At 46.1% G+C, this 132,383-nt stretch overlaps 56 protein-coding genes across 56 annotated transcripts; 26 read left to right on the top strand and 30 right to left on the bottom strand.

Annotated features, from left to right (window-relative positions):
* Nucleotides 1–1,844: 1,844 nt before the first annotated feature.
* N7483_009955 (glycoside hydrolase family 18 protein) lies at nt 1,845–3,177 on the top strand (the record flags this gene model as incomplete). The annotated part of the gene is made up of 4 exons (XM_057093382.1): nt 1,845–2,044; nt 2,122–2,146; nt 2,219–2,453; nt 2,534–3,177. The coding sequence occupies 4 exons, from the start codon at nt 1,845–1,847 to the stop codon at nt 3,175–3,177; spliced, it is 1,104 nt and encodes a 367-aa protein (XP_056942678.1).
* Nucleotides 3,178–3,653: 476 nt separating this feature from the next.
* Nucleotides 3,654–5,696, top strand: N7483_009954 (putative acyl-CoA dehydrogenase; the record flags this gene model as incomplete). Its single annotated transcript, XM_057093381.1, has 3 exons — nt 3,654–3,777; nt 3,830–4,109; nt 4,169–5,696. Coding segments are annotated over 3 exons (1,932 nt in total), but the record flags the coding sequence as incomplete, so codon positions are not given.
* A 209-nt stretch (nt 5,697–5,905) lies between these two features.
* N7483_009953 (uncharacterized protein) lies at nt 5,906–8,075 on the bottom strand (the record flags this gene model as incomplete). The annotated part of the gene is made up of 5 exons (XM_057093380.1): nt 5,906–6,474; nt 6,525–7,480; nt 7,536–7,598; nt 7,679–7,895; nt 7,970–8,075. The coding sequence occupies 5 exons, from the start codon at nt 8,073–8,075 to the stop codon at nt 5,906–5,908; spliced, it is 1,911 nt and encodes a 636-aa protein (XP_056942676.1).
* Nucleotides 8,076–8,615: 540 nt separating this feature from the next.
* On the top strand, nt 8,616–10,695 carry N7483_009952 (uncharacterized protein; the record flags this gene model as incomplete). The annotated part of the gene is made up of 3 exons (XM_057093379.1): nt 8,616–9,110; nt 9,166–10,196; nt 10,257–10,695. 3 exons carry the CDS (start codon nt 8,616–8,618, stop codon nt 10,693–10,695), a joined length of 1,965 nt encoding a protein of 654 aa, XP_056942675.1.
* Nucleotides 10,696–11,841: 1,146 nt separating this feature from the next.
* N7483_009951 (uncharacterized protein) lies at nt 11,842–13,398 on the bottom strand (the record flags this gene model as incomplete). Its single annotated transcript, XM_057093378.1, has 1 exon — nt 11,842–13,398. One exon carries the CDS (start codon nt 13,396–13,398, stop codon nt 11,842–11,844), a length of 1,557 nt encoding a protein of 518 aa, XP_056942674.1.
* A 489-nt stretch (nt 13,399–13,887) lies between these two features.
* On the bottom strand, nt 13,888–15,881 carry N7483_009950 (transcription factor domain-containing protein; the record flags this gene model as incomplete). Its single annotated transcript, XM_057093377.1, has 4 exons — nt 13,888–14,865; nt 14,918–15,740; nt 15,807–15,819; nt 15,872–15,881. The coding sequence occupies 4 exons, from the start codon at nt 15,879–15,881 to the stop codon at nt 13,888–13,890; spliced, it is 1,824 nt and encodes a 607-aa protein (XP_056942673.1).
* A 240-nt stretch (nt 15,882–16,121) lies between these two features.
* N7483_009949 (enoyl-CoA hydratase/isomerase family protein) lies at nt 16,122–16,943 on the top strand (the record flags this gene model as incomplete). The annotated part of the gene is made up of 1 exon (XM_057093376.1): nt 16,122–16,943. The coding sequence occupies one exon, from the start codon at nt 16,122–16,124 to the stop codon at nt 16,941–16,943; it is 822 nt and encodes a 273-aa protein (XP_056942672.1).
* Nucleotides 16,944–17,169: 226 nt separating this feature from the next.
* Nucleotides 17,170–18,090, bottom strand: N7483_009948 (PIG-F family protein; the record flags this gene model as incomplete). The annotated part of the gene is made up of 2 exons (XM_057093375.1): nt 17,170–17,610; nt 17,683–18,090. 2 exons carry the CDS (start codon nt 18,088–18,090, stop codon nt 17,170–17,172), a joined length of 849 nt encoding a protein of 282 aa, XP_056942671.1.
* A 765-nt stretch (nt 18,091–18,855) lies between these two features.
* On the bottom strand, nt 18,856–21,774 carry N7483_009947 (uncharacterized protein; the record flags this gene model as incomplete). The annotated part of the gene is made up of 4 exons (XM_057093374.1): nt 18,856–20,802; nt 20,831–21,141; nt 21,206–21,358; nt 21,621–21,774. 4 exons carry the CDS (start codon nt 21,772–21,774, stop codon nt 18,856–18,858), a joined length of 2,565 nt encoding a protein of 854 aa, XP_056942670.1.
* Nucleotides 21,775–25,004: 3,230 nt separating this feature from the next.
* On the top strand, nt 25,005–25,521 carry tim9 (protein transporter TIM9; the record flags this gene model as incomplete). The annotated part of the gene is made up of 3 exons (XM_057093373.1): nt 25,005–25,012; nt 25,106–25,175; nt 25,327–25,521. 3 exons carry the CDS (start codon nt 25,005–25,007, stop codon nt 25,519–25,521), a joined length of 273 nt encoding a protein of 90 aa, XP_056942669.1.
* Nucleotides 25,522–26,551: 1,030 nt separating this feature from the next.
* On the top strand, nt 26,552–28,157 carry N7483_009945 (bifunctional alcohol dehydrogenase/S-(hydroxymethyl)glutathione dehydrogenase; the record flags this gene model as incomplete). Its single annotated transcript, XM_057093372.1, has 6 exons — nt 26,552–26,572; nt 26,636–26,650; nt 26,830–26,944; nt 27,050–27,185; nt 27,241–27,878; nt 27,943–28,157. The coding sequence occupies 6 exons, from the start codon at nt 26,552–26,554 to the stop codon at nt 28,155–28,157; spliced, it is 1,140 nt and encodes a 379-aa protein (XP_056942668.1).
* A 780-nt stretch (nt 28,158–28,937) lies between these two features.
* N7483_009944 (putative 1-aminocyclopropane-1-carboxylate deaminase) lies at nt 28,938–30,014 on the top strand (the record flags this gene model as incomplete). The annotated part of the gene is made up of 1 exon (XM_057093371.1): nt 28,938–30,014. The coding sequence occupies one exon, from the start codon at nt 28,938–28,940 to the stop codon at nt 30,012–30,014; it is 1,077 nt and encodes a 358-aa protein (XP_056942667.1).
* A 241-nt stretch (nt 30,015–30,255) lies between these two features.
* N7483_009943 (inositol-3-phosphate synthase INO1) lies at nt 30,256–31,912 on the bottom strand (the record flags this gene model as incomplete). The annotated part of the gene is made up of 2 exons (XM_057093370.1): nt 30,256–31,156; nt 31,212–31,912. 2 exons carry the CDS (start codon nt 31,910–31,912, stop codon nt 30,256–30,258), a joined length of 1,602 nt encoding a protein of 533 aa, XP_056942666.1.
* Nucleotides 31,913–33,738: 1,826 nt separating this feature from the next.
* N7483_009942 (sugar porter family MFS transporter) lies at nt 33,739–35,523 on the bottom strand (the record flags this gene model as incomplete). Its single annotated transcript, XM_057093369.1, has 5 exons — nt 33,739–33,899; nt 33,973–34,462; nt 34,523–35,038; nt 35,092–35,261; nt 35,319–35,523. 5 exons carry the CDS (start codon nt 35,521–35,523, stop codon nt 33,739–33,741), a joined length of 1,542 nt encoding a protein of 513 aa, XP_056942665.1.
* A 403-nt stretch (nt 35,524–35,926) lies between these two features.
* On the top strand, nt 35,927–36,834 carry N7483_009941 (ankyrin repeat domain-containing protein; the record flags this gene model as incomplete). The annotated part of the gene is made up of 2 exons (XM_057093368.1): nt 35,927–36,264; nt 36,345–36,834. 2 exons carry the CDS (start codon nt 35,927–35,929, stop codon nt 36,832–36,834), a joined length of 828 nt encoding a protein of 275 aa, XP_056942664.1.
* A 680-nt stretch (nt 36,835–37,514) lies between these two features.
* On the top strand, nt 37,515–39,041 carry N7483_009940 (sugar transporter; the record flags this gene model as incomplete). Its single annotated transcript, XM_057093367.1, has 2 exons — nt 37,515–38,340; nt 38,392–39,041. 2 exons carry the CDS (start codon nt 37,515–37,517, stop codon nt 39,039–39,041), a joined length of 1,476 nt encoding a protein of 491 aa, XP_056942663.1.
* Nucleotides 39,042–39,894: 853 nt separating this feature from the next.
* Nucleotides 39,895–41,862, top strand: N7483_009939 (transcriptional regulator family TF; the record flags this gene model as incomplete). Its single annotated transcript, XM_057093366.1, has 8 exons — nt 39,895–39,916; nt 39,973–40,200; nt 40,274–40,479; nt 40,641–40,902; nt 40,966–41,409; nt 41,482–41,588; nt 41,653–41,670; nt 41,821–41,862. The coding sequence occupies 8 exons, from the start codon at nt 39,895–39,897 to the stop codon at nt 41,860–41,862; spliced, it is 1,329 nt and encodes a 442-aa protein (XP_056942662.1).
* A 1,449-nt stretch (nt 41,863–43,311) lies between these two features.
* On the top strand, nt 43,312–45,603 carry N7483_009938 (LIM domain-containing protein; the record flags this gene model as incomplete). The annotated part of the gene is made up of 3 exons (XM_057093365.1): nt 43,312–43,424; nt 43,490–43,647; nt 43,730–45,603. 3 exons carry the CDS (start codon nt 43,312–43,314, stop codon nt 45,601–45,603), a joined length of 2,145 nt encoding a protein of 714 aa, XP_056942661.1.
* Nucleotides 45,604–46,060: 457 nt separating this feature from the next.
* N7483_009937 (glycerophosphodiester phosphodiesterase) lies at nt 46,061–47,271 on the bottom strand (the record flags this gene model as incomplete). The annotated part of the gene is made up of 4 exons (XM_057093364.1): nt 46,061–46,657; nt 46,741–46,920; nt 46,970–47,157; nt 47,211–47,271. The coding sequence occupies 4 exons, from the start codon at nt 47,269–47,271 to the stop codon at nt 46,061–46,063; spliced, it is 1,026 nt and encodes a 341-aa protein (XP_056942660.1).
* Nucleotides 47,272–48,843: 1,572 nt separating this feature from the next.
* On the bottom strand, nt 48,844–49,458 carry N7483_009936 (cupin domain-containing protein; the record flags this gene model as incomplete). The annotated part of the gene is made up of 1 exon (XM_057093363.1): nt 48,844–49,458. One exon carries the CDS (start codon nt 49,456–49,458, stop codon nt 48,844–48,846), a length of 615 nt encoding a protein of 204 aa, XP_056942659.1.
* Nucleotides 49,459–50,264: 806 nt separating this feature from the next.
* Nucleotides 50,265–51,910, bottom strand: N7483_009935 (putative MFS transporter; the record flags this gene model as incomplete). Its single annotated transcript, XM_057093362.1, has 3 exons — nt 50,265–51,523; nt 51,580–51,642; nt 51,691–51,910. 3 exons carry the CDS (start codon nt 51,908–51,910, stop codon nt 50,265–50,267), a joined length of 1,542 nt encoding a protein of 513 aa, XP_056942658.1.
* Nucleotides 51,911–52,631: 721 nt separating this feature from the next.
* On the bottom strand, nt 52,632–53,599 carry N7483_009934 (SDR family NAD(P)-dependent oxidoreductase; the record flags this gene model as incomplete). Its single annotated transcript, XM_057093361.1, has 2 exons — nt 52,632–53,189; nt 53,240–53,599. The coding sequence occupies 2 exons, from the start codon at nt 53,597–53,599 to the stop codon at nt 52,632–52,634; spliced, it is 918 nt and encodes a 305-aa protein (XP_056942657.1).
* Nucleotides 53,600–54,157: 558 nt separating this feature from the next.
* Nucleotides 54,158–55,443, bottom strand: N7483_009933 (purine-nucleoside phosphorylase; the record flags this gene model as incomplete). The annotated part of the gene is made up of 2 exons (XM_057093360.1): nt 54,158–55,231; nt 55,306–55,443. 2 exons carry the CDS (start codon nt 55,441–55,443, stop codon nt 54,158–54,160), a joined length of 1,212 nt encoding a protein of 403 aa, XP_056942656.1.
* Nucleotides 55,444–58,195: 2,752 nt separating this feature from the next.
* On the top strand, nt 58,196–59,607 carry N7483_009932 (FAD-dependent oxidoreductase; the record flags this gene model as incomplete). Its single annotated transcript, XM_057093359.1, has 2 exons — nt 58,196–59,176; nt 59,245–59,607. The coding sequence occupies 2 exons, from the start codon at nt 58,196–58,198 to the stop codon at nt 59,605–59,607; spliced, it is 1,344 nt and encodes a 447-aa protein (XP_056942655.1).
* Nucleotides 59,608–60,053: 446 nt separating this feature from the next.
* N7483_009931 (isopenicillin N synthase family dioxygenase) lies at nt 60,054–61,384 on the top strand (the record flags this gene model as incomplete). The annotated part of the gene is made up of 6 exons (XM_057093358.1): nt 60,054–60,203; nt 60,255–60,407; nt 60,468–60,548; nt 60,601–60,987; nt 61,048–61,227; nt 61,280–61,384. 6 exons carry the CDS (start codon nt 60,054–60,056, stop codon nt 61,382–61,384), a joined length of 1,056 nt encoding a protein of 351 aa, XP_056942654.1.
* Nucleotides 61,385–61,894: 510 nt separating this feature from the next.
* Nucleotides 61,895–63,482, top strand: N7483_009930 (FAD-binding oxidoreductase; the record flags this gene model as incomplete). The annotated part of the gene is made up of 4 exons (XM_057093357.1): nt 61,895–62,026; nt 62,076–63,110; nt 63,184–63,307; nt 63,361–63,482. Coding segments are annotated over 4 exons (1,413 nt in total), but the record flags the coding sequence as incomplete, so codon positions are not given.
* A 2,023-nt stretch (nt 63,483–65,505) lies between these two features.
* Nucleotides 65,506–66,612, top strand: N7483_009929 (isocitrate lyase/PEP mutase family protein; the record flags this gene model as incomplete). Its single annotated transcript, XM_057093356.1, has 2 exons — nt 65,506–65,715; nt 65,782–66,612. 2 exons carry the CDS (start codon nt 65,506–65,508, stop codon nt 66,610–66,612), a joined length of 1,041 nt encoding a protein of 346 aa, XP_056942652.1.
* Nucleotides 66,613–66,888: 276 nt separating this feature from the next.
* N7483_009928 (uncharacterized protein) lies at nt 66,889–67,884 on the bottom strand (the record flags this gene model as incomplete). Its single annotated transcript, XM_057093355.1, has 1 exon — nt 66,889–67,884. The coding sequence occupies one exon, from the start codon at nt 67,882–67,884 to the stop codon at nt 66,889–66,891; it is 996 nt and encodes a 331-aa protein (XP_056942651.1).
* A 708-nt stretch (nt 67,885–68,592) lies between these two features.
* Nucleotides 68,593–70,710, bottom strand: N7483_009927 (beta-N-acetylhexosaminidase; the record flags this gene model as incomplete). Its single annotated transcript, XM_057093354.1, has 1 exon — nt 68,593–70,710. The coding sequence occupies one exon, from the start codon at nt 70,708–70,710 to the stop codon at nt 68,593–68,595; it is 2,118 nt and encodes a 705-aa protein (XP_056942650.1).
* Nucleotides 70,711–71,082: 372 nt separating this feature from the next.
* On the bottom strand, nt 71,083–72,752 carry N7483_009926 (questin oxidase family protein; the record flags this gene model as incomplete). The annotated part of the gene is made up of 5 exons (XM_057093353.1): nt 71,083–71,276; nt 71,326–71,733; nt 71,797–72,150; nt 72,207–72,509; nt 72,593–72,752. 5 exons carry the CDS (start codon nt 72,750–72,752, stop codon nt 71,083–71,085), a joined length of 1,419 nt encoding a protein of 472 aa, XP_056942649.1.
* Nucleotides 72,753–73,701: 949 nt separating this feature from the next.
* N7483_009925 (acyl--CoA ligase) lies at nt 73,702–75,635 on the top strand (the record flags this gene model as incomplete). The annotated part of the gene is made up of 5 exons (XM_057093352.1): nt 73,702–73,794; nt 73,859–73,996; nt 74,064–74,498; nt 74,569–74,993; nt 75,071–75,635. The coding sequence occupies 5 exons, from the start codon at nt 73,702–73,704 to the stop codon at nt 75,633–75,635; spliced, it is 1,656 nt and encodes a 551-aa protein (XP_056942648.1).
* A 656-nt stretch (nt 75,636–76,291) lies between these two features.
* N7483_009924 (DUF3712 domain-containing protein) lies at nt 76,292–77,497 on the bottom strand (the record flags this gene model as incomplete). The annotated part of the gene is made up of 3 exons (XM_057093351.1): nt 76,292–76,735; nt 76,816–76,940; nt 76,999–77,497. 3 exons carry the CDS (start codon nt 77,495–77,497, stop codon nt 76,292–76,294), a joined length of 1,068 nt encoding a protein of 355 aa, XP_056942647.1.
* A 1,612-nt stretch (nt 77,498–79,109) lies between these two features.
* On the top strand, nt 79,110–80,024 carry N7483_009923 (oxygenase MpaB family protein; the record flags this gene model as incomplete). Its single annotated transcript, XM_057093350.1, has 1 exon — nt 79,110–80,024. The coding sequence occupies one exon, from the start codon at nt 79,110–79,112 to the stop codon at nt 80,022–80,024; it is 915 nt and encodes a 304-aa protein (XP_056942646.1).
* Nucleotides 80,025–81,164: 1,140 nt separating this feature from the next.
* Nucleotides 81,165–83,988, top strand: N7483_009922 (uncharacterized protein; the record flags this gene model as incomplete). The annotated part of the gene is made up of 6 exons (XM_057093349.1): nt 81,165–81,316; nt 81,433–81,832; nt 81,897–81,977; nt 82,039–82,658; nt 82,716–82,901; nt 83,022–83,988. 6 exons carry the CDS (start codon nt 81,165–81,167, stop codon nt 83,986–83,988), a joined length of 2,406 nt encoding a protein of 801 aa, XP_056942645.1.
* A 668-nt stretch (nt 83,989–84,656) lies between these two features.
* On the bottom strand, nt 84,657–87,333 carry N7483_009921 (uncharacterized protein; the record flags this gene model as incomplete). Its single annotated transcript, XM_057093348.1, has 9 exons — nt 84,657–85,153; nt 85,220–85,394; nt 85,454–85,635; nt 85,696–85,972; nt 86,058–86,593; nt 86,671–86,901; nt 86,969–87,036; nt 87,098–87,220; nt 87,281–87,333. 9 exons carry the CDS (start codon nt 87,331–87,333, stop codon nt 84,657–84,659), a joined length of 2,142 nt encoding a protein of 713 aa, XP_056942644.1.
* A 446-nt stretch (nt 87,334–87,779) lies between these two features.
* Nucleotides 87,780–88,380, bottom strand: N7483_009920 (RidA family protein; the record flags this gene model as incomplete). The annotated part of the gene is made up of 3 exons (XM_057093347.1): nt 87,780–87,929; nt 87,990–88,147; nt 88,335–88,380. 3 exons carry the CDS (start codon nt 88,378–88,380, stop codon nt 87,780–87,782), a joined length of 354 nt encoding a protein of 117 aa, XP_056942643.1.
* Nucleotides 88,381–89,039: 659 nt separating this feature from the next.
* Nucleotides 89,040–90,131, top strand: N7483_009919 (NAD(P)-dependent oxidoreductase; the record flags this gene model as incomplete). Its single annotated transcript, XM_057093346.1, has 1 exon — nt 89,040–90,131. One exon carries the CDS (start codon nt 89,040–89,042, stop codon nt 90,129–90,131), a length of 1,092 nt encoding a protein of 363 aa, XP_056942642.1.
* Nucleotides 90,132–91,543: 1,412 nt separating this feature from the next.
* Nucleotides 91,544–93,559, top strand: N7483_009918 (Delta-1-pyrroline-5-carboxylate dehydrogenase; the record flags this gene model as incomplete). The annotated part of the gene is made up of 5 exons (XM_057093345.1): nt 91,544–91,678; nt 91,747–91,854; nt 91,922–92,214; nt 92,287–92,350; nt 92,429–93,559. The coding sequence occupies 5 exons, from the start codon at nt 91,544–91,546 to the stop codon at nt 93,557–93,559; spliced, it is 1,731 nt and encodes a 576-aa protein (XP_056942641.1).
* A 1,051-nt stretch (nt 93,560–94,610) lies between these two features.
* Nucleotides 94,611–95,486, bottom strand: N7483_009917 (flavin reductase family protein; the record flags this gene model as incomplete). Its single annotated transcript, XM_057093344.1, has 1 exon — nt 94,611–95,486. One exon carries the CDS (start codon nt 95,484–95,486, stop codon nt 94,611–94,613), a length of 876 nt encoding a protein of 291 aa, XP_056942640.1.
* Nucleotides 95,487–96,398: 912 nt separating this feature from the next.
* On the bottom strand, nt 96,399–96,824 carry N7483_009916 (ester cyclase; the record flags this gene model as incomplete). The annotated part of the gene is made up of 1 exon (XM_057093343.1): nt 96,399–96,824. The coding sequence occupies one exon, from the start codon at nt 96,822–96,824 to the stop codon at nt 96,399–96,401; it is 426 nt and encodes a 141-aa protein (XP_056942639.1).
* A 1,550-nt stretch (nt 96,825–98,374) lies between these two features.
* N7483_009915 (amidohydrolase family protein) lies at nt 98,375–98,749 on the top strand (the record flags this gene model as incomplete). Its single annotated transcript, XM_057093342.1, has 1 exon — nt 98,375–98,749. One exon carries the CDS (start codon nt 98,375–98,377, stop codon nt 98,747–98,749), a length of 375 nt encoding a protein of 124 aa, XP_056942638.1.
* Nucleotides 98,750–100,079: 1,330 nt separating this feature from the next.
* N7483_009914 (uncharacterized protein) lies at nt 100,080–101,506 on the top strand (the record flags this gene model as incomplete). The annotated part of the gene is made up of 3 exons (XM_057093341.1): nt 100,080–100,760; nt 100,816–101,022; nt 101,087–101,506. The coding sequence occupies 3 exons, from the start codon at nt 100,080–100,082 to the stop codon at nt 101,504–101,506; spliced, it is 1,308 nt and encodes a 435-aa protein (XP_056942637.1).
* Nucleotides 101,507–102,428: 922 nt separating this feature from the next.
* N7483_009913 (uncharacterized protein) lies at nt 102,429–104,252 on the bottom strand (the record flags this gene model as incomplete). Its single annotated transcript, XM_057093340.1, has 6 exons — nt 102,429–102,717; nt 102,823–103,224; nt 103,286–103,588; nt 103,668–103,782; nt 103,832–103,993; nt 104,054–104,252. 6 exons carry the CDS (start codon nt 104,250–104,252, stop codon nt 102,429–102,431), a joined length of 1,470 nt encoding a protein of 489 aa, XP_056942636.1.
* Nucleotides 104,253–104,990: 738 nt separating this feature from the next.
* On the top strand, nt 104,991–106,231 carry N7483_009912 (NAD(P)-dependent alcohol dehydrogenase; the record flags this gene model as incomplete). Its single annotated transcript, XM_057093339.1, has 3 exons — nt 104,991–105,183; nt 105,250–106,025; nt 106,103–106,231. 3 exons carry the CDS (start codon nt 104,991–104,993, stop codon nt 106,229–106,231), a joined length of 1,098 nt encoding a protein of 365 aa, XP_056942635.1.
* A 1,351-nt stretch (nt 106,232–107,582) lies between these two features.
* Nucleotides 107,583–108,330, bottom strand: N7483_009911 (WD40 repeat-like protein; the record flags this gene model as incomplete). The annotated part of the gene is made up of 2 exons (XM_057093338.1): nt 107,583–108,011; nt 108,079–108,330. The coding sequence occupies 2 exons, from the start codon at nt 108,328–108,330 to the stop codon at nt 107,583–107,585; spliced, it is 681 nt and encodes a 226-aa protein (XP_056942634.1).
* Nucleotides 108,331–108,366: 36 nt separating this feature from the next.
* On the bottom strand, nt 108,367–108,630 carry N7483_009910 (uncharacterized protein; the record flags this gene model as incomplete). The annotated part of the gene is made up of 1 exon (XM_057093337.1): nt 108,367–108,630. The coding sequence occupies one exon, from the start codon at nt 108,628–108,630 to the stop codon at nt 108,367–108,369; it is 264 nt and encodes an 87-aa protein (XP_056942633.1).
* Nucleotides 108,631–109,180: 550 nt separating this feature from the next.
* On the bottom strand, nt 109,181–109,832 carry N7483_009909 (mitochondrial 54S ribosomal protein mL38; the record flags this gene model as incomplete). Its single annotated transcript, XM_057093336.1, has 2 exons — nt 109,181–109,629; nt 109,688–109,832. The coding sequence occupies 2 exons, from the start codon at nt 109,830–109,832 to the stop codon at nt 109,181–109,183; spliced, it is 594 nt and encodes a 197-aa protein (XP_056942632.1).
* Nucleotides 109,833–110,506: 674 nt separating this feature from the next.
* Nucleotides 110,507–111,564, bottom strand: N7483_009908 (proline racemase family protein; the record flags this gene model as incomplete). Its single annotated transcript, XM_057093335.1, has 3 exons — nt 110,507–111,148; nt 111,187–111,426; nt 111,478–111,564. 3 exons carry the CDS (start codon nt 111,562–111,564, stop codon nt 110,507–110,509), a joined length of 969 nt encoding a protein of 322 aa, XP_056942631.1.
* Nucleotides 111,565–113,167: 1,603 nt separating this feature from the next.
* On the bottom strand, nt 113,168–114,028 carry N7483_009907 (uncharacterized protein; the record flags this gene model as incomplete). Its single annotated transcript, XM_057093334.1, has 3 exons — nt 113,168–113,450; nt 113,569–113,579; nt 113,651–114,028. 3 exons carry the CDS (start codon nt 114,026–114,028, stop codon nt 113,168–113,170), a joined length of 672 nt encoding a protein of 223 aa, XP_056942630.1.
* Nucleotides 114,029–114,915: 887 nt separating this feature from the next.
* On the top strand, nt 114,916–116,560 carry N7483_009906 (uncharacterized protein; the record flags this gene model as incomplete). The annotated part of the gene is made up of 3 exons (XM_057093333.1): nt 114,916–115,791; nt 115,879–115,943; nt 116,038–116,560. 3 exons carry the CDS (start codon nt 114,916–114,918, stop codon nt 116,558–116,560), a joined length of 1,464 nt encoding a protein of 487 aa, XP_056942629.1.
* Nucleotides 116,561–117,323: 763 nt separating this feature from the next.
* Nucleotides 117,324–120,193, bottom strand: N7483_009905 (uncharacterized protein; the record flags this gene model as incomplete). Its single annotated transcript, XM_057093332.1, has 4 exons — nt 117,324–119,147; nt 119,206–119,314; nt 119,377–119,500; nt 119,569–120,193. The coding sequence occupies 4 exons, from the start codon at nt 120,191–120,193 to the stop codon at nt 117,324–117,326; spliced, it is 2,682 nt and encodes an 893-aa protein (XP_056942628.1).
* A 957-nt stretch (nt 120,194–121,150) lies between these two features.
* Nucleotides 121,151–121,455, top strand: N7483_009904 (uncharacterized protein; the record flags this gene model as incomplete). Its single annotated transcript, XM_057093331.1, has 2 exons — nt 121,151–121,202; nt 121,322–121,455. 2 exons carry the CDS (start codon nt 121,151–121,153, stop codon nt 121,453–121,455), a joined length of 186 nt encoding a protein of 61 aa, XP_056942627.1.
* A 1,483-nt stretch (nt 121,456–122,938) lies between these two features.
* On the top strand, nt 122,939–123,139 carry N7483_009903 (uncharacterized protein; the record flags this gene model as incomplete). Its single annotated transcript, XM_057093330.1, has 1 exon — nt 122,939–123,139. One exon carries the CDS (start codon nt 122,939–122,941, stop codon nt 123,137–123,139), a length of 201 nt encoding a protein of 66 aa, XP_056942626.1.
* Nucleotides 123,140–125,130: 1,991 nt separating this feature from the next.
* Nucleotides 125,131–127,384, bottom strand: N7483_009902 (fungal specific transcription factor domain-containing protein; the record flags this gene model as incomplete). The annotated part of the gene is made up of 4 exons (XM_057093329.1): nt 125,131–125,505; nt 125,563–125,845; nt 125,905–127,149; nt 127,200–127,384. The coding sequence occupies 4 exons, from the start codon at nt 127,382–127,384 to the stop codon at nt 125,131–125,133; spliced, it is 2,088 nt and encodes a 695-aa protein (XP_056942625.1).
* Nucleotides 127,385–128,397: 1,013 nt separating this feature from the next.
* On the bottom strand, nt 128,398–129,157 carry N7483_009901 (uncharacterized protein; the record flags this gene model as incomplete). The annotated part of the gene is made up of 4 exons (XM_057093328.1): nt 128,398–128,528; nt 128,583–128,669; nt 128,725–128,859; nt 128,926–129,157. 4 exons carry the CDS (start codon nt 129,155–129,157, stop codon nt 128,398–128,400), a joined length of 585 nt encoding a protein of 194 aa, XP_056942624.1.
* Nucleotides 129,158–131,051: 1,894 nt separating this feature from the next.
* Nucleotides 131,052–132,064, bottom strand: N7483_009900 (uncharacterized protein; the record flags this gene model as incomplete). Its single annotated transcript, XM_057093327.1, has 2 exons — nt 131,052–131,895; nt 132,033–132,064. 2 exons carry the CDS (start codon nt 132,062–132,064, stop codon nt 131,052–131,054), a joined length of 876 nt encoding a protein of 291 aa, XP_056942623.1.
* Between the last annotated feature and the right edge of the window lie 319 nt (nt 132,065–132,383).

Below are 132,383 nucleotides of genomic sequence, written 5' to 3'. Positions count from 1 at the left end.
GTCCTCGTATCAATTCTTATTCAGGTATCGTGACGTTTTGTTGCCCAACTTCAAGGTCCAAAATTCAATAGAAATCATGGGCGGGGATCGGATAAAATCAACCATTTCAAGTCGATTTGGAAGGCATATGTGATTCATTTAATCCATCATGAGATTAGAAATCAGGACGCCAGGGTCGTCGAGGTGGTGTAGTAATAGGTTTTATGCATGGACACTACCTAGTATACTAGTCCTGCAAATAGAAGTGGTGACCATTATTATTATTTGAAAATACGTACTATTCACCGTGTACCATTAGTCCCAGTGTTTCGGTTCTTCACAACTTGCTGGTCGAGCGCCGAAGGATTTTGGATGCCTTATTCTCAGACCAAGTTCAAGTCCTAGTTCTAGATCGTATAGACGAACGACCAATTGAGTACTGCTCAGGTGACTTGCCCAGGTGGTACCTGATGACCTACCCAATTATTGATTCAGATCTTCAGATATCTCTAGTCGCTCAATCTTTCGAATTGTTGACATTACTCCGTAGAGAGCTTGCAAATGTGAGGGTTCAAGGCGGTAATAGCAGGATGGAAAAATCAAGGGGGCGTAATTTTAACAATCCGCAGAGGGCGCTTACTAGTCAAGGATCAACCAACAAGTTTACTATTGGTCATATGTGATTCGTCGATTGCGATTACGGGTGACTTGCTTGTCACTTGCATGAAACATTTCGCGGGGAAACAGTAAGGGGTTGACGCATGCCCCAGAGCACCGCCTCACCCTAGTCCATCTTGGGGCCAATCACACTCACTGCAGGCGATCCGAGCCTCGAGTCCAGAATAAAGAAGAATGTTAAGGAAAGAATCGGAGCGAGAAACAAACCAAAGAAAAAAAGCAAACATTCTTGAACCAACGTGGCGCTCATAACTCTAGTCAGTTCAGCCGGTCCACATTACGACTGGACGCCCCGTCAACTCAAACTGCGAAGGGCATATTCCACGATCTTGACGCAGGACCCGAGGACCCGCATCTCGCATCTTGTTTCCTTTTAGCCCATGAAGGGGAAAGGAGGTTGCCTGTGCAGATCTAGCGCTATGATCCGCAAAATTTGAACTCTCTATATTTGAAGAGTCTGGTGCATAACGACGATCCACGTGTCGGATCCAATTGGACAAATTGAAGGTCGTCTGATCAGGCTGACGAGGGGGACTGTGTTCAATCTCACCGCACGTCATAAGTGGAACAAACCAATACGCCCCAAAGGCGCCAGTAGGGAAGTGGAGCGAGATCTCCGTCTCGAGTGAGCACTTGCCAGATTGGCATTTGTCGTGGATTCTCATCAATTGGTTCCCTCGGACCTTTCTGTTGTTGTTGATCCTTGCAAAAGTGTCCATCATGCAAGAATAATAATATGCTGTAGTATTTTTGCCCCATCCAGATGCCTGGTCTAGGCCTAGCCTGTTATTCGCCCCCGCACTCAGAGAGGTCTGGCTGACTCTCGCGTTTCTCGGATGCATCCAACCTGCGGATCGTTCACACAGAGTGTGGGGTCATTGAAAATGGCAGCCTCCACTTTTTCGGTTCTTTAGTCTCCGGTGATGTGTGAATCTCAATCTCAATCTCCGATGAAGGATTCAAACAAAGCTCATCCAATCGTTAGAGTCGAATATCAAATTAACCACATACCCTTTGAGTCCACGTGACATCTTCCTAATCAGGAAAGACCGGAGCCAATATTAGTTTCATGCTTTTTTCTTTCTTTTCAATGATCTCTGCCCCAGCTTGGTACTTGCTTCTGATTTGAGCCCTTGGTTTCTCTTTCCCTTACTTTGTGGTCTCTGGGAGAGGTTATGGTATGAGACATGTTTACAGCTGCTACCAACTTCTTTCGCCGACGTCCCGTCACTGTGGCTGACCCCGCCATCTGTGGTTCTCCTGGAACTTACGAGGTCCCCTTATACACAAATGCCGCATACTATCCGAACTGGAGGGTTTACAGAAAACAACCACCTTCATCCTTGCGATTGGGCTTCATTTCACATGTATTCTACTCTTTTGCTTGGTATGTCAACAGCCAATCATCGGCAGTGAGACCTATAGATAAACGAATACGCTAATCTCGATTCGGTATCCTTGCAGGGTAAAAGAAGATGGAACTGTTTTTGTAAGTGATTCTTTATATTTATGCTATGCATATTCCATTGATGTCCGAGTACTAACGGAAAAACCGACATAGTTGAGCGATGAGTGGGCTGATACTCAAATGCCGGTGGATGGCACCGAAGGATGCCTGCGGGCCTTTGTGCAGTTGAAACAACAATACTCTCAGATGAGAGTTATCCTTTCTGTTGGTGGCGGTGGGAAAGGTAGTGAGAACTTCGCCGCTGTTGCTCACGACCCTTCTCGTCTTGAAACCTTTGTCCGTACAGCCCGCGAGTTGGTTGATCAGTACGGATTGGATGGTATCGATAGTAAGTCAACAGGACTCCCTTCATTTACTGGTGACCAATATGGTAGAAGAATATTTCATTTCTAACATCATTTTTACTAGTTGATTGGGAACATCCTGCCGACTCCACACAAGGAAAGGATTATGTTCGTCTTCTCGCGCGCCTTCGTGAAGTCTTACCCTCTCCATATGTCCTAGCTACGTGTCTCCCTGCAGGTGAATGGGCACTTCAGAATATTGACCTTTCCGCGGCGCATAAGTATCTGGACATGATCAACCTCATGACTTACGATTTCTACGGGCCTTGGGAGCCTGAGACCGGTCACCAGGCCCAGCTTTATGGCACCCCTACCTCATGTTACCTAGCAGTCACTTATATCTTGTCCCAGGGAGTCCCTTCACGTAAGGTGATCCTCGGCATTCCCACGTATGGCCGCTCATTTCTTGCTTGCAATGGACCCGGTCAAAAATATAGCGAGCTTGGTGGCGAGGATGGGGTCTTTGACTACCGAGATCTACCTCGTCCAGAGGCTCAAGAGATTCTGGACAACCAAGCCGGCGCCGCTTATTGTGTTGGTGGAGATGGAGGATTTGTTACCTACGACATCCCTGCTACGGTGCAACAAAAGGCACAGCTGGTGACAACAACAAAGTTGGGAGGTCTTTTCTACTGGCACATCTGCTCCGACTCTCGGGGCCCACGAAGCCTGATTGAAACCGGTTATAACACCTTGCATGATATGTAGGTGATTAGCTTGTATGAAAAAGAAAATCGCTCAGTTTATTCAAAATGTTCAAAATATTACAAAGTGGATTCTCCGATATTCAATCTATAAAACGCATCCGAGTCGATATTCCGTGACCAAGTCGATAGTATACGCGCTATCCATTATACAGAATGTATAACTCAACTTCCGGGATTCGAAGATAAGGGCGATTATTATCGTCAGCTTTGGAGGTGTGTATTGAGTTCAATGTTGATTGATTTCCAATGTTGTGACAATTGGTACCCTCATACTCCATTTTCGGCGATTCCGCGGGTGCTCACTTCCAAGGTTCGTAGATCTGACACCCGAGCGCCGAGGTCCATCTCAACCCCCAAAGTTCCACACCCCCTCATTTCATAAGATCGTCAATTGGCAAATTATCATCTCAAGTTCCCCTCAACTATTAAATTTCAGTGTTTTGTTTGCTTTCTTCTTTCTTTCATAACATCTGAAGAAACTCACTTACAATGTCATCATCGCCCCCCAAGCCTGCGACGGCGGAGAGTGGGTATATCACCCAGCCTGCTGCATTGGAAAACACATATACGTCAGACATATCTCTGCAGCAGTTATTAAAATGTGAGTTTCCTAGGACTTGAACAACGACAGCAGATCATTCTGACACTACAAGGGTATCTTCCATCTGCGACGTTTCAATCAATAGAACCGCACTTCACCCAGCTCGGTGCTGAAGCTGTATCCGAACGGGTACGAGAGTGGAGTGCGGATGCAGAACGAAACCAGCCTTATATTAAAAGTCACAATGTGTGGGGAAAGCGATATGGCTATGACCGACTCATCACAACTGAAGGCTGGAAACAGCTGGGATACTGGGGTGCTCGCAATAAGATTGTCTCAGCGGGATATGACCCTGCTTATGGATCACACCGCAGGACTGTTCAATATACACTGTGAGAGAAGAAAACCTGAGCCTCATGAGATCGAGCAAGATGCGCTGATATCCTTCAAGGAATTATCTCTATTCCCCCTCTTCGGGATTATACTCATGTCCAATCAGCATGACAGATGGTGCTGCTTTTATTCTGTCTTCACAAATTGGAAGCTTACCTTCTGATCATCCATTCCATGCGGTATTTAAGGGGCTTGTCTCTGAAAATGAAGATCACTGGACTTCAGGACAATGGATGACTGAGCGAGCCGGTGGAAGCGACGTGCAAAATACTGAGACATGGGCAACCTACTCTCCACTATCAAATTCCTCTGGCTCAGATCCACTTGGAGAAGGAGATTACTTGATCAATGGATTCAAGTTCTTCTCTTCTGCTACAGATGCTAATGTGGCCCTTCTACTTGCCAAAACCCCATCAGGGAAACTTAGCACCTTTCTGGCTCCGCTGCGAAGAACGATTGTCGACGAGGATGGGTCCTCGCGCCAAATCTCCAATGGTGTAAGGATTCATCGATTGAAAAATAAGCTTGGCACAAAAGAGCTGCCAACCGCTGAACTCGAGCTGCAAAACATGCGCGCTCATCTGGTTGGCGAGCTAGATCAAGGAATTGTAACTATTGCTCCCCTTTTGAACGTCACTCGCATCCATACGTTCGTTGGGACACTTGCTGGATGGCGTCGCGCTATTAGCATTGCCAAGAGCTTTGCTAAAGCTAGAACCACAGTTGGTGAGCCCTTATGGCTGATCCCAATGCATATGCGTCTCCTTGCAGACTTGGAAGTCAAGCATCGAGGATGCATGAATCTTGCGTTCTTTACAATTGCACTTATGGGCTTGGTGGAGTCAAATAACTCACAACCCTCTGATCTCGCTCACCTGCCCCTTCCTGGAAAGGAAGCAAACGTTGTTTTCCGAACTTTAACAGCCACTGCTAAGGCTGTCGTCAGCAAGATGTCTATTGCGGGTATCCAGGAATGTCAGGAAGCGATGGGTGGTGTAGGCTATATGGATGAAGCTGACGAGCCAGAGTTCAACATTTCACGAATCCTGCGCAACAACTCAGTTAATTCGATCTGGGAGGGGACTACAAATGTCTTAGCGAGTGAGATGTCTCGATTCCTCCTCAAGGCCAACAATATGTCCATTTTCTCCTCGTGGCTTGATCGTACCTTAGCGTTGATCCGAACTACAGATCTTCGTGATCCATTGATTGTTGCCTGGTCGGAACTGAAACGTCGTTTCTCTCCAGACAATCAGTCACCCGCTGCTATTCTCGCCGATGCTCGTCGTTATATGTTTACTTTAGCCTGGATTCTCTGCGGTATGCTTTTGGCCCTTGAAGCTGAACAGAACACAGACAGTGTTACTAGAGACATTGCCCGACGCTGGGTTTTAGATGCCGAGGGAGGGGTTGGTGATATGGTCTTCCATGATATTGTTACGGTTCAAAGAACTGGAGCCGCAGTTCTCAATGGAGATCAACATCTGGAGTGGGACTGCAGAATTGCTTGGGGCGTTGAACTTCCAGCAAATCGTGCGTCGGGTCATCGATCTCTACAAACTGCCAATGTATGGGCTAAGCTGTGAAATTCCTATTAAATATGGGCTTCAATTTAAGCAGAATTTATATGTGGTGACTTGAAACATTTGAATCTCTCTCAATTGGAACATCTAGTACTAGCCCGCTCCAGCCCTGGAGTGATACTGCCCGTGTTTTTACTACAAATGTGGGAAAGGTAACCCCAAAATTAGGGCAGTCAACTTGAAAATACTAATCATGAATTATTATCAATGATCTAGATTTTAGATGCTCGGTATCCAGTAGATGCAGTAGCTGGCAGCTCAATACCCCAGACTATTCTGGAGTCCCACTCTGTTCGTTCCTTCTCTGTATGCCGTTTATTCTGAGACGAGGCCAACCGTTGATAGATCATTTCTGGGAATGCGAACTCTCCAGGGAATACCTGTCCTTCAAGGACCCATCTGTGAGCGACTTCGATAGCCACACCATCATTGTCCCGCTGGGCATCAAGAGTGAGTAGTATACCGCAAACCATCCAGGCCAAAGTAAACATAATCTGGCGACCAACACTAAGAAGAGCCACCAAGCCATGGTGACTTTGGCCTGTTGCAAGCTTAGCATTCAGCTCGGCCCAGACATTCGACAATTGAGATTTGAACTCGTCGTCCGAAATTCGGCCGATGATGTCTGAAATCCAGGCATCAAATAAGACCAGATTTTTCTTCTTGGTTAAGTGGCGTACTGTTTCGCTGGCCAGCACATTCGTCGTTCCCTCCCAAACACTATTACTGGCTGTGTCACGCCATAGTCTGCTCACGTTGAACTCTGGCTCTTCGGGCTCATCTGTCATGCTGTCAGTAGAATTCATCATTCAAATAGTGAAGCAAACTAACCGATGTATCCCACACCACCCATAGCCTCCTGGCATTCTTGAAAAGCCAAAGTCGCTGATTTGCAAATCACCGCTTTCGAAGTTGACGTAAAAGCTCGCAACACGACGTTTGCCGCAGTAGAAGAATCTGCCAGAACTGAGAATACGCCTGCTGCCTCTTTCGGAAATCCGTTATCAACATAGCTTAGCAAGGATGATGTGAAAAAAGCAAGCTGCATCCAGCCGCGGTGCTTAACCTCCAGCTGAGATAAGACGTTGAGGTGCATAGGAAATGACCATAGCTCTTGGTTGATAGTTGTTCGAGTCCGGGCAAATGCCTTAGCGATATCTAGTGCGCGTCTTAGGCAAGATAGTGCAGTGATGAAATTATGGGTGCGTGTGGTATTCAGTAAAAGCGCAATGGTCACGATACCACGGTCCTTTGGACCGATCAAGTGTGCGCGCACATTCTGAAGCTCAACTTCTGCAGTAGGCAGCTCTTTGGTACCCATCTTGTTTTTCAAGCGATGAATTCGGATTCCATTGGAGACTTTCCTCTCTTGCCCCTCAGAGTCGGTGATTCTTTTTACTGTTGGTGCCACAAATAGAGAAAGTTCACCAGACTCGGTCTTGGCTAACAGCAGGATAACATTGCAGTCAGTGGCACTGCAGAAGAACTTGAAGCCTGATAGGAGGTAGTCTCCCTCTTCGATATTTCCGAATCGGCCAGTTTTGGTCACCGGAGGAGAATATACAGCAACAGTTTCACTGTTACGTACATCACTACCTCCTGGGCGCTCTGTCATCCATTGCGCTGAAATCCAGTTGTTTTCACGGGCAATAAGACGGGCGTAGAGCTCGTGAAATGGGTGGTCGGAGGGTACGTTGGTCAACTGATGTCGAACTAATCGTGCTGCTCCCGAAGTCATAGAGATTGGGCAGGAGTAGGTAGCTGAAGATGCAGAGAATATGTAGTTGCTGGAGTGAAGTCAGTTGAGAATAGCTAGTACTGAAATATGAGAGTAATACTCACAATGCATGTTGAATAATTCGACGATGCGATCCAAACTCTTCCTCATAACCAAGCCCTACCACGCTTTATAGTGCGAAAAAGAAATCAGCTCAAATATCCACTTGAATGTGAGCTGTTTAAAGCGGAACATCATAAAGACTTACCCATTTTTGATGCCCCATTTTCCCAACTCCTTCCAACCAGTACTGGTCACCAATCGCTCAGTATCATGCCGCGCACCCCATACATTATAAGGCTTGATATATGGTTCCTGTCTTTCCGCATTTCCTATCAGGCTGTTGATTTCATTGGAAATGGCATCACGACCGAACTTGGTCAATTCAGGAGTAATCTTTGCGACTACATCGTGAGGTAGGTACCCTAGGATGCCATTGTAAGTAAATTCTCAAATCACCATTTGAAGCTATTCCGCCTCATATGACTTCAACACTAACAGTTCAGAATTCGCTCGAAGACTTTATCGGATGTTGCTGGATTTTCCAATTTAGCTGGTGAGAGAATGAAGCCTTTCTCGGCCGTTGATGGTGATAATTGAGACATTTGGAAATTTGAGAGCTTCGAACTGAAGAAACTCTTATGTTCTGAATAAGTACTGATATATTATCCTTTGAATACGCTACTATCTTATATCCCCAGATTTATCTCCAGATTCTCCACATTATTCTCACTTTCATGCGGGGTTCACTACTACCTACCACCTAATATGTATCAGCCGAGAGACGAGATCGTCGACTGCCGAGCACCAACACCGATTATGACCGACAACCACCGAGAAGAGCCGTATGGATTCTTGCATCTACCAGTCAGTATCCACTAAAGCTCTTGATGTGTACACGTTTGCGTCAGGCGTGGGGTATGTGGGTTAGTCTGTGCCGATTACCGAGGAGCCCACCTGGGCACATATTAATTATGTTGGACTTGCCCAAGTGAATTCTGTTTATCGACATCTAAAAGCTCAGAATATTCGACTTTCATAGCTTTCAGTTGATTGAAGTTTCCAATATGGCTGAATCCTCACATCACAATGGTTCTAAGACACGTCCTATCTGGACACCAGTGGTTCCGCCAGATCAAATTCCAATGAACATCTACCGCGCGCATATCAACAAGAAATTCCATCAAAACTTACAGTCATCCCAGGTGCTCCATCAGTGGTCTGTGAATAATTTGCAAGACTTCTGGATAGATCTTCATGACTACACTGGCGTCATTCCATCTCTTCCAGCAAACACGACGATAGCATTTGATGCTAATGAGCCAATGGAAAATGTACCTGAATTTTTCCGTGGTGCCACTGTCAACTATGCAGAGAACGTGCTTACTGACAGAGATCCTACCAAAACTGCCCTAGTTGGAGTCCGTGAAGGTCAGAATTTGGCAGGCGAGGTTTGGACATGGGCCCGGCTGTGTGAGAATGTTCGTCAGGCGAGAAGTGCTTTACTACGCATTGGTGTTGGAGAAGGTGATCGAGTTGCAGCTATCATTTCCACAAGTGTTTGGTCTGTGGGTTTGTTTTTGGCTACTGCTAGTATCGGTGCCATCTGGACGAGTATTGCACCTGACCTAGGTGAAGAGGTAAGTTGCATACCATCATTGGAATGATAATAGTCCTGGAACTAACGCCTATCAGGGCTGTATATCAAGACTGCAACAGGTCACACCTAAAGTCCTTTTCGCAGACAGTGAATCGGCCTATAAAGGCAAAATGAAGTCTAATGTGGCGAAAATTAACAATATTGTTCAGGCGATGAACTCCAAGCCTGAACTATTCTTGATCCCTATCCTATCGGAGGTCAAAGAAAAGCTATTCTTCACTCTTGATCAATTTTTGACGAAGTCCCGACCGGAAGACAAGTTGGAATTCAAGAGACTACCATTTTCTCATCCGCTTTATATTCTCTATACGAGTGGGACAACCGGTCAACCAAAATGCCTCGTTCATAGTCACAGTGTGATCTTACAACATAAGAAGACATCTGTACTTCACAACTCGCTCACCTCCGAAGATGTTGTTTTCCAGTTCAGTAGTACCTCGTGGGTGCTATGGAACATCATGATCGGTCACTTATCTGTAGGACCAACGCTGATCTTATATGACGGCTCACCACTATGGCCAACTGCGAAGATCCTAGCTAAGGTTGCCGAGTACCATCGAGTAACCTACTGGGGATGCTCGCCTCGTTATTTGCAGGAGTTGGAAATGACCCGGTCCATTCCAAAGGAGCAGTTCGACCTTTCAGCGCTGAGAATGGTGCAAACTGGAGGTTCTCATCTAAGCGCAGATCAGTATCACTGGTTCTATCGCGCCTTTCCACCAAATGTCCATCTTACAAGTGTGACTGGTGGGACCGACTTGGTTACATCTTGGATTGGTACAGATCCTGCTGGTCCGCTCTATCCGGGTGAGATTCAGCTGCCTATGCTGGGTCAAGATATAGACGTAGCGGATCCCGTCAGCGGTGAATCGATTAAACATACTGGGCGGAATGGCGAATTTGTCTGTCGTCAACCTTTCCCTTCAATGCCTGTCTTTTTTTGGGGAGATAAAGATGGATCCAAATACAAGAGTACATACTTTGACAAGTTTGAGAACTGTTGGGCTCAACATGACTGGGCAAGCTATAATCCTCAGACGAGCGGTTGGCAAATCCATGGAAGAAGGTAAGCATGACTCTTTGATCAAGGCTTAAGTGAACGATTTGGACATTGACAAATTCATAGTGATGGGGTGTTGAATCCTCAAGGGATTCGATTCGGGTCATCCGATATCTATTCGATTACCGAGTCCGCGCCATTCAACAAGATGATTTCAGCGACATTATGCATCGGAAGGCGCAGACCACATGATTCCGATGAGTCCTTCTTTCTCTTTGTGGTTATGCAACCAAACCACGTATTCACAAGCCAGCTCGCTCTCGGGATGAAGGATGCCATCCGTAGGGGCCTCAGCAGCAAGCATGTTCCCCGTTTCGTGATTGGTGTTAAAGAGGTCCCTATGACAGTCAATGGTAAGAAGGTGGAGACTCTGGTAAAGGAAGTTGTATCCACTGGACAGCTTCCTAAGACTGTCAGCAGCACTGTGGTCAATCCTGGGTGTTTGGAACATTTCAAGCAGTACTATCACTTGGATTTGTCTAAAGAGAATAGAGCAAAGATGTAGGCAGGATATTCCAGTGTGGAACTTGAGAACCATTGAAAGATAGCATCATCGCTGGGAAGAGTAATAAGTAGGCGATAGATGGTATATAACTCCTTCATTATGACAAGTAGTATCTCACAAGTGCTCACGCCGCGCTTCGCGCGGCACTGCCAAAGTACATAGCAGTGAGCATTTGAAATTGGGAAAGATAAGTTCCCAGCACTCAAGCGCTTGGACAGGTGTGTTCACATACTTAAGTACATGGCTCAGTCCGAGTCAGAGCATCTACAGGTGACTGATGTCCGACCCCTCTTTGTATGGAGGTACCTACAGGGTTACCTACATGGTTAGCTGGAGGGGTATCTGGAAGGGAAGGTTAACTGTTCAAATGTGATGTATATTGTTCCAAGATTGGATATAGGCAATTGGTAGCCCTAGGGAATCAAGCTGTAGGCTCTCCTCCGAGTCGGGTATCAAGACAGGCGGCGAATAAAAGTGCAGGAACCCAAGTAGTAAAAGAGCTCTATGATCGCCAGGATCATTGCGCATTCGCAAAGAAATCGTCAAACATGCGCAGCTCGGCTCTGCTCTCCTCCAAAAGATTTCCCGTTATCATGCTATCCCATATTTCATCTTTATCCAAAGATGCCAGGTTCCTTGTGCTTGCTTGGAGAGCGGGATACATGTCTTCGAGGTCTTCAAACGAAGGTTCATAGTCAGCATGAGCAAGATCAGTTGTATTCCATTCATCAGTCTGCAGCGGATTCCACGGTCCCTGGGAATGAAGCCCTCTACTCAGAACAGAATGAATGTTATTCAGGAACGGTATATCTGCACTGCTCAAGCAAGATTCAGAGTCAAGGCCACCTGTCAATGATGCAGATCGCAAACTTGAGGGACTAGCCTGTCTGGTGATAGCTCGTGAAATATCTTGGGAGCAGGATACTCGGTCGAGATGCTCCATGACCTTGGTGAGGACTGCTTCCCAGGTATCACGGTATTTCTCTAATTTTTTGTTGCGTTCCGCCACGGCAAACAGGAACGAGGAGCAGGCACCTAAGTCATTTGCCACATCAATCGAGCATGGTTGTGAAGATCGGAATAGACAGTAGCTGTGGGTTCAATATTAGTTCAATCCAAGCAGAATGTAATCAAATTCGTTCCTACTCACCATAATGTAAGACCGGCTTTGAACAAAGTACTGACTAAGAAATACCCAAAGCCTATATACCCCTTTTGATGCAGCGACTTGTAAACCTGACACATCCTTCCAGATGCCTTCATACAGGTCTGAATCAATTCATGATCAGAAGGAAGTTCACTTAGAAACGGTTGGATTAGAATCATAATGCCATTATTCCAGTGCATATTGATCCAGTCTTTGTCCATGGGCGAGAGGTCAGATTGAAGAGATCTTTTGTATTCTTCCAAGGCTGAAAATAAAGGGTTGATCTCTGGCAGCAGCAACGAAACATCTTTATCGACTCTGTGAACTCGGGTTTGGATTTGCGACTTCAAGCGAATCAGCCTGATAGCAGGGATGAAAACGGCGATACTCGTTCTTAAATGTCTTTCTCGTCGCAGAGGTTCCTCATGAGAATATCCCTGGAATGGCTCTTGGTAGTCAAATGGCAAACCAACGTCGATGTCATATTCAGCAATATTGAAAGGTCGATCAAGAAGCCGGGCAATGCTTCGATCCATGACGTAAACGCTCCAGAATAAGCGTCGCCTCCGTTGGGACTCGTCGGGTTTTAATTGGAGATAGTTGACTTCTCTATGCAGCCCAAGGTCTATTGCTGTTCGCATGGCGAGACCAATCATGTACCAAATATTAGCACTGTTTGGTATGCGTAGGTTGTACATGATCAGTAGCATCATGGCCTCGATGCTTTGAAGAGAGCGGAGTTCTGTGACAGCAGGCTTGTGTTGTAAAGCTGTGCGTAGAAGATCAGCGACGGGGACACTGGGCTGGCTCTCTGTAGCTCGACATGTTGCGGCTCCAATAGCGTAGACCATGAAGATCTTGAATGACTTCCAACGTGCAGAACGTGTTGGCGCAATGGATTCGAGTCTTTTCTCGTGGAGTTGATAAATCTCCTCGCTATCAATATACGGCATGTGGTTATGCATTGTCTCCATGTAAACGCGGATGTACTTCAAACCTTCTCCATCAGGTGGGACTGCCGGGCGCGCGAGTAGGTTGTCATCACCGGACTCTATGTCGTTCTCCTTATTGCCAGCACTAGCAGCTTTTTCCGAGTCATAACTCTCTAAGACAGTGTTTTCAAATAATTGGTCCATCTCCCTGGCAATCAACGTCCTTGGTGCTGAAACAGTTGTTTGGTGGGTCGCCTCTGTCATCTGTCCCACGGTCAAGAACTCCATCACATCAAACAGGTGGCCTACCTCGGGAAGGTTAGGAGGGAGTTGCTCAGGGCTTTCATATCGCAGGGAAGTTTCATTGGGGCAATTTGAATTCTTGGTGACATTATTTAATTGAGCTTCCAACTCCTCGATCCTATGAAACAACGCATCTTTTGACATTCCATGATATCGTTCGGATGCCGGTTGGAATGCAGATGTCTCTGATCTGGTACATATGGAGTTCGCAGCTTCGCAGTTCAGACAATTCGGATAGCCCACGCATCTCTGCTTCCGACGGTGACAGCGTCTACAGGCTTTTGGGTTGCGTTTTCGCACTTTAAATTCACTGTCATTCATCGGGAAATGACCTCGCGACCGAGATTCGGGGAGTCAACAAAGGTATTAACTTGGAGAATGGAGAGAATAGCTCAGGGAGAGAAGAGAATAATATGGAGTTTTTGATTTCAAGTTACAAGAATCACGTATTTTGGGCTCGAAATCAACAACTTGAACCATCTTCAGAACATTTGAAGAAAGAATCGAGTTAACATTGGAAGATGTCGTGACTCTCGTGGATAATGGCGACTTAACCCCTCAAATAGTCACGTGGTAAATCAATGATCAACCAGCCTTTAATCCCAGATATTTTGGTCTAAAACTTGAATGAATCTATAAGTGGCTTTAATATCTCAAACTAGTTTGGACGTTCATCAAGGATGAAGTGAATATTTACTTAACCCATGCCAGTGGATAGTATGTAGCACTGTTACTAGTACTACCCGGTCAATTCCGTCCTGATATACTGTACATTGCCGCGGTTATACTAGTAGTACGAGCAACAAACTATTATACATTCAATAACCATGAACCACTCCAATCAAACCCAGAGCCTTCCCAGTTGGTACCGAATGGCTCCATCTCACTATCAGGATTCAAAGGGAAATTAAAATCAACCAGCATATCCTCCGGGCGTGTATCGAATGCCGGGAGTGTGTCCGTCAGATCTTGCACCTCGGCCAATGTACATGTCGGCTCTCCCAAGTTGGTTTCCAACTCAGAAGTATGTGTTATAAATCGCCATTGTTTACACATTTTCAGATCAAATCCTTCAAAGAAGGCAGCACTTTCAATGTCGAGAGTTGGCGGGGACCCATCGATCGGTCCTTGCTCTCGGACCTTTTCTGTTAATTTATTCAAGGCGTTCAAGGGTCCAACAGCTGAGAGCCATCGCTCTGATAATTTCTGCAGTGAGAGTTTCATCACGGTCAACTCATGCTCGGCTGTGGTTTGTAGTTGCGTGTAGCGACAACATGATAGCAGAGAGAGACCTGCGCAGAGTGGGTAGAATGCGAAGACAGGACCAAGATAGCGAAGTTCATCTCGTAAGAGAAATTCTTCATATATGCCTGCAATGAATGATGAGGCTACTAGAGATGCTGCGGGTGGGACACTGTTGGGTGTTGGTGACCGGTGGAGGATGGTTAAAACCACGAAATACATGACAAGCAGTTGTTGAACTTCGAACTGAGAGGTCATGGTATCCTCTGTGGTCAAAGTAGATGTGCGGAGTTTTGGAATCACTTGTTTGGCCCATCGATAAACGGCATTCTCAAGGTCAACTCGTCGTTGTCGCGATATCTCTCGTCGCAGGTAGCATTCAACAGTATCTCCTAGGAGGCATGATATTGAGCAATATGCTAAGAAGAGTTGAGTACGGAAATCCTTGGTCGCAAAATCATGTATTGAAGGAGGGAGAACATCACTATCGCGTAAGTTGATAGTTCTTGGTCGTCCAACACCGACTGAGATGACATTGTCTCGGATCTGTGGCGAGTCAGTGTTGGTCATATAAGATGGTGTCCATGGGAAAACTTACCACTAACGACCACCATAACCTTCGGCGGAGACCGCGATATTTAGTATTCGGGGGTGGCTCTTTGTGTAATCCAATTTGAAATGCCATTGCTCCAGCTGTGCGTATCCAGAAACCACTAGTATCAGTCGAGACATCTTCAGGTCCAACAGGATTATACCAATGCAGCAGACAAGCAGCAACAATAGATATGAGGGATCCATGTCCGCCACCAAAAAAGAAGAGCAACTTTGCACGTCGATAAAAGACTTCGCTTGATCCATACTCCAGATGGGCTTTAGATACTCGACTCCCAGCAAGGAAGATAGATTGAAGTAGTAACATCGAAGGTGGTGTTGACTCATCTAGCCATGCGGGGTCGATAACGGGGGTCCAAGGAGCACAGTATTTATTGAAACTCTCCATCAGCTGTTTTTGAATTGATACTGGCGGAAGATCAAATGCACCTTGTTCACGGAGCATTTGAATATCAGTCGCAGAGGCCGTTGGACTTGTATATGTTGTTTGATGACCGGGCTTGACCATATTTTCATCAAACGGAACACTGCCACCCAAGTACTCGCTCCGACCGCGATAGGTTTCTTGTTTGATAAAAGAATCATTTTCGATGGTTGTATTTACTTCTGTACTCTCAATAGTCTCATTTCTCACGGTAGCTCCTTCAGTAACTTGTTGAGGAGATAGACTTGATGCAATTGTGCTCTCAAGGGGCGGGTCCACCGGCAATTGCGAACTTCGCCGACTGACCGAGTCTGACTCAGGCGCATTGCGAGTACGTCCTGGTGAGAGACTGTTGGTGAATCTCTTGCGCTTCCGTGTATATGGTCTGTATATCAAGTTAATTTTGACTGTTCATGCTGAATACTTGATATAGAGCCCTCAGCCCACTTACTTGCACTCTACTTCTGACTTGGTGCAGTTGGTGCAGGGATTGTGGGTCGCCAGATCACAACGCACCTGGACTCATTAGTGATGATTCTCGCATTTACAAGAGCGCAAATCATTTACCTTACGCTTATGACAGATTATACATGCACTGGACATGGCGCAGATCATCGGGGTGGTTCAAAATGGAGGTGGAGAGATTAAACCGAGGCATCTCGGCGTTGTTTTTCCTCTTTAATTTGAACAACTTAAACCGGGTTATTCCCCACTTCAATATGAATTCATACAATATGGTGATGTTTCCTTTCATGAACAGGATAAAATGGCAGAAATCAATTCAGAAACTGTGATGATCGATAAGACTTCTCATCCTGGAATTACCATTCTGTCAATCAATCGACCAGAGAGGAGAAATGCTGTTGATCTTGCCACGGCCAAACACCTCTATGAAGCTATTCTCAATTTCGAGTCCGACACAACACAAAAAGTGTGTATCTTGACAGGCAATGGAGGCAATTTCTGTTCAGGAGCAGATCTACACCAAGTTGCCCAGAAACAGAATGAGCCCGCTGAGAACCTGCAACCTGTCAACGAGCGCAATCTAGGCCCGATGGGACCTTCAAGATTGATTGTTCAGAAGCCGATGATCTGTGCAGTAGCAGGCTATGCTGTTGCTGGAGGACTTGAACTTAGTCTCCTAGCTGATCTTCGTATTATCGAGGAAGATGCGATTTTTGGTGTGTTTTGTCGCCGCTGGGGTGTTCCTCTCATTGATGGTGGGACTGTTCGATTACAAGCTATTGTTGGACTTGGTCGTGCAATGGATATGATCTTGACTGGTCGACCGGTCAATGCAAATGAGGCACTGACTATGGGCCTAGCTAATCGTGTTGTACCCAAAGGGGAGTCATTGAATTGTGCTTTGGAGCTTGCGCGTCAGCTTATGACTTTCCCTGATTTGTGTCTTAATACAGATCGACAATCCTGCTACTACAGTGCCTATGAAGCTCGCTCTTTCAAAGATGCTTTATCTCAAGAGTTCACAGCTGGCAAGAAAGTCATTTCAGCTGAAGCTATTCAGGGCGCTGCCAAGTTCAGTGGAGGATCCGGGAGACATGGTAGTTTTAAAGCCAGCAAGTTGTGACTCGGATGAACTTGTATTTGAAATTATTCCTAGATGTATGTTACACTCTGATAGCAATATCTGAGCGACTGGTTCTGAAATTGAAGCTGTATCGTTTAGATGATTATTTTCTTCCCATATACTTTGTCTTGAAATGAAAAGTATTGTCCCAAATAGTAATACATGGAGTCTGCGAGTTGTGCTAAAATACAACACAAATAATTAAGTACTAGTAGAGTGAATCATTCTAGTTGGTCTTCTCCTCTTCCTCATCTTGGCCATGCGTAAACTGAAGGCGCTTACCATACAATAAGGGTGTGCGAGAAACCAAGGTCCCCACCACGTAGCCCATGTATGCACCTGCCAGAATGGTAATGGGGAATGCTTGCCATGGGCGATCCCAGTCCAAAGGAATGGGAATAGCACCGAACCAAGCACCCAGAACGGTACCAAAGGCACCGCCCCAAACCGCGTCGACGGGGCGCGCAAATCCCCAAACCTCCTTCCAGACAGAGGCATCTAGTCCATGAACGTAGGTCAATCCGGAAGAGGAGAGAAGAGCCATATGAGCTGCGCAGAGGATGGTCTCATAGTTGTGGGTGGTAAGCGGGGCACCGAAGAGAACGAGTAGAACGGCGATGACTGGGGTGGCGATGAAAAATGTCAAGGCCACAGAGAGGAACGCGGGCTATAGTGAGTGCATTGATTAGTATATTAGACCTGGAAGAATTGTCCCTGCGATGAACGAGGTAGGACGTACCATCAACTTAGCCCAGATTCCAGCCCACAAATTCTTTCCTGAGTGCTTTCGGCGAGGTCCAGGCTTGCCTGGGCGTGTGGTACCAGAGGTTGACCGTTGACTTTTCTCACTAGATGAGCTGTCTGAGGCTAGTGATCCCGCGGGCGGGAGACAAAGTATGACATAGCTCAGTTGCAAGAGCGCTAGCCAAGGAAGATCATTGAGGAGTTCGGAAACTGGATTTTCTACCAAGGCATTGAACCGTGTCACTCCCAATGCCAGGAGAATTGTTGGGTGCACGTATGAATAGGTTTGCGCGAGTTGAGAGGGGAGAATATTGACAGGTGGTGGAGATGGTTTTTCGACAGGAGGTTGTGATGGCGAGCTGGGTGGGTTCACAGCAGAGATAAAGGTACTGGGAGACGCCATGGTGAATGAGGAGGTGCCTTTGATTCCCTCCTGGACACGTTTCTTCTTTGCGCACCCTTTTTTCTGGTATGAATCTCCGTGCTTGAAGCTCCGGGTAAACCGGCGTAAAAGGGTCAATATGAGATCCACTTATGTTTGTCTGGTTTGGTGAGGCTATAGTCGCCTGGTTTTTCGGGCGGCAACATGAGATGTGTATCTCATCAGGAGTTCGTTTCAACCCAATTATTTTATTATTTAGTTATTTGTAAGTTTAAAGAAGACATAGACGGTTTGAATTAGAGATAGAAAGTGAGGTAGAGAAAAAAGTCTCTGGGTTTCATGCATTCAATTCCAATTCTACCCTTCCTGTAGGCACCAAATAACCGGCAGAAATACCGAAATGAACATAGGCTGGCTTGAATATCAACGAAGCATAGAGGCATACATACAGTCGTGTCACGCAAAAAGTCATTGATAGAAATCATCGACAAATGGCAGGGGAAACATGGGAATAACAAGATGAGGAGCCGCATGGGCTCAAAGAATATCATGTCGGGGCAATCGAACAAGCATATAAGAGAGAGGTCTCCATAGTAGCATAGGATTTGACCTGGGGCTGGCTACTAAGAAAAAAAAGGGAAAGGGGAAGAAGAAGGGAAGAGGAGAGAATCATTGAGAGGTCAATCGTGAGGTAATCCATAAGCAGTTTCATCATGGCGAGTAAGGATATCTGACAAGAGGCATCTAAGAGATGAAATGGCAATAAAACCAAGGAGACAGGTGCAACTAGTTTGATACTTCTTTCTCAGTTGCTGTGTCTTTGAGCGGTAGTTCAGAGACAGGTAAAGGCTCCATCGGCTTGGATTCTGCCGCCGGTGCAGAGTCTTCCTTTGGGGCATCGACAGCAGGAACAGCAGCTACCAACTCAGGGCTGTGAGGTTCTTCTGGAATTGGAGGGGGAAGACCGGCACCTGGCAGAGGTGATGATGGAGAACGCGATGGTTCCTCCTTGGGAGGATCACTTGGCACATCACCGGAAGGCTTGCCATTGGTCTGGTTAATAGTCGGAGAAAGAGGTTGTTGGCTGAGAGTCGATGATCCACTGTCAAGCGGAGTAGGGCTCTTCATTCGCTCTCGATCATCACGGACCCCATCTCGAACCTGAGCCACCTTGGCTTTGAATTTACCAAAGAGACTCCTCCTCTCGGGCTCAGCACTTGATATTGAACCGGCTTGGATGCCAGCATCCAAGCTGATAGGCTGACTAGAGGGATCATTGCTTGTATGTCCACCACTGGCAATTGAACTGGTGCTTTGTTCAAGTTCTGGGTGGGTTGCTCCTAGCGGGGGAGATGCTAGGCCTAGTCCGACATGTTCACTGCTACGCTTCGCAGAGCGATGGAAGCGCCAGCTTCGCCGGTGATCTCGACGGTCAGCACGACTACCATCTTCAGGCTGGTCTAAATCAGACGCGTCGGTGAATGATGATCGAGAGTTCATCGAGGGTGTGCGCGACTGATGAGGTCGCAAAGAACTTTCAGTGTGATTTCCGGCAGGATCAACCAAGAATGGGTTGGATTCTGATGCTGCTTCGCGGTTATTCAAGATAGCCGCATTGGGAGGCCTGGGAGTAGCCTCTCCGAATGCTGCCTCTATTGATTGTGGCTCGCGATTGGCCTCTGCAGTCATGTCGGCAGGAGGTTCGAAAGATGGTCCATGAAGGGAGTTGGAAGAGCTTTGGGCACTGACGCTGGCACTTCCTGGGATCCGCTTTTTTTTAAGACGGTTGGGTTGCCGTGGTTCTCTATGCTCACGATCTGCAGGTGGAGGGGATTTGCTGAAAAGATTGGAGAGCTTGCGCTCTCGATTTGGCGTCGCAACTCGAGGGGGCGGTGGGGATGTAGGAGTGGGAGTGTCGAGATTTTCATGCGGGTGAGGGAGATCGGTGATACTCAAGTGAGCGGCGGCAGCGACGGGGATAGGACCATGAGTGGAAGTATGAACATATGTTGGTCCTGTTGACGATGTTGCTGGCACAGGCTGTGTGCTTCTTTGCTCGGGCTTTTGCTCAGTCTTCTGCTCTTCCTTTGGCTCTGGCTCTTCTCGCACGGAAGGCGCTCGGCTTGTCGAGCGTGAACTGCCATGCGAAACAGAGAGCGTGGATGGATTAGCTGACCCGGCCTCAACAGCCCGTGCATGACGCGCAGTGGCAACTGCAGGACCCATTTTAGAGGGAAGGGTGTTGCTGCGATGTACACTGCCAGAGATCGAAGTAGGTGTTCCGGGGCTAGGGATCGTATTGGAGGTACGCGAATTGCGTGAGTTGCGGGACGAGACAGAAGCATTGCGACGAAGTGTATCCAACTTTCGATGGCTCTCCGTGCTCGCGCTGGCGCTAGAGGCTGACCGTCTGATGGTTGAGCCAGCCGACTTAGTGCCGCCGATCGATTGTCCGGAGGGTACCACAATTTTTGGCTGAATGCCAGCTTGAACCTCCTTGATGGTCTGCTCATCGGCTTTGGTACCGTTCATTCCCACCAAGAAGTGATCCTGATTCTCGATCAGAAAGATCAGGACGTCTTGACTGAGCTTGTACTCTTCCGGGGACATATCATGTTGTGGGTGGGAGAGCATGCCGGGTTGGAAAATGGCGGAAAGATTGGCCGACGTCATTCGGTTCTGTTCTGACTTGGATGCGAAAACAGCGAGGAGATCGAGAATGTACAGGAGCAACTGTTTGTTCAGCGGGGGGGAGTTCAACGATCAAGTGCTGATACGTCGACACGGCCTTAGCATGATCGAACTTGTCTGCTTCTGCTACCTGAGATCCCTCTTGCACTTGTTTTTGATACACTCGTAAAGGCTCTCGGAAGCGCTCGTAGAATTCGAGGGGTACGATGGGTTCGGGTAATTGGTTTAGATAGCGGCGTAGCACGTTGGCGGCATCGTGAACGGTGTATCCTTCCCAATCCAAGCCTTTTCCATATCGCTCCGGTGAGTCGAAAAGCTCTTGAAGGTCCTTAATTCGTTTTGCGGATCCATTAAGTCGGAAGATTCCTTCCACATCCGTCGCTATGAGAAGAAAACGCGATCAGTTCTATTGTACTCTATAAAGATTGGGATTTAGAAGACGCACCTTTTTCTTTCAGAAAGACTCCACATTTCGCAACCACGATAGGAACATATCCATAAATGAAATTTTCGCCATGTTCATTAGTGAGAGAAATGGCAACATTCGCGTACTTGATGCTTTCATTCAACGGTACTCCAAAGATGCCCCGCGGAGATTCTATTCACGAGTCAGCTCATCCAATACAGGAAAATGTGGACCATCACTTCATCTGATTTGTAACGAGTGTAGGGCTTCCTCGAGGTGATAACAGGATGTGTTTCAATATTCGTTTATTCCCCGCGACGAGGGTTTGGGCGGATCAGGGGGGATGATCGTGAGCCGCCGCACGCCGATAACGAGAGAATGCGACAGGATGTGAGAGGATTCTGGAGTAGACCGCAAAGACCAAATCTCCAACTTATGCCAACGACCAACGTACCTTTCAGATCATCTTTCCTCGAATTTCGCTTGAACTGTCTCCACCACGAGGCGAGGTCTCGCTTTGAGGGTGGGGAGCCGGCGCCAACGGGTTCAGGCGAAGAGATGGGCAGCTGGACCGGTTCAACAGCTGGCTGGGATTTACCGGTGACCATAATGGCCGGAAATCAGACGAGAAATTGAAAGATGTAATATAATTCGGCGGTCAACTGTATCTTTGATTGGGAGAGATTCGACGAATTTGGGAGGGCCGGACACTGGATTCGCGGGAATGTCTATGGGGGTGAGACGTCACCGCCCGCAGGAAATACCGGGGCTGGGCCCAAGAGTCACCTTCGAAGTTGACCGTAGAAGAGGCGAGTCAAGGTATATCAAGGGAGAAAGGGGGGCCAAATATCAAATCTCCCGGTTTGAAAAAAAAATTCACAAGGGGAAGAAAGAATGTGACTGTCGAGAGGTAGTGGAGGGGGGAAGAAGTGGAGGAGCACGAGCTAAAGGGGGGTTTTTTGTGTGGCTTTCTCTCTCACGCACACACTCGGGTTCTGTAGTTGGAACGAAATGAATCGTAATGGCGGAGGGATCGGTAAGGAACAAGAAGAAATAGGATACGAAGGAGTTTGAAGAGGAGGAAGGGAGAAGATGAGAATACGGAGTAGGAAAGAAGAACAATCCACGGTTCGCGGGGGGGGGGGATTCAGGGTTGGCTGTCACTTGATATCACATAGATGACAGATCTAGTTGGGCCTGCAGGATGATTCATGACGAGGTTCGAGGGTCTCCGAGGGTAAAAAAAGAATACACATGTGCATGTAAGAATTGAAGTAGAGCAAGAGAGGAGAGGTTGAAAAAAAAGAGATGTGATCAAAGATCAACAATGAAATTCAAGTATGTTTTCATCTGAATAGCATTCCATGAGGTTCTGGACCTTCTTTCACATTTAGATCCTGTTCTAATTTAGGGGTTTTGGTTTTGGGTTGCTGAATGGAGGATCCGGATCCAGGGACACAGTGGAGTCAATGTCTCAGGTACAAATGAGCATTTAAATAAGCCACTTCAAATGTTGGTATGGATCTATGTAGAATATATATAGTAGGAAAGAGAATTGAATAATTTAATAAAATAATATGTGATTGATTATTCAAGAGAAAACCCATCTTCATTAATCAAAATTGTCGTCTATTAGTACCTAGGTAGTATAGATGCCCAGGTGTGGACTGTTGTATATCCATACTCCAAGTTGTAGGTCATCGCAAACGGTCCCCGGTCACGTGGAGGGATGGATTCGGGGTTTTTGGCAGCCTCATTAGTCAGGCACAAATATAACTAACGTGATTCCCAAGCGAGCGGATCACCCAAGCGAGCGGATCACCTACCACCTATTATACTACTTTAGATAAATTATTAACCACCATAACGCCAATTTATTAAAATATTTATCTAAATATCACAATGATCTGACCTATGTCCTTCTTCTCCACACTTTTTACATGTCGGCAGCTTTCTCCTCGTTGGCTGAGGCTGTAAAACAGGCGCTCTCCGCGGTGGTACGGGAGGGGCAATTGGCGCTTCAACCACCTGTATAGCACGCTGTATAGCTTCCTGGCCCTCTTGAACCGTCATTCCACCCTCATTAGGTATCTGTCTAGTAGACCGTTGGCGCTTTTGCTTCTGCTTCTCGTGTGCGGCACGTAATTTACGTGTTTCAACCTCTAATAAAGCTGTTGAATGCATCTGAATTTCACAGGCCTTAAGAACTTGATCGATTTGCTGTTTGAGTGGACTTGGAGGGCTTCTTGAGCGTTGTTTTAGAAGAGATTTGATTGAACTAGCTTGCCGCTGAAGCTGGATAATGTTTTGAGGTGTCTTAGGTGAAAATTGGCTTGATCGACTGGTAGGGCGGCTACCTGGGGGTGTAGGTGTTCGAAGAAGAATATTCAACTTAGAAAGCACTCGATCTGGGTTGAATGGTACTAAACCAGCTGCTGCAAAGCTGTTTTGAATAGTTTGGGTTTGAAAAGCCTCTTTACGAGCGATTGGGTAGGCTTCAAGAAAATCAAATTTATCAACATGGTTAAAACCAAGCCGCATTTGATTCTCAACAAGCCGACCATATGCACGCTTAAGAGGTGAAAAACATCCAACATCAAGCGGTTGATGTAAATGTGAAGAATGAGCTGGCATACAAATTGGAATAATATTATTCTCTTTGCAAATCTGGTCAAATTGGGGAGTTAAATGACTCCCATGACCATCGAGAATTAAAAGTCGATATTTTCCAAGTGTACGTTCAGTTGTTGCTGGAATAAAGTGTTTTTGAAGCCATCGAAGTCCAATTTCATCAGTTGTCCATCCATTTGGACTAGTTTCAAATCGCCAGTCAAGTGGAAGGTTCTTAAACCATCCTTCAATCAAAACTTTACCTTTGAAAATAATCACTGGTGGAAGGGCCCATCCAGATACATTAATTGTTTCAATAGCTGTTACCCATTCACGATTTCCAGGCTGTAAAAGTGATCGTCGACCATAATATCGAGAACGAGTAACAACCTTAGCAGTTGCTGTAAGTCCCATTGCAAATCCAGTCTCATCAAAGTTATAGATATCCTCTGATAGAATACCATTCTCTTGAATTGTCTGAAACACAAGATTAAACCATGCTTGAACCACTTTTGGATCCTCCATTTTCGCACGCTCGTAATTATATCGACGAGAGAAACGGGTAGTAAGCTCTGAATGTCGTCTTACGAAGTTTGTAACCCAATTTTTGCCAACAGTTTGAGGGGGGGGTCTGGCCACGCGCTGCGAGTAGAATATTGGCCATTTCTTGGACAGTAGCCGGGCGGGGGCAGCTCCACGTATATCCATAGAGATCACCCATTGGAGAAGTGAATTCTCTTCATTTTCGTTTAATTTGTGGTTATTCGCGCGAGTTTCGAATCGATTGGTATGACCATTTAGTCGGCGGTGGAGGGAAGTAAAAGGCACGTTAAACTGACGTACTGCCTCACGGATAGAGCTAATTTCATTGTTTTTAATAGCTTGGATAGCAAGTAAGATCCTTCCCTCCTGTTCGATTGAATTTCGAGAGGTTTTAGAACGTATTGGTGGCATGGTAGGTGGTTGAAGATGGCTAGACGCGGTCGCGACGCGAGTTTTTGGTTGGGTGATCCGCTCGCTTGGGTGATCCGCTCGCTTGGGAATCACGTTAGTTAGTCATAAATATTCCATTATGTCATCGAAGATGTATCACGTGATAAACATTCCGGATCAACATACTCGCGACTTCCGAAAGAAACAGCTTCGGAGCTGCGTGTTTCGGCGAAGCGTCACCACATTAATCCAACTTTGATCAATTCTATCAATCCCCTTTATCACCAATTTCACAATGGACGGGTATGTTTTAATTTTCCATCTCTCATCTATTCTCGAATTAACCTATTGAGCATCTTACTCAATTGAATGCACGGTCGCTGATTAAGTATCCAGTCTCAACGCAACTGAGCAGCGCGAGTTTGCCAACCGCATGGAGCGGAAGCAGCTGAAGGAGTTTATGACTGTATGTTCTCCTTTCTCTCTTATTGGAGCCATCGTTCCTATCCTCGATTACCCTCGCCCTGCTCTTTCTCTTGCAGACTCCTGTCCCTTTCAATTCCCAGTGCTGTCTCTCCGGGTTCCATAATGTCTCTGACCATCGATCTTTTCTTTAGATGTACTCCAAGATGGTCCAGCGCTGCTTCGACGACTGTGTCAACGATTTCACCACCAAGTCTCTCATCAACCGTGAGGAGCAATGTGTCATGCGCTGTGTTGACAAGCACCTGAAGAGCTCCGCCCGTCTGCAGGAGCGCTTCCAGGAACAGAACGCTGCCATGATGCAGAGTGGTCAGATGGGTCCCCAATAAATTAAGCCTTCGTTGCGTGGGTTCCGAGATGGTGGACTTTGATTTCTTCTATTGAGCGCGCACAAAATGTGCAGCCACTGGGCAGGGGGGCCACTAGTGGCAGTGCCTTTTTCATTTTACAGGAACCTCCCCCCTTTCTTCTAGAAGCCAGTCTCGGAGTGAACTTGAACTCGACTTGTATGGGCACAGTCATCCCATCAAGGCCAAGAAACTCTGAGGTTGAGCCTCTTCATGTATCATAGTGATTTCCGGGACGGGATGAACCGGAAACAAATTTCCTCATCCTCGACCTCAAATATAAAAAGGCGCAAGATCGCCATTGATATGAATGACTCGACTTCTCGATTTATACTTCCGATGTTTAGATAGACTCTATAGAAAGGACGACTCCAAGATTGAACCATGCAAGTTCCGATTAGCAAGGTACTCCGTATTAGGTACTCCGTCCACGGCTATCTCTAACTAACACGAACCGATGACCCACTCTATGTGCCGGATACCTTTACCTGTTTAGGTACCCTACAATATGGAATAGTGGAGGAGAACTCCGTGGAAATTGTCATTTGAACTAGATCATTCAAATTACGACTCTACTATTATGAGGAGATGGAAACTGGAACTGATAATATTGAGCATCCCATCATATCATCTGAACTCATCTACCAACTAATAGGTATAGCTTGAGACAGATTTACCTAAATGTCGGCAGATTGGCCCGGTTCACCCGGATCGGTGATTTGTAGCAATCATCTACACAGCTTAAATTCTCAAATCAATCGGTAGAATCGGGTCCGACACCCGTTCCCAATATTGGAGAGTCCGGTAGGCCCCTCCTCCTCATCTCAAGTCTTCTCCTCTTTCTGTCATTCTATCAGTTTCCCCCCACTCCCCTCACGGCTCCACTCCGCAAATCTTTCTCTTCAAAACCCCATTCTTTCCCTTTTCTTTTCCGTCATCCATCCTTGTATGTTCCGTGTCCCCTAGTGTTCCGACTTCTTTTAACCACATTCTTAGGATATCCCTTGACATCATGGCTAGCACAGTTGGACAGGTAAGCTCTTGTTATCTCTTCCATATTACTATGGAAGCAATTAAACTAATCATTGAACAATAGACCATCACCTGTAAGGTAAGCTGTGAGCTGTGAGCTTGAAGCTACATTACCAACCCCGCCATGACGTTTACCTCACCCCGCGAAATGATTCAATTTATTGCCACACGTTTTACACTTGAACTTGGACACATGAATCTGAATCATGGATGCTTGAGGCATAAAAATCAAGATTTCTCAACTAACATGTTAAATAGGCCGCCGTCGCCTGGGCTGCTGGTGAGCCTCTCTCCATTGAAGACATTGAGGTCCTGCCTCCCCGCGCTCATGAGGTGCGTATTCAGATTCACCACACTGGTGTCTGCCACACAGGTAAGCCCCGCCATATACCCCGCCAAGAGCCCCAAGTACCCCGCCACGCGACAGCTTGAGCATCTTGTTTGATTTTGAAAGCTACTAACAACAATTGATGATTAGATGCCTACACTCTCTCCGGAAAGGACCCTGAGGGTGCTTTCCCGGTTGTTCTGGGTCACGAGGGTGCCGGTATTGTCGAGTCCGTTGGTGAGGGTGTGACCTCCGTCAAGCCTGGCGACTACGTTATCGCGCTTTAGTATGTGATTCAATCATTTAAATGTAACAATGACCACAAACTGACTTCTCTTCAGCACCCCCGAGTGCGGTGAGTGCAAGTTCTGCAAGTCTGGCAAGACCAACCTGTGTGGTAAGATCCGTGCCACCCAGGGTAAAGGTGTCATGCCTGATGGCACTTCCCGTTTCAAGGCTCGCGGTAAGGACCTGCTGCACTTCATGGGTACCTCCACTTTCTCCCAGTACACTGTCGTTGCCGATATCTCCGTCGTGGCCGTCACTCCTAAGATCTCCACCGACCGATCCTGCCTGCTCGGCTGTGGTATCACCACTGGTTACGGTGCCGCTGTTGTCACCGCTAAGGTTGAGGAAGGTTCTAACGTCGCTGTCTTCGGTGCTGGCTGTGTCGGTCTGTCCGTTATGCAGGGTGCTGTCAAGAACAAGGCTGGCAAGATCATTGCTGTTGATGTCAACGATGGCAAGGAGGCTTGGGCTCGCAAGTTCGGTGCTACCGACTTCGTTAACCCTACCAAGCTGTCTGGCAAGACCATTCAGGAGCACCTGATCGAGATGACTGACGGCGGTTGCGACTACACCTTCGATTGCACTGGTAACGTTGGTGTCATGCGCGCTGCTCTCGAGGCCTGTCACAAGGGTTGGGGTGAGAGCATTGTTATTGGTGTTGCTGCTGCTGGTCAAGAGATCTCCACTCGTCGTAAGTTCATGAAATTTCCTCTTGATAACGCGTTTTGTGCTAATCTTGTCCCTCTTCTCTGTAGCATTCCAATTGGTCACCGGTCGTGTCTGGAAGGGATGTGCTTTCGGTGGTATCAAGGGCCGCACTCAGCTCCCTGGTCTGGTTGACGACTACCTGAACGGTGAATTGAAGGTCGATGAGTTCATCACCCACCGTGAGCCTCTGTCCAACATCAACACTGCCTTTGAGCAGATGAAGCAGGGTGACTGTGTCCGTTGTGTCGTGGATATGAAATAGATATGGGAAATAGTTTGGTGATGTCCTCAAAAAGGCTTGATGTGAAATATGAATTTCTTTGTGGTTTGAAGAATTTACTCCCGATCAGTTTTAGAGAATTCAATGCTGGTATTTACCCAGGTAGTATTTAAAGGAAGATGTGCTGTAGGGATTGTGTAGTCTTATGAGGAATGAGAAGGTCATCCAAGGTCCTCACCCCGCCACCACCTTGTGGGCAACCATCTTGTACCTACACTGACTACTTGCAGCGGATTACATCAACAACCTTGGAAATCTTGGATTTTATCTGTTACGGCAAAAATCGCTTATCATCGGGACAGATCTGACCTGAAGACGATCAACAGATACCAACCATGCGATTGTCTCACTTCAATTGGGGCGGGCAGTCTCCGACTCTCCCCACCTTTTCTCCGCAGCATAATGATAAGCCGCCCGATGTCGGTTCCTTGCTCATCAGGGCCTCTGATAGGGAATCACCCCTTAGTACTCCCTAATGAGGGAATCTTGACGGTAATGAGGGGCTTGCAGGTACTCATTGATCGGGTTTCCCTCCACTAGCGGACGATGTCCGCCGGACGGCAAGAATAGAAGGAGAGAGCGAGTTTGTTATCCAAGGATATAAACAGGACAAATCCCCTTGATGCACTTTTAAGATTGCAATTGAGTCTCATTAATCAGGCACCTGATCTGTGTACTACATATAAACCTACTGACGCCGCCTACCCTCCCATCTTGAATTGTGTTCTGTGATTTCTTATAATCCCACTCCGACTCCTCACTATGACAACCGATACTATTACCCTCCCGGAGCCCTTCGCCTCAATCCCACGGACTCCTCTCCTCCTCGGCCCCTCACCAATTCACCCCCTCCCCCGCATCAGTGCCGATCTAGCCCGCACCAGTCCACACAAAGTAACCATCTATGCCAAGCGCGATGACCTGAATTCCGCATACGCTTATGGTGGAAACAAGACTCGGAAGCTCGAGTACCTCCTAGCCGACGCGCAAGCTCAAGGTTGTGATACTTTGGTATCCATTGGTGGAGTCCAGAGTAACCATACTCGTCAAGTTGCTGCTGTGGCTGCGCGGACGGGTCTCAAAGCTCGTCTTGTCCAAGAACATTGGGTCGATTGGCAGGATAAGGGTTATGATTCTGTCGGTAATATCCAGCTTTCCCGTCTTATGGGCGCGGATGTAAGACTTGATCCATCGGGTTTTGGAATCGAACATAAAAATACTGCCCAGGCTGTTGTTGAGGAGTGCAAGGCCAATGGCGAGAAGCCTTATTATATCCCTGCTGGTGCTTCGGATCACCCGCTCGGTGGATTGGGTTTTGCGAGATGGGCTTTTGAGGTGAAGAGCCAAGAACAGGAGCAAGGTCTGTTCTTTAATACTGTCCTTGTTTGTGCTGTTACTGGTTCCACCTTTGCCGGTATGATTGCTGGGTTTAAGTTGCTCGAGCGTTTATACCCTGATGATTCTAAGCGTAAGATTATCGGTATTGATGCCTCCGCTACTGTTGATGCTACGCATAAACAGGTCCTCAGGATTGCTCGTAATACCGCGAGTAAGATTGGGTTGACCGAGGAGGATATTACCGATGATGATGTCATTCTCGATGATAGATACCATGCTGGTATCTATGGAATTCCTGATCGTCAAACTTGGGAGGCTATTGAGTATGCCGCTCGCATGGAGGCTTTCATCACTGATCCCGTTTACGAAGGGAAGAGCTTTGCGGGTATGGTGGATCTGATTCGCAAGGGGGAGATCGAAGGGGGGAATGTTCTCTATGCCCACTTGGGTGGCCAGTTGGCCTTGAATGCGTACTCTGATCTCGGTGCGACCAAGGAGTGATCTGGCAGTAACTTGTGATTACTTGTGTCGGTGGATGGCAGTGACGGCTGGTGCTAAGCATGTTTCTAACGATTCAATATTTAAAATATTACGAGGAATAGAGAATACAGCAGGATAGAGAGTTATAGCATATAAAAATATAATCTTGTATTGGTCAAGGAGTGACTAGTAGTTGGACAGTATACCTAACAAGAATTGCGCACGTAGGACAAATTCAGGCAGAAACTCTGCACATCAGCACTTAGAACAGCTTGTGCTCAAGAGTCATCTCAGACTCAGGCTGCAGACCAACACAGGCACGGAAGATGTTGATCAGAGCAGAGCGCTGCTTGCCCAAGGCGTTGACAACGGGGGTACCGGGAGGAGTCAGAGGAGCCTTGAGCATGTAGCTGAGAATGCTCAGAACGCTGTGGAAGCCCTTGTACTCGGCACCCTCCTCATCAGTCTTCCAGCTGACACGGGTCATCATCTCGGCCAGAACAACCAGATCAATGATCAAGGGCGAGGCCAGCAGAGAGTCCTCGCAGATGTTGAACAAGCTGATGGTCTGATGGCCACCCATGAAGATCTCAGCGTAGTACTCGTCAAGAGCACGCTTGTTGTCACCGACAGCAGGCATGTACTTGATAACCACGGTGTGGTCAGGGTGCTCGTCCTTCTCGTAGAGGATGTGGTTGGCAGCAACCATGTCATCAACGACGTTGGACTTGGAGATCTCCTTGGAGCGGAACTGCTTCTGCGAGCTCAGGTTCTTGCCGTCGTTGTTACCAAGGTGGTTGTAGCTGGCAATGGAGGTGAGCTTGATACCGGCGTTGATCAAGAAGTCGACCAGGGCGGACTTCATCTTGGTCTGGCCAGACTTGAAGTCGTCACCGCCAATGAAGGCACGGTGCTTCTCGGCAAGCTGGAGAGCACCAGGAACAAAGGTGTTCTGGGGAGATCCGTTGATGAACGGAGTGTTCTCCAGGATGGCAGCAACAGCGAACACAGTGGAGGGAGAAACCTCCTCGTGACCGGCCTTGATCGAGTTGATCAGGTTGTCGGCAGTGTCGTTGACACCGGGGACGATATCGGCGTAGCGCTCAGTGTTAGCGGTCCACATGATGATCACCTTGTCCAGGCCATTCTGAGCCTTGAAGTCACTTTATTAAGAGTTAGCTGAAGTCATGGAAAATGTGATGTCTGGGCTGAACTTACCGAATATCCTGCTGGATCTTCTCGACGTGGGCCCAGCAAGCCTTGGTACCCTCCAGAACGTTGTCCGCACGGTCTTCCTGGTTGGCGGCAATGAAGTCTGGGTAGTAGATACTAGGCAGGGGCTTCATCTCGGCCATCTCCTTGCGCACAAGAACCTTGAGGCTGGGCTCGAGGACCTGAGCACGGTCCATGGATTCAGCCAGGTTCAAGCTGCTGATGTCCCAACCACCAATGGTCAGGTCATTGGGGTGAACCATCGGAAGCAGGTCATGGAAGGGGATGTTGATCTCCTCTCCAGACTTAGTGTCGGTACCGAGCTTGACGGTAGAACTCATAACAATAGAACCATAGTAGTTGGAGGTCTGCTTGCCCTCGCGGGTCTCCCAAGAGAGACCGCGGCGGTTGGCGAGGATACCAGCAGTAACGGTGGAACCATTGTTACCACCCCATCCGACCAACATCATACCAATCTTGCCAACCTTGCGGTCGACCTTGAAGTTGTAGTTGGTGGCCTTGGGGGTGGCAACGAGCTTGTTGTCGGCGGTGCGAGTGATTTCAGTAGTCTGATAGGCGTACTGACTCTTGATCTCGTCGGCGGTGTAGACGACATTGGGGGACTGGACTGTAAACAGAGGGGAGGATTGAGAAGCCGACCCGTTCACGGAGCCATTGGCACTTTCCACGCTAGCGTGAGGAGCCATTTTGTTCACAACGAGGGATTGCGGGATGTGAACTTGGGAAATAAACTGTGGAGCGTGGATGCTTTACAGAGAGTAAAGTGAATTGTCCGGTGCTCCTCCGCGGCTGGAGGTGCGTCGGCCGTTGAACGGGTGGTGGCGGCTGTAGAGAAAGCATGTCAATTGTCTGTCTCATCCTGCTGTTGTTGCTGCCATTGAAGTGTGGTTGCGTGGTTGCGTGATCCCGCAGATGTAGGTTGACTTACGAGTTAAGGTGTGTGGAGAAAATTTTGACGGTTGTATTTGATCACGTCTCAAGAGAGTGATCGACCTATTGATAAGGCTTATACGAACCGGTTAGGGTAATGAAGGGGGAAACGAAGAATGAATTGGTTGGAAGAGAAGAAGAAGAAAGAGGAAAGAATGGAAATCTAAATAGTCAATTCCACGTGAGTGACTCCGCTCGGCTCCGGGGTTCATTCCCCCCCCCCCCCTATCTCCCCCTTTTTTTACCAACTCATAATGTTGGGGCAATCCCACTTGTTTCTTGGTGGATCTGTATTTTACCTTCGCTAATCCCTCCGAGCTAAACTCTCTTAAGATCAAAATTCGGGATGAGAATATGATTGGCCCTATTCCTTACGGACCTTACGGATTACTGCTATCCGGGGGCCATAAACCACCCACTCATTCTCGAATCTCGCCTAATGGTGTTTGCGTACTCGATACTCGATACTAAAGTGGATCGATTCACACAAAGAAAAGACAGGATCCGTATAGTTCCGATATACGGGTACGAATATACGTAGAACTACGGAGAACTCTGGAGTACTCCGTAATCTCCATCAAGATCCATAATAACCAATGGCACTTGGCACCGAATGCCCCATCAGGACCAGGTTTCCTTTTATTAGTGTTGCCTGACATTCAGATGTCCCTAGGCAATAAATTACAAGTTAGGTTGAAAGAAACTATGTGTATGATATTCTATTATTGAAGTCTATACTCTCTCAATCTTGTACATATAATGATCATCAATATTATGTGTATATGTCTATACACTGATAACTACCCCTCGGTCTCGACCCAATAAGTGATCCGTGCTTGACAGCCGCGCGGGGCAAAAAAAAGGGGAAAATGCGGTCAAGAACAGACTAAGAACAGAGTTGCATAAAGATGTTTGCGGCCTTCACACCGCACTTTCAATTACTACTAAAAGTACGGAGTACTACTAGATATATGAAAATCTCTATAAGTTTAATGCACTCATACCAATAAGTGCTAGTAATCACTAAATATGGGTTAGAGTAGGATAAAACATTCCTCCAATTAAATTAAATTGTATTTAAGCTGACAGAAATTTACAGAATATTATTAAATCTGGACTAGCCACAGGCGCAGGTACCAGATACTTCCACAATCAAGTCAGATGTCGCCATTTTAGGCACTCATGTGCCTCTTATAGACTCGGTGAACTTAACTAAGGAATTCAGATGGATTCCACCAATACTAGTACATGGATACTGACTGGAGTAATCCTGGGTGCATTTCAGTACTGCATTTATATATTGCTAGTCATATTCGAAGTTCTAGAATGTAGTACTCAACATTTGAAGTCATGGTGCTTGTACTAACCGCAGATATTGCCCTTAATAGGTAATAGTACTACTGCCACTATTAGTACTTTGGCTTCAAGTTCCACTAGCAACTTGAAGCCGGGCGTTCATCTGTGAAACTGGTCCAACCAGGTGACCTCGGGTCAGGCTTATCCCGCCCTTCGGATAGTCTCGTCTTGATTCATTCGCTTCAGCTCGGGGCCATTCTCTAGTATGTCAGACTAGAATCCATGTCTATTCACGGGATGACGAGCCAACTTCGTGGTCATGATCCTCCAAGTAATCATCAACCGTAGCGTCGGGGGCCATTGGTTTCACGCCACTGCGCTCCGCTAAGCGACTTTCAATACCGAACAGTCGAGACATTTCCTCCAAGGTGCGCCCTCGAGTCTCCACTAAAAAGCCATGTCGGTCAGTGGATACTACCATCATACTAGTACTCGGCTCAAGTGACGATCAACAACCTACCTAGGCAGTACCGAACAAAGAAAAATGCTACTACACAGATCCCGGAGTAGATAATGTATAGACCCCAACCAATCGCATCTCCAATAGGTGGACTGGCTTGCGCGACAATGTAACACGCGGCCCACAGCGACGCCGTACTGAGGGCATTGCCCTTGGCCCGCATAGAGACGGGGAATATCTCGGCGGCGTAGGTCCATGATCCGACACCCCAGCTGATATTGAAAAACACATAAAACAAGTATGGAAACATGATGATCGTGTAGTTGGCTGGGTCGCCTGGGTGATGCTCGGCGTGCCACTGCAACACGGCTATACCAATCATTGCACCCATCATTCCGACGGTTCCAATCTGCAGCCATGTTTTACGTCCCAATCGATCGAAGAAGAAAATTGGGATCCACGAAGTCACAAATAAAACAACGCCAACACCACCGGTCGCTAGATTCGCTGTGCGTGGATTCGTAATCCCTCCTCGTTCGAAAAGGGATGGCTATATTATATGAATCAGCGATGCTCACAATACTCACCGAGTCGATCCGGGCTCACTTACAGTGTAATACAAAATCGAGTTTGTTCCTGTGATTTGCTGCAAGAACTGAACGCCCATTGCCAACAAAGTGACCCGTAAAACGGGCTTGGTGAACATATCCTTCCACGTTGCTTGACTAACAGTATGTTCGATTTCAATCGATCCTTGAATCTCTAGCATTTCCAGATCGGCAGCCTCAGATCCATGGAGTCTGGTTAAGACTTCGCGGGCACATTCATGTCGATCTTGACTGGCGAGCCATCGAGGACTAGGAGGAACCCAGAACCAGCACCCGACAGCAAGAATTATTGCCGGCACGATCTGGATGGCTAAAGGGATGCGCCACCAGTCTTTGGTTTCAAGCAAGTTAAACCCATAGTTAAGCCAGAATGCAACTAGTTCTCCCAAGCATAAGATCATCTGTTCGATTGCCACAATGCGGCCACGAATTGCTGGCGGAGAAAGCTCTGCTACATAGAGAGGAACTCCTCCAGCACAGGCCCCGACACCGTATCCTAGGATAACTCGTCCAATGGTCTGCTTGTTTTAGCGTAATGCTCAGAGCCGTGAGGAGGATGGGTAATGCTTACGATTTGAGTAATCGAGTAAGATGCCGCCTGGAGTATAGCCCCGACAATGAAAACGAGACAAGCAATCGCCAGAGTTCGTTCACGACCGATTGGATCTGCGAGCCATCCAAGGGACATGGCTCCGATGAAGCATCCCACATCATATAGAGATACAACCATCCCTGTTACCCCTGGTTACCGTGTCTTAGTACTTAGTTCTTCACGGATAATATCAAGCCTGCACGTACAAGAATTCTGAGGATGTATCAGATCAATCCATCGTTGATCAGCTACGATCACTCCCATCACCCCTTGATCATACCCGAATAGGAACGCGCCCAACGAAACAAAGGCTGTGACGGCGTATAGATAATTCGGGTTTCCCTCCTGACGTTGAAGAGGATCAATCCCGGCCGGTGGTCGAATAAGTTTGGTTTGCTTGATGGATAACATGGTGACTGAAAATCCAAAGACGAGCATAGTGAATAATAGCAAGAGCCATCCGTCACATATTATACATCTCGTGCTCCAACACATACGGTCCGATCCGAGGTCCCATCTAGAAACTGGGGGTACTTTCTGGGGTATTGATGAGTCTGGACCTAGATGCCTCGGCGGTACTCCGTTCGAGGGCGAGTGGAGGAATGTCATCCCCGCGAGATAGATAAACTGCGGGTGTCAACTTCCCCTTTGTCGTGAAGATGGGGATGGGTCAAGCCACTTTGCGTCGATCCTTCCTCTCTCTGGACTGAAAGGGGGAATTGGGCGCGCTGGTTTAGTCTGTGCGTCTAAAGTGCGGGGGTGCGTGGGGATGCTTCAGACAACATTGAAGAGTGAGTGTGAACTTGAAGAGAAGATGTCCGATTTCGATCTTATTGCATTTGATAGCATGACCCGGCTTCGGGCAAATATTTTATCTAGCAATATAGAAGAAATCAACGCCACACTCGCAGAATTGCGAGACAATCTCGACGACGAAACCTTTCAAGCAAAAACAGGCTCTCTTTTTCGTGATGCGATTGAGAAGAATGAATTTCAATTAGTCGATTGCTATCTCCGGAACTATGCTTCTATCAATTCTCAGCTTATTGTGAAAGCTACCAGAAACACATCATACCAAATTTTGGAGCTATTTCTTAACTATGGATGGGACATCAACATGCCAATTGACTCATACTCTCCTCCTGCTATAGCGTATGTTAAGCTCCGAGTCTTCATGATCTTACTATCTTACTATTACCTGCTAGTGAGTATAAACTGATTATCTTTTATAGATTTTCCTTCCATGATAGTGACTTCACACAGTGGTTTCTAGCACATGGAGCAGATCCTAATCGACGATCTCATGAATATACCGACTGCACACCATTGTCAATCGCATTCAAAGAGGCCGACTTTGCAATAATTCAGACAATTCTCGACCATGGTGCGTCTTTACGGCACGGCCAAATTATACATTATGCGGCAATGCGTGAGCTGGATGACCGATTGGAGGTTCTTACATATCTTCTAGATCGAAAGCATGACTCAGTAAACAATATCATGTATGAAAATTGCGGCGATGAGTACTACTTCCATATGTTTAGTGGCATTGGTACCCCACTTCACCATGCAGCCGCAGGCGGATTATTAGATTCAGTCAAGCTCTTGGTCCAGTACGGGGCGTTGCCCCGAATGAGAGATCCCGCAGGCCAAACTGCTGCTGAATGGGCTAAGATGCACGGTCGCAAGGCTATTTTTGACTTTCTCAACCTTTATCTATGAGGAGCCACCCAGAGGATTTCCAGTTTACAGATGCACCCGGGCGCCATTTCAGGCCTAAGCCACTGGAGGAGTCCATCATGAATAAAGTTCGGCTAGTTTAGCCTGCTACTGAGATTTGTTCTCAGGCATTGTTTTCTCGACTTTTTTCCTGCTCGAAATTCGATAATGTCACATAACTTGAAGTTGCATGACGGCGTATGGTTGATCTTTGTGATGAGTTGGTATCTAGCCATTTGACCTCCCTCAATGTGAGTGAAGTAATACTTACACTTGAGGAGCGGACTGTGATCTAGACCTTTGAAAGCCAACTATGCCTTTGCGTAATTCTAAACATGCATGTGCAAGACATAAAATGATTTTTCGGGCCGAGTCGTTGTGTTATCAAATCCCGCAAAGTAAGGGCGTGAATGGAATGCTGGCGCAGCAACAACCTATTACAGTGAGACACCAAGTATGATTAAATGATCCGCAATCTGCAGAAAAGCACAATGAGAAGATAAACATCCTTGGAAACCTCCTGGCTTCTACGGTCACATTCAAGCATCCGTTGCGTGTCCAAACATCAATCATTACCGTTGCGCTCACCATTCGCTCCTCGCTGAGCCTTTGAGCGCGATATGTCACGGTTCCTTGGCATGCGAGGGAATCGCCTCAATCTTGTTGCATTATGTGGCGTAACAATGCCATCCTTGATGTCATTCGGATACAACCAGGTCCTGCTTGGTGGTGTTTTGACACTACGGAGCTTCAACGATGAATTTCCTGAAATCGACGTGGCCAATGCAGCTCCTTCAGACAAACGGAGAATTTCTGTTATTCAAGGTACAGTTGTGGCATTATATGCGATTGGAGGACTTTTCGGCGCGCTTTTATGCATTGGATTGGGGGATATCTTGGGTCGCCGTCGAGTGATTATGGTGGCCTCGGTTCTTCAAATATTGGGGGTGGTGCTCATGGGAAGCGCATATTCATTCGCCCACCTCATTGTCGGTCGAACTGTCCTTGGCCTTGGAATTGGTGGCCTGATGGCGACCGCTCCTGTTTGGCAATCAGAAATATCACCCGCAGCGAAACGAGGCACCCATGTCGTGACCACTGGGCTGTTTGGAGGCATTGGCGGTACGATTGCTTTGTTCCTAGACCTCGGCATGTCCTTCACACCTGGAAGTGTGGGATGGCGCTTCCCATTCGTGTTCCAGGGTCTCTTTCCCTTGATGTCAATCGTTATAATCTGTTTTCTGCCAGAGTCGCCTCGCTGGCTTATCATGCAGAATCGAGTGGAGGAAGCGCGAAGTGTCCTGGCAGCCCTGGAGTCAATTGAGCAAAGTCACCCGAAGATTGACGCTGAAATCAAGGATGTGCAATCATCTCTTAGTCTCACTGGTGAAGGCTCTCTGCGGCAGGTCTTCCACATGGGTCCACAGCGGGTTCTTCATCGTGCGTTTATAAGTGTGGCTGCAATGTCCTTTTTGCAGCTCACTGGTGTCAACGTCATTGCATTCTATAGTAGGTCATGCTCAGTCCCTGATTGTTGGATATAACTGACTCTTTTCGAAGCGACCACGATATTCGAGACCTACCTAGAGCTAGGCTCGATCATGTCCAGAGTCTTGGCTGCCGTATATCAATCAGTCGCCCTGGTTGGGGGCACATTTTGTATCTTCACCGTGGAAGAATTCGGTCGGCGAAATTTGATGTTAGCAGGTGCTGCAGGCAATACTATCTGCTTGGCTCTTGTCGCGGGACTAGGCTCTCAGCCTCTTAACCAGACGGCTATCCACGCGGCTGTGGCATTCATCTTCCTATATCATTTCAGCTTCATTGTCGGATTTGCCGGTGTCCCCATTTTGTATGCGACGGAGATCGCTCCCTTGAAGATGCGTGGGACGATCAATGGCCTGAGTCTCGGCTTCTTTTGGGCATTCTGTGTGCTTATCGCAGACATCACTCCGATCGCTTTCGAGGCTATTGGCTGGCGGCTTTTCATTATTTTTGCTGCGGTCAATCTGGCCATTGTGGGAGTTGTGTATCTCTTCTTTCCAGAGACTGCGGGTCGTACGCTTGAGGAGATAGATGGGATTTTTGTCTCCTCGACTACTATCTGGGATCCGGTATGGGTGGCTAAGCGATTGCCACGGTCAACGAATGGGAAGCTTCAGGCTCAGAAGGACTTGAAAGAGCGATGTCAAGGTAGGAGAGCTATGTAATGATCATTAGTCCAAATCTCTGCCAGAGTCGGACAATGTAGAACACGCTGATTAAATAGGAGCATAGATAGAATAGAGGCCTGTCTTTATAGGAAAAAATATTCAGGTTGGAACTCTGGGGGAAAAGAATTAAATAAAAATGTTGGAAGCTGGAATCGAACTGGGGACTTTCAAATCAATATCCAAATCAAGTTGAAACATTGAAATCGGGTGTGCACCTGGGCAACGGAGATGCTGTGAAATAGCCTCACTTGATACACTCATCACCACCACATAATCCCTAATATCTCACTCATTCTTGGTTATTTTTGAATTCCGAGAAGACGAATAGAAAGAGCAAGTCTGAAAGTAGTATACATAAAATTATGAAAAAAGTTCAAAAAAAGAATTGACCCTTTAGCCACCCGCCCTCTGGTGTCGCCTCAACCATCGATCAGGGCCAGACCATCCTGATAAATGCCTCTGTCCTCCACCTGGGCAGTCAGATACCGCTGACCCTTGGACCAGCTGGGCTGAGTTGTTACTCTTCTTCTCCTCAACTAAATTATATAGGAGCTTTCATTTGTCTCTGCCTTACTTGCAAGGTTGCCACGTAAAAAGTCCACAAACCGATATAGCAAGCAAGCACTACCAGGTAGCACAGATGGTATCTAGAGAGAACTAGTTTGAGGGAACTAGTATTAACAGCACTGAATATGATAATCGAATTTTATATACTGAGTCTATCTCAATGAGTATCTGGAAGGTTATGGTGCCTAAGTGGGTGTCGATCATAAGGAAAGTGCCACCCCCACACTTCGACCCCACGTAGTTCAGCTCCCCCCTCATCTTTGTACCTTTCCACATCTTAACCATGACTACCAGGAATCTTCAATGTTGGTGAGTGGAACGTACTCAAATTCCTCATTGCATGATACTGACTATTTCATAGTGATCCATGTCGTCTACTTCATCATAAATGTGACTGCCTTTCCTCGCAATGCGTCCCTTTCTCTAACTGGAATAGGTGATGGGATTCGACCAAAATGCGGCCGATGTCTGCGAACAGGGCGAGCGTGTCTAAGAGGCGAGAAGCGAATGCAGTTCCGACAAGCTAAAGACCGTGGATTTCGGACTCGATTCCCGCGTAATCAAGTTTGGTTAAAGCCGCCACCTCGAGGTTGGTCAAAATAAGTCTATACTACTAGTATTCCTCAGATCCATGCAGTTCTAACAATATTTCCGTATATCAGTGGATTTTATCCTCGAATCAGGAAGCGGTGATACAGTGGATGACATAGAACAGCCATTGAAAATTGACAACTCGGAACACGCGAATACTACAGTGGACTCGGACACCGTTCAAGTCAACTATGAGCAACTCGAAACTACAAGCTTAGAGACGCCGTCTCTTCCTCCAACAGAGTTAGAGTCAGATCAATATCCCTACTTACCATCGGTCGGTGGGCGCCCGAGCTTGCGGCTCAGAAGACGCTTTTGGCCTCTACGAGACCCGCGAGAAGCCCATCTCTTGAAGCATTTTGTAGATCGAATTGCATCATTTGTGAGCCACCACAGTACTCTGCAAGAATGTCATGGATCTGACTGTCGGGTGCTTAGTTTGACTGCACGGATCGACAACAGCATTTTGCGGTCCATATACCATATCGCGCACGCTATTGTGATACCTTGTTCAACGCAATCATGGCTTTATCCGCTCGCCACCTCAGCCATACGGCCCAATTCGATACCTTCCTGTCAGATCATTACTACCAGGCATGTCTCGAGACATTGATACCTTCATTGAATGATCACGAGGTTACCATGGATGATGACTTACTCGCTGCTACTGTGATTCTCAGACTGCTGGAAGAATTTGACGGTGAGTTCATCACCCACTCTTCTGCACTTTATTTAGAATTGAGTCATCTGACGGCGAGCATAGTCCCACTCGCAGGGTCGGATCTTCGTGGTCACTCTTTTGGTACCAAAGCGTTTATTCAGGGTCCTCCTCCATCAATGACTACAACTCCAAGCCTACGACAAGCCGTTTATTGGAGTGGTCTGCGCCAAGAGATTTACAATGCTTTGAGTCTACAACAAGCTCCGGATATTGATCTGAGCTCCCTGCACTCTTTATTCACCGCACTAGGTCCAGATGCTGGAGACTGTGCCTGGGCCAACCAGTCGATTGCTCATTGCGCTGACGTTCTTCTTTTCTGTTTTGGCACGGGCCCGCGGTCTGTGGGTGTGTATGAAACCCTGCGCAAACAGTACGAGCAATGGAGTGAAGCTCGTCCATCATCTTTTGACCCATATTTTGTAGGTGGCGATGAAGTGGAAGTGGGTGCATCGTTTCCTGATATTCGCTTTAGCTCTCCCTGGCATGGTAGGTTTCCCGAATTTGATCACCTTCATGCAGATCTTCGGCCTAAACTAAATCATGCCTGTCAATTCTCAGCGATTGGGAACCAGTATGCAGAACTTGCACGGATTCTCCTCGCCGTCCATGACCCTACTATCCCGACTGTAGGACCTCTACGAAGGCGGGTTGTACAAGAAGCTGATGTGAGTATTTTCAATAAGCACTGCCAGGGGATACAAAACTTTAACCACTGGTACATGGTTCTAGTCGCGAATCCGCAAGGGGGTATGGACTGTCTGTGGTGTGGCATTGTCAAATGAATCTGTCCCCCCGGGCTATGGTCATTGGCTGTATGGCCATCCATCTCTGTAAGCACATCTATCTCGGGATGAGGATATTTTGGGACAAACAGAATCCGTCACTAAACAACTTCAGGTGGCGACCGATTTGCAGATCGGCAGGAACAAGAACGATTAATTCAAGTTTTGGCCCGCACGGACTGCTTACATGGTTGGCCGACCCACGCTCTTCAACGACAGCTCCGCGATACTTGGGGAATGTTATGAATCGCTATTCAAGATTCTCTTGAAATTATCAACGTATCTGTTACGACGGATTCTTTGCGATCAATACAAATGAGGCTCATTAATCTACAGTGTACGAGTCTATCGCACATAGACCTTCCGGACCCGTACGGCGCACTCCGTAGGCAGGACGCGCTCCCGCCCCTGACCCCCTTTTTTCTTGGCCCCACTGAAATTGTCAGATGTCGGGGGGTGAGCTTGAATGAGCTGCGTCACACGGGGCCAGAAAGCACACGCGTTGCTGACTCGCATGAAAAGGATGTCAACGGTATCTTCGGTGGAAAAAGCAACCAACCGGCTGATGCAGGAACAAGTCATGTTGGTCATTACCACTTTTGAAGAAATTAGATAGTACGGATACGACGAAGGAAGATAGCGATGATCCAAAGTCCAGACCATCGACAACTGTCCTCTGTATGGACAATCCCAGTCGGAGACAGCAACCTCTGTCATGGGGCTCTTTCATTGACTGGGGGTGGGCTTGGTGCTCGGGCGCAAGTGCACGTCAGCGTTCAAGTTCGATCCAGATCAAGGGGGCTAGTTTCCTTTTCTTCCTTGAAGTTCATGTTTAGTGTCCCCACTCGATCCTGCATTGACTCTCTAGGGAAAACATTATACGGAGTATATAGCCCAGGCGATCATAATTGGCTTTCTTATGTGGCATGAACACGGCGCAGGCACCAGTGGAACCTGAGGATCCGAGGACCCTTGTGCATACAGGAACTGTGAACAAATATTATGTTTACGAAGTCCGAAGCACAGGATCCAATGGATTACACAAAGCGCTTACAAGAATTTCCCGGCGGTCACTTTGAAGTACAAAGTACAAAGTACTCATGAGCCATTCATGAATTCGGGCATCTCGGATTATAGGAGTGGAGTTCCTCGTAACACAGGACACACAAAGCATCAACATCAAATGGATATGGATTGCATCAAATTTTTGTGGAACCACTTAGTCTTTTTTTATTTATATATTCTGATATGATCTCACAATGTTGTGTTTTTTTATTTTTATGATTTTACCCCTGAACGTGACGACTTATGAGTACTTACGAATCTTTCCATCCGCACTGGAGACGCTACAGCACTAGCGTGGTGCATGGGGACATTGACTGGTTCCCGCTTCCGACTCAACTTGGCTTGAATCCACTCACTCAATATAGGCGATCGACCCAATTTCCAAATACGACTCCACTGCTTCTTCTTGAATCACCCCTTCCAGAAGACCTTTCTTTTCTATCTCAGGCTTTCCCACCCCGCAATTAATTGTTTTAGAGGGATGAAGTTGGGGCTTGTTGGCCCATTGAACTCTTATGACCCAGGTGGTCTGTGATAGAAGATGGCTACAATGGATATGGGCTTCTTGCCTACGATTAAATGCTCCAGCTGTGGGAACAATGTCGAGATCTCCGCCATGGGGGACCATGTATGTGCCCCAGTCATCCATGGTATGTACATTGTGCCCCTCCAATCTTCTTCCAAAGGATGAAACACATATAAAAATAATTAAAGGGAAGAACAAACAAGCGTGAATATACTAACTCATATTTAGCCCCTATTGCACCTCCATCACCACCACCATCAGCTGGGTTCGAATCACCAAATCAATTGACAGCGGCGATGGCCATGAAGCCCGGCCGGTCTGCCCCGCCACGAATTGATCCTTCAATAGCAAGTATGTATTGTCTCGTGGAAGGCTATGATCCTCGTGCAAGGGCGGTGGGCTTCTGTAGATTAGCTGCTAACAAACAGGTTAGACCGCGCATTTCTTCAACCAAATGTGACAACGCCAGCAAGCAGTATTGGTTCTCGTGCCCCATCACCTCTCTCAACATCAGCTCCTCGTTCTCCCTTACCATCTCCTGGAGAGCGAATATCGCCTGACAATGAATCCGTGATTGATTTGGACTCGGTGTTCTCCTTTCCAATGCCAGGGAATCGAGATCCAACTCGGATATCGGCACAAGGGTTAACAGGGAACGCACGTAATCGGTCTCCAGCGCCAACGCCTTCTCCGCGCTTGGGACTTGGGCTAGATCTGGTGCCAGAAAACATACAGCTGCCTCCAAGCCCACTACCACCCCCACCTAGGGAGTCCGCCCAAACGCAGTTGAGCCATCAACGCTGGGATTCTATGGCTAGCCATAGCAGCTATCGAACGTCGATGGCAAGTACTCGTTACGGAAGTTCGACTGCCAGATCTTCAACCCACAGCTTCTCGCGCGGCTTTCGAACCTTTATGGATGAGACTCCACCGCTACCGCCAGCTCCTCTTCGCACGCCAAATAAGGCGTCTTTCCCACGAGATTCAAATCTATCAGTTGGCGCATCTTATCGGGCAGAGACATATAGCGGATTTGATTTCGGCATAACGACAGACACACATACAAGCTTGGATGACCTTCCTGAGGAACATACGCCTAGTATGATCGAACCAACAGTGAATCACGATCAGTTCTTTGACTTCTCCAACGATAATTATCTCCATCCCACCGCCGCTAAATCTGAGTATGAACCATACAGAAAGAATTCCGATGCTACAAGTGAAGGGGCTCTCTCGATAACAAGCTTTGCTCGTGCCTTGGGACTCGAAGATCACATTCGGGAGGGAGAAAGTTCATTATCATCAGAATCTTCGACATCCGAGACGCACAGTGGGAGCTCCATGTCTAGTCTTCCCTCTGATGTGAGCCTTACTAGACATAAGCCCACTGATCCTCTCAATCTTGAACCTTTAGTCGAAGAAATGCCTGCTCGGACACGGCAGACAATTCTCGAATTACCTGAGAGACGCACGCTGGATGGAGTGCCTACCATCCCGGCGGCTTTTTTCAGTCCGGACTCACCCACAGACCCAGCCATTACTCAAGGATCTTTGTCCTTGATTGTCGAGAAGCGAGATTTAAAACAACAACCAGAGCCCGCGCCAGAGCCAGAGCCAAAAGAGCCTCCATCTCCAAGACCGATTCAGCGATCAGCTACATTGCCTATTCCTCCTACTCCAAATCGTCCCCCGACCCGGTCTGCGACACGAAGTAAGGGCCAATGCAAAGGTTGCGGTGAAGCAATCACCGGAAAGTCAATCTCATCGTCAGATGGCCGTCTAACAGGTCGCTACCATCGCGGTTGCTTTGTTTGTTTTGAATGCCACTCGCCCTTCCAAACGGCCGATTTCTACGTTCTAAATAATCGTCCTTACTGTGCACAGCACTATCACGAGCGGAATGGATCTCTGTGCTCCACTTGTAATACCGGTATTGAAGGTCAATATCTAGAGACTGTTGAGCCCAATCCGAACAAGCCTAGTCGTCGCCGATTTCACCCTACATGTCTGCAGTGCCGTACCTGTCATGTATTGTTGAACGGTGACTACTTCGAGTGGAATGGGGAGGTCTATTGCGACCGAGATGCTCGGCGTGCAGCAGCAGCAGCTTATCACCCGCCACCAGCTGGTCGTCGAAGGCCTCCAGGATCTTCTCCCTTGGCTCAATCTCGCAGCTATGGCCCTCCCAGTGGACGTCCCCCTCCCTCTTCCGGTCCTGGTCAGAACCTTCGTCCTGGCCCTCGCTTTCCCTCCGGTGGTGCACGACGTTTCCCTGAGCGTCGAACCACCAAGCTCATGATGTTCTGAGCTCACACTTATATTTTAACGTCACTTGACCCTCCTTTTGCTTTTAGACAGCGTTATACCCTTCATATTCTTGGCTCTGCATCATTTATTCCCGCTGCCATTGAAACCGGCGTTTTCCATTCGTTTTTCATTCATTCGTTTTATTTCCCTCTATACACACTACCCTACATACTTCTCTTCTTAGTGATTATTGTTTCAAGTTTCATATAGCGCCGTCATTTGGACCGGGGATTTACATAGCTTTCTAGTCACGGTCAAAGGTACATCCCGTGTTCAGGGTTGGTTCCATTGGGTCGGTGTTTGGTTTCGCGACATCCAAGGATGTTCGCTGTTCATACTATCTTGTACTTAGGACCGGGTGGTTATAATGTTTCAACTGCTAGTAATTTGAACCAGAGATGATTTCATATCATAAAGTTATGTGCAATTAATCCCTAAACGCCTATATCCATAGTCTCTATGTCGTTCTCTTTGCCTCAAACTGTACACGTTCCAATGTTGGAAGATATTTGCGCCTGATGACCCACCCAAAAACAAAGACTAAAACCGTCACTAGTAAGACCCTGGTGCGCTGACCAAAATCCAAACGGTCCTGGTCAAGGTTAGCAGTACGAGAGGAACCCTCACTCTGCTCCTTGTGCCAGTTTTCTCGGATCTCATGGAGTCGTTCGGGTTCATCTGTGATAATGCCATCGACTTGATGTCGAATGGCCCAGCGCATTAGATTAGGTGCATTCACTGTCCACAGATACACTCGACGACGTGCAGCGCGGGCTTCCTCCAGGAACCCCCGCCCCAGGGGGCCCATCAATATTTGCTGGTTGACGTTAAAAGATATGCGAGGTACGTGTAGGAATTGACGAGCATAGCTCAAATCAACGCAGATCAATGTCATCGCGTAACGTGGTAGATATTGTGTACTTGGTGGCAGGAATCGGGCAGACCAGCAGCCAAGGACAATTCGTCGATGCCAGTCTGGTCCAATGGCTGGGATGGGAACTGATTCAATAGTTTCGGCAATAGTCTTCATTATGGTTTCTGGGTCATTATCCAGCTAGGAAGCAGTGTCAGCGACTTGAAATCCGTTCTCAAGATTAAAATTGATAGTGAAATTCATTTTGGTTATCAATGACATACCTTGATGTCCAGAAGGACCCATATATGCTCTCGACCTGGCTGTCGAAGGTATTCAAGGACATCTACCAAGCGAGGCATGGGTACATGTGGTGCCATCAGGGTGCGCAGAGTTTTCAACTCTTCCCAGTCGCAGTCAATCACCTTCTTTTTCAACCCGTAGCATCGCTGCAATGTTTTGTCCTATGTATAATGAGAGGTGAAATGACATGTAAGAAGTAGTTTCGCTTACATGCGATAACACGACAACTCCATCTCGGGTGAGATGTAGGTCAAGTTCAAGGGCATGAGTTCCCGCTTCGATCGCGTTTTCTATCGCACAGATCGTATTTTCAGGATATTTCCCCTTATATCCTCGATGAGAGATAATCTGAGGCATAGTTGAGCCATCGTTGGAGATCGGAGAATGTAAAAAATGAGCTGTGACTGGGTTAGATCAAGTTTGCTGGTCTTGGTGGAATATGCCAACAAACCTGGAGGTTCGACGACACTAGTATTCCCTTCTCGGGGAGATGAAGCGTTTAATACCATCATGCACTGGCAGTCTTAAGCTGAGGATAAAACTTGTCAGAAAATGGAAGTTTTGAACTTCATAAAGAAGATGGGACGCCACATTTTCAGCCATCGGAGTTTACGCGGAGTTTATATGTTTCTCCACTGGCACCACCTGGGCACTGGCAGTCCTGCTGCCTGGACTTCAACCTCAAGCTGAGTCGACATACCAGTGCCAATGCACGATTTCAAGGTTCAAATTCTACTTTTAGAGTCCTCGGGATAACTTGAAATACCACTGGCAATGCATGACTCGATGGTGATCTGTGTCCAAGCGCCGCATGAGATTACCTCTTTGTACCACATCACCTTTCATCGAGTGGAGATGAAAACCAGTTGACGACTTGAACTCCATCAAGTTCATCCGAGTCCGTCGGATGACTTTGTTCCCGAATTCCTTTGGTATCCAAGCTTCTATTGGGTCCGCGTCCGCGTTTCTTCCAAGGTTATAAAATTGATGGAGGCTTACTAGTATCCCATGTGCCTCTCCTAGCTTCGAATTCAACCAGTTGACTTGAAGTGCTAATACCTTCAAGTTTCTCGAATAATGTTTTCTTTTAAATTTCAGAATATTTTAAATAAAAACGAGATGATCAAAGCTGAAGAGGTATTAGCATTAAATGCTAAACACGATGTCCAATATGTCATGCTGGGATGCCAGTGGCCAATTAGACAAAAGCATCAACATTAACAGTTGAAAGGGGAGAATCATCCACCGCCATTTTGAGCATGATATTGGCTTAAAAAGCAAGAATTTGAAACATTTGAACATGCCAGTGATCATCCGATGTCCAAGTTTGTACCTAATGCCAGTGATGTTCCGCCACTCACCGCATCTTACCCCACATCATGATACGGAATGCCAGTGCCAGCGAGAGACATACTATATTTTACTATTGAATGTGCCTTTAAATAGTACGAATTTCAAGTCATTATGACCGAGAATTGTGCTGAATTATATCAATTAATTATTCAACTTCCAAGGTTGAAGTTGTGGTTGATTGAAACTATAGAGGTCAACTGGTCTCACTAGGTACTGAAGACCCCGCTATTACTACTAGTAGAATTCAACATTTGAATGTTAAATTCTACTAGTAGTAATAAAAAAAAGAAAAATTCACATGCACATAAGATACTAATAACATCGACTTTAACATGCCCGTAGTGAATCAGGGAATCTATGGTGATCACATCCTCGAATGCCCACAAGTCCGAGACATGATCTTGGCGTTGACTTATAACAACTTGAACTTATAACAACCATAGATGAATACGAACAAATACGAAACGTTTGAATCGAGAGGTAGATCCGGCGCAACTTGAAAGCTTAGGATCCAATATTGATTATTCTCGATATACTATTTCCTGCATTGACCAGCTTCGTTGGTTAGCGGCAGACAATAGGTTAAGTGGGACCATTTTAGCTCTTACTAGTTACTAGTAGATTATTCTTCACGGACTCAAATTAAAGAAGATTTTTACTACTTAATCTTAGATTATGAATTCACCCAATTATGCTCGATGCCTCATTTAGATACATCCCAGTATATCGGATCATTGATCATTCCCACTGGATACTAGAACACCATCCAGCGGGCCGAGGTCTTCTTTCAAACGTGTTCCACCAACTTCCAATGGCTTACAGTCCTGCAGGATGAATGCCATACGTGTCCACTCAGTCTTGCTCGGGTTACGCCAACCATGCATGGTGGCCCGCTGAATGGCCACGTCCCCACGTTGTAACAATACGGGTTCCCCCTCCTCCAGAATCATCTCCACTTGCCCCTCCAACACGATTCCATAGTCCAAACTCTGTGTGCGATGAACGGCTGCTGGAGTATCGGGCGCAAAATCGACAATTCGAAAAACAGTTCCGTTGGGGTTGACCAAACCCAGGTTACCAGATTTAATGACATTATCATGGGCTGCTAGATCCGCATCGTTGTTCAAGTCGGCTGGGAACTGGGAGGTTGTGTACGCAACATTAAAGGCCATAGGTCGAGGCTCGCCCGGTGTGAATTGACCGTGGAAGGAGGTGGGAACTTCGCTCGAGGAGTGTAACACAGCTTTTCCCTCTGCATTGTGACTGGTAATATGTCTGGTGAATGGAGGCAGAGCTGTACCCTGGTGTTGCTCCACGGCTGCTGCGATTTCTTCGCTGTGAGACATTTTGAGGACTGGGTTGTAGAAAGATAGAAGCAGATGAGATGAGGTGCTGGGAACTTGGGGGTCTTGGGCACTATTTATTAGATCTCCTCATTTTTGGAATAGCCCGGATTCCGGAACATGTTAAAATCACTGCACAGTGACACGTAAAGTCTCAAATTTGCCGGCAATTATGGGGTTTCGGCTTTTCGGTGTGAATGATCATTAGTGTGGATGTACTTCGTACTCCGTACTGCGTATCACATGCAGGGAAGTGGATTGGAGCTTGGGGGGCGGATCGAGGGTCTTTAGACTCTTTACCGTCAACTGGTTAAATTCATCATCAGTTGGCATCAGTTGGCATCTTCAGGTTCATATGTAAGAAACTACTCTCTTCCAAGTTCACGGAATGTCACGAATATAAACAATTCATTATCCTGATTCCTATTTACTTTTAATCTAATCTTTGGTCTTCTGGGCTAAAATCATATCTTCATCCCACACAAGTCTCCACTCTTAAGGTGGGCATACGTGGAATCTCCATGACCTTAACTTCAACACCCAACGTGGGAGACTAGCTTTCCCCGCAATATCATGGGAATTCATGGGATACTTCGATGACAACTGGGGATTTCTCCATAATGCTACCAGAGACCTGATCATCCAGCGATTCCATCTTGCCCCGCCCCCACACGCTTTGACTGTTCATACGGGGGATTTCGCGAATGATAACTCAAATTTGATTTTATACCAGTTGACTATTTACAGATAACATTTAATCATGTACGCGAAGTATCTTGATCGTAGCAACCATGCCTCCAGGGCTTGAATCACAGAAACCAGCGGAATTCAGGCGATGATGGTCCATCTCGTAGTCGGTCTGTGGGAATATCCCGCGCTTGAACCGTGACTCCATCACGACGATCCCGTCGTTTATTATCCAGCCACATGTATAACGCCAATAGACCCGCCAGGCAGGCTCCTGTTGCCCCAAAGGCTGAGACAGTGATCAAGGCAGGCATATACTTGGGCGCATCTTGCTCTCGGAACACATTGCTCGCGACCAATCCCATTAGGTTGGCCAATGGCACACCGATACTCGTAAGAAGGACTCGACGTCCTTCGTGGGCAATATTGTTGTTGTACCATGTACTTAGCATCACGGAAGGAGCTGATGTACCCCATGTCATCATAAATGTAGCAAAGTAAGCCAGCTGCAACTCCTGATGAACGTTGTCGATGGAAGCATAAATCATGAATCCAGTAAATGTGAAAAGGAATCCAAGTACAATAAAGGGCGATCGTAATCGTGTCGCATCTGACATAAACGCTAGAACAAGTAGCATCACGGCTCCAGTGACGTTGGGCGCAACAGTATAGAGGTTGGTTTTGACAGTCGGATAACCTAGTCGGGCCACAATCTGTGGCATGAAAAGTGCAACACCCTGTAGTGGCACTCCCAGGCAAATTTCAATACAGAGGAAAACGTAAGTCGTGGGATGTTTGAAAATAGCAATCGCTTCACGAAAGCGGAATTTCTCATTCACCACTGCACTGGAATCGACTTGGATACGATGAAAAGCCAGGGCTTTTTCCTCCTCGGACAGGAAGCTGGCCTCGGCGGCACTTCTGGGTAAATAAAAGAAGGCGAATGTTGAGAACAGAACGGTCACTGACCCTTCGATGATGAAGAGATAGCGCCAGTTGGGAATACTAGACCCTTTAATCTGAAACACTCCAAAGGCAATTAATCCAGAAAAGGCATTGGCGATGTTAGATGCGGCGTAGAAAATGGCCAGTCGACGAGCCAGCTCTCCACGGCGGTAGAAGGTGGTTAGGTAGTAAATGACCAGAGGGAAAAACGCCGCTTCTGACATGCCCAGGAACCAACGCAAAGCGAAGATTCCACCGAAGTTTCGAGCGGCCGATGACAGCAAGGTGAAACAGCCAAAGGAAAACATCAGAATGGGGAGAACACGGGCCGGACTGAACTTCTTTCCGAGCATGGAGAAGGGCACCGCAAATATCACAAAGGGTACGAAGAAGATTGACAATAGGAGGTTATATTGACCGGACTTGAAGTGAAGGTCTTGAATTTCCTATATCAGTATCAAGTATTGGTGTTTGAGATCTTAAGAGCCTCACCTTCAGTCATTCCAGCGGTCTCAGCATTTCCCAGGTTTCCCTTGTCAAGAGCATTAAACAAGTCTGGCACTCGTTAGCTCGGAGATAATTTGCCTTGGGAGAAGAACTTACACATGATAGCTAGGATTGGGAGTAACCGAATATCGAATCGCCGACAAAGGCGCCGTTCGGCTTTGTGATCAACCACACGTGTGACATCGTCAACGATACCCGGAGCGGATGCATAGCTTTGAAGCTTATCGGGCTCATCAACAGCTTTGAAGGAGGGTGCCTTTGCAGTATCAATCACTGGAACTGCATGGGAAGATGATGGTGGAGGACTAGATGTCATCATGCGATCGTAAAGTTTAGGAAATATCGTATGGAATGTAGAGATCAAATTGTTCAATGAGAACACTTCTCTGCTAAGGGGTCACACAGATTGAGGAAGAGATCTCCTTTATTCGATGTTGTAACGCGGGCATCCCTTGCTCATAAAATGAGAAAGAATGTTGCATCATTAGGTACCCCCCACGCTTCTCCGCATAATAGCCCACGAAAGAAGGTAGTATAGATCCACCATAGACACTGGGTTTCGACGCTTGCATCCTCGATTCAGGGTCCAAGCACTGATTTTCAAGGTTCAAGTTAGTCTTTTGTGGAGAAAGCTCTCAGGTCCGCGATTGTGACATTGCCGAGGTCGTTAAAGGGAATAATCGAGAACATTCCTGTCCCTTACATTAGATCTGATGAACAAAGAGAATTCAGATTCATAGACCAAATAATTAATACTGACTCGAATCTACAACTTTCCATGACTCGAAGTGAAGTTTATGGTTTCATTAAAGAAAAAGTTCTGATCTCTCTACGCATGTGTGCTGATCAATCCCTAATTGAGATCAATGGCTTATGGGATTTCCAAATGCAGCAAAACGGGGTTGCATTCAAGTTCTCATTACAACTAACTACGCCAATCTGGGTTGAGGATACCACAATGAATATCTCAGTTTCAGACTTGTGTCATGGCATATTCATTTTCATGATGGCTCCTTTAGATGGAGAATATCAGACGTTCATCCCCTCCGCGATTTCGCCTCTGCTTGAATACCCTCTTCAGCGCGACTCTTCCATTCATCGTGCCATCGAGACAATGCTGGTCGTCCCTCAACAACATCATCACTGCCCCATCTCATACGAGCCTGGTCCAAGGCATAGTCTGTTTCTCCATCGGGACAGATAATGTAGAACGATCCTTCCTCCAATCCCTTCAGTAGTTCTGTTGCCACTTGACTTGGGTACCAGGCCCCGGAAGGCTTCTTGATTTCATCCTCATTCACTGGCCCAATGTTGCCCATTAGTCCTGTCCACGTCCACCCTGGTACAAGAAGATGAACCGAAATATGCGCAGTTGTTGGATCAGATCGGAGATCATAGGCGAGATGCTCTGTTAGATTTCGGATCGCCGCCTTGGACGCATTGTAAGCTGGGTTCCCAGCACCGGGTGGGTTGGTGATTCCTTGTTTGGAACCAGTCACGACGATGGATTTGGGGGTCTGAGATTTGGAAGAGAGAAGAAGCGGCAGTAAAACTTCAAGCCCGTTCAAGGGACCATTCACATTCGTTTCGAGGGTCTAAAATAGTTAGAATGGGATTTTCAAGAAAAGAAAAGATATTGAATAACCTTGCGCCAATAATCACCGTCCAGCCAAGGCTTAAGTCGGCTTGGGCTGGCTTCCTTTGGCTTATAAGCCTTGCCCGCATTAAGTACAACCAGATCGATGTCTGAAAACTGGTTATTGATATCTTGCGCGATTTGTTTCCATGCCACTGTATCAGCGACATCAAGTGCATAGGATTCTGTCTTGAGTGAAGGATCCAGGTCGATGAGCCCACTCTTGGCCTTCGTCAAATTCTCTTCATCAATGTCCAGAAGTGCTAGATGCATGCCTTTGCTACGACAGAGCTTCGCGATAGCGAAGCCAACTCCCGAGGCAGCTCCAGTAATGAGGGCAGTCTTTTGCGATTGAATGACGGAGGCCATGGTCAATGAGTTCTCAAATTGGTGGTGGAATTGAGGTTTATTCTTGAGGACTTCGAGTTCTATTTAAACTCGATAAGTGGCGGAGATGACCTTCAGTGGGTTCAGAGCTGCAATGTCATCGCGGACTTAGCGGGGATAAAGTGGGGAAAGCTGACTCTTGGAGTTCAACCTTGAAGTTTCATTGCTCTTTCTAGCCGTTGTGTTCTAAGAGTTGGTGTCACACTTGAATTACTAATAATAATGACCATCCACACCTGGGCAAGGTTCCAAGGTGGGATGACTCTCGAGGTCACTCCATAAGTACTAGTCGCCCCAGAATAGCCGCGATTTGAATTACAAGAAATCAAGGATAATTACCAGATATCTCGCTATGGATTGCATTTCGCATATAATTCGTTCCAAGCATATTAAGTACATATTGACACATCTTCATCTACACATTCGACATAACATGCAATTACTCCTACATCATGTGCCTTAGAGGCATTTTCCGAAATCTCGGCGCTAAGATCGCGAGGCAGAAATGACCGCTTCGGGCTTTACAAAGAGAGTCGAGCTTTAACTGCGACGGCGCAGGCGCTGGTTCAGACTGCGCTTCTTGAAAGCATCACCCTCAGTCAGCGCGGTCGCAGGGCCAGGGCCAAAGTCAGGAGTGCCACCCAGAGTGCCGAAGATATCACCGATGTAGTTACGGGGCTTCACACCCTTAGCAAAGGTAGTCTCCCAGCCGCTCAAGATGCCCTCAACAACGTGGATACCGGCGCGGTAGATGTTCTCAATGGAGGGCTCGAAGCCACCACCATCGGCATAGAGCAGGTTCTCAGCAGCAGACTCGCCAGGGTAAGGACGATCGAAGTCAGAGGCGGTACGCATGACAATGATACGAGCGAAGTCAGTGAGCTTGCGAGCGGAAGATCGCAGGAGAACCTCCAGGGTGGCGTTGTCCTCCTGGGCAGTGCTGCAGTATTGGCCAGTTCCGTTGGTGTACAGCTTGGTGGTGTTGTCAAAGGCGCTACCCAAGATGTTACCACTGTAGTAAACATCGGAGGTCGCAACATCACACTCGATAACGCTGGGAGGCAATGTAGCGGCCTTGTACTTGCCACTGACAGTGGCATACTTAGCACGGTAGGCTTGAGCAGTGGCGGAGTCGGACAGATTGGCACGGCGGGCGAACTGAACAGCGAGGGTGCGGAGGTCGGCATTCACCTCAAAGACCTCAGTACCGTAGATGCTGGTAGGGTACTGGTTAGGGTAGTAAGCACCGAAGGGAATGTATCCGGTGGTGTAGTTGCTGGAAAGCTCGCGAATATCAATTTCATATTGCAGCGCAACCTGAACGGCGTATCGGGCAAAGGTGACAGCGCCAGTTGTGGCGCGTTCGGGGTTGACACCTGCAATGCCAGCAATGAAGAAGTAGGTCTCGGTGAGATCGAACAAGGATGAGAAGACGACCGAGCTGACGGTGGTCGCAGCGTTAATCTCGGACTCGCCGGTGACTAGTTGACAGACTTCATAGTTGTCGGTACAGTGAACGTCGGGGTGGATAGGTGCGAGACCAGGAACGGAAATATTGTGCGCAAGAAGGTCGAACTCGGGAATGTTCCACCATGCTTCAGCTTCAGGTTCGAACTATTATATGTGTGAGTATGGATTACCACCAGCATTGAATCAATTGAAAGAGAGATTTTCGCGAATGTCCGTACCATTGACACAATGAAAACCTTGGGAGCAATCTTTTGAGACCCAGTGTGGTCACTGTGGTGATCCTTAGTTGGGACTGCTGCACACAAGGTGCTACCCAGCGCCAGGGAGGCAATCAATCCATTTCGAAGGGACAACATGATGATGGTGAAACTCTGGAGCGGCTCAAAATTTGCAACCTCTGGGGGCTATCTTTGCTTTTAAATATTAAGCAGCTCACGTTTTTCACGCCATTTCCCCTGTTATCACGCGCTACTGAACATTGCAGAACCTCGATCCAGTAAAGATCAACACTGCAAGATGAGGAAATTCTGGTTGTCCATGGTGACTGCTATGCTGATTGGCGTGCACTCGGCTAAGCTCCATAGACTCAACCGTTCTTGATAAAGATTCTGTATCTTCCGGGCGTCCGTGACTGGTCTATTGAAATCGAGGTGGATCTTTGCTTATCATCGGATTTTCCCGGCCCATAAGATGAAGAATAGGCGACTCCACATCACGATACACAGAAAAAGCTTCACGCAATTGTCAGGGGATATTGCTCGTTCCTATCATCATAAATGATGATATATTAGCCGGATAACCAGGTGCCAAGGTTCTTAACATTGCCCAGGTGGGACTCAATCTCCTATACCCCGGGCCACAGTAAGCAATGTAGTTCAGGCTGAAAATCAATGCGGTAGAATTGATACTTATGACCAACCTCGTATCATTATATACTATGCATTGGAGCAAATTGAAACCCTCAAGTGCTTCAAGCTCAGGGCTGCATTTGCATTATGCACAAGGATCAAGTTGGGGTAGGTGTATGGAGTACCCCAGACGAGTATGCATGCAGGATGAATTCCAATTCAATAATGCGGAGGCTTCGGAGCAGTTCGCTGGACTGTTCTGGATTGGTTGTTTATCCTCTCAGCTCAAATGGTGGTAGTTCAAGCTCACACCCCAGACTAATCCGAGTCTGTTCCGAGTCCAAGATTAGGTATTCTAACCTGACTGCAGGTGAGTTCAAGTTAGCGCGAGGCCACATAGTCGTATAGGGATTCTCCAATATTCGTATCCGGTTCAGTTTCTTGCCTGAATTGAAATTTGAGTAGCTGAATGACTGCATTCTACTCCGTAATTCTATTGAGGTTGCTTCCAAGGTTGCATTTTCTGGTTTTGAGCCTGAGGCTTAAATTGAAGCCTGAATAATCGGGCTTGAAAGATAACGTAATTCTCAAGCGAGCGGCGCACCCAAGCGAGTGGCGCACCTACCGCCTACCCTACTGTTTTAATCATAATTATTATTACCATAACGCCATTTTATTAAAATATATATCTAAATATCACAATGATCTGATCTATGTCCTTCGTCTCCACACTTTCGTCATGTCGGAAGCTTTCTCCTAGCTGGCTGAGGGGGTAAAACAGGCGCCCTAGACCGCGGTACGGGAGGGGCAATGGGTGTTTCAATCACCTGTATAGCACGCTGTATAGCTTCCTGGCCCTCTTGAACTGTCATTCCACCCTCATTAGTTCGTGACGCGATTCTTTGGTCGGGTGCGCCACTCGCTTGGGAATTACGTTAAGGCACAGTTGACAAACCAAGAATAAGGCACCAACAGGCATCAATAATAAGGCACCAATGGGGCACCAACATTAAGGCCTCAAAATTAAGGCACCAATAATCATGAAGAAAAACAACGTTGAATGTTGAATGATTGAAGATGCCGAAGGATTTGCTCGCAACGTTTTGAGCCCCAAGTTTTCCGATGTCTCCACTATGAAGCCGATTCATCGATCATTCAGAGCCGTGCTCATCTCGTTCAAATGTTCAAATTCAAATTGAGAACTACTCCTAATCTACTCCGTACTGTGGCAATTGCAAAATTGAACATGTCTGATCTGACTTCTTAACCGCTGAACAGGGGGTTGTGAAGGAATCTTCAACACCAATCGGCGTTTTACCATGACCAGTTCATATGTATCTTGCTCCACCATTTGGTACTTTTTATTTCTTCAAACCTGGAACCTGGAACTGTAGGGATCCTTTCCCCTCGCTTTTCCCTCGCTACGCACGCGACGAGCCCCATTGAAGTTGATTACAGTCCACATCGTTTCTCCTTCGCAATTAGGCCACACTGTGCAATAATGTCACGGGCATCGATACTCAGTCGGGCTAGAGGAGTGGAACAATCTGGGAAGTGGGTTGCGGCAGAGGACGGACCGACCTCAAGTGATGCTCCTTAGTCTCGGAATTCGGATCCGCTCATATTAGTTATTCGTCACTAGCTCTTGATTAGTTCAAATTCCCTGAATCAAGGTGAAAAAATTCTTTTTTTTTCTTTGCAAAAGGAGTTCAGCCTCGGTTTGCTGTTTGTCACTGAATTCTTAGTGTTTTTCGGCTACTTCGCTTCACTCCGTCCCACTCCTCGATGCCTTCAAGCCTTCAAACCTTCAATTACCTTCTTTCTTTGTCTCGATGAGACGGGCTTAACGGCTTTAACCTTACCACTGCTGGTCTCCCTTTAAACTTTCGTGTTATTGTGATCTATCGCTCTTCTCCCGCCCAATTGCCCAATTGCGTGGAGAACATTGAACCCGTCATATTTCCTTTCGGAAAACTCCACAACGGTTCCGCGGATACATTTTGGATCCAAATGCCGAAAGATCGCCTAACCCGGCCGAGGAAACCTTGTTTTGCAGCATATTCTGGGTCTTTACATCGTTGTTAATTACCCAGGGTGGATAGAGGGTCGTTGAAAAGTGTCGATCTCCGCTTAATGAATAACGGTCTTCCGGGAACTTGAAGTGGAATTCCACATATATACTTGTGCTTTGGCAACTGAACATACCACATACCCCAATTAAAACAAAAAACCGGGGTCCCCATCTGGAGAAAGGTGCACCATGGACGGTCCACCTCGAAGTATTATCATTGTCGGAGCGGGAATTGCGGGCATCGCTTGTGCTCTTGCTCTGTCTCGAGAGCTCACCCCATTTGTTCCCGATTTGAACATCACAATCTATGAGAGACATGATATCTTGTCCACCTCCGGTGGCGCCATCAATCTGACACCGGTGGCCCAACGCCACTTAGCCCAACTCGGTGTGCTATATGAACTTGATCGAATGGGACCTGAAGGGGGAGCTGAAGTCGATGCCATTGAACTATACTCTATGCGATCTGGTCGATCAATGGGTTCTATTGATTTTATTGACCAGGATGGAAATGGTTTTGGTGGATACAAGGGCCGCAGAGTTATGCGTATCATGCTCTCAGTGGCAATGATGACAGTCGTGGACAAAACTCAAAATATTGATATCGCTTTTGGCAAGAAAGTCGTCGGTGGAGAGGAACTCGATGGTAAAGCCGTGGTCCACTTTCAAGATGGGTCTGAAGCTGTCGGTGATCTTGTTATTGGATGCGATGGAGTTCACTCGCCAGTCCGAACTCGCTGGGTCGATCCAAAATGCCCTTCCCAGTATACAGGCATGTCTTTCTTGCAGGCTAATATTCCATCAAATACGATCTCGTCTCCGATTCACTTCAAGTCATCGGCTTTGAACATCTCCAGGCATGGATCAATCCTCACCAGTTTCTGTGACCGCGATCAAGAGCAAATCTTTGCAGCTGCAATTGTGCAATTTGATCAATCTCAACTCTCTGATCATAAGCACGACTCAAATCAGGACTGGGCAACCAAAAATCGCATTCGTTCTGCCCTGCGCCGTGAAATCCAAGATCGCTTCTCCAAATCCGCGATTCCATGTATCAGAGAGATCACAGCCAGCAAAGCAGATTGGTTGCTCTACCCGGTATACCAGGTCCAGCCAGGAGGCAGATGGTGCCTGAACCGTGTTATCCTGTTAGGAGATGCTGCTCACGCTGTAAGTAATAGTCTCCTTGTCTGATTTTCCAATGCTGGCTGTTGCTAATTTCAATTGACACAAACTAGATGCCTCCAAGAGATGAGTCTGCAGCATATGCTCTTGACGATGCCATTCTATTTGCTAGACTCTTAGCTCGATACCGATCAGAACCTCTCTTTGAGGTGTTTGAAGCTTATGAAAACTTGCGACGTGAGACGATCAATCGTGCATTCAAAGAATCTCGTCGAATGTGGGATCGTAATAGAGACATGGGATTCTTAGAGGGCAGGCTGAAGGAATGGATGATGCCTCGCTACGTTCGAAGTCAGCGAGATGAGCGTGAGGCTGCATGGGAGTTTGATGCTACTCAAACTTCCCTTCCCACGCCCGCACCTAGCGAGGATCTGGTGAGCTTGCATTCATTTTTGAAAGAACATACTGCTGTATGAGTGTTCTTTACTCTGCATTTACATTTGCATTTTGTTTCTATTTGCATTTTCTAGATGTTGGCTGGTCGTGCTACTGAATGAGGGGCGCCTGGGCCACAGTTGCATTGGGTGGTGTCTAAAAGTTTGATTCTATTCCTGTATAATATACCCTGAGTGTTATGATAGAAATCATATTACATTAATCTTCTCTCTTCAATTTCCACCAAGCAACTTCATCTACTAGTAAACTAATAGCTTCAAATTTTTACCTCGGTCTGAAGATCAAAGATGAGTCAGCTGTGGTATGTCGCCATCAAGCGTATAGAACAGGATCCAAGTGGGGGATCGTGCCACCTTATGCCTTTTCTGACTTGACGACATATTTTGGGTTGACAACTGAGAGGTGATATTGTGATTTAAGATCGGCAACAAATAACAAGATTTTGTAACTTCAAATTCAACATTTGATGAACACCATGGCAGGAGTGTTTGAATCAGTGCCGATCGTGAACTTCGCCCATCTGAGCGACCCCAGACATCAACGGAATGAGCTATCGAAGTTGAAAGAGGCAATTTTCACCGTGGGATTCCTGTATTTGACTAACACCGGTCTTGAGGTTTGAAAATCTAGCGTCAGACAATGATTTCAAGACTGACGAAAATACTAGGATCTCCTCCAGCACACACATGAAAGGTTACCGGAACTTTTCGATCTGCCCACAGAAGTGAAAGAAGGGTGTAACATGATTCACTCACCCTCGTTCCTGGGATACACTCGACTTGGAGCGGAGACTACAGCTTCAAGAAAAGATCTTCGCGAAGTAAGTGTCACCTTCATGGCATTCTTCGTCCACTGAGTACTTACGTGTCGGCTCATATAGCAATTTGATTTTGGAACACCAGAGATGAAAGAATGGAATCCGAATGATCCATTTTGGCAAAGACTGGAAGGGTCAAACCAAGTATTACATAGTTCAAATGCAACATGTGTAATAACTACTGACATTCAGATAGTATCCAGATACACCAGGTGTCCAGGATCTTGTAGAGACTTACATCGCTCGAATCGATGACTTGGCACAGAAATTCGTACACTCGGTCGCAGAGTCCCTATCTCTCCCGTCAAATGCCTTTGATGCCTTTAAAGGAAATATGAGTCGCTTGAAATTTGTCAAGTATCCCCGCTCAGCCCAGGATTCGCAAGGAGTTGGTCCTCATAAGGACTCTGCTGGTCTTTTTACATTTCTTTCGCAAGATGACACTGGTGGGCTGCAGGTCCTTAACAAGAATGGCGACTGGATTGATGTTCCTCCTGTCAAGGGAAGTCTGGTTGTCAATATTCAGCAGGGGTTCGAGGCAATTACCGGTGGTATTTGTGCTGCAACTACACATCGAGTTATCGTATGAAAGTTGGAATTCTCTATAAATGTTGCACAGCTAACCACTATTCTTTGTGCATAGGCACCAACATCTCAGACGCGATACAGCATCCCATACTTTTTAGCAGTTCGTCTCGACTTGAATTTGAGCCAGCTTCAAGAATCAGCAGCTCACATCGTGGACCGAGTTCCTGTCTCTGATGACCGGAAGAAGCGGGCAGTTGATGTGCCTAGCGAGTTTCTCTCTCCTTTATATTCCTGTGTGAGTTCTTTTTGAATTATCCGACCAAGTATTTTATTCTGATCGATACTAGTTTGGAGAGGCTCACTTGAGGAATCGCATTTTGAGCCATCCTGATGTTGGACAGCGATGGTATCCAGCGCTGTTTACAAAATATTCCACCCAGACACTGAAATAAGGAACCAGTGCTACTGCGCCACGACGAGAACCCAACACCGGAGGGTGGATGGAATTTTTCATGACGAAGTGATCCTTCATTTTCTTCGAAAGCAGTATACTATTATTTTCTGTTAATAGTCAAATATTTCAACTCATCTTTTAAGGAGAATGATAACTCCAATCAGTTACGTCATACAATGAAATACCTTGAACGATGAGAATAATCCGATTGTTTGCTTTAATGCATGTTCGTCATGGAATCCTATGTCACTAAGTAGTACGCTATCAAGTGCTCTTGAGACCTGGGATTTCCTCGCACGAGTGCCACTTATCAATGTTGTGAACGGTTCCCGCTCCGATGGCGAACCGTGCTCTTATTACTCGGCAATGTACTTTGCCCACTGCGGGCGCGCAGATCAAATACCCCGCGATTCCTATACCCCGGTTAACTCTGCTTATATTTACGAGAACGTCCGAAAGAGGTTGAAGACAAATCAAGATTATCATATTTTTTTTGGAAATAAGCATCATGTCCAAGATCAACAGCGGATTCATCGACATTCTTCGTAGCCGGCTCAAGGATGCAGCAATTTTCACTCCTGACTACAATGCCTATGCAGCGAGTATCGGCCGATGGTCAGAGACAGCCATAAAACCCGCGGTAGGAATATTCTACTATCAATAATGGTGGGTGTGCTAATAATTAAAAGGGAGTTGTGGTACAACCACTCGAGCCTGCCGACATCAGCACATCTCTCTTATGGGCACAAGAGTATGGTATCGATGTTGCTGTTAAAGGAGGTGGTCATTCAACAGCTGGAACCAGTTCGAGTGATGGAGGACTGGTGATCGATATGTCACGTATGAATAATGTTCAAGTCAACCCGACCGCGAAAACAATTAATGCACAGGGTGGTGCAATCTGGAAGGACGTGGACGAAGCGGGCGCAGCTCACGGCCTGGCGACGGTCGGGGGAACTGTCAATCATACAGGAGTTGGAGGACTGACACTAGGTGGTGGGTATGGATGGCTAAGTGGTCAGTATGGTCTCACTATTGATAATCTGCTTTCAGCTCGGATTGTATTAGCAGATGGCTCACTGGTGACTGCATCTGCCTCTAAAAATCCTGAGTTGTTTTGGGGACTGCGTGGAGCTGGGTATAACTTCGGTGTTGTGGTTGATTTTACCTACCAAGCTTATGATCAGGCAGATCTGGTATTCTCTGGAATTCTTGCCTTTACCCCTGATAAGCTGGAAGATCTCTTCGAACAGCTAAATCTTCTTCTTGCAAATCCCGACTCCCGCTCAGGTGCAATGGTCATTTTTGCTCAAGGACCAGATGGTGCTGGACCCTTAATCATTGTGATTTGCTTTTACAATGGGTCAGCTGAAGCAGGGAAGCAGAGATTTGCTGGGTTTTTGAATCTGGAGCCAGTCATGAATACCCTGGATATGATTTCATACTCAATGGTCAATACACTTCAAAACCCCCAGGCCACTTATGGAGGTCGCAAGTCTTTCAAGGGAATCTTTTACGAGCCACCTCTGGATTTGAAGTTCGCTCGCACAATCTTCGATGACCTCATGGAGAAGGTTCAAACAGATCCCGACCTTTCTGAATCCGCCATCATTCTTGAATTCATCGATATGCGCAAGGTTTGCGAAACTGATATTTCAGCCACGGCGTTTGCAAGTCGCAACTCCACTCAAAATGGCATAATCTGCCTACGGTGGTATGATAAGGTGAGATGCATCCAATTATATTATCTTATTACCTATGCAAGTATGTTTGTCTGATATCTATGCATGACTCCAGTCAAAGGACTCCGAACACCGCGCCTGGGCACGTTACATCCAAGAGAAGTGGAAGTCTGAATTGGACAAGACTGCAGCCAGCCAGCCAAGCGAGAAAGTACCCCAGTACATCAATTATGCAGAGCGTAAGTCAATCCTGAATCAATTCTCCAGTATCAAAGGCTCATTTAATGCCTAGCGGGTGACTCTGTGGTGTCCAACATTTACGGCGCAAATCTCGCACGTCTACAGAAAATTAAAGGCAAATATGACCCGAAGAATGTGTTTCATAAAATGCATCCAATACCAATGTCGAACATGCTGTAAGAGTCAAGCAGATATACTCAGCTTGACAAGTCGGATGGAGTGGATCCAGTGGAAGAAAAAGGGGGCGGGAGGTGGGGGAATAGCCCAGGCCGTCGAGAGTCGAGACACGCTAGGAACGATGCTGCTGCAAGCACCAACATCTGCAGAAATTTTAGTGTTAGGCCTGATAGGGAGAGACCTCTCTCGATATGGCAATCTTTGACATGCATCCTCCTGCATACCTATCTCGGCTGTTCCGACTTCGCCATTGCCACTCCCGAAGATGAACTTTTCAAATAGGCAAGCCAAGCACCGGAACCCCGTTGCCAATAGAGGAAATAATTTCATATTCCTGACGCGTGCCTCGCTCACAAGATAAGGCTTAGATCAAGAAATGTAACCTGAAAGCACTTAGCATGTGGCTTACGCCGAGGAGATTCTGCATGTTCACCTGGGCATGAAGTGCCCAGAAAGTTGCCAAGTGTGATTCGGAAGGATGACTCGGGATCATAAATCCCAATAGTTAAGAGCAAATATGATGCCGAGCCCCTTGGCATGGTGTCCCTTCGCTTTAACTTGATGGTTATCTCCGGCCTTGCCTACATTTGCCTGTCCGTTCATATACCACGTGTTAGTCCCCTGTAATCAAATGTAGAATAGGAACTGACATAGACAATCAACTAAACAAAGTCTGAAACCCACTCACTAGGAGAGAAATCTTATACTTATTGATCTATTTGAAAGATGAAAATGATATCAGTGGTACGCGGCTTTACGCTGGAGGGGGGGGGGGGTTGGTGATCTCCCGCCCGATATCACCAGAAGATGGCTTGGCAAATAAACCGCTCCTACATGTACCTGGTGCTGAGGCAAGCTAATGCAAGAGATAGTTGAAGAGTGTGAGAATCCACTCACACATGCATGTAATCTAGACGGAAAAATAGGTCATTGGCTAAGTATGACCGAATGTAGTTCCAGATGTCAGTAATCTCGGTTAAATTTCCCCATAAGATTGGGAAACGTCAACTAATTTTCCAATGATCTGCATGATACTTGAGTTAATTCGTATGGAGATTGGTTTTCAGGGAAGAGTTATGGATGCTGCTGAATTCCTTGTGGATCTGCTATGGTATCTGGGATATCATAGTGCCAGTGGCTGATGAACAGACATAGGTTTAAGTTCTTACCCGTGGACCTATTCCAAGGAGACTCTAGGTAGAGACTCCGAGTCAGACCCACCAGTATTTGATATACAAATAAGACCCATAAGGAACGGATGAATGAACCATTCAGGAAGGTTTGTCTAGATATGATCTGCCCGGAGGGATCGCCGGACATCTGGATGGTCCGAGCCATGGTGTGTTAGAACAGTGCTACAATCTACTACTGGTACAATCATCAACTTGAAATATTGAGGCCGTATGGGATACCTAATTTCTAAACAGGCATTCACACATCTTGCAAAACCGAAGAACATTAGTATTTGGGATTAAACATCATTTAATTCCAACAGTCTCAAATTTTTAATCCATGGTTGCACTTTGTCCTAAAACGTGGCATATCGGCTTACACAATCTAGCACTGCCACCAAATGTCTAGATTGTTTCACTTTAGAAGAATGCATAGTAGAGCTCCCTTTAACATGCGCCGCCAATAAATGATAAGGTCATTCACTGGGTGAAGATGACTTGGTACGACCCAAGAGCAGAAGATAAAGCATCGCATGGCTTGGCATACGGCGAAATGTTGCATTCCCAAGACACCAAGACGGTGTTCTCATATTTCATTTATTTGTGTAATTGTCTTGGCCAAGCCAAGCAGGTAGAGCCACTTCCAAGCGTAGAAATGGTGATAGTGATGATTGATGATTATGATATCTTTTCTCGCGGGCGTCCCAAGGCGGAACCTTGGAAGCGATTCAATCCCAGGTGCCGGAGGTATAAAGAGGCAAGCCTCTCCTCAGATCTGAGATTCATCACCTCACCTTCAAGTTCCTATTCTTCAAATCATCCCAAACTTTTCAAATATTTTGCCAGCCATGACGATTACCATCACTGTTGAGAAAGATGGTTACTATGAAGTCAATGGCATAAAGCAAGAGCCATCCGTGTCACTCTATGTTATCCCAGCAGCATCAAAGTTGCGCCGAATGCTGAAAGATACGAAAGAATTGATCGTGTGCCCTGGTGTCTATGATGGTCTCTCTGCGCGCATTGCCATGGATCTGGGCTTCAAGGCACTGTATATGGTATGAATCGCTCTCAAATCTTGTACATAACCTTTCGCCGAGGGATTATTCTAACGGTGTTTGTAGACTGGAGCTGGCACGACAGCCTCACGCCTGGGAGTGGCTGATCTTGGGCTGGCGCAACTTCACGACATGAAGACAAACGCAGAGATGATTGCCAATCTCGACCCATTCGGTCCACCACTGATCGCGGATATGGATACTGGATATGGAGGTAGGACGCATAAACTCTTCTGGAATGAAACCCCTGTGTCTGACAAGATTTCTCATATAGGACCGTTGATGGTTTCGAAGTCAGTCCAGCAGTACATCCAGGCAGGCGTTGCTGGATTCCATATCGAAGATCAAATTCAGAATAAGCGATGTGGTCATCTTGCGGGGAAACGTGTGGTGGGCATGGAGGAATACCTCACCCGGATCAGAGCAGCGAAACTGACCAAAGATCGTCTGCATTCGGATATCGTCCTCATTGCGCGAACCGATGCTCTCCAGCAGCACGGCTATGACGAATGCATCGCCCGGCTGAAAGCAGCACGAGATTTGGGTGCCGATGTCGGTCTTCTGGAGGGGTTTACGTCCAAGGATCAGGCCCGGCAAGCAGTGCAGGACCTGGCTCCTTGGCCCCTTCTTCTGAATATGGTAGAAAACGGAGCATCACCAGTAATTACCACTAAGGAGGCTCAGGAAATGGGATTCCGGATCATGATCTTCTCCTTCGCGTCACTCGCTCCAGCATACATCGGTATTAGATCGGCTTTGATACGCCTCAAGACTGAAGGCATTGTTGGCACACCCGAGGGTCTCGGACCACGCAAGATATTTGAGGTCTGTGGGCTTATGGAAGCCGTCAAGATTGATACTGAATCAGGTGGAGACGGCTTCAACGACGGCGTGTGAGAGACGTGAAGGCTTGGATATTCGAAATGTTTGACATTTTTCAAATCTTCTATCGTTTGTGGTATTGGGGGCATATACAGAATGTGAAATCAGTCTTGGAGTATAGTAGCATATTTTGAATCTTATATATCAATTGAATGTTTCAAATATTGTTTCCGAGCTAGAATTCCGAGTTTTGGATAATAATATTCGAGCAAATCATTTTTTCAATTTTGCGATGTGGCAATCTGAAGCAATAGTCCTTGTAATATCGTTGTTGCGCATGACTTCGAAAAGTCAAATCTCTTTCTTTGCAATTTTCACAAATGCGTGACGAACAAAGCTGGGCTCTGTGTCATCTCGCTCTAGCTTATATAGAGCGGGAGACAGACAATACTCAACAGTACCATTTGAAACTGCAAGATCGCTTTCAGGTAGGGTGATCATATTCCCCTCCCGAAATGGCGTATAAGGCAACACCCACCAAAAATAGTAAAGGGCATCTTGACGTTCAATCTGCCCCTTGAGATTGACAAAGTCCCAAATTATGCCTTTGAGCTGTTCGGCCCTGCTGTTGATATTCGATAAAGGAGTGGTATAGTCAAAATATCGTGCTTCAATCACTTCGGCTATTTGACTCACGATGCCCTCGAGCTCTGTCCTCGCAAGTTGCAAGGCTGCGATACTTGTGGCAGAGCGCCAATGCAGCCTTATGGGGATGGGGCCTAACCCAGTGAAATTAGCTATGATAGATAAATTTTGAGGGGGAGATGTGATAGAAGGACTGGTGTTACTGTGCTTGGATAGAGAAAGACTCAACCCACAAATTTGTTGCACTTCCTCATCCAGCATCCGAAATAAGTGGTTGATAGTTGGATTACCTGTGCCCACAATGAAACGACTCAGGATAGCATTGAAAATATAATGTGATATATCACCATAGATACCGATCGGCTCCATTAGAGTCTGTGTAGTACTGCATGTGGTATCTGAGTCAAGCGTACTTCGGGTTGTAAGTGATTCCGTCGGGGTTTGTATATCCTCTGGGCAGAGAACTCCATAATGCTGCTCGACCCAGGACTGGAGATTCCGGTACAGTTGAGCTGTCTGGTCCCTAATCTCTTCTTCACTTAGAAAGTCAGTAAAACCCTCCAGCTGTTTGACACTGTTTATGATTTCTTGATTCTCCCTGCGTGCTATATCCGCCGCTTGTCGGGCCTGTTCAAGCAGCTCGGCTTGTTCACAGAATCTCTCTTCGGCGGCGATCTCTCGCTCGCGCGACTTTCTTGCCATGTCCTCGTACTCCGAAAGTCTCGCCTCAAGACATTGAAGTGTATTTTGCAGGTCTGCGATTTCTGTAATTGTCTTCCTGTTCGCCCTCTGGTCTGCAAATATCAGTGATCGAACTAGGCTGTGAATCAAAAGAAAATATGATCCAAACCGTCGGTATGTGAACGAGGAAGATCGATGGACTGTGATATATTCATGTCTTCTTCAAAATGTAGCTTCCAAAAGAAATTGCCAATACATCTAGAAGTGGGTGTTTTTTGTCGTTCAGGGGTGCCAGTCGGGGGTTGACGGGCTATCTCATGCGACTCATTCTCTCCGGGATGGGTGTCTGTCTCTTGTAAAGCCATAAAGTTGGATAAGGAAAGGTATAACCAAACGCATGAGAAACGGAGACTCTTAGTCGAAGGAAATATTTCCATTTCGCTGTGGGTGCCAATATTCAGCTCCGACGCCGCTTATGGATACATCGGAGATCAATGACGACGCTTATTCCAAACTGATAGCAGGATCATGTTATTATGGATAATGAGCTATGCAAAATCAGACAAAAGGCGCGCGGATTATTGATTTACTAGTTCTAATTTCGGACTGAAATTTAAACAACCAGACCTGGATCACTGCTACTCAGCAGAGAGTTTATCATTGCCTGTGACAACACTGTAGGAAGATCACAGATATACTATATGCGTGAAAGCTCAAACCAGGCCATCGCTATAAATGATTTGTCAAAGATAACTCTTGCAGTCCAGTCCCAACAACATATTCCAGTGGCGCAACAAAAGCCATCTGGCTCCACGAAAAGACCTGGTTTTTCCCGCCATAAACGAAGACCTCGAAGCGGCCCACGAATTCACCATCAACCCAAGCTCTACTACCTTCAAATTGGTCGGTTTGGATAGTGATGCTGCAGGGACAGGAAGTGTTCAATACTGTATGGGTAGAACTTGTTGCATTTGCCCAAATCTGACCGAGTTCTTGCGGATCGAACCCATCGGATTCGGAAACCGAGCGTAAGGGATACGGCCACCCGTCCGCTGAAAATACCAATTGACCATCGTCTGAAAGAGAAAGTGTCGCATCCTCGGAGTGAAGAGCGAATGGACCGGTAACATTGAGTTCCAGTGTATAGTTCATACCCTTACTTCCAAGACCGATTCGGTGATGCGACTTTGATGCCTCGTCGTGTGAGCGAGTCCATGATAAGATGTTGTAGATATGACCAGATTGATCCTTTGGCACGTCTCGATCGAGATTTTGGGATACAGCATTTGCAGTGAGAATAGCAATCGAATCATCTAAAGTCGATTCAATAAGCAGTGGTCCACGAGTTCCTGACCACGCACGAGATGCGACAACGGGAATGCCATTTCTTATGGCATAGTAAGACTCTAACTGAGTAGTCGCATCGGGTCCATTATCATTCCAAGCTGCAAGAATTGCACCACGGACGGCATTCTGAGTCGGCTGCTCTGTTGTATTGACCGGATTGAATAGGTCCGGAGTCCACTGCCAACCTTCAATATCGCCGAAGTTCAATACACGCGTGTTATTGAAAAATTGAGGATATGGAGCTGGTGTGATTGGAACATGATTGTTCTTGAGTGAAAGGTAGGCCCACCAATCCTCAGAATTGATGATCTTGTATCCTTCACGCGCCAAGCTAACTGGATCAGATTGTCCATATTGCCAATGCTGGATGGTAATGTTCTTGCTTATTGACATGGAGGTCGAAGGTTCATAGGTCCCCCAGATGCGGATTTTCTTTCCATGTGTCTCCTGAATAAAAGAGGACATCTCATTCACGAAGCTTATATAGTCATCGGCAAGAGTCGAATCATACTCGTCCGCGCCAATATGAACCTCTGTAGTCTGGAACCATGGTAGAAACTCAGACCAGATAGATTTGATCAGTGGAATAGTCTCGGGATGAGTGAGGTTGAGAAGATCCTCCTCTGCCAAGGCAAGTTCAGGCTTCCATTTTGTGATTGACAACGCATGACCTGGACTCTCGATTTCGGGAATCACAGTAACTCCCCTTCGCGCGCAGTGAGTTTGAAAATCGTCAAAGTCCGACCGGGAAAGTGTCTCATTCACTCTTTGTACAAGAGGCATTAAGGCGGGATCTTCAGGTCTCAAAGCGAATTGTGAATACACTGTGTTCCATGTTTTGTTGGGTCCTCGACTCAAAGGGTAATTATCGGTCGCATGGTAATGAAACTCAGATAGCTTGAAGAATGAGGCATAGGTGCAAAGATCCTTCAAGTATTTCAGTGAATACCATTTGCGTCCAGCATCAAGCATGAAACCTCTGGTAGGGTACGCGGGTGCATCGCTCAGGCGGCGTAGAGGGAGGCCATCTGGATTCAAAGCAATCTGTTGAAGCAGCGTGCGTGTTCCCCACCATACTCCACGGGCTCCTGATCCAAGAATGGAGATTGAATGCCGATCGACGAGTAATTCATACCCTTCCTCTGTCTCGGTACCATCCTCATATGTGAATTTGCCGGCCGATGCATCAGATCGCCCCAGGAAAACACCCGACGCGCCCTTAGGAAAATCTGTGACTCTGCGCAATTGCCAGGAGGAATTGGTCAGCTCCTCTATATCATCACGAAAAGTCTCTGCAAATTCTGCGACTGATGGTGGGATCAAAGTCAGGCTATTTTGATCACTCCATGATGCGAAATCGGACTGGACGTAGATGGTCCTACTAACATCAGCCAATGAGAAGGCCTCAGTCGCGCTTGGATCAGGATCATCGAATTTAATAGGAGGCAAAGTCTGAAGGGCCGAGGCCACCACAGCCAGGAGACAGACGCGCCAAATCATTATGTCGCGTTATCTTGAGGTCAGCAAGGGGGAGGAGATTCTGGTTTTAACATTCTGATACAAGGGGTAAGCGTAACCTTTTGATGGTAGTGTTGCATTCTTCGAAATCGCCAGAGTTTCCTAGACTTATGAATCTGAACTGATTGTTTAGTGGAGTGGACATTACTCCGTAGTGTATGGTATATTTTGCGTGGGATGAAAGTGGGCACTTTGACGGGTTGACCCGATCTCCATATTTACCAGTTGACTTTACTAGTTGTCAAGAACGAAATCAGAGATAATGAACTGGTAAAATCTTCAATTTGCTATAGAATTCTCATTATCGCATTCAGCAGAGTCTTATCTCTCCTCTATCCATGATTACGAGTACACTTATAGTCGAGGCATGTTGGATTTTCGTGCGGGTACATGGAACCATGCTTCCTCGAACCCCACATGACGAGGCCAACGCGCTGTCACACGTTGAATTTCTGGGGACATAATACGAGGATATCCATACTTGACGCAGATCATTTCTGTTTCCCGATCGGCAGATTCGAGATTGAATTTCTCGGCTGAATCAATCACTACACAATGTTAGATAAGAGGGTGTTTTCAAATATTCAATGAACTTACCCATGTGCGCAATCTGGAGAAACTGTTCTTCAGTTTTTAGCGAGAAATGTGACTTAGAGACAAATGGCTTGCTAATTTGATAGGCTGTTGCAATTCCTCGAATGAACTTGGCCAAATGACCATCATCCTTGTAATCGCAAGCGCGTTTAAACACCTCGGACCACCCGGAGGGATACTGTGGCCTATACGTAAGTAATTCCTCAGGTTGTTGAGCTGGTAATCCGACTTGACAGTATAACATCAAATCTGCACGTCCCTTCCATTCTAATAAGCGACACTTTGCTCTTTCACTGATCCATGACACACTGTTGAATGCTGGCCAAAGAGAACCCGCTGTAATCGAATGCATAAGGAAAAAGTCGAATCGGATTTGCTTCTCAGGGCGTTGAGCCAGAGCTGTCCAGTATACTGAAAGGCTTGTTAGAAATATAACGAAAAACAGAATGGGATGGGTGTAAAGAATGCTCATACGTGTAGAATTGAGACACTCGGCTGTTTTCTCTTCAAGTTCATGGGATTGGACTTTCCATGACCCGATCAGTTCCATAAATGTATCCTTCGTGTGAGCTAAAAAGCCATCACGCACTTGCTTGACCCCGTATTTGTAATCCATCGCCCCACGAAGTTGGTGATTCTCATGCATCTTTCTCTGGAGCGTGATAAGTGTTTCATTTGAAGACGAACGGGAAGCATATCGTTCAATTTCAGTCAGAACCAATCCAAATGAATTATCATGGACGGCTGTCATAGCAAGAGCCTCGGCGGCGATAAGCGGCTGATCGAATTCAATCGCATACCCAAGATGAATGGGAGAGTGAAGGAATCCTATGAACAAGTCAAATTCAAGGTTAGTTCAGAGCCAGAGGATGAAAAATAATTACCACTGAAAAACCGTTGAAACATGTCCTCAGCGCGATCGTGCCCTTTGAAGAGAAACTCGTTGACTGTCACCGCCAGGCCATGGCGTGAAATTTGATCTTGGAAAAAGGCAAAGTAGTCATCATAATAATCCCCCTTTCCTAGGTATTTTCGAAAGTTGGCTGGTTGAGCGAAATCCAAGACACGGCGAGGATCAGGTGGGCGAGTAGATTTCTGAGAGTCTGTATTCAAATTATATGCCAACTCCAGCTGGGGTTCGGTGCCTCCTAATGCAACAAGAGCCAAAATGTGATGGAGAATATGATCTAGAAGTGAATCCAAGTCAGACTGCTTGGCAGTTTAAACTTCACTGTGACTTCGGGGCTCTAAAGAATGTTGATTGACTCACTGTGAAGTCCTAGGTTATGGATGTAGATGTGATAGTTATCATGGTTCTGTTGCAAGATCTCCGATGCTTTTCGAAGAATTTCGTCTTTTAGAGGCTGGACTTCAAAAATCCCGGTCAACGGAGCATAATTGGTAAGGTTAACCCTGTGAGAGGCTGCCATTGTTCAACGAGTAATCTATGCAGTGAAAAATGCACAATGTTGCCCTGGAGTATACTAAGTCACCAGGGAGCGATGAAGATTCCAAGATTGTTCCAAAATTTCAAGTTTAAGGTGTAGATATTTCAAATTCCAAATTAGACTATAGAGTGCGCATGAAGATGTGGGATCTCGGTATATTTTTTTATGGAATGAAGTATCATGATAGATTGAAAGAGAAAGGGGAAGTCAAATCAGACCAAAAGACCAAACCCCCCTCATTCAGACCTTCCCCGCATCTTATGAAGTGCATAGTATGCATAGTGGCGCATAAGAATGCTTATACGGTTATACCTCGGGATTCATTTCTGGAATAAAATCAAATCCGAGTTAGAAAGAATAAATCTTTATAGGATTGAATGTGAAAGGAACCTTGGAATTGTGATTTAGCATGAACTCATCATCCAAGCCCATGACGTAGTTCATGAATGTATCTACTCTCTCCGTACGGAGTATTCAGTATGGAATAACGATCGGCAAAAGGTGGAAAATGCCCGTTGAAGGACCGAGGAATCAGGATGATCATTCAAATGTTCAAGTTCCCACTCTACTCCGTACTAAGCCGAGTTCCGAGCTTCCAAGGTTCATGAGGGGAAATTCATCTCAAGTGCTCGGACTACATGATCCTTCATATTATGGGTTAATATCATCATGCACTAAGGCCACCAAGGATTATTCGAAATTATCAGCTTTCGTACGCCTGAATCCTGCGAAATTCTGATTCGCAGTTCATTCCGAACTCGGCCACTGCATTGTCGATCTGGCCAGACGATCATCTCACACTTGTTTCAATCTGTTCTTTTAAACCTTCCAACATCCTACTCCTAGACATTTGAAATCTGGGAGTTTTTTCACTAGCATTGAATCATCAGTATAACCCATCAGTAAATAAAGACAGTAATACAGAAGCAAGATGATTTTCGAGCCCGCTCAGCGTCTTTCGCTCCCCACAAAGGACTTATTGTCCTACATCTTCGACAATCCAACGTACGATCAAGATAAACCGGTGAGAATAGGGATTTTGAGACTCTGGAATTGACACCGACGAGAGCTAAACGTGGAAAAAACAGATGTATATCGATGCCCAGACGCCAAGTAGATCAATCTCTTGCAATCAAGCTCGCCCAATAATTCGGCGTCTGATTGCAGGTCTCCGAGCTGCAGGTCTTCGAAGCGGAAATTGTGTTCTAATTCATTCTTTTAATGATGTGAGTCTGCCGATCTATATTAATACTTGGATTTCAATGATCCTAATCAAGATAATTTGCTACCTAGATCAACTACAGCATGCTGGTACTCGCTATAATTGGCGCTGGCGGCGTGTTTACAGGATCGAATCCGTCCTACACTAAGAATGAGCTGTCTCATCATATCAAAGCGTCGGAAAGCAAGTTCCTTATATCCGAACCAGAAGTTCTAGAGGCAGCACTTCTTGCAGCGAACCAGGCCGGCATTTCCAATGACAGAGTATGGATATTTGATAATTTGGAACAGTCCATTCCAGAAGGAATGGAATCATGGAGAACATTGTTGGATCACGGAGAGGACGATTGGATTCGATTTGACAGTTTGGAAAAAGTTCAAACCACTACTGCGGCCAGATTCTTCAGTAGTGGCACCACAGGCCTTCCCAAGGCCGTCACCATTACTCACTACAATTTCATTGCCCAGCATGAGTTCGTCACAGAAATGAATCACCGACCTTTCCCGGTAAGATGCATTTATTACCCGCGACTCCATGAAATGCTAAGAGGAATTCTGACAATTGATTTGTATACAGATGTCTCGAGTGATCGCGGTTCCCGTCTTCCATGCCTCCGTCGGCTTTGTAACACATGTGGCGACTCTAAAAGCCGGTCATGAGACATATGTGATGCGCAGATTCGATTTAGAAAAATACCTGGAGACAGTGGAGAAGAACGATATCACTGAGCTGGCAATGGTCCCACCAATTGTCATTGCTATTTTGATGTCTCCCATCTCCCACAAAAAGCCTTATCTCAAGAAGACAAGGACTGCACTGTGTGGAGCAGCTCCCCTGGATAAAGATCTTCAAGAGCGGCTTCGATCTATGATGGCTGATGGTAGCCCCTTTACCCAAGTTTGGGGTATGACGGAAACATCCTGCGTCGCCACTATGTTTACCTATCCTGAGCATGATACCACTGGCTCGGTTGGACGATTGATCCCGAATTTAGAAGCAAAGTAAGTGATTTCTCCACGGTCGGAGTTGAGTGGGAGGGAAAATTTTAGGGAAGAAAAATACTAATTATGCATGTCAGGCTTATCGATGACAAAGGGAACAACATCTCTGCATATGGTGTGCGGGGCGAGCTGTGTGTTAGAGGCCCATCCGTAACACCAGGGTACTACAAGAATGAGGAGGCCAATGCAAACTCGTTTGATGCCGACGGGTGGTTCAAAACTGGTGATATCGCTTACTGTGATGAAGAAACTCGAAAATGGTACATAGTCGATCGAAAGAAGGAACTTATCAAAGTCAGGGGATTCCAAGTTGCGCCTCCTGAGATTGAGGCTGTTCTTCTGTCGCATCCTCAGATCATTGACGCTGCAGTCATTGGAATTACCATCCCTGGCCCTGACGCAAATACCGAGTTTCCCCGGGCCTATGTGGTTCTTCGCCCCGAAGCCAAAGAGAAACCACTCACTGAAAAGGATGTTCAACAATTCGTTTTGAAGAATCTGGCTCGATACAAGTCTTTGACTGGAGGAGTCAAGTTCCTTGATTCTATTCCTCGAAACCCGAGTGGTAAAATCCTCAAAAGATTCCTCAGGGATTATGCGAAAAAGGAAATTCAGGATGGAAAGATTCGACCCAACCTTTAGACCAGGTCTTGATTGTATAGCATACTCCTTTTTCAAGCTTGTACTTAGTTTTATAAATCATTGCGATTGAACCTAGGAAAGTTATCTATTCCTACTATTCAAGTTTTTGAGATTAGAACACTTCAAGCTGAAGGTGACTCCGAGTCGAATTTACTATACTTCAAATGATGTTGGTGATAGCCACAGTTACTACTGCAGGTGGCAGGGCTGAGCAGTTGAGAGTTCAAACTTAAAATCCGACCAGCAGATAGTATTCCAAGGTTACGTAGTCATGGGACACTAAATCGGCCTTAATTCTCATCTCAGCCCTGGGGGCCTGAATATTCAACAGTACTGCATCTCCAGGTCTATCATGGATCGACATGTGCCAAGGGACACCGTGACCTTACTTCACATTCTGCGATTATAACCCTAATTCTTCAGGCCTCCAATGTTCGTATTTTGAGCCAGTAATCTGTCATATTCTAGACCCAAGTCTCCTTTCAACGTTTAACTCCTTATAGAAACAGATGACTTGAGTCCAGAAGAAGAGTTTGAATCTTGAATTTGAACAGAAAATGTAGACTTGGGTCATGAAATAAACAATTGAATCGTACATAAAGTACCAACTGCACGACATCTGAACATTTGAGGTAATGGATCGCCAAGTCGGACTCCTAAATGAAACCCTTCAAGGAATCGGCGGCTTTTGAGATATCTTTTGAGCTTGTCAGATCGCTCAAAGTGTTGGTAATATTCTGGACCAAACTAGCGATCGTAGAATTGCTGTGATCATCCAATAGTCCGTCAAGAGTACCGCTTAGTACTTCAAGTATTGAAACTCGTGTTGTGAGTGTCAAATTATTCAAGATTTCCTCATAGTACGCAATATGGTTACCGTTATATATTGTGGAGTTTCCAGATGCGGAAAGCTGAAAGTCACCATCCAGAAGGGCGGCCTCTTGCGAATGAATGATATCGTATATATTATCGATGATGGTCTCGATATCAAGCTCCCCTCGAAGAGACACTGTGTTGTTCCCTGGCTTCAGTACCACGTTCTGGATAGTGCCTTGGCCGATAAGCAGATCATAGCTCCAGAGATTAAGAGTCACATTTCCCTACAATATCGAGCATGATTTCATCAGATCATGTCTCCAAATATTCTATGTGATAACATTACTAGAGGATATGTACTCACCAAAGCGAAGGTAAAAACTGAACGGTTGGGCAATGTTGCTGTGGCGATAATATTGGTACCATCTGCCTCTTTTGGAATAGCAACTTCAGCGGACTCAATTGAAAAGCCATCTAATTTGTCCAAGCCTTCCAAGAAGAATGGAATTCAGTTTCCAGTTTCAGCATATAATAATAGTTCACGTACCATTCAACTCGATATCTTTATTAAGAGTTAAGGGGGCATTCAGAGCTCCCAGATGACCCACGGTTGACCCCTTGGCTGACATTGTGAATCTTTCCTGATAGACCGCATCTGTTAGAGTGTCCAAAAATTGACTCTCATTTAGAATCAAGGTATTGTGCTGCTCAATAGTCATAGCGGTGTGACCCTTGAGACTGTATGATGGTAGTTTCACGGTGATATAAGGAGTCATGGGCTGAACATCACGGTTGAAGAGACTCAAATTAAACGCATTTATCCGAATTCGCAGACCAAGCGGGATTTTTAAAGATGTATGGAGCACAAAGGATACTGAGCTCGGGGTTGGATCCAAGATCTCAGCTGAGTATATCGGGAGATCTGTATCGTCAACAACTCTTTGTGCGATAGCTGGGATTGCAACGAGGAAGCTGCGAAATATGGAGGAATTAGCATCAAAGCAGCTTCTTGCTTGAAGGCTTGGGGCCTGGTTGAGTCTTCCCATGGTCACTCACAAGACTGGAAGAAATATTATCAAAAATATAAGAAGTGCTAGACAATAAAAACAGAAGAAGCGCCGGCAATGCCTACGAATCTTGTTTGTTGCTTTTTGTTTGGTAAAGTTGATCTCTTTCACCGATAACCAGTTGTCGCGTCCTGCATCAGCCGGGCCCTTCTCATATATAATATCCCTTGGCTCGTTCACCCCAATGACATACTTCTCGCTCTGCAACTTGTCCATCTCCTGCAAGAAATAAATGTCAGAGAGGATCCACTGGATATAAAGGATTACAGTACGAAGAGAGAGTGAGGGATGTTGGAGATACGTGTATATACAGGACTGGGAATGATGAAACTTGAAGTGCGTCGACCAGATACCTACTGGATAGTAAGTCGTGTACTCAGGGAATAATCCGTCATGCAGAGCTGTGGATGTGTACAGCTGAACTTGTTTCCAAGATTGAGCTCGCCTTGGATGATGTAAAGTGTCATCAATCCACTTCTCAAGATTGGAGCTTCGACTCAAAGTAGGATTTCCAGTCACAGCTCTCCCTAGGATGACAAGCTCGAAACGAAGACTTGCTATGCAGATAGATTTCAAGGCTATAAGGAAAGCTACACCTTTCAGCTAAAGCACAGTATTTATAGTATTGCTACATTGATTTGAGACTGAAGGACCCGCTATTAAAGTGCTAGTACCGGTACGCTGAAGTACATTCATTCCTCGACACATCTAATAGATACTATTGGTAAACTCCACTTTGGAGAAAGGTTTTTATGTACTACTAAGTAGCTTGATCTGGGCTGTGGCACGGTATATGTGGAACCCAAATTCAACAGTTCAGAAATTCCTCGTGACGCGGAGATCATGATGATCTGAACGCTGTAAGTGTTTTCCCCTCTCCAGGGGTCTGAGTTTCTATCCACGTATAACAGTCATGATGTTAGAATGCACTAGTAAGAATCCATTGTCTCAATTTGATTTTACCTCAGAATTTCGCTGATCCTGCGGGGCCCCGCATCCTCAAGGTCTAAGAACCTGGAAGTTGACATTTCTGCAGCATGTGTTCAGAGAAAAAGAAAATGCCGTCCTCGGTTCGTATCACAACTGCCGGGCCGCTAGGTTGTTTCTTGACTGCTAGTAGGTTGTGCTCAGGGCTCTTCCAGGGGAACTGAATCACACGCCAGTATATATTGGAATGACTTTTCAATTGAGGTATCAGATCCCGCCCGGTCCGCGGTCCACGGAAACCTTGCAACCAGAAATTTTGACATTCGATCTCCTATCTTATCCTTGAATGAATCAAGACACTCAAGCATTTGAATGCAGATGAATCCATATGATCGAGGCCTGCGTCAACAGTTCAAGTATCTTCAAATCCCTGTGTTTTGATGACACACCGTGCATGTGAGATTGGACGAATATATTTCAGCTAAAATTTCCCCAGTGTGATTTTTTGGATAGAACATTTGAATTGAATTTTATATGATAAATCTTGAACTGTCAGTGTTTAACATCATCTATTGAGTCTCAGCCTTGGAACTTCCCATCCATCTGACACTTCGTGGCAGTTGCCGATCGTCATTGCAAGATACGAAAAAATCTATAAAAAAACATGTCAACATCATCATCCCCTGCAAGGGGCCAAAGCCAAGGAGAAAATGAGCCCGACGTTCTTTTTGCATCAGAGAAGCGCGGGGGTGATCTCGTGCCCTCAAGCCCCCAGACAAATGAGAATCAGATTCCTCAAAGATCGGAAGTTATGCAGAAAGTTGTGCAAGAAGCGATTATACTCGCTGGAGGCGCCGTCGCTATTTTGCTCCAGGTAGCTGAGCCTGGTGTTGGAAAGGGGGTGGATAACCATAGCAATTTCGCATACCGACCAATTGATCGCCTTCGCACAACAATGACCTACATTTACTGCATGGTCTACGGAACTGAGACAGAGAAAGAATTGATCATAAACTTTGTCCATAAAGCCCACGCCGCCGTCCAGGGCCAGGATTATTCTGCCGATGACCCCAAGCTTCAGCTATGGGTCGCAGCCACCTTGTACGCAGTTGGAACCGATATCTATCAACGCATATTTGGTCAAATGACCGAGGAAGAAAGCGAGATCATTTATCGCGAGTATTCAATCTTGGCAGTCTCACTTCGAGTTCCTCCCTCCCTCTGGCCTGAAACCAGGCAATCCTTCTGGCAATACTGGGACCATAAGATCGAGACTATTCAAGTCACTGATCACGCCAGGAGAGTTGCTGAGGATCTACTGCGAAACAAGAAAGTACCATTCGCTCTTCGCGCTGTCCTTCCCCTTGTTCGCCTCACTACCACCGAGATGTTACCGCCCAGACTCCGTGATGCATATGGGTTGAAAACCAGCAGGCTGAGGACATTCACATATCGTGTTCTCCTTGGGATGACAAGAGTCACTTATCCTGCCCTTCCTCGAAGCGTGCGCACCTACCCAATGCGGTATTATTTGAAGGATATGCGAAAGCGCCTTCAGGATACACCGCACAAAGGTTGAGGTTATGATTAATATTTACGTCGGGAAAATGTTTTCACTTTGAGCACAGTGCAAGGAATTCAGAATGTTAGACAGAAGTGACCTATTGAAACTTTTTCCAATCATACATTTTTTATTTTTATTTTTTGGCCATTTCTTAACCAATTTCAACGTTGCCCTCTGGTGGAGTCTTCAAGGTATCATTACAACTTAGACAATAGTATAATAAGGTTCAACGCTCTAGTATGGGAGATCTACCTTGGATTGATGTAGAAAATTAAATAAAACCGGAGAAACAGCCTTCAAATGTTATTGTGGTTTCGTCAACAATATATTCATTTAGCAGACGATTATACGCAGTTAAGTTAGCACTTGAGGTTGACTGCCCAGGTAGTACCGAGAAATATCAATCGGTAAGTCGTGATAGTTACAAGTACTGTGCAGTATGTAGTAGTTCAAACGGCCCAGAAAAATGCATCCTTGTCAAAAACCGAGCTCCGGTTACATGATTCAAACGAATCAAGGTCAAAAGATTTGATTAACCGAGTTCCGCGGCTCTCCACCTCTTCGATGCCGTCTCATGTATCATGTTGTATGTATAATGTGGAGAATGATCAACTGCCGATTCATAAAATGTGGGGCTGGCTCATGACTCATGAATCTTTCATACGAACGAGGCTTAGCATGTACTCTTCTCCTGTGTCCTTGCAAAGTTAAAGCATGGGAGTTAGTCCTGAGCTTGTTAAATGAAAAGTGTAATTCTTTCCGGTGGACTAGAAGCATTTCATGGGGGACTCTGGGTGGTTAAGACTTATTAAAAATACCAGTTCAAAAAGCAGCCCTGAAGCCCTTGGAACCTTTGGAATATTACTGATCTGACTCGGACTTGCAGCTTCCGTACTAGTTTAATGCGGGGAAGGACAAAGGAATCTCAACTAGAAACTGGTCATATCATGAAATAGTAGGACAAGAAAAAGCCATTTTTCAAGGCTACTGAATTCTAGCATTAATTTCTAGCATTTAAGCAGCCAGTCTCATTTTTGAGACAAAAGGCCAGCTTTGATCTAAGTTAATAGGATACTGTCCCCAAGAAAGCGGAAATTCCACTTTGAAACTCCCCATCGGACTAGAAATCAATCAAACTCCAAAAGTTACAACAAAATGCTGCGTCGAACACGAAGAGCCCCAACGGCATGCTTATGGTGTCATCATAGGAAGGTACGGTGCGACGCATCCATTCAGGGTTGTCCATGTACGCGTTGCCGTCAGGATGGCCGTGATGACTGTGTGCTTCGTCGCAAGTTTTCAAAACAGTAAGCTGTCTCCGTTGAAACCAGACACTCTTCATCCATTAGACACAGTCCGTGGTCAGAATCTCATCGTATCAAATCTCCGACCGGAGCGTTTTACTAACTAGATATCATCACAGAAACCGCGCCACCACGCCGAGGGAGTCCTCACCGGTCGGAAAGGAGACTGAAGTGACTTTAATAAGTCCTCTGATAACCCCTGAGAACCAAACTCCTGCAGATATTCGGCCTTCGCAATTTGATTCCGCCGACCTTGTGAACGTGGACGGCAATCGCTTTTTGAACTTTGATGATCTGAACTGCTTGCCTCTTGAGAACATTACATTCTTGTACTCCCAGGGAGCTCTGGAAATACCAAGTCGCAATCTGACTCATGAGTTTGTTGAATCCTATTTCAAAGAGATTCATCCAATGGTTCCAGCCCTGGATGAGGCCCAGTTTTGGAAAGCATTTCTTGGTCACGCCGATCACACGATTTCAATCTTCGTTTTCCAAGCTTTACTTTTTGTGAGCTGCTCAGTGAGTTGTCTCATTTAACCTAGCAGTGCCATCCTTTCAATTTTCTGATTATAAAGTCATATAGTTCGTCAGTCTTGATATATTGCGCAAGTGTGGTTTCATTGACAAGAGAGATGCTCGGGCCAAGCTTTATAGCAGGGCAAAGGTCTGATATACTATCCTGACGATATGATAAATCCTGGACAGTTCTCTGATAAACCTTATAGCTCCTTTTCGACCTGAAAGTGGAATCCAAGCCGTTTGCAAAGGCTCAAGGTGCTATCCTTCTCACTCATCACACCTCGGCAGAGTCTCCACTGGCAGGGAGTATGTGGCTCACATGTGCCATCGAAAATGCTATGATGATAGATGCGCAGCCGTCCAGTTCTGTGGAAGATGTAAGCGATTCAATGAGAAAACGGGTGTGGTGGTCAATCTTGCTGCGCGATAGAAGTCTCTGCATTGGTCTCCGACGCAGACCCCAAGTAACGTCAATAAATATCTATGGATGTCGCGACATGCTGGAAGAGACCGATTTTGCACATGAGATGCATAGTTCGGAAGTGCACAGTTATCAAAGCAAAAAGGCACTGCTCTTAGCTTTACAAGAGCAATGTCAACTGGCAGTCCTTCTGACAGACCTCACCTCCCTCATATTCGCTCCCCGAGTGAGGTATGGTGAAGTCTATGATCCCGATGAATGCGGAGCTTTGATGCAAACACTCGCAAGTATCAAGAATCCATTGGTTCAATGGTGGATCCACGCTCAGTCTCGTCAATTATCTGAGAACAGCCGATCTCTCAGCGTGTCTAGCACGTTACGAAATCTCACATCGATGTATTATCAGTGAGTATATCACCTCATGCCATGTTGGTACATATTCGCTGACAAGAATTCTTCAAGCGCTGCCCGAGTGGACCTGGCGCAATACCTGGCCCTTCTGATCGAAGAAAACCCCAACGTGCCAGCTGATATATACAAGAAGACCATTTTGGAGATTGGAAGCGACTTGAAGGCTGGAATAGATGGCCTCAATGCGACCATGAAGTTCTTCAGCACACATGATGTCAATTCCCTGCCTCTCAGTGTGTAAGTGCGAATTCCTCTAGGAACCTCGGGTTAAATACTATATTTCATGGTGGATACCACCCTGGTTATATATGTCGACTCGGCTGAGAAGATCCACGGCTGATTTCACCTTTGACTCAGACTTGGATATGTTGGAATGCCGCTTGTTCTAGCTGCCATCGATTTGAAACTCTCCAACAAACCGTCTGAAACTACATCTCGACAGAAGGTTGTCGATTTTCTCAGCAAAATCGTTCGACACGCAGAATCCCTCTATGATGTTACTGATTTCGTGGCTGCTGGAACCAATCAAATTCTCCAACTTGCCTACGTAACAACCCAGGACTTCTTTCTCTCTGCAAACAGTGCTATCCGCCATTCAAGCCCTGATACGAGTTATGATTCAGGTGGTGGAAGAAGTGCAGTGGCACAGAGAACGCGTAAAGGTCGTGCGCGGGCAGGTGAAACTTCTCGAGCAACGAACTGGTTAGAAGCATATATAAGATGTCCGCGCGCTTACCTTTTGATTTCTACATCTGTGGATTATAGTCTTTCAGTGGGTCGCCTGCCGGGTGGGAATTCCCTTCCTTCCTTAGTGCGCGAGATTGCTTCAATGTGCTCCATGGCACAACTTCCATGGACAGTTCAATCTAAACCGTTCAATAAAACGCATGTTACTCGCCTGATGCTAGAGCCTCAGCTCAGTCCTGTGCGACCAGGGTTGGTGCAATCAAACAAGACAAACTGCGGATCCGAGGCCCACGACGGGAGCTTGGAGCTTGTATTCTCAACACCGAGAGATAGACGACCATCTCCCATAAATGACTTTGAAGCGAGCAAAAACAAGGATGATCAACAACATGATCAAACCAGTCAAGGAGGGCATGCAGCAGTACAAGGGCTCGTTAATCTTGATTTTCTCGAGTTTGATGCAAATACCTGGGGCATTCCGCAGCCAGCCACAGGTAGGTACCACTGTTCCGGTCGTTTGGCCAACATTTGGCCGTCTCACTTCACGCCTGACTCTTTATCAGAATGTCACGTTTGGGAGACCACAGAAGGGGACAACGGCTTTGATTGGTCTCACCTATCATTGGATTATGTATGATAACAATCAAGGGAAATAATCCTAATTCGAAAGTGCTTGACGATAAATAGAGTTACAAAAGCTCTATTAGTACAGGGAAGCACTTGAGTGTGCCAAAGACTGCCAAGCCAAGCCTTGAAGGGATCTGAAGACAGACTTGAAGATGAAACTGCATGTACTATTGAAAAAAAGAATCAGTTTCCGCCTCATCCTGGCCATGTAGCATGACACTGGCATTTATGGCCAGACAGTTTGAAGGAGAGGAGTCAAAGATACTAGCTAGGCCTAAATTATCAAATGATCACATCGATGTTTTAAGACACAGCGTGCAGGGTGCGAACAATAACGGAAAAGCGCATGAACTGCATTTTCAGCTGGGTTATTGGCATGGCCGAGGTCAAGAACTGTTGCACGCACAATCTCGAAATGATACTGTGCACTGGCAGATGTCGGATTTCTTTTCTTCAAGTTTTCTTTTCGTACTTCAATGTTAGCGCTGGAGGTAACCTTGGAAATATTATCGGAACAACATTTGAAGAAGCTGTGCGTGAAGATCCGATACCTAGCGGAGCATATATTATAGGTATATTGAATTCAGATGTCCTATTCACGTCACATGATGTCTCGAATGATCTTTCAAACAAATCACATGCATTTCTTGAATCATGTTTTCAACATTTGGAAAAGCCTTACCACATCCAATTAGTGTTCTCCAGCCCAGGCAGAGAAGCATCCTGAAGGATATCGAATTCCAGCCTCTCGATCGCGGATTCGATTGTTTCGGGATCCAAGAGCCCTGGATCCCAATCAGTTGTTACCCGTGAACTAGAAGCCACATGCGTTGGAAATTGATCCTGATGGGTCTCTTGAAACTTTTCTGTCCTTCGCAAAGGAGAACTGGCCTCTGCATGATCAGGACCTGGCGGCTTGCCGTGTGTTTGAGGCTCGGATAATCCATTGACTCGACGATCGACAGTTTTCAACTTTTCACAGAAATTCATGACCTCTACCAAATCTTGCTTATAAGGTCGTGCAATAATGATACCTCTGGTAACGAATTCGTCCAGTAAAGAGAGAACATTTCCCAGATCCCATGGCTCCGAGATAGAGGGCGCAATAGTATCGATAATAATCAAGATAAAGGCTGCCGCAAACACCGCATCGATGTCGTGGGGAAGCATCGTATCTGTTCATTTTGTGACTAACGTCAATAAACCATTCAAATGTTATAGGCTCGATGAATCAACCATACTCAGAAGTTTATGAATTCGCAATGACTCAATTATAGTCAAAATTCGAATAGCCGACTCTGCACAAATTCGAACAAGTCCTATCACGGCACCCGATAGACGCAGAGTGGAATTTTGATCTGCGAGATTGGCTTTCAGAAGGAAGTAAATGACCGGCCTTATAGCAAGTATACTGCACTGTAACCCCAATGTCAGCTAGGGACGACGAAACGGAAATTTGTCATTTAGTTGCAGACCTGGTGATGTAAAAGATATAAGTTTGCTGCTGTACGTGAAACAGTATCACCTGGAGAATTTGGTTCGATTTTCATCTTCGTGTTCAACTTCCTGGATGTCTTGACCTGTTTTTGCAAAACAGACTGTACTGCTGCAATAAACTTGCTACCAAGGTACCGCTGAGATCCGTGACCGTAAATGACTGGAGAGTAAAATTAGTTCAGCATTTCCCTCTCACATGTGTGTCGTTTCAAGCAACAACCATTTAGAATATGACCCAATTGGGACATTACCTCCACATGTAACCCCAAAGCAAGATCCTCGTCATGGTGGATGTTGTCTGTATCGGGCATCGGGAGCGATATATCCGTATCGGAGAAGCCAGGGACTACTCCGATGAGACTAGAAAGCTTTCTGTCAATCACATAAACTGACCACCATAGTCTTGACCGATGCTCAAACTCTTCCCGTGTATTCCGCAGGGTATCCCATTTTCGCTCCATTCCATGTGTGATAGAAATCCGCATAGCTAAGCCAATCTATGGGGAATAATTCATTAGTTTCGCTATCTAGGCATTGAGTTCGATTCGATGCTCGGAAAAAAAAACAGGGTATATCGCTCACGTATTGATGAGCAGCCAACTGCATGTCCATTGCTTGCATGAACAGAGCAAACAGACTCAAAATTTCAATGGCTAGAACGGGCTCTTGGGAGAGTTGGTGACAGTCAGGAAGTGCCTCAACTGCTTTCGCAAAATATGTGGCTCCAGTTGGACCTAATGGTCCAGCCTCTCGCGCAAGAATAGATACGCCGAATGCAAAGATAACCAGCATTTGAATATGCCAGATACCAGTAGGCTGCACACTATTTTGGTTGCGGTCGGTATAGAACTGATGTAGTCTGGATAAGAAAGCACCGTTATCAAACAAATGATAAAGCGGACGCAGAGCGAATGAAACCGTGTGTGTTAGATATACTGCGTAGTCTTCAGAGGGTAAATGAACTCCCGACAGATCCACATGTACTCTCTGCCAAGGACTTCCGTAAGCACCGTCTTTTATCGGAATCATATCATGTAGCTCGGGGCCTTGGACAGCCTTAGTGATCATAAGTCGAATGTTTCGACTAAAGGAAAACGAATTACTATGGCCAAGATACCCTGTGAAGGTGTTTAAATTAGCAAGTTTCGATATCGAGCCATTCATAGGCTCAGAAAGAGGAGGTTGCGCTGTTTACTATACTCATCGCCAATCGCATCCGAGTGACAGGTCTCGTCATCTCTACCTCCATTTCGTCCAGCTGCACCTCTTGGTCGACCGGAATCTATAAATTGTGTTTCAAGATAGGTTTGCTGTCTCTTAAGTGACTTAGTCAGTGACTTGAGATCCATCATACGGGGTTCGGGTTCGTATATTACGTTCTGAGCGGAGTCCTGCACCACACGCTCTTGTGATTCAAGTACCAGACCTTTATTAAATGTCAGTTGACCCGGGATTGTACAGAGGAGGAAATTCAAGCAAATTGCATTCTATACCTGTCATAACAGCTGGTTGCGCCTGTCCTGCAAGTGAAGAGCTGCGCCCTTCTAGCTCACGGAGGTAACTGTCAAATCTGTAAGCGAATCTGTGCAAGTGAACTCAAGCCATGGAAATATTCCTCATACTCTTCCGTAATCACGACTTTCTTGCCCCGCTCATTGAAAATGCAGTCAAGTTCTTTGGAAGTGCAGTATTGACAGGGCTGCTGGCCAGTACATTTGATCTTGCGCGTTCGGCACCATTGGCACCTGTTATATTCACGCATCAGTAAATTTAGTCCACTCATGGATTAGTGGGGATCTGCATACGCGTTCAAAGTCTTTTTTTTCTTCCTGATACCAAGTCTCACTCGTTCCTCCATTGTTTTCTTTGTTGATCTCGCAATTTCAGTACATAAAGTCTGATGATGAGGATTCTGGTAAATGCGGAGGTTGACGGGATCTCGCTTGATTATGTCAGTATTTTCGGAATCGGAAGCCGGTAACCTTATCGGACCTCCGAGGTCGCCGGGAGTTGACAACATACTACACTGTACACAAGATTGCAGGCGCTTCCAAGTTCCAACATTTGAATGTTCTCAAGCCCTGGAGGTTCTCCATTATATATGTATGTTTGCTTAGCTTTTCTATAAAATAACTGAACCTTAGAAAGTCCAGATGTCTTCCAAGGTTGTCTGAAATTTCGGATCTCCAATGGGGGAAGTGCGGAAAATTTCACCCCAAGAGGCTACTATGGTAAAACTATCATAAATGAAAGAGGTCTTTGTAGGTCAATGTATTTGACATATATTGCTATCTATATGAGCATTCATTTCGTGACAGCAATAATGTCAACCTCTGCTGTCACGTCCAGAGGTAGCCTGGAAACCTCCACGGACGTACGAGGGGGCTTATGGGGGAAATAAGTGTTGTAGACTGCATTGAACTCAGGGAGCTGGTCAAAGTCTGTGACAAAAACCTGAAAGATACATGTCAGATCAGTGATGCAATGTAATCAAGACTTTTATCTGAGATAAACCGTTACTTTGACTGTTCTCTTCAAGTCAGATCCTGCCGCTTTCAGGATTTCATCAATGTTCTTGCAGATTTGATGGGCCTGTTCTGTCATTGAACCTTTGATCAAGTTCCCATCAACATCCGCTGCAATCTGACCTGCAATCCAGACTTGGCCATTGGCTGAGAAGGCTTGAGACTATCAATTATATCATGGTCTGTTAGCCTTGCACGAAAGCCAACAAAGAGTCAATATAAGGGATAGCTAAGATAGCTCTTACATAATGACCGATTGCTGAACACAGAACGAACAGAGAGACATCTTGTTAGCGATTTCGCGCTTCAAGTGCCATATAAGCAGGCTTCTTACGTGCATAACTATCCGTCGTATGAATTGTAGTGATTGATGATACCATCCTGGCGTTTGGAGAGAAGAATTGCCCGGAGAAACTCGGCCAAACTTTGAACTGGCGTCTTGCAAGATGTCCTCCTGGACGGAGAGTGCAGAGAGAATAGAGACGGAAGATGGAAGTCAGCATTTTCACGAAAAGTCAGTCAAGAAGATCAATAGCAGCAACTGGGTTAATAACCTTGCAAATAAGTAGTGTGTAGTGGAGCAGGGAAGCCGATTGTCGGAACGGATGACCGCTGACGGGATACGATGCCGTTATCTCCAAAATCAAATAACGCGAGACAAAAAAGGATTTAACGGAAGATAGATAGATAAACTTGAATTTCAAGTTATTCATGTAATTTGAAGACTCGAAGTCAAGTGACTGGTCTATATAGTGTAGATCGATACTTCTTCCTCTTATTCACTCTCCTTCCCTCATACACATAACATTTGACTCGGAATAATATCATCCTATCATTCTATCAATCTATGTCATTCTCCATGCCATCCTTACTTTCAATGTTACATAACACCATATATGCTTCACAAGGTCAACTGTCCCATATCCTATCTGATCCTCCTCTCGTTTGAGTCAACTGGTGCTAATGGAAATTCATTAGTGGCTCGATCTAGTGCAACTTTCGCTTAGAAGTCCATACCCCCCTTAACCAAAGATGCACCATGTCATCTGAAAATATTATCAAATATGAGCCTGTATCATCCAAAGAGGCCACAAGCACATTTGCTGATGGTATCGGTACTAGTCTATTGCCCCAGCTCGAATCAGACATCGAGTCAGTCCGGCGACCAACAGTCGCCATCATGTCTGTTGGAGAGATGGGCCTTGGTATCGCCGGCTTAATGTCCAAATACTCATACCCTGTGATTACAAGCCTTGAAGAGCGGAGTGAGAAAACCAAGGCTCATGCTGCAATGGTGGGAGTAAAGGATGTACCTTTTGATGATCTGCCATTCGTAGCAGACATTTTTCTTTCGATCGTTCCGCCTGCGGCGGCACAGGCCACGGCTCTGAGGGTTGTTTCCGCTTATAAGAACGCGAATGGGAGGATACGGTCCCATAAATCCCGTCCACTGGTCTTTATGGATCTTAATGCTATATCACCGGCCCTATCCCAAACAATAGGATTGACCTTGCAAGAAAGTGGTGTTATATTTGTGGATGGGGCGATCATTGGCTTCCCGCCTCGGCCAATTAATGACGGAGATGATATCTGGTTTCGGCCATCTATTCCAGTCTCTGGCCCAGAGCTTAAATCGGCAATTGGAGATCCATGGGCTGAGCATTTTTCTTCGCTGCTGAAGCTTCACCATGTTGGTGCAGATTTGGGCGCAGCGAGTGGCTTAAAGATGTGTTTCGGTGCCATGTACAAGGGACAGGCAGCTGTTGCTACTCAGGCCTACACTACAGCCCAAAATTTGGGAGTCTTGCCAGCTCTTCGAGCTCATATGCTTGAATATTTTCCACACACTACCCCTATCATTGAGGGAAGCATTATCGGATCTCAGCGCAAGGCATATCGCTGGATTCGAGAGATGGAAGAAATCGAGGAAACTTTTGTCTCAATGGGAGGATGGGAGCCAGAGCTTTTTCGCGGGGTCAAGGATGTATTCAAACTGGTTTCCCAACAGACTGATTTACAGAAAGATCCTAAGATGGAGGTGCAAGATGTCACAAGGGATATTTGCGGTGGACTTCAGAATGGGCGTTGTGTATCCAGACTTCAAAGGTCCGCAATTAGGAAACTTCAATAATTCAATGTTGACCTAGGTACATGTGTAGAAAGCTTGAAACATTTGAACATGAACAATGGATGGTGTTAATCCGACATCTAGATACACTGCACCTGGAGGTAAATCAACCAGAGCCGAGTGGACTGGGGTATGTAGTAAGACTGTATCATGGTCAATTGGTAGATATGTATGAATTCAGTGGAGATATAGTGAGACCTCCGGAGGTTACTAGTAGGAGGTCCCGGAGATCTGATGCCTGGCGGTAACGAATAGTCTCGGGTATTTAAGCAGAAAAACAAGGGAAAGGAGAAATACAGCCTTGGAAGCCCTGCCAGTCTTGCCGATAGCGTGAACAGAACTCCCCATGGCTGATATGTAACAATGATGCCACTAACAAAACCTCCGAATGTAATCCATGACAATACGGTTACTTCAATCAATAATTGTAGGTCCAATAACGAAAAAGGACGCCCGTCAAAATGCAGTAAGCAGTCGGAGGGAAAGTTGCACTCCACCCAAAAATCCGGAAACAAATACTAGTATTTTACTAAGAGAGGCGATGAGGAACCAAGCGCCAGAGGTTGAAATGACCTAACATAGGTATGTTAGTTCGAAAAGGAGTTGATACTCCCATGTATACCATATACGCGACGATAGGGGAATTAATAATAGTACCAGTATCATTGAAACTTGAAGCACTTGAGAAGTGGCCACTTGGGGTGTCGCAGCTAGAACGAAAATTGACGAAAATGGAGATAGAACCGCGTAGAACGAGACTAAAATCACAATAATATTTTTTGGCCGCTTGGAAACTGCTCGTTGTCAATAATGTATCTCTGAATGTCCAAATTCTGACTTCTCTCTCATCGGGAATAGGCTGCGCTCTTGTGAGGAATTCCTGCAAGATGTAACCCGCCAATGTGATTGAAGAGGCTACTATCGTGTAGTGATAAGTCCAGAAGATGTTGGATTTGACTGATGTTAAAAGAATGAGATATTCAGTACCCATGCAGGGTATTTAGGCTACCACTATTTCCATTTCACATAGTTGCAGTTCATTCAAGTCGACTTCTAGAGTAACAGAGGATCCCCCGGTGTGCAATCAGTCGGAACATACGACCCCAAGATACGTGCCTAATCTCGTTGAGGGTTGTACAATTGATGCCACTCTATTTTTTGGACCCATTATTGGCATTCTTATCTCACAATTATAAAATCATGTTAGTACTTCCCCTTGGAGTATCAAACAAAGTGGGGGGGTGATCCCGAGACGGCTTCACATCCCGACAGCTGGTCGGGTCTTTCAAGTTGTTGACATCTGGCCCTATATTGAATTCCTCATGCGAGAATTCCATGACATTATAAAAACTCCAATCCTGAAACCTCCCATAGATGTCAATCATCTTCTAAAATTACTCCTGTTATTAACCACCATGACCCTACTATGCGTTGCCTCCAAGGGCCTCAGCCCAACCAGAAGACAGGTTTCTCGGATTAGGACTTATGTACCATCTATCTCGAGATCCCTATCTTTGTATCAGAAACCCTCTTTCCAAAATGAGCCTACAGTGAGTCATTGCATTCGCTCTTAGTTAAAAAGCTTTCCCCATGGGGCGCATTCTAAATTGTACATTAGAAAGCCTATGCCCGAGGATCCCCTGAGCTAGCTGGCATCACGAAAGCCCTTGAAGATCTAAAAGCCAAATTGCCTGTTCAGCTTCCTTTGCAAATCGGTTCTGAGAATGTAAGGTTACATTCACGGTAATATTTGTTGATTGACTATCGTATTCCCGCTGACGGGTTGACTACAGATCAAATCACCAATCTCTGCCCAGATTAACCCAGCGAGGCACAGTCAAGTTATTGCGGAATGGGTTCCAGCGAGAAAGTCCGATATAAAGAAAGCTATTGATGCGGCACTTGCTGCAAAGCCCTCTTGGGAGAATTTGCCGTTTGAAGATCGGGCTGCAGTTTTTCTTAGAGCTGCGGAACTGATATCGGGGAAGTACCGCTATCCGTTGATGGCTGCGACGATGTTGAACCAAGGGAAGAACATCCGAGAAGCAGAGATTGACGCTGCGGCCGAATCATGCGATCTTTTGAGGTAAGTTGTGTTTTTTTGCGTTCATTGTATCAATGATGAACATCAGGATCCTAATATTTTTGTGCAAATAAGGTTCAACGTTCAATGCGCGATGGACATGTTCAAGCAGCAGCCTGCAATTAACTCAAAGGGAATGGTAGGTTTAGACATAGTTGACACTCATGTGGTATTCTAGCCTGGAGGCTAATCTACTTATTCCTCTTTGTCAATTTAGTGGAATCGCCTTGAGTATCGACCCCTCGAGGGTTTCGTTTATGCCATTGCACCATTCAACTTCACTGCACTGTGCGCTACTCTTGCATGTGGTCCATTGCTAATGGGTAATGTCGTTATCTTGAAGCCATCCTTGTCTGCTCTTCACAGCTCATGGTTGTTTCATCAAATCTTACTTGAAGCTGGACTTCCCAAAGATGTCCTTCAGTTTGTTCCAGGTGATGCCGAGGAAATTACAAACGCAGTCCTTGAAAGCCGGGATTTTGCTGGTCTCAATTTCACTGGTTCTACCCATGTTTTCCGAAATCTCATTGCGAAGATCGGAATTGCTACAGGCGAAGGTCGGTTCTTAAGCTACCCACGAATTGTTGGAGAGACGGGTGGAAAGAACTTCCATCTCATCCACGAGTCCGCGGAAATTGAGAGTGCTGTCAACTGTACCATTCGTGGTGCTTTTGAGTTCCAGGGGCAGAAATGTTCAGCGCCTTCTCGTCTTTACGTCTCAGAATCTGTCTGGCCGGACTTCAAAAGAAGTCTGTTGCAAAAGATGAACACAATCAAAGTCGGCAGCCCTGAAAATCCGGAGAATTATATCAACCCAATCATCCATGAACAAGCATTTGACAGAATGGTCGATTTGTTCGAGAGGGCAAAATCGGACGCTAATCTGACTTTGATCACCGGTGGTAAAGCTGAAAAAGATGTCGGCTTTTATGTTTATCCCACAGTCTATCAGACTACAGATCCTCAACATGAGATCATGCAGACAGAGTACTTTGGTCCCATGTTTTCCGTTTACGTGTTCCCTGACAATGAGTGGGAAAGTATACCCAAGCTCATTGATACTACCAGCAGCTATGCACTTACCGGTAGTATCTTCGCTAAAGACCCGAGTGCTATTCGATTCGCTTGTGATGCATTAAAACACTCAGCGGGTAATTTCTACGTCAACACCAAGAGTACTGGCTCTGTCGTTGGTCAACAACCCTTCGGTGGTTCACGCGGCAGTGGCACGAACGATAAAGTGGGATCAGTGAATACACTGAGCCGTTTTGTAAGTGTTCGAACTGTGAAGGAGGAATTTGATGAAACAACGGAGTTTAGCTACCCCAATTTTCAATCGGAAGATTGATTTAGTAAGCTAGAGGATAATTCGAATCTGTGTTTTAGGTATGCACACTTGGAGCCTTGATCTGAAACCTATATTCAAATGTTACATATACGCGAAAATGTCAACCTTGGAAGCGATATAGTATTGCCAGGTGGGGGTGCTCAATAAAACACAAGCTTGATGATGCTGGAAGAGGGTGAAATATGATTGGAACTACTTGAGTTTTTGATGATAAGGGAGTTCAAGTTTCAAGTTGGCGGGAATTTGAATTTCATTAAAACTTCCATACTTCCAGATGTCGTGTAGTATTGAAGGAAATATTACGATCTGATGACCACTTGGATCGACATCATTGAAAGGCGAAGCCACACTTTACCCACATGCGGGTGCCCACTCTTTTTTTCGGAAGAACCTTGGAAGAGAGCACTTGAGAGCCCCGGAGGAGAAAATTTGAAGATTTATCATATGTATGTAGGCGCTACTAGTACTCGTACCTATATACTACATAGTCACCCGACTCTGACTCCAAGTCACATCCATGGATGCACTCAGGCTGTCACGCAGGCAAACACGAATTCTGGCAACATTTCTTAAACGTACCTACGCGTGCCCAGGTGAACGTGTGGTACATACATATATAGTACATCCATGCATACCTATGTACATATGTACCTAGGTACTATCCAGATGTCCAGATGTCGGAACCTTGGAATTTCTTCGACATCTGCATGTGGAGTTGAATTTGTGAAGAAGCTAGTACCACTGGCATTATGATGGTGTGCCCAGGTGTATGTTTCAACTTGAAGTTACATACTGAACGCTACCGAGAGAAACCCGAGCTAGCTTCCAAATTTCGGTAATGTTTCAAATGTTGAGTGAAGTTAAGCCCTGGAGTAGGTACACTGTAACAACATTTAAAGTAATTGTGCTAGTACATAGTATCTACTCCATGGATATGATCATATATTCTATCTAGTATGGTAAATACATATGCAGATACACACACATACATGTACAGCGCTGAGCTGCCTGCCCACTGGCAGGTGAATGACAACCTTGGAATTGCGTCAGATCATTTCTTCATAAAGTTGGCCAAATTCGACCCCTCTCTAGCCAATTCCGTAGCTAGCGAGGGTCGCGGTAACTCAAAGGTTTCGCGGACTCGAGAGTATTGAATACCCCCAAGCTGAACCACAGGTCTCATGACAGACAAATCAATTTCGTCCTGATGGTCATTGATCGCATCGGATCGAACCCAGAAACGAGTTCCTTGGATGACTGCCAATGATCCGACTGGTTTTCCCTGCTTTGCATGCCCATGATAGTCGAGATCTTTCATCTCAAGTAACTTACCCTCAATTGAAAAGATCGAGTCCTTCAGACGACCGGCACGCACAGTCGCAGATGGAAGTGACTTGAGGCCGGACAGTCCCCACTCTGATATGCTAGACTCGACATCCAAGGAGGTCGCATTCGCAGCTTCCACGAAGTGATCTGATACGACGTTGATCACACACTCGCCGGTTTCAATCAAGTTCTTCTGCGTATCCTTTGGTCGACTGGCTCTTGCTGAGAAGCCTATGACAAACGTGGGTGGGTCGTGATCAACCAACTGAAAGTAGCTGAAGGGAGCGAGGTTTGGTGTGCCATCCTTCGACAATGTACTGACAAAGCTAATTGGCCGCGGAATTCCAGAGACCAGTAGGCGATAATTGTCAATCATAGCGCGATCGCTCCCATAGGGATCAATCTCAACATGGCTTGACTCAAGTGAAGAACAAGCTTGTGGGGAAGAGATTGCACCTTTACCATACTCCCAACGGGGGTCTGGCGTTTGGGTGTACACGATTGGCAAGCTGGGATCAAAGGCAGGCCGAGTCGCTTCCACCTTCTTAAAGTCTGGGTATTTCGGTTTCAACTCGAAGGGGCTTTTTGTACTCCTCATCATGTGTCGCGATGCGCTATGAATCGGGACAGTTGGGGGCTTTGTATGCAGATTAGTTGTGGCATTGGCCCGCCCTGTAGCAATCAAGGCGGGTCGCATGATGCTGCTTTTGTCACGGTCGCAGTAAGGGAGCTCCGCGAAATCCCTCGACTTATGTAAAGTGGGCATGCACCTGGGCAGTTCTTATCACTCAAAAATTCAAAACGATGTTGTGGAGCAGTCGGGATCAAACGTCGGGATCGAATCCCGCAGCCTCTCTGAACCTGAAACCGACCAATCGGAGTACTAACGTTATCCCCTCAGGAGCAAGAAGGGGAAACAGCTGGCAGATTATAGAGAAGCAAGAGAAAGAACTCGTCCGGAACGGAGGGTATGAGAAAACGCGACAGCGGGATATGCCAGGTCTTACCTCCTTACCTTGATCCTCGAGAGAGATGCAGCACTTGAGGCACCTCTTCGTGGTGCGAGAGATCATTATCCAAGTATCGCATATTCAAATGTTGATTTAGATAAGGAATTAAAAGAGACCTTTATCTAAGGGTGTTTCTAACATTTGAAAGCACCAGAAAAGAGAGAGAGAAAAAGCGATAGTAACAAATATAGTATAAGGGTGTTCAATATATGAGATCAAGATTCAGAATGAAATCCTCTCCCCATGTGGACCTGGCCGAGGGGGAAGCACTTGTGGGACTTCAATGTTCAAGTTGGTTTAACACCTGTCCTCCTAATTTAATCCAATTTAATCCGTAGGGCCCTTCAAATGTTTTACATGATACCATCCAGTGAACGTATTTTTCACACTAGTCACTCATAGTACTTATCTTCATTAATAAATAGGTGTCTATCGATTAGCTAACGGTGAATATGGTGTCACCCGGCAACATTCAAATGTTCTCAATCTGTGCCAGGAATTGCCTACTGAGCACCTGGAGGCTTCAGAGCTCCGATTTGCCCCATGATCGCGAACAGATCAGGCAAGCCAGTCTCCTCCACAATCTTTCCATCCACAAAGCGATAGATATTCATAGCACGGGCCTCAATCTTGTTTCCAGAAGGGGGAACACCGAAGAATTCACCGTCGTGAGTTCCACGCAAAGTAAACTTCGCAACTACTCGATCGTCTTCGGCAACGGTATCCTCGAGGGTCCACTGAACATCTGAGAAGGCAGAGCGCATCATCCCTAGAACTTGCATATACCCAGAGAATCCTTTCAGTGGAGCCTCTTGAAACGGAACGTGGAATATAGCTGCATCGGAAACCACTTCCTTTCCAATAGTCTCGTCGGCTGAGTTGATGAACTGGACGAAACGATTCATCTTTGGGAGAAGTGGAGAAGGCATTTTTCAAGTTGCACTACATCATGCTTTAGTTAATAACTTTTCAGCAATTGAGCTAGACGGGATTTGACTTACATCTTGACTCGGGGTTGAGGATAAAGTTGGGGCTTGTGGGGGTATGGACGTCGGGTTTGTCTGTTAAACGTCTGGAGAGTTCAAATCAGTAAGGAAAGAAAACCCATAATATCTCACGAAAATGTACCTGTTGTAAAACTTGAAGTCTTTGTTCTGTTAATTTTTGAAAGATTCAGGCAATAAGAGAACGTACTTATACCTTTTTTTCAATCTGATCTGATCTATGATCCGTGCACTATTAGGTATGTTTGCTATGTTTGAACAGTTTGCATCAATTACAATGTTACATCCGTCGGATCCACTGAACCTTGGAACCCTTCAAATGTTCAAGTTTACAACAGGCCAAAATGAGATAGGAATTCAATTACAGAAATCTTGGAATTGCCACCTGGGCACATGTGCATGGAGCCGGAGCAATTTGCTGGGAGAGCATCAAGAACAATTCAGAATACTCAAGTTAAGCCTAACTTTGAAATGAATCAATTGATAATTCCCACTCAGTGACTCTATTATGGTATCCACCTGGGCACCTATGGGCCCACATATCAAACCAGCCCTGGGGCAAATTATTCAAATTATTCAAATTATTGTAAGATTTTCTCGGAATTCCCGATATTTACGCTTGAAGTTGGTATGTTTGCAGACTTTGCATCAGCCAACCTTGGATCATTATGTTTGCATGTTTGCATGTTTGCACGTTTGCACATGTGTCACGGACCATCGGAAATACCAGCACTCAAGTGCTGAGTTGACACTTGTACATAGCTTCTCCGTGGTCGGCAGCTCGGATATATGGCCGGCTAGGTCGGCGTGGTAATATATTGTTGCGAATTAAGCTGCCACCTGGGCAGTGCTAGGTACGCCCGGGCGGAGGACACAATTGTCCTCCAGATGTCCACTTTCAAGCACCTGAGTTATCCGACAACTTGAACAGATATCCGAACTTGAAATCACTAGTCCATACCTAAGTATCGATATGCCGTCATCCGAAAAGCTTAATTCGCGGATCAGCCGGTTAGCTTCAAACATTTGAATGTTGAATTATTAAACAGGCTGTGGGCTCCAGAGAAGCTCACCGTGTTGCGCGGAGTAGTAGACCGGAACGTTTCGACGGTTTCGCAGCCTGAGCCAGCTGGCAACTTCCGCTTGCGTTGAGTTCAGGATGCGGCCACTATAACTTGTTTATTGTTATTTTCAAGGCCAAAATCCAGGCAGAAAATACACCTGAAGGTTTTCCTTGAACCAGCACAATGGCGCTGAACCGAACCACCAACAAAACGATCAAGGTTACCCTACCCGTCTGCAAGGCAAAATTGCCCCTGAGGAAGCCGTGGGTAGTCCCTACTTGGTTGCCCATGGCATTCACCCTCTGACCCCCATGATCACTGGAATGGAGGATGGCTTGCCCCCTTCCAACGCGCCGTTCCTGCAAAATATTGAAGATCGTCTAAACAACGTCGAAAAAACGTCTAGAATCTATGAATGCGAGTGGTATTGACTATGCAATTGTGTCTCTGACTTGCCCGGGCATGCAGGGCATTTTGGACACTGGCGAGGCTGTGGAGCTAGCAAGAAAGACCAACGATGCCATTCACGAGCACTACGTCAAAGCTCATCCGACTCGCTTCGGGTATTTCGCTTCGGTTGCTATGCAAAATCCGGAAGAAGCGGCCAAGGAGCTTGAGTGTGCAGTCACTGTGCTGGGTGCCAAGGGAGTTTTGATCAACGGATTTACCAACATTGACAAAATAAATCTTTCTCAGGCAGCCTATGGTTTTGGTGTCGAGACTGCTGGTCATACTCTCCACATCATGTGCTCGGGAGTTTTTGACAGATATCCCGTATCGAATTGAGAAGCCCGTGTTTTGTTCAGCGTTGACTACCCCCAGGAAAGCAATGAAGATGCCGGAGGCTGGTTTGACGGTATGCTGATGCTGCATGCATGAGAATACGCGGCAAGCTCTGGCAAGCTCTGGTTTTCGAAAACGTAAAACGAATAATCAAGCTTGACTAAATCAACGGACTCCTACCTAGGATAGAGATAGAGAGACCTAAAAAAGCTGATACTGATAGGATTAGTCTGAGCCTCTCGCGGATCCCCTCCCAATGTAGAAATATAATTAAAACAAAGGAAAGCAGAATGCAAGTTCAATCACTCGCACAGTTGCACTTGACCCTCACCGCCTTCACAACTCTTCTCAACGGTCGGCATCCACCCCGGCGCTTGCGAGCTCTTTTGACTCAAGGCCAAGGGAGTATACTAGACCTAGCACTACACACCGAACGGGCATTGTTATTCTCCTTCCGTTAACCTGTTTTTCAGGGGCGATTCTCTTGGTCACTCCAGCGGGACATGTGCCACTGTATGGTTGCCCAATTTGTAGTTACACCGTGTCGTCGTTTGCTAATATGAGCCAGGTAGGCATGCAGGCTGATTCGCCTGGTGCGGATCAATGCACATGCTTGCTTTGTGTAATCCCGCTTATTATTCTAGTGTCTACTTGCTTCAAGTTGGTGCCTCAATCAACTGTTTAGTCGGCTGACTGGTCTTCTCCGATGTCCATGCTCTCTCCCATTGGATCTTTGCCTTTTTTCCGGAATTGACGCTTATCCGCAGCTCCGAGACGGATATGTCAATTGTGAGGAATCTATGTTGTATCGGCACCTGGGGTTTCTGGGTCCACCTCGTTGCTCAGCACCCCAGCTGGAATCCATCCGAGGCCGGTTTGCCGGTTTGCCGGTTTGCCGCTCTGCCAGTTGACGGATCAAGTTCAGGTGATCCTCGAGACCAAACTTCGAACCACGGCAGCTCCCACTTTCCCCTCAATTCCACTTTCATCGGAATACAATTTCAAAATAGTAGACCCACTTCCATGTGCCAGGTTGTGACTTTCTCTGTCCAAATCTTAAAGGTGCGGGTCTCCATAATGAACAATTGGCCATATTCAATTGCTTGTTGCAAAGCCGATATTCTCGGGGTAGATCCGAACACCACGCCACATGATCCAATCTTCGGATACTGAAATGCTCCCCACTCGATTTAATCGGATCACAGTTTAAGACCGGTCGTGTTTAAAAAAAAATAAATAATGTGAATCCAGATAGAAAACAATCCCACTATCTTGGAGCTTTATTATTCCCACCGTCCATTCTGTACCAACTTGATTGAAAAAACTTGAACCGATGGCTACACCTAAGAACTTTCACGTCGCCGTGGTGGGTGGTGGTATTGCAGGTGTGACTCTGGCGATCGCTCTTCACCACCGCAATATCCCTGTGACACTTTACGAGCAAGCACATGCATTTGGCGAGGTGGGCGCCGGTGTGTCCTTCGGACCCAATGCCGTCGCGGCGATGAAAGCCAGCCACCAAGGCATCTATGAGGCCTTCCAGAAGGTCTGCACACGGAATATGTGGCCGTCCAAGGAGAAGGTCTGGTTCGACTATCTTGATGGGCAGACCATGGGCACGTCGACTACTGCCCAGAATCCCAGCCAGCAGGATATTGCCTTCACCATCTCCAACAGCACCGGCCAGACCGGAGTCCACCGCGCGCACTTCCTCGACGAACTGATCCGGTTGTTACCTGACCACATCTCGCGGTTTAACAAGCGACTAGACACCATAACCGAGCGCGCAGATGGAAAGCTCGTCCTGAAGTTCGAGGATGGCAGCGAGGACGTCACCGATGTGGTGATCGGTTGTGATGGAATCAAGTCACGGGTTCGGCAGCTGATGGTGGGTGAAGACCACCCATCTGCCAAGCCCTCCTATACGCACAAATATGCGTACCGTGGTCTCGTGCCCATGGACAAAGCGATCGAGGCAATCGGGGAAGAATTAGCTTCCAATTCCTGCATGCATGTAAGTTGCGCCGTGGACTCTTAATCGGGAGAAACCGGACTGACAATGATGACAGATGGGTCCCGGTGGCCATGTATTGACTTTCCCTGTTAACGAGGGAAAGACGCTCAACATCGTGGCCTTCCACACCACTCCTGATAACTGGGCAGATTATCCCAGGTTAACTCGACAGGGCAAGAGAGAGGAAGCTATCAGCGACTTCACTGGATATGGACCTAACGTGATCAATTTGTTGAAGCTGACCGAAGAAGAACTCAGTGTAGTGAGTCTCCTTCCATTCCCCGCAACCGTTCACCATATGTTGGGACATGCTAATATTTCCTAAGTGGGCAATTTTCGACCTGGGAGAACATCCTGTATCCACATTCAGTAAGGGGCGTATCTGCATCTCTGGTGATGCGGCACATGCCACATCGCCGCATCACGGCGCGGGAGCCGGGATGTGCATTGAGGACACGGCAGTATTGGCGGCATTGCTAGAAAGCGACCAGGTACAGACACCCAAGGACCTCGAGGATGTTCTCACTACTTTCGATCTCTGTCGTCGGGAGCGAACGCAGTGGCTGGTACAGAGCAGCAGGTTCGTTGGAGACTGCTATGAATGGCGGGCTGAGGGAGTGGGAAGAGATTTCAAGAAGATTGAAGAAGAAATCAACCGCAGGAATGATATTATTTCCAATGTGGATATTGATGTCATGTGTGAGAATGCCCGACAGCAGCTTGCTCAGAGGCTCTCCAGTTCTTAACATTGGAACCTTGAAATCGTCTCAAGATTTCTGATATTGTTAAGATTCGTTGTTGAATTTCCGAGGGAGCAACCTGGGAATAGAGACTGTACATATACTGTGAATACCAAGTCGATATAAATATGAAATTAGTTCATAAATTTCCTCCTGCCCAGGTGAAGCCTTCAATATTGGAGATCGTGCGAGTTATTTTCGTTGATGTGGCTTCGTTCTTGGTCTGCACCATAATTGATCATATGTATCAAAAACTTGAACAAGAGTTTTGATCCAACCTACGCTGAATGGGCTACTCAAGTGCTGAAGTGATGAATGAAGGGATACCCGGTACATGGCACATGTGCATTTGAATGGATCTAGGTACCATATTTTTTAGTGGCAATTCAATATTAACGCTACATAACGCTCCAGTACGTATTTACCACCAATAAATGAACTTGAACATGAATGTGTGAGATATGGAGCTGAAATCTGCTAAAGGTAGGACTCGGAAAGTCTTCAAATTTATGTGAATTTATAGGAAAAAATCTTGGAAAGCCCTGGAGTATGTAAGCTCAAATTCAGTGCGATCGTTTAATTTCATGTTCTCATTTGAAGGAGGACATCTGGACATTTGGACTTGGATGTTTTGATTATTCCGACTCGGAGTCATGTCATTCGAGAGCTTATCGGTTAGTAGAACAGAATCAGGGTACATATTGAAGAGTTCTCATCATACTACATGGTTCATTTTTACTAAGATCTCAATTTCCATATTCAGAAGCTTAATATTGTTCATGGACCAATTCTCTCGTTGTATTCTACTATAGAGTCTAAATATTCCAAAGTGGCATGGCAGTAGACGGGAGATTTATAACGGAAGATGAAACTTTCTGTATAAAACCTTCAGTATGTCAAGTTGCAAGCGATGTATTTAATTATCAACTCAGTCCAGGGAGACAAAGATCGATTTAACCTCTGTCCAAGAGTCTAGCCCCTCTTGGCCCAGCTCTCGACCTGTGCCCGAACCCTCAGAACCACCGAGAGGAAGATCTTGGCAATAATAAGGCGAAGAACAATTGACTGCAACAGACCCAGCCTCGAAGTTCTTGGTGATCCGAATTGCCCGGTTCAAATCGTGTGTGAAAACGGTAGCGTAAAGACCAAATTCAGAATCATTAGCTCGTTCGAGGGCATCGGCTTCATCTTTGAAACGGTTGATACATGATACAGCCCTAAAAAAAAAGCAATCAGTGCCAGATCACTATATATAATCATGCGCAATATAGCAATCATATTGATTTAGTCCGAGGTCAGAACTCGGAACTTGAAAGACTAACCCGAAAATTTCTTCTTTCATGATTGGACTTTCTTCTGGCACATCGATGAATACTCGAGGTGACACGAAATTTCCCTGAGAAGGATCCGCGTTATCGTCAAGAATCGCTTTGAAGTTTTCAATTCTCGCCCTATTCAAGAATTTTTGGATGTTTTGAACTTGCTGGGTATCTGCTTGAGGACCAAAGTTGGTCTCAGGGCCCAATGGATCTCCTGCCTTGTTAGAAATTGCCTGGATTTCTTTCAGATAGAGCTGAGTAAACTCCTGCGCAATTGAGTCCTGAACATAGATTCGCGAGGAAGCCATGCATACTTGACCTGAATTGAAAACAATAGAGAATGCGGCTGCCTTTGCGGCTTTCTCAAGATTGGCATCCTCGAATATAAGCAAAGGACTCTTTCCACTGTTGATCAAAAATTAGCAAATTGTTTATTCAAAAGAGATCGAAGTCAGTCGTAGCTCACCCAAGTTCAAGTGTACATGACTTCAGGTTCGACTCGGCAGCGGCTTTCTGAATCAACTTCCCCGTCATCGAACTGCCAGTGAAAGCGATCTTCCGGATGATTGGGTGACGTGCAATCGCATCTCCGCAAGGAAGGCCAAATCCAGATAAAAAGTTCAGAACCCCAGGAGGGAATCCAGCCTCATGAGCTAGACGGGCAAATAGTAGGCAGGTAAGCGGGGCTTTCTCGGAGGACTTCACAATCAGGGTATTTCCGGCGATTAATGAGGGGCCGACTTTGAAGCAGAGCATAATTAAAGGGACGCTGCGAATAAAACCTGGCATTAGCAACCCATGATATTCCAGTCTTTGAGTTGGACTTCTTGTCTTGAGATCTATCTTACTTCCATGGAATAATTGCAGCGGTGACACCATAAGGTTGACGGAGAGAGAGATTCAAATGATTCTGGGAGGTAAGAGATGTCACACCATGTACATCAAGGGCCTTTCCTGCATAATCTTCGGACAAATTAGTCACTAGGGATGTATATTGCCAGATCAAGCTAGCCATCAATGGTGCACTCATATCGCAATGTTGCCGTTCCCATTGTCGAATCCATGTACTGCGACACAGGTTTGCCCATCGACAGGGCTTCCAGCCGTGCGAACTCTGAGGTATTTTCGTCAACTAGATCAGCAAGACGAAGCATGAGTCTTCTTCTCTCGGAACCTACATCATATTATTAATATATGGAAGAAGACAACTTGGATTTGGGAGGGTTGTTCTGACCGTCAAGCGAGGACCAATTCGGGAAGGCTGCTTTGGCGCTATCAACAGCACGGTCGACGTCTGCTGCCTTAGCTTCTGAGACTTCAGCAGTTATATTGTTATTCCAAGGGTTGAATAACTTGAAAGTAGATCCATCCAAGGAAGGTACAAACTCGCCATTGATAAAATGACGAGTTTCGATTGATAGAGAAACAGACATCTTGAGCTTCGTGGTTGTTTGCAAGGTAATACGATTAATTGATGATTCACTGGAATTAAATTAATAAAAGATGGTATTTATAGTATTTCCCTATACCTTTCACTCAGTCTATCGTCAATGATCATAGAACTTGAAGTTCAAGTTTCATATACAATTACACTTTTCGGATATGGGCTTCCGATCGGAAGTCTCTCTCTAAATCTTCGGCTAAACAGTAATGTATGGGGCTCCATGGGGTTAAGTGGAGTATTATTACTTGCTTCCCCGGGTGGCGTCAATAGTGGAACTTGAACCCAAAAAAAGGTCGCGGGGTTGAGCAAAGATGTGAGGCAAGAGAGGAGATCTCTTCTTTGCTACCTCTATTCTGTGTAATTGAAGTTGTATTAGGTACTAGGAACTGAAATTCCAAGGTTATCATTGTTAGTGAACTGTGCTGGGGTCATATCTCGGGCCAACAATGTTATACTTCCTTTGCTTCAGCTCAATGGGCTGTTTATTCAAATTCATGCTCCAAGTTTACGGACTATGCTCGCGATCACCAAGGAGCTTCCGAACGGAACTCGCTTCGGATCTTGAACCCTCTGCAGAGTACCGTAATTCCGGGGAGCTAAGATGACGGAATATCTGATAGTAGTAAGTGGGAATGCATAGATAGACATTATGGATGCAAGTCTGCTTTTCTGTTTTATGTTCGTTTTTCTTGTCCATAAGCAAATCCTCAATTCATACTCTCTCATAATGAACCACAAGTCTTGCGCATTGGTTGTCCAGTCCGTTGGAGGCAAGCCCAAGCTCCTCGAAATCGTTCTAGATTCGCTGCAGGCCAACGAGGTGAAAGTTCAGATATACGCGACCGGCGTTTGCCATACAGATTTGGCATGTATGGAGGGGCATATTCCAGTTCAGTTCCCCAATGTGTTTGGTCATGAAGGTACGTTTGACATGATCTAGAAATGAAATCTCCTGCGATGAAGTGATACTCAATTTCTCCGAACAGGTGCTGGAGTGGTGCTGGAAAAAGGAAGCGGCGTCACAGATGTGGAGGTCGGCGATAAAGTCCTGCTCAGCTACAATTTCTGTGGTGAATGCACTCAATGTAACGCAAATTCCCCGGCCTACTGCGAAAAGCTGATGCAGCTCAATTTCAGCGGGGAGAGACTAGACGGCTCTAGCACGATGCATCTGCCCAATGGAGAACACTTATCCTCCTATTTCTTCGGCCAGAGCTCCTTTTCGAAGGTCGCAGTGCTCAGCAAATCATCAGTCGTACGTGTTTCGCCGACCACGGATCTGCAGCTTTTTGCTCCACTGGGATGTGGAATGCAAACCGGAGCCGGTGCGATCTTGAATACTCTCAATGTGAGACCGGGAAGTTCAGTGGTGGTTTTCGGAACGGGGTGTGTTGGTCTCGCCGGGGTCATGGCCGCCAAAATCCGGGGAGCTCGAATCATTGTTGCCGTGGATCTCCAGCCTGAAAGATTGGACTTGGCCCGGGAGCTGGGTGCTACCCATACCTTCCGAGGAGACGATCCCCACATCCGAAACCATATCACTGATCTATGTGGATCTTCGCGGGGCGCGGATTTCGCCCTTGATTGCTCCGGTGCCATCCCTGTCATAGAGACGATGATTGTGACTCTTGGAATTCGCGGGAGAGCTGCTAGTGTCGGGGCACCAGCTCCTGGCAAAAAGGTCGAAGGGGATGTTTTCTCGCATCTCACAATGGGTCGTCAATATCTGGGTTGTCATCAGGGTGACAGTGTTGCTAGAGAGGTATTTCGTGTCTTCAATTTAGCCATATGTTGCGCGTTGACTAATGTGGCAAACGGATGATTCCCTATCTCATCGAGAAACAAAAAGAGGGGAATTTCCCTCTGGAAAAGTTGATCAAGGTCTATGATTTGAATGACTTCTCGCAGGCATTTCATGACATGAAAGAGGGCCTGGTCTTGAAACCTGTGTTGCGATGGACTTCATAGAGAAGGTTATGATAAATTACAGACTCGAAGGATAGACTCAGAGAGGAATTCAAATTGTTTTCTTGTCTTTGTGACACCACGATCCATATAATCATATTGAAACTCTTTGACATATTCCAAGGTTCAAGAATAAGCAAACTGATGATTATCCAGACGTCGGCTCATGATGTAAATTCTGGTGTCTATGTCGTCCCGAAAGATCTAAACATCAGTCTCCTTCACTTTACAAATAGAGAATATCGTACGATTCAATGACATACAACCACGAGCTATTCAAGATACTGAGGATGTAGTTCCCATGATATCTGGTAGAGTGCTCCATATACTAATCGAGGCTTTACGTTTGACGAAAGATCACATACGTACTGGTTCCAAGGTTGAACTCACTCCAAGCTCGGAGGATTTATGAAAACATCATGATGGTCACTGGTAGGTGAACTTACATACTAGCTTCTCCATCGCATCGACAGGCGCCCTTTTTAGAGAGCGTTGGAAGAAACATTGAAGGAACCACATATGCAAGGAATTTGAAAGATCTCCCAGCATAATACCAATATAGATGGCAACATTGAACCCATACTAGTAGTATCTACTTTCAAGTTATCGATATTTGAACACATGCTAGTAGTATCAATTGATTTAGTCATGATCATCGTGGGAGGCCTTACTCAGCTACTCTCAGCCCCAATTTGAAATCTCTCCTTATTTCATGAAATATTTGAATATTTGTATAAAATCTGACTTTCAACCAGTACCCATTTCTTTATCAGATTCAAATGTTTGAAATCTGAATTTGAAACTCCCGAATTTCTATACACTTACTTCCCTTGTGAATTCCTCTCTGTCGTTAACTGGTGGCAGTGGTGCTGAAAATGGTGAACACGGGCCTCCCAAGCCGAGACTGAAACTTGCCGTCAGCGACGAGTCAAGGTACGTGGAGCCGCGCAAATTATTTTTTCACCTTCTCCCTTCAATAGTCAGATATGGCTGACCAGGCATAGTGCGACCTTCGTCGACCATTTTGTCGAAGATGTGAGAAGATCGGTCGCGTCTGCTCCGGGTATCGGGACCTGAGCAAACCCACACTCACATTCCGTATCCAAACACCAAGTACATTCCCCAATCGGAAGAAACATGGTCGTAAAGGCGCAAACATTGAGAATATTAATCGATCCCTCAGCTTAACCAGCCAACCAGGATGACCATCCTGAAAATATCGTGATGGTGTCAGAACGAACGCCATCATTCCAAGCTCTGTTTATGGTGTCACAACCATGGGAGTCACATATTCTGCCTTTGATGATACACAACTTCTCGTTCCCATCACCTACTGGTGGTCGTTTTTCGAGGGTCACTGGAGTGTGTACCCAACTTGCTTTATAACATTAACACAAATGCGAATCTCCCGTACTTGGGACTTCGGGAGCTCGAGGTCGTAGAGCCCGCAATCTCTGTTGAGGCGTTCCTCTGCATCCTTGATGCCTTGTAAATCCCCACTCCAGTCATCAAAGTGCAATATCCCGCGGGTCAATAAGAAAAACAAGTGATGTTTCTCATTGTAGAAACAGACAGCCTGAATTTGATAAAAAAGGAGAGACTGATAGAGAGCGCTTATCGATGTTTCGATAGAATTGCGGATTGGTCTAAAAGACTCTTGGTCGCTGATGAAATCTTGACTCAATATTTTGTCGGTGATGTCGGAAAACCATTCGATTCTACCCACGACGTAACCCACCCCGTTGCATAAGTCAATGCCGGATTTGACTGGTTTAAGGAAAATCTAGGAATATAGTGTAGTTAGCTTTTCATACAACCACATAATTTTCCTTTCATGCAAGTAAACCCACATCCACACTTGACGAGATGACTGCCCAGGGCAAAGCGACATGCGGGATTTTCTGCAAAGCAATATCCAGAAGGTTCTTGACAGCCGTTATGACTGCGATGTTCCTTTCCGACAGGCCTCTAGCCACCTTGCTTCTCTCAATCTTTTCCAATCCCTGATCAATGATTCTCTTCATCCGCTCCTCTCCAAGACGTGCGCCAGTCTCTTCCTGATCCGACAAGTTCATTGAAGTTAGTTCCTCATACCGAGTCATGTATTTTTCTTTGGATTTGTCGTTCTTCAGGGCCTGCTAAGCATTTTCCCATAGGGCTTTGTGGATCGAAGCGTGCTTAGTCGTTACATCAGGAGCTTCAGAGGTCACGGTGCGTTCCGCTCCAACAGAACTCGAACTTTTGGACTGAGCAGGACTTTTATGGTGAGCACGTCCAGATTTTGCAGGCTCTACGCCGATGGATGGAAGTTTCGAGCTACGCTTGTCAGATTGCCCCTTCCACCGATCCCGGAATCCGTATCTGAGTCTAGAAAGATGACCTTCCCGCTCAGCCGAAGACATTTTTTGGGATCCTCCTCCGTGAAGTTCGAAATGGTAGACCACGTTGGGAGTTTTTCGAGTAGGACTGATTCAAAAAGAGAGCGACCTTCAGAAAATCTGTTTATCTTCAAAGTCACCCAGGATCGAACCCCTCCCCCGCGAATTGGAAAGCTCGCCCATCAGTCTGCTGACTACCCGGCCCGACCCCGGGGCCGTAACTTGAAACCCAAATGGATGCCTGATAGACCAACTTCACACACACAACAAATAATCCAGAATCATGGTGCTGGAGCTAGAGAATGATATAGGCCGTGTAGGAAAGAAAAATAGACTGTAACAGATGGTTTCAATTCGCGTATGGATAGCTGCTCATTTCAAGAATGTTGACATTAAACCGGGACACAATAGTATTCTGCCGATATTCACCGTCCTCTCGCTTCATCAAAGACTTGATCAATTTACTCAATTTCATATTTCTGACAACGTCCTGGGGAAGCAAAAACTATAACACTACCATACACGAAAGCAACTATGAGTTGAGAATGTAATACGCGGCTTTCAATTTCACAATTTATACCTCATCACTCAAAAAGTAAGTGGCTGCCACGGGCTCTCCAACGGCCTCCACGATAGGCGTGAGACTGAAGTTGAAACGAGCATCAGTAGTTTGTGAGTAGTATGTTCCATCCAGTGCAGCCTGGGGAGGAACATAACCAGCTGGCTGATCAAACAAGTATAAGCTATAAGTATGGTTGGTACTATCGCGAGGACGTGGAGCTGTGTACTCTGCAAGACTATCGCTTGAGTTGACAAATTTGCCATTCTCGATGGTATAGTTGCCGCCCCACCAGTGGACCCGGGTGGTCGTGTTGGTGGCGAGACCAGGCACCAAGGTATCATAGTATGATGCGGTAGTAACATCGGAGTCGGGAATGTTCAAATCCATCATGATAATCATGTAATTCGAGTCTCGGTGCATTTTCTTGCTCGCTGGCCAGATAGCAGGCTGATCACTGACGTCTAGACTCGCGGTTAACACCTTCACAGTGCATCACTCAGGGAAAGATCATAAATGTACCATCAGGGCTAATCCAGACTCCAGGGGTGATTGTTGCGTTCTGAAATGCCGCTCCCAAGTTATTCCTGGTGTATGCGAAGCTGCCAGGTGGCGTTTGGGCCAGCGCGCCGGCGGCGAAGAGGAAGGAGAGAAGTGAACCGATCATCGCCCTATATCAGTTCTATTCTTGGAAGTAATGTTGGGATGTCTGGGTTTGAATTGCAGTTGGAATTGCAGTTGCAGTTTTAAAAACAACTTATGTGTTCTATCCGAATTGAACATATTAGCATCCGAATGGTGCGTATAGATTGCGGGAAAAGATCGACGGAAACACGGAGGAAGCAACCCGATGAAGTTGTCAGGTCCGAGATCCCACTTTATGAGCCACTTGGTCACCCGAACTGTCGAGCATGACGAATCCCTCACCAAGCTTAAAATTGTGAGCATACGTATGCATCATCATTTCACTCTACACTTCAGGTTCCCTTGGCTCATCAAGCAGGTAATAATAGTGGATCATCTTGCCAAGCACCCCTTGATTTAATATCTGTTGATGTTTTACTAGCACAAGTCAACCACTGTGACCGACTAAATGTTACAGATTTGATTAATCTGATGGGGCTGATCATGTCACTCCAATATTAGTATAGAAGGAGATCATAAGGTCTACTCGATACCTCAAGGGAAATTAGAGATCAAGAAAAGTGTATTGCATTCTTCAAATATGGGGCTTAGTGGTGAACTTTCAAGAAAGTCACATTTGGACCAAGTCTCTTCAGTATCTACCGACGAAGTTCCATTCACATCAAAGTTCATCAAATTCTCGTTCACCTCACCCCTTCACTGCACGAGGTTCTTGGGGGTAGACCGAGGATGCCAGGCATCACCAACTCGGAAACCCTCTGGAAAAGGATCTGTGGGATCAAGAACGACTAGCCGGAAGCTTGTAATCCAAGCGCTACCCTTGACCCGTGGTAGCACCGCCTCATAGTTGCCAACCTTGGTCACACCCACAATGGTACCGGTGTACTCTGTTTCGATAATACTGGTGTGTTGAAATGACTCGCCCTCAGCCATCTGCTTCCTAGCATAGAGCTGGGCCATTCGAGCGCAAGTGCCAGTTCCACAAGGAGTTCGATCGAGACGGCCAGGAGATACAACCACAGCATTCTGCGCTTTCTTCCCACCAGGTCCATCCTCCAGAGGTGCTGTGAAGATGAAGTTGGTCACGCCGTTAATGCCCAGATTTTCAGGGTGAACAGGGTGAACGGTTGCTTGAACAGCGCGCTTGATCCGCTCTCCGTATTCGCCAATCTTCTGGCCATCATTGGGGTTCATGGTGAGGTCTGTTTGGGCCATATCGACAATAGCGTACATCATACCGCCCCATGCAATATCACAGAGAATTTTTCCAAGCCCCGGAACCTCAACTTCCAAGTCAAGATGGAATACAAATGCGGGGACATTATCAAAGGCCACGTTCTTGCATTTGTTTCCCTCATATTCAGAATCACAGATACCAGACCGGCAGCAGTATCAAGCTTGAGAGTAGTAAACGGCTCTTGCGTCTTGATCATTCCAGTTTCAAGAAGGGCAGTGGTTGTACAGATGGTATTTGAGCCGGACATGGGGGCATACTCCTCACTCTCCATAAGGAGGAATCCTGCATCGGCGCGAGGGTCGCAGGGTGGTAGGACAAGGTTCACATTACACGAAGGGCGACCGCGAGGCTCATTGAGCAGAAGTTGGCGTAGCTCATCCTTTTACGTCCAGAAGTACATCATCTTGTCGAACGTTGTCTTTCCAGGAACATCAAGAACTCCGCCCACGATCACATCTCCGATTTCACCGGCGGAGTGGACACTAACGATATGGACGGTGCGACTTGAGAGAACCATGATGTTTTATAGATAGCGAGATGAGTTGAATGAAATTTCGAGACATCTGGGTGAGACTATGAGCGTGGATGAAGAGCCAACTTCTAATGACCAATTTTTCAACTCGATCCCCTCATTCTTCGAAGGTTCTCCTCATCTCTCAATCTGTAGCTCAAGATGTCATGACTCTAGCTTGCGCCGATAGTTAATTCATTCTACTATTGAAGGAAGTGAATCCTCGGGGCTTTTTTGGTGGACTCATCCGAAGTCAGTAAGAAGCTCCGTGCGTCCTACTACCCAAATTCAAATGTTTGTTAAATCTTGGTGGATCATCCGCGAGATCAAGCAACTGAGAATTCCGCTGTTCAACATTTCCAGGTTATTTCAAATTGGTCTGCTGCAAATGCCAGTGGAAAATAATGATCGATTGAAGATACAAGGTATATGAACTTGAACTTGGAACTTAGATGCTAAGATTTTGCTTTCAAGGTGGAAGGTGGCTTATTCTTCGTCTAAATACTATCGAACCTTTCAGCACATTATGATCTTAAAGGCTTCAAACATGAGAGGTCCTTTGCGACAATTATTTTGGAGACTCGGTACTGCCTTCAAGTTCCTTGTTCGAGTTAATAATCCTCCAAATGATGTTAACATTTGAGCACATCTAGTAGGCACTACTAGTGGCCACCAGAGAATTTGAAGGCTATGCAGGCTATGGATGGGGTGAATTCAATATGAATTTAAACTTGACTCGGGGGGGGGGATTGATTACTACTAGTAGTACTATGCATGGATGCACTTCAACTTGAACTTGAAGTTGACTGAAGTGATTTACAGGAGATAATCTCCAAAGATTTTATTTTCAGTCATCATGATGATACCTATGGAACTTGAAGCAACCATAATTTTTTTCTATCTTCTTCATTTATCTGAACGCTCTGTGATGGGGTCTATTAATAGTTCAACCTTTAAAATGTCACTTCGCTCTTGACTTCCGTTTACCCAGTTGGTAGAACGCCCTGGCCCACATTAAACATTGAACTTACCCCCCACTTTCCGTCAAAAAGAGCAATGTTGAGCGAAAAAATATTCTCCACGTAAATTGAGCTATGCAATTTTGGGTGTAGCTTCGTCGGCTGTTCCTGAAAACGGGCCTGGGGGAAGATTAGGTACATATGTACATTTCAAATGTTTCCCAGCCTTCCTCGGAGTACTGCTCTCGCGCGATGAGATTGCACTCAGATGGACTCAAAGGTATGCAGTCTGCAGATGATTGAAAAGATAACATGATTTGAAGCATTCTTGAAATGCCCATTGGCTCTGAATTATCCGCCAGTGCATAGCTTTCCCTTTACTTCAAGTTCCAAGGTTGAAACACGATTGGCTTCAACTCAGTGGAGGTAATCAAGTCGACTTAGCGCTGCAAAAAATAAGAAAAAATTCAAAATGTTACAAAGTGCAATCCTGCCCATCTAGCTAGGAATAATAAACCAAAAGGGATGAAATATCAGTGTTAGTATTTGTGAAAACTAGAGAAGAATCATTCAATCCAGGCACAATCAAACTGAAAGTCGCCAGTAGTAATTCCAACCTTGTAAGTGCTAACTTGAGATAGTATCATGTACTAAGAATTGGAATTGTCGGCACATGTCCAAGGTTTTGTCCCTTGCCCACTTGAGAGAGCATCAATAATGGAAACAATCGAGCCGTAGGTACCTGCGACCGTCATAAATGATCCAACGACAATAATGAAAACACTCCAACATGCGAGGGTAACCCATTTCCAGTTCCTCTCATGACTCTTCGAATTATCGTAAAGCCACATGCAGCCAGCGGGCTGATAGGCTAAAAGAAAGCCCAGGAGAGCGCCAATAAGGAAAACAAGGTCACCAAAGATTGGGATACCACTTGCAATGATATGAGAGAATTATACATCCAAATGTATAACCAAGCCATGTAGACCAATGAGTGAATGAATTTGATGCCAAATGTGAAGACCCTCGTAAGAGGCAAAGGAAAATATACTTAGACGGATACTAGGACAGTCAAAGTGATGTTAGCAATACTTCAAGGTCTTAGAACATTCATGCGGGGTTCAATCACTTACATGCAGGAAGATTGTTGTTGAGGCAAGAAGACCAGGAAGAGCAACTCCATAGGAAATCCTCTTTATCAAATGACCAGCAGGTCCCAGCGCAGGAGAGGCAACCATAGACCCACAGTAGTAATAGACAACAATACCTATTGCCAGGTATATCAATGTTGAAATGAACTGGCTGATTACCGCTGCGCGAGTAAAGTATCTGGGATCTCTCATCTCTGCCGGAATAGAGAAATAGCCTGGAGTGGCAGAGCACGCAAAGATCAGGGTGGAAATAGCGGAGACTCCATCAGCGAAAGATGGACTGTTAACAATCTTATAGTCTGAGACCCAACCATCTGGCGCGGTAGATGGGCCATCCTGAACACCAACGGCAATTGTCATAATGAAGACTAAATGATGTTAGCAGATTAGCTATGTTTGATGTTGGCCCCATCAACACTGGTAAGAATTCAACGCTTCACTGTGAAAGAGGAAAATGTGAGACTGACCAGCTGTGATAATACAAGTCAAACCGACCCATGCAATCCAAGTGATGCGACCGAGAGTTCAGATACTACTGAAGAGGAATCCAACCAAGGCAGCAATAACAACGAAGACAGCCGTACAGGCCGCATGATTTGAGACAGCATTGAGACCGATTGACAGGCTTAAAATTCCTGAACCTCCGTGAAATACCCATATGGGCAATTGCCCTACTGGGCCGAAGGAAATACTGAAATAGCACTTGAGGTGTTAGTGCACATAAGAACATAACCTCACATTATCCTTCAAGTTTCAAGGTTAAAATGGCCATAACCTTGGAAAGTATGTAGTTCCGTCGTTATCATTAAGCTTATCAACCCCGCACGCTCACGATAGTTTAAATAAGTAGGTATTCCCGTGGGCCATTCCAAGGTTCCAATGTTGTTCACTGCTCTTATCTCATACTTCCGACCATATTGGATAAATCATAGCAGTAATCCTGGCCTTCTTCAAATTGGTCTTATCGGAACTACTTTCTTCTGTGCTGAATGAATTCCCAACCAGGAAAGCAAGGTGTGCGGACCCGTCGGAAACACGCTGTTGGCGTATGCAATACATGCCGCAAAAGGCACATAAAATGTGACCTAGTACGCCCAGTATGCTCAAGCTGCAAGGCAATCGGTGCCGTGTGTGAGATTTTCAATTCAGAATTGAGATGGAAGCAAACATTGACGAGTCAAAACTCAAGCGAATGCTCCGCGCCGAGGGCTGCACCGAGGCGCCATCTGTACACAGACAGCCACCGCATGTCGATGAGTTTCGAACTTCAATCTAGCCTACATGAACGGTCTGTAGATAGAAGCTTGCAAAATATTGACGATGGGTCGAAAGAAGAACAGCTTCCTCCTGGTCACGGCAATTTCATCGGTCCATTTGGAGTTTTGAGCTTGTCGCAAAGCACAAATCCACCTATTGCGGGTACTAGCCCAAAAAGAACCAATTATGTACCAGCACAAGGAAGTCACCTACTCGAAGCTACCATTTTGAGGCCTCTCCCCTCGAGAATTCCAGACCTGAACAGTGACTTGCACAACATCGAACCGTCTTTGAACTGGCCCGATCTATTTGATATCAGCCTTTCGTGGGCGGACTTGAACTTCGATACCTTCCGCGATCAATCGCTTGATGCCTTAGTCATGAGGGATGATTTAGAAAACAGTTACAAAACACTGCGAGTGGCTGATCTTGCCGATTCCTTTTCCTCAGAGTTTACGTTGGGAAATGTGGAAATATCAGAAGCTCAAATGCTGCTTAGGCGATACAAAGACACCATAGTCGCACAGTTGTTCTCACTCCCCCTTTATAAAATGTCACCCTGGGAAGAGATAAACGTCGATACAGCTGTGTTGATAATGGGTAGGATCTCATATATGGGCGTTGAGCGTGTCTCAAATGCGGCAATAGCAAATTTATTGGCCTTGATTGCCATTTCTGCTGCGGACATGGCTGCTGAAATGCGGAAGTCAGGCACAGAGGGATCTGAGCACTGGGAAAACATCAGTGCTGCGAGCTATGCTAGGGGGAAGGCGCATCTACAGAAGTCCCTTGATGAGACTCAGAACATGCCACCCCCAAAATATAAAGAGCAAATGATGGCCATATCTGCAATGCTGTCATTCTCGGTATGTACGGACCTTCAAGCAGTTCGTATATTTTGGTCGTTTTGTCCAAGACTGATTCACTCCCCAATATCCTATTTGACTGTCAAGAAGAGGCAAGGGCATATCTCATCAACTCCGAACGTCTCTTGCGTCTCCGTGGTTTACGGAGGCGGGTTTTCTCACAAAAGGCACGATTCCTACATCAAACCTATACGTGGAACCGTATCTTAGGCGAGACCACTTATGTCTTTCAACTACACGACACAGAGCGGAAATGGTCATCATCGAGCTCCTGACCCCAAAGACTAGTCCAGCCGAGGGGCCAAGAGACTTGCCAGGATCTTCTCACTCTTCATCCAACCCAAAGGTTCAGCTTGATGATTTTCTTCGGTTGGATGATGAGTTGGTTGACTCCGAGATTGAAGATGGAAAGAACAATGGCGGTGTTCTCAACGCCATGCATATCGAGAACTCGGGTGAAAGCACCAGAGCAATGTACCATCAGCTCTATGGTTTCTCAGAGACATGGCTTAGTCTTGTCTCAAAGACGACACGTCTTGCTGATATCCTGGACAAACTCAAGCTGAGGTCGTCCCCTCAAAAGTCGAGAATCCTGCAGCCCCTTGAAAGCTATAAGCCGCACCTTGAGGAACTGATCTGGGAGAGAGTAAAAAAGATGAATCTCCTCAATACTCCCCAGACTGCATACCAATACTCAAGGCTCATCGGCAACAGGGCTCTCTCAAAAGCGCACCCGGGAACCCCACTTCATACGTGGTTCATGCGCTGAACCTGGAACTGTTGATATTTTTCTATCGACGAATTCGGGAATCCAATCCACGTTTACTGCAGCCCTACGTGAGTTCAATCATTCAAGCCCTCAAATACTTCGCAGCCTCAAGCAATGCTCTGGGGCTTGGAGGTCCCGGCTCACCTTGGCCTGCTTTCATGGCCGGATGTGAAGCAATGTCATCCAAAGGAAGAGACTTACTTTCAAGTTGGATGGACGAAGCCTTTTTGCTTACTGGGTTTTCCAGGTTTCATACGATTAAGGGATGCATAGAGGAAGTTTGGAGGAAGCAGGGTGAGATTAATGTTTCAAAGAATAGGCAAGCTACTACGTATCATAGCTGGGTTAATACCTGCAGGGAGCACAACATATGTGTCCTTTTATCTTGATCAATTGAAATAAAAGGTCCATAATATCCAATACAGTTGCAACTTGACGGTTTGCCCAGGTGCCCAGGCGTGAGTACAGATCGCGGACGGATGGGACAGATTATCCGTCTACTTTTAAGTGTACGAACATTTCTCTAATATGCTCCATCCCGAGGGATCCATGGTGGTTGAGGTGCTGGCTGTGGCCTGGTATAACCAGAGCGAATGACTGCTGTTGGTACTAGCTTGATTCCACCAAGCTTGGTACTTTCCACGTCCTGCGCCCAAAGAGTAAGCGCTATGTAATTAATCCCGCTGTAGTTCAAAATGCCCTCTGGGACAGGATACGATGTTTGAGGCCCGAGGTTATTGACTAAATGAGTTAGTGATAGTTACTACTCAAATAGCCTGTTGTACTTACTGTACTTTCCAAACTGATACCCGTTAATGTAAAATTGGCACCGATAATTGATCCCTGATCGGTAATCTGGCGTGTTTGAATCAGAGCTATTGAAAACAATGCTCATCGGTACATCCCATCCTTCCGGGATGCTAAGCTCAAAGGAAGTTGTGTAAAATCCGACACCGGGTCCATCAATTCCATTCTTCAACGGATTGGAAATAGGCCACTTGGCAGTCGGTGGGTTGGGATAGTGATATCCTTGCCGCTCAGCATACATCGAACCCTCGTTCAATGGACCACGGACCAGATCCCGATACTGCTCCCCGCCTAAATTACCAGTGACCTTCCACGAGACATCGCTTTGCTCATGCCCAGATAGCTCGTAGTTCAGGATACCTTTGGGGAATTTGATCACATCTGTCCCTGGAGCTTCCTCGTCTTGCCCCATATTGTCAATCAAAATAGTCAAAACATGGAAGCTATTAACGGACAAGTCATTTCCAAATTTCAGCGTTTGAAGAGCCGTGGCATTTGCGCTCGATCCAGTCCATGAGCCAACAAAAGTGTTGTCCAGCCAAACAGAATGACCAAAACCTGTGCCACCGGATGTGTTCAACAAAATATATGATTCTTGGCCATTTGCAGTAAAATGACCTCTGTAAATCAGGGATCCTGTGTGGAATCCATAATCCATAGCATACAGGTTTGTCGGGGTACTCAGGTTCCGAGGATTGTTTGTCCATGTTCTGGAGCAATTCAGCCAAGTAGTATCATCGTACGAGCTCCTGATCTCAGGCAAGGTGTCCAAGTATTTCCATTCCAAATCAGCGAGAGCAGGGATGTTCAGTGATGGCGGATGATACTCCAAAGTAGCAAAAGGGTTCTGGGCCTTTCCGACCGAAGTATCTAATACATCGCCATTGAAGATGATTTTGTTGACCTTTTCAATTGGAGAAGAGATTAGCTCGACCTCTGTCGTTTTGTTGATGTCACCTGTTAAGCAAATATCTTGGCCACAAAGCTGAGTATTGCGTAGCAGGTAGCCAGCTTTGACGATAACCAAGTCTTTAGAACGCGATGAAAAATTGCCGATCGGTTCATCTGCTTCAATTTCCATCGGCCAATAATTGTAGGCTTCATTGCGCCAAAGCAAATACACCCGAAGCCCTGCAATATGGAATATACGGCGATCCTGCTGAACCTGCCACTGTACCACCCACATCAACCCCTTTTGTTCGATTGTTACTCCGGTTCCCTCGATGATAGTTGGATTCCCAAGTTTATAAGAGAAAGCAAGCTCATGCATCTCGTCCATTCCGCCGTAGAGGACCAAAACACGTGTCGATCCGGCACCTCGAGCCCAAGTCAATATTTCGGCTGAGGAGTAGATCAAATTAATGCCGCCGAGATCGTAATCAGTGACATGGAATTTAGAATCGCGGCCATTAAGGCTTAGATTGCCACCAAGCTGAGGTATAGTGACGTTTCCAGCACTCGTTGGAACAGTGATTTTGTACTTTGTGTTATCCGTAGAGCTGAAGTTGGCATGTCGAACCACATAGAAATTCGAACGAGTCCCATTTCCAAGCAGTGGAGTCACTGCAATTGAACCTGGCGCACCATAAGAGCCGTTTATGCCGATTCCAGACGTCGCAGTTAGATATGAGGGCGATACTTTAAGGAAATTGGCTTGCAATTTCTGTTCGCTGTACTTTTCGCGCCATAGACCTCGGTCTTCTGTTATCGCTGCGCCATAGTCATAGGATGTGTATCCATTCATGTAACCTAGGTTTCCCCAGTTTGTGCCACCAAAGGTCTATAACGGGTCATTATCGCTGACAGAGCAAGTTCCGAGTCGTATAAGAGAGACATACCATGTAAATGTTGAAAAGTTTCACGCCAAAGCTGTAATTATTCTTGTACACAACACGCGCCGCTTCCTCGTTGATCAACTCCCCGCACATTTCCTCGAGCACACCTCCCCTGTTGCCATGTCGTTAGCATAGATTGGGCCAGACGTAAGGTTGGATAGCATCTAGACGTACCATCCCTCACCAGAACCTCCCTGGAACTCAGCGATGGCGAAGGGTGTGGTAGGACTCTCCTGCTCATGGATAACCTGCCAATCATGCGGAAACTCGTACGTTGGCCAGACAGTTGGATTTGCGCCTTTGCTCGATAAAGTAATCAGTTCGAAGAATTTCTATCATGAGGATGGAGAAGGACGGTTCTCTTACAGTCATAGCGTAATGGGTAAGCATCAATGCCATAGATATTAGTCGCGCCGAGACCTGAGCCTGGAGCCCAGTACCCCTTCACTTCATTATCATTAACAATCAGCGGAACAGTGACTCCTGCGTTGAGGAGTTGCTGCTCTACAAAATTCATATACTCCCGATTCATTTCTGATGGAAAATCAGTAACTTCCGGCCAGGTTGTGTACTCGTTCTCAGGTTGAACTAGGATTATCGGTCCACCATTAGTGACTTGAGCCTTGGCAATGATTTCACCCATGGTAGACAAGTATTTGACGGTCGTGTTGAGATATTCAGGATCGTCGGATCGAATGACTGCTTCCTTCCGAAGAATCCAGCCTGGAATCCCACCAGCCGTCGTCTCTGCATTGATGTACGGACCAGGTCGAGCAATGAGATATATGCCTGCCTGATTTGCAGCTTCAAAAAACTGTTCCAAGCTCCATATTCCATCTGTCACAACATGTCCTGGGTTTGCTTCGACTAGACCCCAGTCTACATAGAAGGACACTCCCGAAAACCCCATGCTTTTGATCTTCTGGAAGACGTCTAGCCATAAATCAGGGACAGGAAGACGGAATGGATGAAACTCTCCAGAGAAAACCATCAATCGCTCTCCGTGAACGAAAAGAGAATGTTCGTCCCAAGTCACCTAAACAAAATAATCAGAGAAATATCTTTAACTCCCGTTTCTGCGAGACTTACTATATTTTGTAGTCCATTACTGGCTCCACGTACAAGTATTGGGAGAACGAGCGAGACTATTGTCCATATGCATATGGAAAGTGACGATTCGAATGATACCATTTTGAAGATAAACCACAATGTTGTAGGGTAATCTCAAAAAGAAAAACAAAACTTGAACTTGAACTTGGACCACCCAAGTTCTAGTGTGGGGGTTTCTAGTTTTAAGATCATCCCCACGTTCTTATTGGTGAGATCACCGGATAAATGACTTACCCCGCAAAACCTTGTGTGCTCAGCAAGAATTTAGGAGTAGTGAAGAGAGAGACTTTCCAGATATTTGTTTCGATTCCATTATTGACCCGGATCCCGAAGTGCATCAGGCTAAATTAGTTCTCTATAAACCCGATCTCCGAATTTAGGCAAATGATTGAAACTCAATCACTCAGTCTGACACTCTTCGGAAATTTATTTCTTTCTTTTTCATATCAATCATAATACAACCTCCCATCATAACCAAGGAGCAACTCTCATGGTCTCATAGACGCCACGTGTGGGCTTCTCCAGTAGGAGCTGCGCAAACCCGGTTATTGACTTAGGAATCGATTCCCTCGACGCCGAATTTCCATAGTGAGCGTTCAACTCCGAATTGTTGTTTACTCACAGTGACAAACTCTCACATTGTGCCGGGACACCTAGAAAAATTCCCTAGGATTCCTTTTGTGCGACCGCGCAATGCAACTGGTCTACTGGCCGGTAGATGTGCAAACCGATATTGAGGATTTATTTTCCATGCATGGCGGCGCCGGTGATGATTATAGTGGTGGGAACCGAAGTGTCCATGCACTGTTGCTATTACTAGTATCGGTGAAACTTTATGATGGCTGCCGGAGAATTCCCTTTGTTGCTTGCCGAAGGCAATCGGGAGATGCGTAAGTATATGCATGTTCTGGCAGCACTCAATCCAAATCTCACTCAATAACACCACTTTGCACTCGCCGGCACAGCGACATTTGCTCAGCAAAATTCGCATCTGTGTATCAGCTTTGAGGTCTCGATAACCCCGGTCGCACCTACGGAAGAAATGAAAGAGTGAGTAAGCGCTTGGAAATAGCCAGGGGCTTTGCGAGCGTCAACTGGTGGGTCGAGGCTCAATCTCGGTTTGGGACCTTCGTGCTCGAGTAAACGCGTTGGTACTCACGCGTTGGTACTTACTTGCTCCAGTTCTCGATGCTTTACGATCTGCCTACTACTATCCCCCACACCCCGGGGCTTGCATCATCTATTGCAAAGGAAATATCAAACTCCTGGGCAGTAAACCTTAGACACAGCTTTTTATACTATCCTTATCACACGGCCAACAACTTGAACCATCACTTCTTCAATATCTACAAACGCAGAAGTATAATTAGAAATTCAAGAAAACAGCCGTGGAAAATACAAAATTTTAATTCAAATGTTGTACACAGACCGGGTGTTTTGAATCGGCTGAGTGCTGTGGTAGTATGTATCAATGTCTTGCGCTTCATTATATGGGGCTTCCTGGCCGGATGATATATGTAGCACTTGAGTTGGTACTACTAGTATTGTTCGCCGGGCGGATACTACATATGTGACATCGAAGGGAGTTGATCGACTCCGGGGGCAGGTCCTGCAAGAGATCTACTCCAAATTCGGAGTTGAAGCCTGACCAGTAAGGCTATTATGGAGATTTTCGTCGGAATTTTTCCAAGGTTCAAATGTTGAGATTTGTTCAAGTTACTAGTATGTGGCAAATAGGTGGCACTGTGAGCACTGGACCCGGAGATATATTATCTATTCCAATTGATCCGAGTCTCAGCGCTTACCAGTTCTTATTAGATCCATAATACATACAACATTTGAAGCCCAGTATGAGAAGACAATGTATTTCCAAGGTTGAGGGCAAATAGTAGCTTTAGTATTTGGTGATTCAAAGTTTTCATCGTATTGTAGAATATGGGAAATATGTAGGTAGTTTGCACAATCTTTTTAGACGTCTTACATGCCTCTTTTAGCAATCTGATCAAAGTTGGTCTGTGCTAGTCTGGAAAATCTTGCAAATCTTGCAAACAAGTATTCAAATGTTCTGGAACCAACTTGTTTTGAGTGGAGGCCTGTAATCGCAGCCAATCGTATCAGCCATAGCACAATGCTGCACGTCGTAGCGATAAACGAAATAAGAAGCACTCTTCGTGTGTCCCGCGGAGATCGGTGATTTGTTGAAACTTGTTCCAATTTCTTCGATAGATGGGTCGAGACCTGTCAGGGAAAATCACTCATAGAACTCTAGATAAGCTAACAAGAGCCAAGAGTGAAAAAAATCCTTTTCATCGGGTGATGCGCCGATCCTTGCCCTAGGGGCATGCCGGGTCGCCGATTTGCCAGTGCTATTCTCGGCAACACCGAATGTCTCATGACAAGGGAAAAAAAAACACTGAAAAGACTAACCAGAAGTATTCTAGGGGATTAATAGAAACAAGATATAAAGATTGTCAATAATCAGCAATCGAAGAACCATCCGCATCAATTTCAATTCACTCTTCCAGTCTTCCACATTCCACTTCTCTCATACCAGCCTTGGTATATCGCCATATCCTTTCAGCCAACCACCCAAGTCTTTTAAATCCAAATTCAAACCTTATACATAATGGTTGCTTGCCCTCCACTCGGCGATGGCCCCTATGGCACACAGCGCAGATCATCAGCCCGCGCTAGCGCACCCGGCACGCCACAGCCCAAGATGGATGCAGCGGAAATTGAAAACATCTTCCAAGCAGTGGAAAACTCCCGACGCCGTACCGAGTCAGGAGGCTCTTCTCGTCGCTCCGGATGGTTCTCAAGACAGTAAGATCAAATTGCTCCGGTTACTTTTGATGTAAATTAACGTTAGTCTACTAGGTTCAACAAGATCCACCGTCGCGAGAAATCTGACTCCGCTTGAGGGTTCAACTTGAACTTGAACTTGTGGGCCCACATATATAATGAAGATGCCATTGGCTAAGACCAGTGGACATCCATCATACGCGAATAATGTTTTTGAATGGAAATGTATATAATAATATTAGAAATATGTCATAATGGGGGAAATAGATCATCGTTGAAGATTCAAATGTTTTTGGATATCAAATTTCCAAAAAATAACCTTGAAACATTTGAAACCACTGCACACCTGGGTAGTGGGCAGAACTTCAAATGTTGAAGTTTTTAGTTCAAACCCTTCAAATGTTGGAAACCGCCCGGGCGGATCCCCTGGGCCCCAAAGACTACAGATGTCGCAAGAAAACCTTGGAGAATAAATACTCAAGTGCTATATCCGAACATCATCCATGCGTTTATACGTAATTTTCAAGGTTGAAGTTGACTGGGAACATTTGCAAGTATAAATTTCAAGTTACATGCGTAATATGGACGGTTTCAAATGTTTCAAATTGATTCGAATGTTCCGGATGTCCAAGGTTATTCTTCAAATGACTAACCACTAGATCAGCAATTTGCCCGTCCCGCAACATTTGAATTCTTCCCAGGTTCAACAATTTCAATCTCTGACCAAGCTTGCTGAAGGCGCACTCAAGTGCTCTCAGCAGCACTTTTATTGCGATAGGCATACTTGCGCGCTGCAGAGGTTGGCCTCTCCGTCGACAGAGCGTTTTGTGGTCAACAACAGTGAGGTCACTGGGCTATAAAAAAAGTCAGCTAAATCAGATAATATTATTCTCGCTAGTGAGATGGAAACTAGACCTTGTCATTCAGGGGTGCACTCGCATCTAGAGCTGCAAATAAGAGGGCAACAGCGGCGAACTTCATCTTGTCGGGTGGATTAATGCTTTGTATCCATGTTCAAGTGATTTGCAGTGATATTAGTGACATTGCAGCGTAATTTCATCACACCTGGACATCTTGGAGTTGCTTCTGCTAAAAGTCGCTGGAATGCAATACCGGTATAGATTAGTATACAAAATACGCAATGAAAGCCATACAACAATAAGACGCGAGGTTAGAATGTGGAGTCGAGTAGAACATAGAGAGTAGTGAGCAATATAGGTATGGACTTGAATCGGAATCATTGGTGCTGTGCTTGAGACTCCTAGCTATAATGGGGGAAAGTTGAGACTGTCGTGACTCAGGCCGTTGTGACTCGGCCATATTGCATTTTGGCACTTTGAATTGATGGCTTAAATGTGAGTGTTATCACCTGGGCAGTGATAGACTCAGTTGGATGGTACAAACATTTCATCAACAGCCTTGGAGTGAGAACTTTTCAATTGGGATGGATCCAACCTTTCTGGAATTTGAGCAGATGTCGATCTTGCCTTACTATGTGGTCTTCACTCCACCACAGAATGGCTGATTTGAAAATACTTGAAGTTTTGACTCTTTTCTGACTCTGTTTAAAAATATATATTCTCTTGAATATCAAATATCGAGAAAAAAAAGTTCAAGAGGATGCGAAAGGCTTGGAGTCTGAGTATAGAAAAGAGGTAAGGATTTATAAGGTCAGGATAGTTAATAGCTTCGTGGGTACATCAATGTCGATGAAATAACTCCATGCTTATCGCAAGGTATGCATGAACATTTGAAGGAGTACATCAGGAAATAGAGAGGAAGGAAAATGCGCAGAGGTGACATATGCATATGTGGAGATGAGATACTGCAGTGTATCCCCATCTACCCTCAAGTGATTACATCCAACTTGAATAGCTACACATGCTGAGAGGCCCAGAATTGCGGCATTAGAACAAAAAATGACTACATATAGTCAACCTGTCTGGGCGGTTAACATTCTCATCCCTTGTGGAACTTGAAAACCCGGGGAACTGTAGATAGTAGGGATTCTTGATTTCAATTAAAAGTCTCTAGCCAAGCAGACCACTCAGGATCTTGTGGATACAAATTTTTCATTCCAAAGTCCATAGAGGCCAGAGAGATGAGATCTTGCATTTCCGGCCGCCCAGGCCAACTCATGGTTTCCTGGCAAGAAGGCGTAGGCGCAGCTAGTATTTGATCGAGACATCGCGAGAATGTAGTTTGGGCTTGCTTGCAGAGTCGAAAATTGCTTTGGCCCAAGACAACAAGGGAGTCGCAGTATGAGATAAGGGCACTGATGTTCTGGATTGCGGCCGAACGATTAAGTGTTAGCGACTGTTGCGGCTGGCCACTCTGCCGTAGCAATTCCATAATGAGAACGTTCGCGCAAGGCATGGCGTAAAACGTCACCTAAGCATAATTTCAGTTTTCCAGCTCGAACAAAGAGGGATCAGATCGGAAATTTACCATGAATTCGAGATCCAATCTCTCTCGGGCGAATGCGTCTGACTTTTTCAAAAGGCTTAACGCTAAATCTAGGACTTCATGGGAAGTCTGGATCATCAAGTCGCGATTGCCTTCGCTCTGGCCAATGAGTAGCTTATGCAGGAGGAACTGGGAATAGCGGTATTCCATTTTAGGGCCAATGGTATGCCAAAGAGTCCTCAACGGCAGGCTGTCTCGCATGGATGCATCGTAATATCTTGAGGGAATCGAATCCCAGACAGTGGACGCACGCTGAAGAATTTCTCTACAGGTTCATATCAATATCACGAACAGATGAGGAGTTGAAGATGGGCACGACAGTACCTTGCCTGGGAAACGGATTCAGGGACCGACGGGCCAAGAAGTAGCTCCAGTACCTCTTCGCGAATTATGCTCAGCAGCCAAAGAGATCGATGTCGTGAGGCTGTGTGCACCGATACCTCATCGCGGCTCCACCCCTTTTCATCAAGTAATTCTGCTTTCGCAGCTTCAAATTCCTCCACGGGGCCCATGACAAGATTATCGGACATGTCCAGCGGTAGATCAAGTGTGAAATATTGCCGATGGAGCCGCGGCGGTCGACCGACGAAAGTTGCCAATCCCTTATCAAGCTCGTGGGCCAAAGATACTGCCCGCTTGCGGAGTTCCTGCAAATATGAGGGGATATTGGCTGACTCCACATCGTTGAAGCCTCTATGCAGGCCCATAGCTGTTATGGTCGAGGCCAAGTCGCCCATCAGCCACCAAGAACGAGAGGAGTCGTCGCCACAGCACCAGGTACTGAAGCTAGATGTCATCGTCAACAGCCACAGAACCAGATCGTTGACTTGCTCAATTTCGCTACAGAATGTCCGACACTGGGTGCTAGCGTAGAGGGCTCTGAGCATGGCGGGGGCCCTGGCGTCTGTATCCATATGCAGGCGACTGTGATGGGCTGAGCGCGGATGAGAATTTGAGTTCATAGCCTGTTCTGTTCTTAGCCTCACCAACCCCCTGGCAATACAACTACCAATGTGCGCGCAGCACAATCCAATCGTCTCCCAGCGTAAGCGCTCACCGGAAAGAGCTTTCACAAGTGCATCATTCGCAGCGGAGACCGGTAGATGCAGTGGCCTGGCCGTCTCGTCGAAAAGCACCAGCGCCATACCAGTCAGTTGATCTACAGGGGAGCCTGCCGAAAGCTCCTGCATAGTATTTTGCGCTGCACGCCATGCCGCTCTGGCAAGCGGCCCACCCCATGGCGAAACCTCCTCCTCCAGGGTCTCACGTAGACCAAGAGGGGAAAGATCCACGTCTAGGAGGAACTGGAGCACTTCCACACCTTTAGCAAGGAGCCCAGGTGTCACTGGGTATGACCGCGCGGGCGCCGAAATGCCAGTCCGGGTAAGGTGCGGCGATGACTTGTGCAACAGCGCATCATCCTCATGATGGGATGTCATAGAAGGCACCAACAATTCTTCCATGGTCGATAGTCCTGTGCTGCGATTATACTCACCCACCGGGGAGTTTGTGGTCTCGAAAGGGAGATCGCCAGCGGTCGAGACAGAGACAGGTGTACTCGTCAAAGCCCTGCAGTACGGAATCAGGATTTCCCTCAAATAAGTTTTCAACGAAGCTACAGGGAATCCTTACCAGGATATTTGGGGAGGGGTCGGCTTCTCTGCCTTGTGCTGTCTCGTCGGCGAGGGATGGTAGTAGCACTGTCGAGCAATCTTGCGACGTAGGCAGCGTGAACAACTTGGCCGACCATGATCGCAGCGTATTTTTGAGCGTCGGCAAGGCTCGCACGATGAGAGCGTACCATTACGGCGGATTCTGTCGGTCATTGTCCCAGAGGTTCTTGAATGAACACACTTGAGGAGGTCTGGTGGATGTTAACAGGTTGTGTAATGAATTAGAATGCCTTGGGAGCTATTAGTACGGAGTACAGGGTGCGACTCGGACAGATCCATCAAGTATTCACAGGATCGAATCATATGCCACGTTGCATCGGTATTCTTAACCAAATGGGGTTGTGGCGTACTCCGTGAGTCCGTGCCACTCCGATGTCCGACGTTCCAGATGTCGCACACACATGTGCATGTGCACACGGAATAGTGGTGCGGCCCGCGCGGGTGCCACCAAGCACTCCAGGGCTGGCATTCCAAGATCCACTGTTTACATATGGAGTACTCCGAATATATGTACATATTGAAGAGGGGAACCGTTAGGCAGTGTATTCTAGATACACGGGTCGATCCAGCTAGCATGAATGGATAACACCAACCAACATGTACGTTGTGGCCGGACTACCCCGTAGGGGTGGGATGAGAGACGTGTAGGAGTGTGTATTCTAGACTATAACGACGGGCATTCTTGTACGTACAAAGACGGGACTGAAAACATGACAAAACAGAGATGTAACCAAACGGTAATTCTTAGCACGGTACGTGTAGTAGGGGACAGGGTACCCCACTACAATATGTACTAGTAAATGTTGGAGCACAGGGTCTATAGATCGGACCACTTTGCCCTCATGGAATGACTCTTGAAATACTTGGTAGAACTTCTCCTCGTTACATTTTCTCACATATATCATTGCGCCTATAGGCGTTATTTCCCACTCAATAGGTTCAAACAGGTGTTCAATGTTATGGCCCTCTATCACATAGGGGTTGGAGCAGTAAGCCTGACTATGCTCACCCATCTCATTCTATTAAGTGAACAGAACAAACTTGAATTGCCCTCAATCGCCAGTTAATTCTACATAACCAGCTAGGCATTCCGCAGAACTTCATAAGCTCGCTTGCAAGTTGCATATCCCAACTTTCGCGAGGTTCAAGATTGCATCCACTTCGTCTCGTCATGATCTGCAGCCGACTCTTTGTAGGGATTATTCTCAATCCACGATTTGACATCAAGCGAGATTGCAGACTGGCTGTAAAAATCTTGCAACTCTCCATTGAATTCTAGCGTGGAATGTCAGCCATTACTCCAAATTGGCGGGACTGTACTACACTTACCATCGAGTGAGAGAGGACTTTGAGGCTGAAGGGAAAAGCGAGAAGTTCCTTCACGCCAGAGTATCAATCTGGGAGATATAGGAGTCCCTAAAGGTCGTCAGCTTGCGGTGAGCCCCTCGATTCAGGATATTTATCAGCTTACCTGCTTCGATGTGTAATATTACTGGGCAAACAAGTGACTTGCCGTCCTCAATGGCTTCTTCATAACGCTCGAAATCAAACCTCAACATTTGCTGCATTGTGCGAGTATTAGGCATGAATACCGGGCCATTGGAATCTGACTATGGGTTAATTATATCAAAGCAGAATTTATGATATGCTCAGGGTCAAGGAAAACTCTCACAAGGACTAGACTTCAATAACTGGGGATGAACTAGGCCATCACTTGAGATTAAAACGGCATCTTTTGACCAACCACCGCCTTCCTGAGTTATGTCGAATAGTGATGCCTGTCGCCCATACTGGAATCGGTACAACGGGGCCGGAGTCCGATTGTGAGTCGACAGCAGTGAAAAGGTCCGCTTTAAAGATGAGTTGGACAGATAAGTCACTGTCTTCGAAAGATGAACCAACATATTGGACATAAAATGATTCCGATCGTAGGGGACGTTTCATGTACTAATCACGGCTTTCACCTAAAAGGAGTTGTGGCTGAGTGAGCTTTTAAGTTGGAGTGAGGTCCGTGTAATCGGCCGCAATGAGACCGCCTGCCTAAATGAGGATGAACCGGGGAACTTTGCCGTGAGGACGCGAAGCATTAATAATTATAGACTTTGGTGAAGCGAACTGCATTATACGGAGTTGAATTTAGTTGAAACGCAAAATATGGATGTCGGTCATTACTATTTCAAAGTTGAGTTTCCTCCTGAAGACTCGCATTTCGGCAACACTGCCTTCACTCACACGCGCGCTCTCACTCATGGCGGGGCCTGTTCAACTTGAAATAAATACTGTATATTTCAGCGTGTCGGGGACAGACCAAAGGTGATGACGTCACGCAGAGGATGTCAGCTGAACAGGGGATACCAAGTTACAGGGGACTTGGGAGGAAAGGGTAAAGATAAGACCAAAAGATCAGACAACACGGATCAGATGGAATGACATACGACCAAGCTGGATCCAAACTTAGGATGGAATGGAAGGAAAGAATCAAACAAAGATACTACTGATCCTAAAAAGATTGAATTCGATGCTCAACTAACTAAGGGGTAAGATCAGGTTTTATAGAACATTAGACTAAACAGATAAACATAAGACCAAAGGTCTCAGAACATGGGATGAAAGATCCACGGAATCCGAAATGATCAAGTCTTTCATCTCATCTTGTAACCATTGATCTCAACAACGGGGTTCGGGTTGCGAATCTTCTCGGACGAGAGAAGATGATCTTTGATCTGATGGATCAGATCAAAACAATAGCCATTCATTCCGCAACAAAATGTTTGATCGCGGGATGAATTAGTCAGCACAATTGACAGAACACGGGTGCAGAACTAGCCCAATTGGGTTAGTTCAAACCACTATTGAATGGAGAGCTCTGATTGGTCGAATCAGAATGGATCACATGACCGATCAGGTGATCTCCAGGCAGAATTTATGTGCGTAATTATCAGAATTAGAGAACCAGACCTGTTGATACATCCCATTGGCGACCGCCTACTGCATTAGACATTGTAGTCTGTCAGATGGGAACGGCACGGTCGACAGAGGCTCTGGGCGGGGCTCCGGTCGCTCTGAGAAACGTAGACCGCTTCTATCAGCTTGATAAGAACTCGTTCAAAAGCTGGCTAAGGCTTACCCGATGGGAGATATATTGGCCCGTTGCTAATCCCTATCTGAGTCCCTGAGTTAGTGGCATGGAACGATATAGACGTCATGTTCAATGGCTTAAGAACATAGTGTCGGGATCTTGGTCAATGTGCTGAATACGGATAATACGAAGTCACCCCGCCCCACCGTCAGGTGATAATCACTGGCTAAGCATCACTTATAGTCAAAGCCCTCCAACCATTGATAAATAATGGCCATTTATGTTCTACCGGAGCCTGGGAGTGGGCCATGTAACTCATAAGACCGCATCATAATGAACATATCTTTATGTCCTCGGAAAAGCCTTTCCTCTATGCCAAGTAGGTGACGATAGCTGAAAAGCCACTTACAACCCAGTGACCTAGATATAAATCCGAGTAATGAAAGAGATATGACCAGCATCAACTCGTCACCAAATGACTGTGTGCAGTATATACATGTGTATATCGGTTCGCAGTGTCGTGGATCCAGGTAGCTGTTCTGCTAAGGACAACTTTTGAGGTGGCTCACTTACACATCGCCATCCTAGATTGTATTCCCAACAATTCATCGTTAACAGCAGAGAAATTTATGTTACAAAGTTACAACACGTGGGAATAAGATCAATATTCAAATACGTCTAAAATGATAACATAAAGCCTTGACCGAACACCGTAAAGCCTAAAGTACTTCATAAACAGGCATTACTTTCTTTACCTTCTCGGCCCATTTTCCGATATCTTCCACAAAACGCCTAGCAATGCCTATTTTAATTCCTTTCTCGATGAAGAAATTTGGGTCCTGATCCTTGTAAACCTGCTCAAGGTCTAGACCATGGTCTAGCATAACGTCACAAACTTGTCGAAATGCAGATTTAAGGGCATCATTGGTGAAATTCGACATCTGCCACTCACCGTACTCCTCCACTGCTACATCTCTGGGACCAGGAATCTCCAATGGGCACATGGTCAGTTGATCAATCACCGCCTTGGGAGCTGAGCCATCTGACCCGTTGGGAGCAGCTTGGGAGGGCAGGACATTGATGATGTTGCTGAAAGGAGGATATGGTACTTCGGCCCGATTGGAGTGATCTCCTTTCTGCTTGTCCCCTTTCCGTCTTTCTTCTTCTTCCTTGTATAGTTCGTTGCGCACCACTTCTGGTACGTCATTGTGGCCCTCTAGAATCCCGTCCTTTTCAACATGGGCTATCAGGCGCTTTAAGTGATGGGTTTTCAGCGAGTAGTGCTTTTTTCCCATCGGATCCACCCAACAATGAGGGCCATGCGGACATGTCAACGAGTCATATCGCATCATATTATAGACGCTGCGCCAGATTGACCTCTCGCTCGAAGCGTCCTCCTCCGCATCGAGCTGTGCGTCCCGTTCACCGAGCATCCTTTTTGTGACAGATGATTTCCCTCTCTTCTCCCCTTTCCGGCCAGCGGATGGAGAAGAGTGGCGATCATCTACATAGTTGAAACTAATCTTCAACGTAAGTTCCTTACAGTGGAATTCGAAATCAGTTCTAACTCTAAACTCTTACAATTTAATTCCCGAACCCTAAGTGAAGACACGCTAATCTAATTTTAGCTCTTCCCCTGTTAATCCATGTAGGGCTGTATTGTATTCACTGGTAACCACAATGAGCCATTGTTATAATACCGTAATTTCTTGTAGAAACCGATGCAATCCATCGTGCAAACAGATAAAACAAAAGAGAATCCTAACAATCTGGCAAGATCTTTCATTCTCATGTCTTGCTTAGGCTATTTGTCACGCGCAGCCTTCGACCACACTCTTTTGCCAAAAGAAGGCTGTAATGACGCCATAGAGAACTTATCCTGGTACGCAACTTGTTTCTCTATATAGAGCTCTTCTTCGGTCGTGTTGGCCTTCGCTCGTTAGTTGAGGTTAATGTCTTGGGGTGGTTGGGGTGTTTTTGGTGTGGGGTGGTGTTGGGGTTGGGGTGGTTGGGGTGGTTGGGGTGGTGTTGGTTGGGGTGGTTGGGGTTGG

This window comes from Penicillium malachiteum, assembly GCF_028827825.1.
Source record: "Penicillium malachiteum strain IBT 17515 chromosome Unknown utg000005l:1.0-9002435.0:1.0-325561.0, whole genome shotgun sequence".
Classification (NCBI taxonomy): Eukaryota; Fungi; Ascomycota; class Eurotiomycetes; order Eurotiales; family Aspergillaceae; genus Penicillium; species Penicillium malachiteum.
The sequence above is the reverse complement of the archived record's forward strand: the minus strand, read 5'-3'. Positions and strand labels throughout refer to the sequence as shown.